We start from the raw sequence: 144,179 nt of genomic DNA, 5'->3' as shown, positions 1-144,179 counted from the left end.
GGGTCAGGTTTGCTTTTATCCGTTTATTTGCTTTTTGTATTTCTAAGAAACGTCAAATTATGAAACACAGAGAAAGAGTATATCAAGGTCCACGTTTTAAAAACTATATGTTTGAAAAGGGAATTAACCAAGATAATTCACACAAGCATCTGGCCTTGAGAAAATGAAAACCTATGTACGAGAAACAGTACAGGGGTGCCTGGGTGGCTCAGACATTAAGCGTCTGCCTTCTGCTTAGGTCATGACCCCAGGGTCTGGGATCGAGCCCCGCATCAGTGTTCTTGCTCAGCGGGAAGCCTGCTTCTCCCTCTCCCACTCCCCCTGCTTGTGTTCCCTCTCTCGCTGTCTCCCTCTGTCAAATAAATAAAATCTTAAAAAAAGAGAGAGAGAGAGAGAGAGAACAAATCTCTTGAAGTCAGCCATGGGCAGCTAACTACCAAGCCCCAGGGTTGGATACCTGAGTGCCATGAGCCGGGTCTCCCCCAGGAGTGGTGACCCCATGTCTTAAAGGGGGCAGATCGACAGGCTCCCTGACTGTGACAGCAGCCCGTCTCCACCCTCGAGCTCCACCTTTGAGACAGCCTGGAGGAAGGAACAATCCCTTCTGGGCCCAAGGAACTCCTGTCTAACTGGGCGGTGACAAGACAGACCAGTCACTCGCCTCATGGAGCTTGTGTTTTGGTGGGGAGACAGGCATTTAAACAAACAAATGAGCATATTTCAGGGAGTGAGCTGTGCAGGGCGAGGGGCAGTGACCTTCGGGTGAGCAACATGAGTCCAGAGCCCCGAGAAGAGCCTCTTTCAGGAGACGACAAAGGAACTGAGACCCCATTCCATGGGTCTGAGGTGAGGCCCAAGAACTGGTCTTTCTGCCACGTTCCCAGATGTCAGTGACGCTGCTGGTCCGGGAACACACTTGGAAAACTCTTTTTCTGGCGTCTGAGTCCTCCTTTCTCCTGGGTGCGCTATCGATGGCTGCATTTTTCCATTGTATAATTTTTTAACCTTCCCGGAGGTTCTGTGCCTCAGTTCACACACTTTGGTAAACCCCTTGCGGCTGAACGAGCTTGAGTGAGCTCTGTCGTCTGCAGCTAAGCAGCCTGATTCATACAAAGCTGCCAGGCTTCTGTACGGATGCTCTCAACAGTCTCGTAATTCTCAACCGAATCCTCCCATCACCTCCGTTGGGGTCTTCGGGTCCCGTCTCTACCCATAGCTCTACTGCTGTGTCTGCTGCTAAGTCCCGGGACTCACACTGACCTAAACCCCATTCGATCAGATGTTCTTCATTTCACCATCTGGGCTAAGTAACTCCCTCTTGTTCTGGAACTGTCCCAGACTCCCCCACTTTTCCCCAAAATAAACCAATCGGGAATATTCCCTGAAGGCCAGAGTTAGGGTCTATTTTGCTCAAAGGCAAACATGTCTTGAATTTAGCATCAAAACTGAAGTAGCCGCGCAGAAGAAAGAAATGAAATTGTAAGAACATCTTTTTATCTACCAAAGGGGAACAAAAGTCAGATGGCAGGTGCCTGCCTTGTGCTCTGTTTCTTAAGATCTGATCCTTTTCCTCCTTCACTTTTTCCTCCTCTTCCTCCTCTTCCTCCTCCTCCTCTTCAAGTATCTTAATGTAAAATTTAAGATCAAAGCAACCTCAAAGAGCCCGCTTTGAAGGCTATGAGAGTGCATAAGATTGATTAAAAGGCATCTTGCTAGACGCGTCTATTTAAAAATTGGTTAAAAGGTATTATTTACCCAATGAACCATAAGGGCTCAAAAAAAAATAAAATCCTAACACAATAACAGTCCCTCAGGTAAATGCCCCTTCAGACAGTTTTTTAAATGTGTATCATTTATTTGATAAAGCATAGCGGCCTATCCAGAGAGGAGTTATGGTCTGCTGCGTAAATAGGCATTTGGACAGCTTTAAAAATGCAGAGTCTTTACGCCCAAAGCCGAGGTAAAATCCCAACAGAAGGCTGTCATTATGCGCAAAGAACAACCACTTTTCAAAACCAAGAGGTGATCCAGCCAAACAGTGTCTTTCAAACTTTTCCTCTCCAAGAGCGGCATTAAAAATCTCCTTATTTATTTCTTAAATGACCACCAGTCGCTTCTGGGTCTGGGTCTAGAGCCCTCCGACCTGCCCTGAGCTCGGGCCTGTGGGTGTTCTCACTGTTGTGTGCCCACCAGAATCACCGGGGGCCTACCCAGACCCCATCCCGGAGAGGCCAAGGTATCGTTCTAAAAACCCGTCAGGTGATTCCGATGTGCAGGCAGGGTTGAGAAACCCCATGATAGATAAAGAATCCAAAGCCCAGAGAGGCCAAGTGACTTACCCAAGATCACACAGCAAGCCTGGGGGCGACCGAGGTATCTGGATCCTAGTCTTCACTCGTGCTGCTCCTGGACACTCCCTCCTTGCCTTGCAGAGTTGCCTTCTCCGCTTACTTTCGGCACAATTTCACGCTTCTTTCATTACATCCACATTTAGAGTATAAAAATAGTGTAGAGTCACATCGGCAAACATTCGGGAAATGCAACGAGAAAGAAGACACTTCCATTCCCCAAATACCAGTACAATAAGTACTTCTGTATTCATAGTACTAGATCACCTTAGATCCCGTTTCCATCTTGAGATATCTTCCCTGTTTGTAAATGTGAGTTCATATGTTAGTGTATTTTAAAATTTTATACCCCAGGTATTCTACCTGACTGCAAATCCTCTATCGGTTTTAAATTAGTTTTAAAAATAATAGATGTTTGGGACACCTGGATGGCTCAGTCAGTTAAGCTCCTGCCTCTTGATTTCGGCTCAGGTCCTGATCCATCGCGAGAAGGAGCCCTGCACCCAGCTCTGCCCTGACTGTGGGGCCTGCTTACGAGGCTCTCTCTCCAAAAAAAAAAAAAAAAAAAAGCAAAAAACAGAACAAAACAAAAAAATCCCTCTCTCCTTCTCCCTCTGCTCTTCCCCCACCCCACTCTCTCTCTAAATAATAATAATAATAATAACAATAATAATAATGGATAGTTGCTGAAAATGTCAAGGACTATGAACATACATAAGATGGAAAATAGAAGGTCCTAAACCCTTCACCTCCCAGTTTCTAGAAGAAATCTTTTTTTTTTTCCTACACATACTCTGAGATGAGAACAAAGGGTGGGTACAATTCTGTAATTTGTTCTTTTTTTCTCTTTTCCTACTTAACGACATGCTCTGGGCACCTTTCCCTGTCAGTACCTACTGATTACCTCATACACGCCATGCCTCTAAGTGGATAGTCCATAATTCATTTAACCGGTCTTCTGCTGAAACAACTGAGAAGCCTTTTCTATCAGAAACCTCCAGCATGCCAACAAACAGCTAACCATGCGAGCTCCAGGGCCTCCCAGCTGCGGCGCCCACCCACCCCGGCTGCCCCCCACCCCGGCCGTCGGTCCCCGCTGCCCGCGTCCCAGCGCACACTCTGTACCCTGCAGATAGAGGGCTGGGAGGACTCCCGTCACTGACTCCCCAGCCTGACCCGCGCCTGGAAAAGCAGCCCACAAGGAGTGACACTGATAATTCCCCTCATTTCCAAGCCAACTCAAAGAACAGGGAGGCCGGCCCAGGATGCGTCTGATCTGAGTGTGCTTTCAGAAGTCCCCAAAGCTGCCAGAATTCAAGGACTTGAGGTCTCCTGCCCAGACTAACCTTTGTTTTCCGGGGCCCTCCTCCCGCTGCCAGCGCGGGGATGGGAGGCAAGATGGAAAAAGAGCCATTCAGCAGCAACACAGGTGGTTTTGTCTTTCACTCTTGTTTTTTAAACATCAAGGAACGAGAGGAAATCGAAACTCGTTGCCAAAAGAGTGACTTTTGCGGAAAGCAATTTAGCAGTATTTCAAGAGCCTTGAAAATGCCCTTGAAGCTCTAACCTAGAGATCCTATGTCTGGGCAACCTAAAGAGAGAATCACACTTGGGCAGGAATATTAAGAGCCAGACCCTGGGGGCCAAACCCCGGGGGTTGAATCCTGGCTCTGCCCTTTACTGGTAAGTGGCTTTGGACAAGATTCCTCTCCGCACCCATTTCCTCATCTCTAAAAATCCGAGTAACACTTGTACCTCATCATTGGGCTCTTGTGACGATGAGATCAGGTTAACCCACGTGAGCCATTTAGAAAGAGACCGAGGAAGCTTTGTAAATGTTGGCTATTGTCATATGTAACCACAGCGATTGACAGGAGCTAGTTAAATAAACACTGGACTATTATGTAGCCATGAAAAATCACCCTGGGCAAATGCTCACAATGTAATGTCAGTTGAGAAAAACAATAAAAAATTGCTTTACACAAAGTATGATATTGATTACATAAGATTGCAGCCAAGTAGTAGACATGTCTAGACTACCCGATTATGAGAATTTTTAGATTTTTTCATATCTTATGAAGTTTTCTATAAATAGGCATCAGTGACATAATCAGGGATAAATAGGGTTGTGGTTGTTGTTGTTGTTTAATAAAAAAGGATCTCAGGATACATACATGTGTCAAGCAATGCTAATCCTTTTCTCCCAACATTAGAACCAATGCTGCTCCAAAGTTGGGGGCTAAGTGTTGTTTGTCTAGTCTCTTGGTCTACCCACTGTGTGTGGCCCTTCCCCCACCACTGCCGTCCCGTCGTTTTACTTCCCTCCTTTCTCCCTTACTTGGCTTCCTCTTGAGATAGGAGTCTATGAACGTCCACAGGCTCAACTGTAAAAGACGGTAATGCTTCAAGGGTTGTGCTTCCCACGAAAATGTTTTACCGGGGAACAGAGACAAAGGATGACATCCCTAACAGTAGAATTTTGGACACCATCAGGACAAAGGAGGATGCTGTCAAATAAGCAGGAGGGGAAAGGATTTCCTGCAAATCTCTGAAATCGAATCCTGGCGATGACATTCGGCTGACCCAGCTCAAAATAAACGGACAGTTCAAGGTGCAAAATCTCCATCTCCTGAGAAGAGCAGAACTTGATCAAATTACCGGGAATGACTCAGCCGAGTTGGAGGAGGGGTAGAAAAGGGCGGTGGAAAGGGCAGGTTCACCCCGGAGAGAGGTTTACTATTTTCGATATGATATAGGTTGTTAATGAGCCTTTGGGGTGTCCAGAAGGAGATGCTGGGAAATAATGCCAATTCCTTGGCAAGGAGAAGAGAGACACCAGTGGCTTCCAAGAACTGGACTCGCCTGACTTTCTGCCCACCGGAGGTAGAGAGAAGGAAAAACGAATGCCCTTCCCAAGTTCAGAGGGCGCTGCGCTGGGGAAAGGACAAGCCTGGAATTGACATTGTCAGCCCAGGTTTGTAACAAAGAAATCGCTTCGTAATTTTAAAATTATTCATCCTCCCCCCTACCCCTGCCGCCCATACCGTGGCCTCATCCCAGGAAGTAGCAAGTCAACTGTATCCAATGAGGGATTAAAGATAATAAATAAAAGAGTAGCAATTAGTTGTGCGTCCTGATTTAAGAGGCCGGGCTGCCTGGGTCACGCTCGAGTGGCTTATCAAATTTAGGTCTATTATGACTGTCTTGTATTTCAATTGATGTTTGTGCTCACGTCTGAGAGCCCTTGTAGCACGAGGCTTTTCTGTTATAAAAGAACTTAAACGCATAGATTGTTCTAGGATTCTATCATTCTTGCAGCGCAAGGCAAAAGTGTTCAAAATGGCAGTTTAATGAGTCGTGCAAAGCCGCTTGGAATTCCGAGCTCCTGCTTCAGTTGTCTTCCCTTCTGCAAAGGCCAGGCGACGCCGAGTCCTAGGGCTGTTCTCTAAATGCCGTGGTTCTGCCTCGCCTCTTTATAATTCTTGGTAATTTGCTTGCTTTCAAAAAAGCAAAAGCATTCTGGGGGCCCCAACCTGAGGGGGTCTGATGAAGGTCTGATTCCTTTTCAGAACCAAACAGGGGGAAAAAAAAAAAAAAAAACCCAAGAAACAAAACAAAACAAAGGTGAGGAAATCAGCCTTGGAGGAAGTTGGGGACAGGGGAGTGGGAAGGGGGGAGTGGGACAGGGGAGGGGGATTTTCGAGGCCGCCCTCACCCGGAATGCACCCCTTCCCGAGCTATTGCCAGGGCAGAACGTGGAGATGGATGCCGGAAGGACCCTCGCTGAAATGTGCTCCGAGTCCTCTCCTTGGTGGCCGTGGCGGCGTCCTTGGCCAGGGACCTCGGAGAACACCCTGATCAGCCCCAGCGGGCAAGGGTTTCCCTGCTCGATCGACAAATCTAATTTTAACAGTGCACTAATTCTTTCATTTGCTGCCCTCTGTATTTCCACCTCCCGGCCGTAATTTTACCTGCCAACTCCGGTAAACAGTCTTTAATAGGACAAAGGCTTCGAAAGGTTAGACCGTACTCGCTCGTGTGCAGAGACTTTGTACTTCCCCGTTGAGTCCTCATAAGAGAGGTTTTGTTCCCCTGGGGTCACGTCCTAGCTGTATTTCAGAGGAAAGATGGGGTCCATGCTGTCCTGTAGCCAGGCGTGAGAGGACCAAAAAGCCGATAAATGGCCCCCTTTCTGTCCACCTCTCATGGCCCTCTGTTACGTCACTGCACATGCTGGGGACATGCAAAAGGAAATGACAACTGAGGAGAGAAGGATTTTAAATCCAACAGGACTATGGCTCTTCCCATAATACAAGGGAATGGCTCTCAAGAAAGAAAGGGAACAAAATTTAAAGTCGTTATCACGCGCTGTAGTACAGAAATCAAGTTAGCACATGAGAAACCCTAAAGATAACAAAGAATTTGCTAGAATGCTTAAATTCCGTCCCTAACTTCCCCCAACAGTGTTATATGGGGAAGCACCGTTTGCTCAAACACCCCGTGATAGGGCGGGCGAGGCACTCGGAGGTTCCTGGAAGCCCCTTGGACTGATACTACGTTGGATTTTAGGAAGCTTTTGCAATCCGTAGTTTGGTGGCACTCAGGTCCGCAGCCACAAATCGCTTTCATATCCATATGAGTTATTTGTGGGTTCAGTGAGGTTCTTACGTGTTCCATGAAGGCACAATCACATTATTTTTGGACGCCCTAATCCATGAGATCATCCATGAGTGCGTGAGCTGCAAAGTACAGGAAACCAGGGCGTTTAAGCAGCAGAAACTTCCTGCCTCACGGTTTTGGCCCGGAGGCTGGAAGTCCAACATCAGGAGGAGACACCCCGAGGCAGGGCTCCTCCTGAGGCCGTGAGGGAGGGATCTGTCCTGGGCCTCTCGTTTAGCTTCCGGCTGTCCGCGGGCAATCTTTCCTTGGCCTTGGCTTGTGGACGTGACCTCTGCCTTCATCTTCATACAGCCTTGTCCCTGAGTGCATCGATGTGCCCAAATGTCCCCCTTGGATGAGGACATCCGTCGTTCTGGATAAGGGGCCCAGCCTACTCCAGCTCCCCTGACTCTCAGCTTGACTAATTAAGCCCACTGGGACCCCACTTCCAAAGCAGGCCGTGTTCAGAGGCACTGGGAGCTGGGAATTCAACGCACGAGTCCCTGGGACACAATTCAACTCCCAACAGATGTCTGTGCTTTTATTTCCAGGAAAAATGATGGAGCGGCTCAATGAAATCTGCCAGTAGGAACCTGGTCTTTGTTCAACACAAAGCTGATTTGTAAATAAAGAAAATAATGTTGGATTTCTTTAACACACACACACACACACACACACACACACACACACACACACAATCTCTGAGTATTAACTAGCTAAATGACCTTGGGTGAGTCCTATAATCTCTCTGGATTCTATTCCCTTATCTATAAAAATGAGTTTGAGATAAGCTTTAAAGTTTTTCCAGTATTAGAAATCCAAGCCCACAGCACAGAGGAGAATTTATGACTTGTATTGACAATGGAATGCAGACAGTTTTACAGTGGGATTATGGTCAGATAATAAAAGAAGATCCAAACACTTTGTTTTAAAAGATTTTATTTACTTATTTGTCAGAAGGAGCGAGCACACGCAAGGGGAGCAGCGGGCAGAGGGAGAAGCAGGCTCCCCGCTGAGCAAGGAGCCCAACGTGGGACTCGATTCCAGGACCCTGAGATCACGACCTAAGTAAGCCAAAGGCAGATACTCGACCAACTGAGCCACCTGTGGGCCCCAGATCCAACCATCTTAAAGTAGGTTTATGCAGCTACTAAGTAAGACAAGCAGACCCGTTCCCGCCAGCGTTATGCACACAGTAATTCGGTGAGTGACCCCAAGTTTCCAGAGGATCCTGGCTTCAGCATGTACACACGCCCTCCTCTAGCTTCACTGGCACAGCTATCAAGTCAGCTACACAGCCTAGGATATGAGCCCGGTCCGAAATAACAACTAAATCAAAGCTAATCATTAAATGCATAGATCACCCTGCTCTCTCACGGGGTGCCAAGACTTGGGTCGTCCATTGCTAAAAACCACATTCTTTTTTTTTTTTTTTAATTTATTTATTTGTTAGAGAGAGAGCGAGCGAGCACAGGCAGACAGAGTGGTAGGCAGAGGCAGAGGGAGAAGCAGGCTCCCCGCGGAGCAAGGAGCCCGATGTGGGACTCGATCCCAGGACGCTGGGATCATGACCTGAGCCGAAGGCAGCTGCTCAACCAACTGAGCCACCCAGGTGTCCCAAAACCACATTCTTCCTTAGAGGTCACAGAGTGAGCACCTTGAAAAAATCATTCTCTAAAACAATCATGTTCATAGAACCGTGAAAATATAAGCATCTGGGGCAGGCTTGTTCTAATCACCTCCCAGCACACGGGGAACTGGAGAAACCACTCTGTGCTCTTCCCTTCCATTCTTGGGCAAAGCTCTGTGAGATTTGCTTGGCTTTCAGAACCCTGCATAGAAGCGCGGACGACAGCTCACTAGCTCCAGAATGTTATCCTTCCTGGCTCTGTGCAATAGCGGTCCTCATCTTAGCCTTTCCTAAGGAGATACGATCTCAGACGGGGAAATGAAAAGACCCGACCGCTGTGAATTTCTTGCTTCTCGTTCTATGCATGGTCTTAAAGGGACAGAATTGTTTAATTCCGCTTCTCCTTTACTTCGTGGCAGTGTGAACAAGCCACATTCTCCAACTACAAATGAACTTGCTTAAGAGAAGCAAGAGAGCCTATCGCAACCGATTCAAATCAGTAACCGCTGGAAACAGTAATGATCACGCCAATGATCTCTTCATTTAAAAGGAGATGATTTTATGATGAAGCATATATCGCTGCACAGGGTTATTTGTTAAGAGAATATGCCTTACATAGGGAAAATGTGTAAGTTAATTGTTAAAGATCTACTCGGTGGAATTTTAGGTATTCTTTTTAAATGATGGTTTTGAAGTCTATGTAATGACATAAGGAGAGGTATATTAATAATGTTACAGGAATGGGACACCTGGGAGGTACAACCCATTAAGCATCCAACTCTTGATTTTGGCTTGGGTCATGGTCTCGGGGTGGTGGGATTGAGCTCCGTGTTGAGTTCTGTGCTAGGCATAGAGCCTACTTGGGATTCCCTCTTTCTCTCTCCCTCGGCTCCTCGCCCCCCACCAATACACACATGCTTTCTCTCTAAAACAAATGAATGAATGAATGAATGAATAAGTAAATATTTTAAATGTCACAGGGAAAAATCAGGGTGACCAATGTATTTTTATAAATGTATATACAATGATTAACAAAATAAAGTCCCATACTCTCACCCAGGCCTGCGTGATCTGGCCCCCTACCTGGCTCTCTGACCGTGTCTTCTCTCCCTGTCCTGGTTCTGCACTGTGCTAGAGCCCTCCAGCACCTCTTATGGTTATATGCACCCAGCGTGTTTGCACTGCGGGGCCTTTGCACGTGCTCTTTTAGCTGCCTGGAATGTCCTTTCCCCTCTCCTTACACACCAACTCTTTCTTCGGTGCAAGTCATGGTTCAACATCACCTCCTTGGGAAGCTTTCCCTGAGTACCTGATCCAAAGAAGAGACCTCATGCTTCCTTATCACCTTGTTTGATTTTCTCCTTAGTGCTGGTGAAGGACCGAAGTTATTCTTGTTTTGTGTATTCATTATTGTTTTTCTTGTTTACTCGATGACATCAGGAGCTCTGCTTATCATTTACTAGTAGATCCCCAGATCCCAGAATAAAAGTCGGTCAGGTAATATTTGTTTTATGAACTAATGAAAATATGCATTAAAAAAGGAAGACAATACATCAATTGCCAGTGTTTTCTACACAGTTACTGGAATTAAGGGCTATTTTCCCCTTCTTTTCTGTATTTTTTATGTTTTCTATAATACTATTCTATATTATAATGAAATAAGAAATTATTTGCCTTTCAAGATGCCCACATAAACATAAAAACCATAGTCCTATTGTATATTCCAAACTGTGATAAATTCATAATTCTTTCCCTTAGTAAACCAACTCCAAAGAATGCAAAGAAAGTAAGAACATTTGCATCTGCTTTTGGAAATGTTAGGACTAACTTAGAAACTGATCACATTCAATCCCTCAAAAGTATTCTATTTTGTATCTCGCTTCTGGAACACTGTATAATCAGAACTGGGTTTAGAAGTTCCACCTTGGGGTGTCTGGGTAGCTCATTCAGTTAAGCTTCTGACTCTTGATTTCGGCTCAGCTCAGGATCTCAGGGTTGTGGGATGGAGTCTGGAGTCCGGCTCTGCGCTCCTCGGGGAGTCTGCTTCAGGTTCTCTCTCTGCCCCTCCCCCACCCCACCCATGCCCTCTCAAATTAATTAATTAATTAAGTTCCACCTCAACATAAACCAGCCTTTCTGTAGATACCATGGGCTCATACTTCTATAGAGATTTCTGGAAAGTGCTGATTTTTTTTTTTTTAAGGATTTTATTTATTTGACAGAGAGAGTATGAGAGAGCACAAGCAGGGGGAGCTGCAGAGGGAGAGGGAGAAGCAGGCTTCCCGCTGAGCAGAGAGCCTGACGCAGGGCTCAGTCCCAGGACCCTGAGATCATGACCTGAGCCGAAGGCAGAGGTTTAACTGACGGAGACCCCCAGGCACCCCTGGAAGGTGCTGAATTATGATAGCAACTGTAAGTAACTTGCCTCGATTTTTAAAAAGTAATCTAACCTCATTAAATAAAGACCATACAAAACTTCTAATGGCTATATGAATGACGTGGGACATATGTGTTTGGTAAAATAGGTGATGGATGCATTTGGAAATGTCTGGAAACCGTGAATCTTGACCAAAAAACTCTAAGAAAGAGGAGATAAGAAAAAAAATGTATTAGGATTGTTCAGTGGGTCTTTTGAAAAGGAGTTTCCTGGCTCTGTAAATAAGGGGCGCGGGGCTGTGAAAAGGAAAGGGGAAAAAAATTTCCCAAATCGCAAAAAAACCCATGAGGAATGGCAGTCCCTCTAAATGAGTGGCCTGTTTATGCCCCCTTCTGGATCCCAGCGGCACTGCTGAGTCATGCCGGGATTTCAAGGCGGGTTGATCCTTGTGCTCTGACCCTCTACAAATCCTCTAATCTCTTTAAAGCCCCAATCGGACTTCCTTCCTTCTTTCCTTCTTTAAAGGCCCGGGGCTGCTAACTGATGTTCACCGGTCGCCAGTCCCGGTTCTATGAGCAAAAAGGACCTTCTGAAAACTGACTCTGTGCAAGGACTTGCTCCGGCGTGTCCTCTGCAAAGCCCGCCCTGACCCCCCCAGGCAGAGTGAGCCCCCCTCCTGCTGAGTCCTTCCCGGCCCACAGCCCACCTGGCCCTGGTGCATCCGCCCCCACCACCAGCTCTGCAGCACGTGAGGACCCTGGGGGCCCCTGCTTCCTGAGCCTGGAGTATAATAATGCCGGCAGGGATGCCAGCAGGCTTCATTCAAGTGCCACAACTCATTTCATCCTTGCCACAGCCCAGCAAGTACCTAGAACCCTCCCTATTTCCCAGATGAGGAAACTAAAACAGAGAGGTGGAGAAGCGTCCGGGGGCACCCAGGCAGGCAGTCTGGTTCCCGGCCTGTGCCCTTCACCGTTGTCTGCAGGCCCCGAGTATGAACTTGGCCCTGCGTTCACCTGTCACAGCGGGCTACCACGCTGGGTCTGGGCACTGCTTTCCAGGCACTCGGTCCTCTCTTCCCTGTTCTGCCCCGTGTCCTGGGACGCTGGCCACTGGGGACTGCATCCATAGGGCCCCTTACTCTGCCGCTTCGGTTTGGCTGTGGTCAGTGGGAGGTGCGCCCGCAGCCTGGGAAGGCAGGAGAAGGGCGAGAAGCAGTACCTCTTTCCTTGGGTTTCTCCCTGCTGGTGGCCAGAGGCTGGCTCTGTCCCTGCTGAGCCACAGCCCCTGCCAGGAAGCCCTCTCCAAGGCGTCAGCAACTCATGGGTTCCCTCGGCCATTCCTCCCCACCCCTTCAGGACGAGGGGGCAACGCCGGCCGCTGGGTGCTGTGTCATCCTGCATTGATTTCCCCTGACCGTCCTCGCACCCCTGTGAAGCGTGTTTGTATTCAGTTCTCCTGGGGGTGCCATCCCCCTCCTGTTGGTACACTGACCAGTCCCGCCTCCAGCCCCTCCAGTCCCCTCCAGCCCCTGCCTGCTCCAATCTGCCCCCCGTGCTGAGCCCACCATTCAGTTTGTGGGTTAAGGTTTTCTGTGTCCGGGTGTCCTTTGTGTGAAGGCCAACAGCTAGGAACCTTCCAGCGAATAATAATGACGGTTCATCATCATCCCTGTCCCAGGACGAGTAGCTTCTGCAGAGAGAAATAGACAAGGGAGTCGGGAAGAGCAAGCCAGGAGTGTAGAGAAGGGGGAAGGGGTGATGTGGTCCCAGGGACAGACTCTGCCAGGGTCCTAAGGACGCTTTCGAGAAGGCTGTCTAGTGCCGTGGTTACAGTGGGGCCCTGGAGGGATCGGAGCTGGGTAGGAGTCACAGCTCTGGTACCTAAGAGCTGGGGGCACTGCACCGCACTGCACAGAACCTCTTCATTTAGAAAAGGTGAACAGGGGGGCGCCTGGGTGGCTCGGTCGGTTGAGCTTCTGGCTCTTGGTTTGGGCTAGATCGTGATCTCAGGGTCAGGAGATCGAGCCCTTCACCGGGCTCTGCACTCAGCGTGGCGTCTGCTTGAGTTTCTCGCTCCCTCTGCTCCTCCCCCCAGCTCGCTCCCTCTGAAATAAATACATCCTAAAAGAAAAGAAAAAAAAAAAAGGTGAACAGCAGCAGGATATGTTTGCTAAGGTTGTTACGAAGAGTAGACACATAACACAAGCAGACACTTCCTGCCACGGCCGGGTGTCCCGGGCACAGCAGTAGCTGGGGACGCTGTTTGCTGCTCAGCATTTCTGTTCCCACAGCTTCGGGAGGTTGAGCGGAAAACTTCGGCTCCTCAATTGGGGACCTATGGGAGGGTCGTGGCGGGGAAGCAAGTACTGTCTGAAAAGCAGGGAGCTCGGAAGTCAGGACGTCCTGGGTTCAGATCTTGTTCTGTCAATTCGTGGTTACATGACCATGGGCAGGTTTTACGTCCACTTTGTGTGTCTCGGCATTCTCATCCATGAAAGGGAGGTGATTTTGCCGACCTCCCAGGCCTGTTTGGAGGGTCCGGTGAGAGCGGAATGGTGATCCCATAGGGGGCACTTGATTTTATTTTCTTCTTTTGAAACCAAGATTTTAGATAGGTAGATACATGGATAGATGATAGATAGATATCATTATGAAGGAGAAACAGATGGAGAGAGAGAAACATCCATCTTAAGGAAGTAGCGAATGCAGCTGTGGACGTCATGGGTGAGCGCTCTGGATGGCCGGCCAGCAGGCTGGATGCCTGCATGGGTGTTTATGTTGTAGCCATTGGGCAGAATTTCTTTTTTGGGGAAACTCTTACGGCCCTCCACTGATTGGATGAGACCCACCTACAACAGTGACTCAAATCAACTGACTATAAATACTAACTACATCTGCAAAAGACTTCCACGGCAACATCTACAACACTAGTGCTGTAAAACACCAGTGTTTAACCACACAGCTGTGCCCGGGACACCCGGCCGTGGCAGGAAGTGTCTGCTTGTGTTATGCGTCTACTCTTCGTAACAACCTTAGCTGTTGGGCACCACAGCCTAGCCACGTTGGCGGATTATAGTAACCAGCGCAATGACCGTTCACATTCCACATAGTGTCATCTTTTAAAGACCATAGGATAAGGTAGCTCTACCATTTGTGTATGGCGGGGTGGGGTGGGGTGAGTGTGGGCGAGTGTGTGTGTATGTGTGTGTGTGTGTTTTCTTTCTTTGTTTCTCCTTTAGGTCTTGAGTTCTCAAGAGAAAGGGAGTTAAAGATTGATTTCTTGGGAGACAGAGAAATTCCTGGACGTTACAGATTTGTGCTCCTCCAAAGTCACACTCAATCTGACGGAAACTTACTTCTCAGCATTTGTTTAATTTCTCTCATTAGGAAGAAGTTAAATGACATCTTAGGCATTTCACATTATACAATTTAACTTATTTAACCTTAGTTAATTGACTTGCATTTATTAAATTAAAATATTCTCCTTCAGGGGGTGATCGTGAATGGCAAAGGTGAGGGACACGACCTGGAACCCTTCTGTGGTCGTATTTTAACAGCTCTAGCCGGCAAAGGGTGGGCGTGACCCAGAGTTCCTCATTCACTGGGTTGGCTTTGACCCTTTTTGCTGTTCCCATCTTTAATTTCATGAATGACGAGAGGCGTTCGTGTTCTGTGATTTAGCCAATCTTTAGAAGAATGTGGCCGTTCAGTTGTAGTAACTCAATCCTAAAATTAATTTCTGTAGAAATGTGTGGTGGTGTCAGGAGCCCGGGGCTCTCGCCCATTACTCAAAGCTCCTCGGGCCGCGGCCGCATCCTCGCTCATTCTGCCCAGAAGAACCTTATTCCAGGCCTGATGAAACAAGTTCTGTTGATGATGATGACTTACAGCTAAATCCACAGCCGGGGCCTCTTCCTCCTAGGCCCCTGTCCTCTTCAAAATGCCATTTATTTCGAGAAACAGCTAGTTATTTCGGTTGCACGTCAAATGAGCGGCCAGACTGCTGCCTGAAATAAAACCACTTGTGTCTGGGGAACTTTCGGAGTTTCCTTTCAACATGAGCTACTTGAAAACAGCCAGGGTTGGGGAATGGGACAACGCAGAGCCTGGGCTCCTTCATCGTGAAAGTGGTGATGACCACATGCCAGCCTGCCCCACTCCGGGAAAACACCCAGGAAGACACCAAATGTCGGGTTTTATTATAATGGGGCAAAGCCCCAGTATTTTCCCCAAAGAGGTCATCACTAAGGAGAAACTGCACACGGACTCTTCCTCCGGCTGTTCCCTCCCTCCACCCAAGGTCGGTTGGGCTCATCCTTCAGGTTTCTGCATAGTTGCCTCCTCAGAGAAGCCCTCCTAGGTTTCCTATCTGTCTGAATCCCTGGTTACAATCTGTCCCTGCTCCCTTTAGTGGATTCATTCGTAACACTCCTCACAGTCTGTACACAGGCATTTATTTCTGTGATTCTTGGAATGAATGCTCCAGGAGGCCTGTTCCTCGTGTGTGTGTTCACAGCACGGGGCCTGGCACTTAGGAGGTGTTCAACAAATATTTATTAAAAGTGAATTGAGGGGCACCTGGGTGGCTCAGTTGGTTAAGTGACTGCCTTCAGCTCAGGTCATGATCTGGAGTCCCTGGATCGAGTCCCACATCGAGATCCCTGCTCAGCAGGGAGTCTGCTTCTCCCTCTGACCCTCTCCCCTCTCGTGCTCTCTCTCTCTCAAGTAAATAAATAAATTTTTTTTTTTTAAAGTGAATTAACATGCCTGTCCCTCCTAAGATTCTCTTCCCCAAAACTTGAGGGAAAAATCTGGGGTTGATTTTCCCTTCCTAATTTCCTCAGAAGGATCCTTGATTCTTAAAACAAAAACACAAAAGGAGGAAAGAACACTGAACATGTTCACACCATGCTTAATCTTCTTAATAAAACTTCAGAGACGTGCTCAGTGGAAAAATGACGCTCAAGAAACTGCCCTTGGAACAAAAATTCGCAAAAGTTGGGGCCGGGTTGACATAAGTCCTTTTCCTGAACAACAGTGACCTTGACCTGCAGTGACCTGTCTCCCGGGACATGCCCACCCCTTTCCCGGGGCCCCTGACGAGCCTGCCTGGGCGTGGCGTGGCCTTCCTGAGCGGCTCTCCGTGCTCTGGAATCCCACCTCCCTCCTGCCCGCCCCCCCCATCTTCCCTACTTTTCACTAAAACTCTCACCTTGTGTCGTCTCCCTTGGGAGAATAAATTTGGCACCAGTTCACAATGAAAAGAGGATACACGAACGCATTTTCCTGTGCTAATATGTTTTCTCTTGGCAAGAGCATGGGCATTCACATGGACATCCAGCCTCTGTGTGGTACTGGCTTCAGTATTAAGGAAAATGCAAAGACTGATAAACACAGTTCTTGCCTGATACCCATTTCCCAAAAAAACGAAGAAAGAAAAGCAAAGGCAGAATACATATTGAAACAACTTCCCACAATGAAAGATTTATAAATTCTGGACAAAATATTATAGATATCCTATAAATTCATAGCTGACCAGAAAATAAGGGATATCCCCAGAGGTCCAAAAGAACCTAAAAAATGATTTCTAATCAGACATAAACTCAGATTTTTACTTCAAAAGGCATTCAGGAAACCCTAGTTCTTTTTTTTTTTTTTTTAAGATTTATTTATTTATTTGACAGAGAGAGATCACAGTAGACAGAGGCAGGCAGAGAGAGAGAGAGAGGGAAGCAGGCTCCCTGCTGAGCAGCGAGCCAGATGCGGGACTCGATCTCAGGACCCTGAGATCATGACCTGAGCCAAAGGCAGCGGCTTAACCCACTGAGCCACCCAGGTGCCCCAGGAAACCCTACTTCTAAATTCATATCAATACCTAGAAATGAGGACGCCTGGGTGGCTCGGTCAGTTAAGCGTCTGCCTTCGGCTCAGACCATGATCCCAGGGTCCTAGGATTGAGCCCCACATTGGGCTCCTTGCTCAGCGGGGAGCCTGCTTCTCCCTCTGCCTGCTGCTCCCCCTGTTTGTGTTCACTCTCTCTCTCTCTCAAATGAATCTATAAAATCTTTTTAAAAAATTACCTAGAAATGTCACCTCCTATTTGCAAGCAACTCACCCTCCAACTGGATGAACCAGGTCTTCCTCTGAGCTAGACAAAAAGTTCTTAGCTGTGGCACTCAAAAGCACAAGACATTAAAGAAAAAAAATGATAGATTAGACTTGACCAAAATTCAAAAGTTTGACATTCTCAAAGACACCATTAAGAAAATGAAAAGACAGGGGCGCCTGGGTGGCTCAGTGGGTTAAGGCCTCTGCCTTCAGCTCAGGTCATGATCCCAGGGTCCTGGAATCGAGCCCCGCATTGGGCTCTCTGCTCCACAGGGAGCCTGCTTCCTCCTCTCTCTCTGCCTGCCTCTCTGCCTGCTTGTGATCTCTGCCTGTCAAATAAATAAATAAATAAATTCTTTAAAAAAAAAGAAAATGAAAAGACAAATTGCAGACTGGGAGAAAATATTTGCAAATCGTGTATTTTCTAAAGGACTTGCATCCAGAATAAGAATTATTATTATTGTTTGTTAATAGGCTGTATGCCTAACGTGGGACTCAAACCCATAACCCTGAGATCAAGAGTCACATGCTCTACCAAATGAGCCAGCCAAGCACCCTAGAATAAGAATTATTAAAACTCAATAATAAGACAAATAACCCCATTAAAAAATGAGCAAATTATTTGAATAGTTATTTCACCCAAGATGGTAGAAGAATAATCAATACGCACATACAAAGATGCGTAACATCGTCCGTCAGCAGGAAAATGGAAATTTAAAACCACAATGAGTTACATTTCATGCCCACTAGGATGGCTATAATAAAAAATGCAGAAATCATTAAGCATTGGAGAGGGTGTAGAAAAACCGGACCCCTCCTACATTGCTGATGGGAAGGGAAAATAGGGATAGCCACTCTGGGAAGCAATTCGAACCTTTCTTAAAAAGGTTAAATATAAAATCGTCGTGTAACCTAGCTATTCCGCTCCTAGGATCTGTTTGAGAGAAATGAAAACATAGGCATTTACAACGACTTGTATGGAAAGGTTTATAGCAGGATCGCTCACAATATTCCAAAAATCCAAATGTCCACTGACTGGTAATGTTGCCTACGTCTGAGTACAGTGGTGTCCCACACGGTTCCATTCGGCGGAATCCTATTCAGCGTGGCGGAACCACAAAACCATTGCATTAAGTAAAAGAAGACAGATTCAAAAGGCCACATATTATACAGTGCCATCTGTGAGGCGTCCCGGAAAGGCAAAGCTGTGGAGACAGTGGATTAGTGGCTCCTTGGGCTCGGTTACTGCAAATGGACACAAGGGAATGTTCTCAAGCCGGATTGTGGCGATAAGCCCACCGCTTGTACATTCACTAAAAATCACTCAGTTGTACCTGGAAGCAGGCGGATTGCATGGCTTATAAATTATACCTCATAATACCTCAATAAAGTTGTACTAGAAAACAATTAATGGGGGGTGGCTGGGTGGCTCAGTCGGTTAAGCATCTGCCTTGGACTCAGGTTATGATCCCGGGGTCCTGGGATCGAGCCCCTCGTCGGGCTCTCTGCTCAGCGAGAGTCTGCTTCTCCCTCTCCCTCTGCCCCTCCCCCTGCTCATGTTCTCTCTCCCTCTCTCTCCCTTTCACAAATAAATAAATAGTCTTAAAAAAAAACAATTAAAGGAAATTTTCAAGTTATGGGTGTATTTTTTGATGTTGGTTCACTTTGCTTTGTAAAGTAGCAACAAAAGAACCATGTGTGCGAAAAGATACACCAGGACAGCAAAATCAGCTGTAGAAAATATTGATCCAGAGAAAAAATTCAAGAAAAAAAAATCATTGCAAGTGACCAGGAGAAAGATTTCACTCTCCATTAAAGGTACACTGCACTGAGAAGATGTAATAATCATGAGTTCACGAGTCTTTATGTCCCCAGAGCCATGGCCTCAAATTATATACAGCAAAACCCAGCAAATACAAAAGGTGAAATGAACAGATACGTGTTTGTGGTTATAGGGACACCGGAGCACATTGAGACATCAACAGATCACAGAGCATAAAGTAAGGATGGGGAATATATGAAAACAAAATGAACTTGTGTGTACATTTAAGCTTGAGTGTATGTTCAAACTTTGCACCTCCGAGAAATAGCAGACTTTTTGTTTTTTAAATTTAATTTTATTTATTTAAATTAAATTAATTAACATACAGTGTATTATTAGTTTCCGAGGTAGAGTTCAATGATTCATCAGTTGCATACAATAGCCATTGCTCATTGTATCAGGTACCCACCTTCATGCCCATCACCCAGTTACCCCATCCCTGTACCCACCCCCCAGGAACCCTTAGTTTATTTCCTATAGTTGAGAGTCTCTTATGGTTTGCTTGCCTCCCTGATTTCGTCTTGTTTGATTTTTTCCCTCCCTTCCCTTATGCTCCTCTGCTTTGTTTCTTAAATTCCACGTGTGAGTGAAATCATACGATAATTGTCTTTCTCTTATTGACTTATTTTACTTAGCATAATATCCTCTAGTTCCATCCATGTCATTGCAAATGGCGAGATTTCAATTTTTGATGGCTGCATAGTATTCCATCGCGTGTGTGTGTGTGTGTGTGTGTGTGTGTGTGTGTGCGTGTGTATACACCACATCTTCTTTATCCATTCATCTGCCAATGGAAATCTGGACTCTTTCCACAGTTTTGCTTTTTTTTTTTAAATTAACATATAATGTATTATTTGTTTCGGGGTACAGGTCTGTGAGTCATCAGTCTTACACATTTCACAGCACTCACCATAGCACATACCCTCCCCAATACCCATCCCAAAGACACCTCATCCCTCCCACCCCCTCCACTCCAGCAACCCTGTTTGTTTCCCAAGACCAAGAGTTTCCTGAAGTTTGTCTCCCTCTCTAGTTTTGTCTTGTTTCATTTTTCCCTTCCTTCCCCTATGATCCTCTGTCTTGCTTCTCAAATTCTTCATATCAGTGAGATCATATGATAATTGTCTTTCTCTGATTGACTTATTTTGCTTAGCCTAATAGCCTCTAGTTCCATCCGCGTCATTGTAAATGGCAAGGTTCAGGGTTTTTGATGGCTGCATAGTATTCCGTAGTGTGTGTGTGTGTGTGTGTGTGTGTGTGTGTGTGTGTATCACATCTTCTTTATCCACACCTTATCCACACAGTTTAGCTGTTGTGGACATCACTGCTATAAACACTGGGGTGCTGTTGCCCCTTGGAGATGACTACATTTGTCTCTTTGGGGTAAATGCCTAGTAGAGCACAGTCTTTTTCAATAACTGTAGAACATGCTCCCAAATTGATCATGTATTAAGTCACACAGGAAAGCTTAATAAATTCTAAATATGAGAATTTATTTTTAGGAAAACCGAATCACATTCATTTTGCTGTCGCCAGAAAGCTTACAGCATTCACTTTAAAAACCTGTTTCCGCGGTTTTGATTTGCCAAGGAGATTCAGCACGTGTGGTTCCATTTACTTCCCACTTTCTGGGTTAAGCCACTGCCTTCGGCTCAGGTCATGATCCCAGGGTCCTGGGATTGAGTTCCACATCGGACTCCTTGCTCAAGGGGGAGCCTGCTTCTCTCTCTCTGCCTCTGCCTGCCACTCTGCCTGCTTGTGTGCTCTCTCTCTCTGAAAAATAAACAAACAACAACAACAAATTTTGAAACGGGTCTTAAGGGACTCAGTTGGTTAAGCGTCTGTCCTAAGCTCAGGTCATGATCCTAGGCTCCCTGCTGAGCAGAGAGCCTGATTATGTGGGGCTCTCCGCTCAGCAGGGAGCCTTCTTATCCCTCACCTTCTGCCTGCACTCTGCTTACTTGTACTCTCTGTGTGTCAAATGAATAAGTAAAATCTTAAAAAAAAAAAACAAAAAAACTCAATATAGGCCTTGCTTCCCCTTTCTTTATTTTTCTTAGATTTTTATTTTGCCTTATTCTCATTGATTTAAAGATTTTATTTATTTAGAGAGAGGTGAGAGGCCGAGGGAGAGAATCTCAAGCAGGCTTGGGGCAAAACCCAACTCGGGGCTCAAGCTCACAACCCCGAGATCACTACCCCAGTGGAAATCAAGAGTCAGACGCTCAACCCACTGAGCCACCCAGGCAGCCCTTCCAACTGATTTAAAGAAAGAGCTTCCCCCCCACCATCTTCCCTGGGTACATCTGCGTCGTTCATTGTAAGTGTTTACTTCCCTTGCTCTTACTTATTTTGATTGTGATTGACAGGTAACATTCTATTAGTTTCAGGTGTACAACAGAATGGTTTGATATTTGCATATACTGTGAACTGTGAGGTGATCACCACCTGAGTCTAGTTACCATCCATCCCCACACATAACTACATTTTCCCCCCCAGCTTAAAAAAAAAAAAAAAAACCCTAAGGCTTATCTCCTTCTTGTCCCATGTACCCTGTGCCTACCCCGGGGAGCTCAGTACCAGTCCAGTTCAGTCTAAGTAAGTGACAGTTATCCTGGTGACCCTTCCTCCTTGCCTCCCATGCTCCCTGCCTTAGCCATTTTCTCTAGTTAGAAAGGGGCCAGCCCAGCTGGTTTCTCCTCCTTTGCTCCCTGGTTCTGCACTGTTAATCACGTACCAGGCCCCCGTGTGAGGCTCGGTGGTGAGTAAAACCCACGTGGCGCTTCTGGACAAGGTAACAAAATTCAAAACCGGTTTGCAGGTAGGAAGGTTGGAGCTGCCCATCAGCGGGGCGGGGGGGAGGGGTGGTTCTTGCTGCCTTCTTCTGGGTTCCTTGACCAGAGCTCTGTGATCTCTTTCTCTCTCTGGGCTGGATAGGATCCTTCCCCAATCTGTCCTTCAAGCTTCCTTCATCATCTGTTTTCCCTAGTGTCCTATGGGCTGCTTTCTTAGTCTGACGAATTATGCCCTAACCCCTCTGCTTCCCTCAGCTGGCCTCGATGTCACTGAAAACAAAGATGGGTAAACGTGGTCAAAGGTACAAACTTCCGCTCATAACACAAGTAAGCCTGGGGATGTCCTGTGTAGCATGGTGACCACAGTTAATAATACCGTATTTTATATTTGAAAGTTGTTATGGGAGTAGATCTTAATAAAAGTTCCCATCACAATAAAAAATTGTCGCAGTGTGTGGTGATGGACGTTAACCAGACATATGGTGGTGACCATTTTGCAATGTGGACGAACTTGGAACCTTTCCGGCGCACAGCTAAAACAAATGCTTTTGTCAATTATATCATGATGAGAAAATTAAATTTTAAGGTCTGAAAAAAGAAATCCTAGGCTAATGCTAACCTTAGCTTTCAGCTTCTGCTACGGAGTGATGAAGTGGGTGAGGCGATGTCCCTTTTAAAGCAGTTTCAGAACAAGCAGACATTTTGATGGCCCTGATGGGTCACTGGTTGGGACACCTCCCCCGACAAGTGACCTGCAGCAAGAAGAAAACCTCTCTGCATTCTGGTTCCCAGAAAGGTTGTCGCCTTTGTTCCATCCCTGAACTGGCCCCTGGATGCACGGCCTGGGGACTCCAGCGGGCTGGAGGCGAGCAAACCTTCTTGGAGAGCAGCATGTTCATTGACCTAGCACAGTGCCTTCCTGCCCCAGTACACTGGGACTTGAACCTTCGGGAATGAAACATGGAGATACTGACTATGCAATTTGCAAAACCACCTAGGTTGTTTGCAGTAGACCTTTCCTTCCCCACAAAGAGTTAAACTTAGCAAAAAGAAACTATCGTTGACCGGAGGGGTCAAGAGGTAGCCTTCTGGAGTTCTATAAGCAGCATGTCGCTTGACCTGGATGGCCGTCATCTGAGTATATACAATGTAAACTGCATGGAGGGGAACACTTAGGGTTCCTGCAGTTTCTGCTTCTTCCCCTTCCATCTGAAAATTTTAAAGTAGAGATGGGTGGTGGGGATGTTGCACACTCAAAGATGGTTAAAATGGTGCATTTTATGTAAATGCTACCACAATAAAAATAATGCACTTACGTCATCTGGTACAGGTCCCTCTCATATTAAAAGATGTTAACTAAACTTAATGATGGCCAAGCTGTCCTTAGGAGTAGATGGAAAACCACCTCTCTGCCTGGGAAATTTGCCCTGGCTCTGCATTTGTTTTCCCAAGTTCCTTCCTTCCCAAGGTCGATCATCTCTCCCAGAAAGTGGACTCGTATCTGTGAGTGAGACTCCTGTCCGGGCCTCCTCGTGACCCTGACCTGACCCAGCCCTCACACTCTCCCCTGCTTGCATGGACTTCCAGGGTTGAGGGAAGCCGAACAAAGACCTAGGGTTCAAGGGGAGGGCAGGGTGCAGAGCGGGGCAGAGAGAGGAGGGGAGAGGCCCAGCCAGTATCTCTGCTCTTCTCCTATCTCTGGCTTCCCCTCTTCCCTCCCACCAGCCCGAGACAGGAGGCCCATTGCAGATTTTTAGGCAGCAAAGAGACCCTAGGTCATTAAATTCTACCTCTTTCTTTTTATTTCATTTCTATTATTTCATGAGGCAAACAAAGCACAGAGAGGTAAAGGGGCTTTTGTAAGGTCACCCAGCAGTTGGAGGCTGAGCAGTACTGAGGTTTAGCTTGGTGCCTATTGTTACTCGGGACCTGCACTGTCAACGTGGCTGTTTCTCTCGGCTGCTGACTCCCTCTGTCCGTTCTTCCTCCTCTGTCTTGCTTTCCCTCCAGAGCATTTTTTAAAGATTTTACTTTTTTATTTGTCAGAGAGAGAGAGCAAGTGCACACACAAGCGGGGGGAGCAGCATGCAGAGGGGGAAGCAGACTCCTCACTGAGCAGGGAGCCCGATGCAGGACTCGATCCCATGACGCTGAGATCATGACCTGAGCTGAAGGCAGACGCTTAAGGACTGAGCCACCCAGGTGCCCCTGATTTTTTTTTTTTTAAAGATTTATTTATTTGAGAGAGAGAGAGAGTGAGCAGGGGGAGGGGCAGAGGAGAGGGAGGGAGAGAATGTCAAGCAGACTCCCCCACTGAATTCAGAGTCCAAAGCGGGGCTCAATCTCACCACCCTGAGATCATGACCTGAGCCAAAATCAAGAATCAGACACTTAACTGAGCCACCCAGGCACCCCTCATTCTCCATGTCTTTTAATCTTTTAACTTTTGAACCACAAGGCCATATTACTCATTGAAAATAAGTACCTATTTTAAAATCCACAGATTTGGGGAACCTGGGTGGCTCACTTGTTAAGCCTCTGCCTTTAGCTCAGGTCATGAACCCAGGGTCCTGGGATCAAGCCCCACATTGGGCTCCCTGCTCAGAGAGGGAGCCTGCTTCCCCCTCTCCCTGCTCGTACTCTCTCTCTCTCTTTGAAAGAAATAAATCTTTTTTAAAAATCCACTCATTCATTCAACAAACATTAATGAGCTACTAGGGCATCTCAGGTTCTGGGCTAGCAGGTGGAGATACAGCTGTGAATAAGACCAAACAAAAACATGGAAAAGACTCTCATCATACACTTCACACCCCTGGTCTCTGAGGACCAGCTCAAAGCCAGCTCCCCTGACACCAGTCATAACTCCTTGATGAACAGGAATCTTCCCCTCTTTTCCTCCCTGATTTTCTACAGCATTTTTTTTTCACCTGCATCGCAAATTACTGTTAATGACCTACCCCTTTGTCTTGTTTGCTTTGGCAAACAAGAGTGCTCAGTGCAGATCTCCCTAATTAAGCTGCTATCACGTTTCACACTGTTCACCTTAAAAAATAAACTGTCAGTTATCTTACCAACAAAACCAACTTTATTTAGGAATAGCAGAGAATGGCATTCTGCACGCACAAGCTAAGGGAAAACAACAGGCAAGTCTGAAAATAAGGCAGAGCAATACCTTTTTATAAGGGGTAGGGGGCAGTTGGGCGGGGCTGCTATAAGCAAAACATCCATTGGAGTAAACTGGCAGTTCCAAGTATAGTGGCTTCTCATTGGCTGGATTGTGACTGTCTCTCATTGGCTGGGCTGTTCCTGGGCAAGGAGAAATCTTCCTTCCTCCTGGTAGAGTGGTCAAGGATAGGCTTTTTCCTGCTCAGAATGCAAGGTACTGACTGTCTCCTGCCACTGGGGTCTGGACGTGGTAGGGCACCAGAGCTCTCCTTTCTAGCTTCCCTACTCCATTTTATTTTATTTTATTTTTAATGTTTTTAAGATTTATTCACTTGAGAGAGAGAGAGAACACAGGCATGTGGGGGGAGGGGCAGAGGGAGAGGGAGAGAGAATCCCAAGCAGAGCCCGTTACAGGGCCCTATCTCCAAACCCTGAGATCGCAACGTGAGCTGAAGTCAAGAGCTGGTCTCATAACTGACTGCACCACCCTGGTGCTCCCCCGCCGCCATTTTGCGTGAGGTTTCCCTTTATTAATGTTCCCAGCACACTTGTCCGCCATAGGCCTGGGACCCAGAAACATCCCGCCCCTCCCCATTCCCATGACCCACTTGTTCCCTGTGCCCCTTATGAGGGACAACGGAGGAGCCGCTGGATCTTTCTTAACATGGTCGAGAATGTGAGCAGGGTCCACCTGCTGACATTCTCTCTCTCTCTCTCTTTTTTTTTTTTTTTGATTGGGCAAGCCAGTTCACCTCCGTGGTCCTCGGGTTTCTCACTTACAATGTGGAGATAATGACAGGACTTAGGTCAAAAGCCCTGGTGAGGGGCACCTGGGTGGCTTAGTGGTTTGAGGCCTCTGCCTTCGGCTCAGGTCATGATCCTGGGGTCCCGGGATCGAGCCCCGCATCGGGCTCTCTGCTCAGCGGGTAGCCTGCTTCCCTCTCTCTCTCTCTCTCTCTCTGCCTACTTGTGATCTCTGTCAAATAAATAAATAAATAAAAATCTAAAAAAAAAAAAAAAAGCCCTGGTGATAATTCAGTGAATTAATAGAAAAAGCATTGATCAGTGTTGGACATGAGGAAAGCTCTATGCAATTTTTGTTAATTGTTGCTAAATTCCCCTTCACTTCATTTCTGGATTAGACCCGAGGCTTGTGTGCATTTGTTCTTTTATCCTCCTGTTGGGCTGAAATAGTCCTCCCTGCCTGCCTGGTATGACTCCTCTCCTCCCCAAACTTGATGCACTTCCTCCATACACGGCCAGCCGGACACTGTATTTACGTGGCTGTCTCTCCTGGTAATCCTGAGCTCTGGCAAGAGAGGGTCTAGGTCGTGTTCCTCCTTTAACCCACCAGCCGGGCAGGGCCTGCTGAGAGGAGGGGAACCTGAGGGCAAGGACAGGTCCATCATTTTAGACCAAGCCTGCTGTCCACAAAAGACTCACAATGTACCTCCAAATGTGTTATCCCATTTTGAACTGTTGTCTTAAAAAAAAAAAAAATCATTCTGGGAGCCTCAAAAACAAATGGAAGCCCATAGCAGCGGTTCACAATCTTTTTAGGTAACAGGACCAGATAGAAATATTTTAAGGTTTGTGAGCCCTACAGGCTCTGTTGGAGCTCCTGGGCCCTGCCCTCCTATCTTAAAGCGGCTATAGACCGCACATAGAGGAGCAGGTACAATTGTGTTCCTATAAAACATTATTTAAAGGCACCAAAATTTGAATTTCCTATGTCACAAAAATTCAACTTTTCATTTTCTTTCAGCCATTTAAAAATGTAGAAGCCATGCTTCTCCCACAGGCTCTAGCAAACATACAGTCATCAGAATTTGGACTACAGAGACAGAGCTGATGATACAAAAGTGGTTTTCTGGGGGAGGGTGGGCGGGGCACCTGGGTGGCTCATTTGGTTAAGCGTCTGCCTTTAGCTCAGGTCATGATCTCGGGGTCCTGGGATTGAACCTCAGGGAGCACTGGTGCTCCCTTTCTCTCTCTCAAGTAAGTAAATAAAATCTTTAAAAAAAAAAAAGTGTTTTCTTTTTTTTTCCTATTCCTAAGAGGACTTGGGGAAATGGTGTTTCCCAGGACCTATAAAACTTGGGTTGCCATATTTGGCAAAGAAAAAATACGGAACACCCAGTTGAATTTGAGTTTCAGATCAACAAGGAAAAATAGTTTTTAGTGTATTATGTCCCGTGCAATATTTATGTATTTTATCCGGCACCCCTACTTCAGAGAGTATCAGTAGTATTCACTAAGTATAAGGCTACCAATCCCACGCTCTACTCCTACCACCTACCACCTCCAACGCCACGGGGCTGGTGTCTACCACAACGGCTGATTATGCATATTCCTGTATGGAGACCTTCGAGTTCACAGTGTGTGGGGAAGGGCAGGGGGAAACAGACATTGCCTGTCTTCTGGGCAGGAAATAGGGCCTGACAGGGAGCAGGGAGAAGTTTCCTTGCCCTGCCCAGGACCCCCTCCACACCAGTGCATGTCTACAAGATGGCAGTCACGTGGGGCAGACATACCGGCTTGCAGATGGCACCTGCCTTGTGGTTGCGAATCTGGCTATGGGCTGGCAGATCCCCAACCAATGATCCTCCCCTTGGCATCTCCCGGAAGAGAAATAGGGGATTTCACTTTGCAGGCTGGAGTATGGCCACGCATGGCGCTCTGGGATTATTTCCTTGTTGCTTTTCTCAGCTTTTATGAATATTTTTAAGTAGTAATAACTAAAAAAATATTCCACCCTTGTCTCAAAAAGTTTCCTTGAAGCAAAGAAAGGTTTTGTGTTCCTCCCGAGTCTATATCTATAACTATATCCCGAAGCGGAATACATCCGTTAGGAATGGCCACCCAAGGAAGGCAGTGAGCAATGATGAGGGCTGGGGAAGTGGGCACCCCACGGATGAACATTTCAAGGTCAAGTTGGAGTCTGCCGGAATGTCCCCATCTAGAGGCGGTCCCATTTCCCCCTTCGGAAGATGTAATTCGAGTTTGTATCAATTTACCATCCCTTCATAACTTGGTTCATGAGTCCAAAAACTGCTCCCCTGAAAGCTTGCTTCTTCCAAGAAGCCTCCCAGGCCCCCTCCAGGCTTCGGGGTTTTCTCTTCGAAACTCCTTCGTGCTTAATGTCACCGTTTGTTGGGGATGAATCCTGCACTAACTCAAGACATTTCTTGAACTGAACTGTTACTGACATTTTCTTTGCTGAGATATTTCACACGCTTGTCTTGTTTTCTGAGCACCAGGAACATGTTCTAGAGTGTTCCCGAAGTCACGTTTGGTTAGGGGTGCCAACTCAGACAATGACAAATTACAGGAATCAACTTGAAGCAATATTCATCGATAGTAGTATAGAAATGTATAAATAATTATTTCTTGTTATAGTTGCAGGTAGTTTTTCCTGTTTTTTTTTTTAAGATTTTATTTATTTGTTTGTTTGTTTATTGGCAGGGGAGGGGCAGAAGGAGAGAGAATCTGAAGCCGGCTCTACACTGAGTGCAGAGTCCCACATGGGACTTGATCCTATGACCCTAAGATCACGACCTGAGTGGAAGTCAAGAGTCAGGAACAGGGGCGCCTGGGTGGCTCAGTGGGTTAAAGCCTCTGCCTTCGGCTCGGGTCATGATCCCAGGGTCTTGGGATCGAGCCCCACGTTGGGCTCTCTGCTCAGCAGGGAGCCTGCTTCCCTTCCTCTCTCTCTCTGCCTGCCTCTCTGCCTACTTGTGATTTCTGTCTGTCAAGTAAACAAATAAAATCTTAAAAAAAAAAAAAGTCAGGAACAACCGAATAAGCCATGCAGACGCCCCTACAGGTATAAATTATTTTTAAATAATTTATGCCAATAATTGTAATGATTAGGGTTAGCCATCCTCATTCTCTGGCTTCTTGACCCATCATTTTTTCTTCTGGGATTAGATGAATTTTTGTTTTTATAATGTATCTCTAAAACTTGGTGTAGTTTTCTTGCATTTGTTGGAAAAGTGGAAACCTGACAAAGCCTTTGGGGGGAAAAAAAGCTCGCTGAGGTACATAATAACTGATATATGTGTCCACTAAAGGTTTCAATTTTTAAACTTGGAATCAGCCACAAAATATTCATTTTACTATTCTCAGTGCTTCTGCCTCATGTGAATGGCCCACGGTAAAAACCCAGGCATATTTACGTTGTTATTTATCTTGGTAGTATTAGCACTGTGAAACTCTCTGTTTACCTTCTTTTTATTTTGTGAGCAAACTGAGAAATCGGCAAGATAGTGGCTATTGAACCCGATGGGAGATGTATCGGAGCCCCTCTGTTGGTATACATTTTAACTTCCAATTCATTTGAAACTCTTAAATAAAATGTTATTTCAGGATTTGTGATCACTGTTTCCTCTGGTCTTTTAACACTATCGCAGCAGAAGACGCAGGAAAGCCTTGTGAGAGCTTCAGTTTACCAGAGCATTAGCTGTACAAGGAAGTACTTACATAAACAGTAATTTCAGAGGGATTGCTAAAATTAAAAAGTGGACACCTCTGTTTTTAAATGGTTAGTTAAAATAAGGCATTTGTGGGGCACCTCGGTGGCTCAGTGGGTTAAGGCCTCTGCCTTCGGCTCAGGTCGTGATCCCGGGGTTCTGGGATCGAGCCCCATGTCGGGCTCTCTGCTCAGCGGGGAGCCTGCTTCTCCCTCTCTCTCTCTGCCTGCCTCTCTTCCTACTTGTGATCTCTGCCTGTCAAAATAATTAAATAAAAATCTTCAAAAAAAAAAAAGGCATTTGTAAGTTAAACCCTAGAAGAGCAATTTGAATGTGTTAGCTCTTTACAAATCTCAAACATTAAACTCGTACGTTATTTATTCTTTCTCCACCTAATTAAACTTTGTAAAATAAATTTTTCAGAGACTAACATTTTACTTTTCTTATTAAGGTTTTTTTTTTAAGTTTTTATTTAAATCCCAGTTAGTAAGCACACAGTGTAATATTACTTTTGGGTGTAGAATTTAAAGATTCAACAATCCTGTATCTTACTCCATGCCCATTATAATAAGCATACTCTTTAATCCCCGTCTCAAATAAATATATTTTTTAAAGATTCATTTATTGGGACACCTGGGTGGCTCGGTCAGTTAAGTGTCTGCCTTTGGTTCAGGTCATGATCTCAAGATTCTGGGATCAAGTTCCACTTCCGGCTCCTTGCTCAGTGGGGAGCCTGCTTCTCCCTCTGCCTGTGGCTCCCCACTGAGCAATGAGCCCCAAGTAGGGACTAATCTGCTTAGGTTCTCACACACTCTCTCTCTCTGACAAATAAATAAATAAAATCTTTAAAAATATATAAACATTTATTTATTTATTCCAAAGAGAGCACTTGAGAGAGCATGTGGAGGAGTGGGGGGAGGGGCACAGGGAGAGCATCTCCAGCAGACTCCCCACTGAGCGGGAGTCCAGAGAGGAGAGCCTTGACCCCAGGACCCTGAGATCATGACCTTGAGCAGAAACCAGGAATCCGAGCCTAACCAACTGAGCCCGCCGGTGCCCCTACAATAAGTATTCTTTTTTTTTTTTTTTAAGATTTTATTTATTTATTTGACAGACAGAGATCGCAAGTAGGCAGAGAGGCAGGCAGAGAGAGAGGAGGAAGCAGGCTCCCTGCTAAGCAGAGAGCCCGATGTGGGGCTCGATCCGGGAACTCTGGGATCATGACCTGAGCCGAAGGCAGAGGCTTTAACCCACTGAGCCACCCAGGTGCCCCCCTACAATAAGTATTCTTAACTGAATTTCTTTTTGAAATTTTAAGCAGTTGATCCTACAAAAAAACTTATGATGGCAAACTATTTCTTTTTCTTTAGGTTAACATAAAGGAGTCAGTATGCTGCTGACAATCTCAGAACAGCAGTTAATACTGAAGCGTCAACTACTATTATCTTCAGAATACATTTTTTACTTTCTCTGGAGGCCAAGTGCGTTTTCTCCCGATCACTTCATTTAACTTTCAGGTCCAGTGATTTTTCTATTTTCTAGATATCTTAAGATTTCCCTTTAAATGTCATAATGTTTACATTTTAACAATTCTTCCTGGGAAAAATTACAAAATATTTATATCCTTTTCTTAAAGGGTAAGGAATAGAACCTGATTTAAACTTCTGTTGCTAACTCACGGTCGGGGGGCATTACTTGTGAAAGTCAATCATTGCACAGCCTTAGAAACAGGGGTGACCCCAGGGTCCCCTGTAGGCAATAAGCATCTGCCTTGAGTGACACAGAGCCCCGCCTCCCTGGGTGCTGACTCCTCCCACCCAGGGGCTCCCACACATGCCACTCAGCCTGCTTGATGCTTTTGATGGGCCACCTTACTGCGTCCTGAGACTGGCCCGAAGTGCTCAGATAATGTGGGGACATTATGCTTTGTGATTGATGTTTGCTACTCAGAGTTTCTGTCCCTCATCTCCAAGTTCCAGGCTAGGCTCCTAATTATTGACCTTGCCGGGAACAGTTTATTCAGGAAGAACGAGCCAACTGCTCAGATCCTAGAACCTGCCTCAGTTCCCCTCACCTTCCACTGGTGGCTCAAGATTCCTCCTACAGGATTCTGAAACACCTCCTCACACTAAGATCATGCTTAATCTCTTGCACTCATGGACCGAAGCCCTTTACATATGTTCGTAATTGCATTATGACAATTCTCAGGTCCTTTCCAATTTCCAGATAAAGAAAGGGAGGCCTGGAATGGGTGAGTGACTTGCCCAGGAGCAGTACATCGCTGGAAAGTGGCAAAGCCAGACCTCTAACACAGGCAGCCTGCGTCCCTATATCCCACGCTCTGCAGGACACTGACTGCCATCCTCCTCCTCCATCTGTGTGTGGCAGGCATGGAGCTGGGCATCTTGCAAATAACTCTGATCCCTCCGATATTGTCCTCTCCTCATAAGGACCAGAGAGGTTAAGTGGCTTGTTCAAATCACCCAGCAATTGGCAGACCAACCACTTTCATTCCTCAAACACCTCAAGGACGAAAACCTTTATCCTTCTCCATTTGCCTATAGGATAGAAGCCAAGTTCCTCACTGGCAGGCAAGGTGCCACCCTATCTTTCCAACCTTATCTTCTGCTGGGTTCCAGCTTGACTCCTCTGTTCCAGACTGGCAGGCCTGGGCCCTCTCCCCCAACCCACAGGATCACTCCCAGTGTCCAGCCTTCCATCAGTCGTTCCCATGACCTAGAAGGTCCTGTTTTCCCCTTTGTGCCTGCTCAGATCCTGCAAGACTGTGGCCACAGACTCTTCCTCCTGCGTGCAGGGCCTGAGGCTCTACCGCGCTCCCTCCTCCCTAAATTCCTACTGCTCATACAGCCTGCCGTTGCCCCCGCACAACTGTATACTGAGTCGCTAGTTCAGGCCAGTGAACTCAGGGCTTCACACTTGACCCTAGTATGTAGCTTCATGTAGAGGGTCAGAAGCACCAGAGAATTTTCCCCATGACCTGTGGCACCAAGACCCAGGGCTAGGACTGCTTTCCATGGACAAAATGCAAAGGAGATGGAATTTATCATTGATGTTTTCTAATAAAGCTCCCCACCCCCACACTAAATTATACTAACATGTGGAAGGTTATATGTATATGTACCCTGCTTTCTCCCACTCATTTTTTCTTTCCAGTATGGAAATAACAATAACGATGACAACAGACTTGTTACTGGGTGTCAGATACTTTTCTAATCACTCGATGAGTGTTAACTGATTTAGTCTTTCTAACCATCCTTTGAGGCAGATATTATTACTATCCTCCTACTACAGATGAACAGACTGTGTCACAGAGAGGTTAAGAAATCGTCTAAGCTCACAAAGCTGGGATTCAGAGCCAGGCATTTAAATATGGTGCTATACCGACTCACTAATAAATTAACGTATTTGGTTTTTTACCGATGGTGAAAGTAATGCCTGCCAAATGTTTTTAAAAATCAGAGAGCAAGTATAAGCACCACAGAACTATGACAACTGGAAAGCACAACATGTAATAATTTTTTGTACAATGAGCTTGGTTTCCGAATTCTGGTGCTGAGAATGCTGGAAAACTGAGGCTGACCACAGGGCTGAGGCTGGGCGGACTTGGCCCAACCCGGATGTCAGCTCTTCCCACACAGCCATGAGGGGAGAGACAGAATGGGGGGGGGGTGGCCAGAACTTGGATTGACTTTGCAAAAACATAAAATAAAAACAAAGTATAAGGAGATTATCCCTCATAATCCGGTAACCCAGAGAGAGCTAAATAGCCTCTCCAGCTATAAACCCACATTAGTTCTGATTTCAGAAATGGAATCGCATTGTATATCGTGGTGCTTTTTTGTTTTTTTGCTTGCTTGTTGAGGCAAAATTTTTAAAAAATTTTATTCATTTGAGGGAGAGAGAGAAAGAGATGTGTGAGCAGAGAGAGGGGCAGAGGCAGAAGGAGAAGCAGAGTCCCTGATGAGCAGGGAGCCCAAAGCAGGGCTCAATCCCAGGACCCTGGGATCATGACCTGAGCCGAAGGCAGATGCTTAACGGAGTCACCCAGACGTCCCAAGGCATGATTTATATACCATAAAATTCTTTTACTTTAGTTATACCAATAATTTTAATAAATTTGCTGAATTTTGCAACCATAATCACAATACAATTTTAGACCATGGCATCACCCCCAGAAAGACCCCATATACCCATCTGCATTTCCTCTCCATTCCTAGCCAGGCCCTGGCAATCTTCTCTGTAATGATTTGCCTCTCCTGGACATTTGATATAAATGGGAATGTACAATATTATGAATCTGGCTTCTTTTCCTTAGCGTACTGTTTTCAAGTTTCATTCTTGCTATGAATGCAGCCCTAGCTCATCTCTTTTGATGACTGGAGAGTCCATGGTATGTATATGCCATATTTTGTATATACATACATATATACGTTCATTCAAGCATTGATGAATTTGGATTATTTCACGTGGGTGATGCTGCCATGGATATTCATGTCCAAGTGCTTGTGTGGACAGATGTTTTCATTTCTCTGGGGTGGCTATCTAGGAGTGAATTATTTAGTTGTATGGTAAAATTTTCCCAAATGGCTGTGTTATTTTACATTCCCACCGGCAGTAGCTGAGAATTCTAGTGTCTCTACATGCTAGCCAATACTTTCCACTCGTCTCTGTCTTTGATCACAGCCATCCTCGTGGGTGTACTGTAATTCTTCACTGTTGTTTGGACTTAACATTTCCCTAATGGTTGATGATAGCAAGCATCTTCCCATGTGCTTATTGGCCATTCAAATATTTTCTTCGGTGAAATGTCCATTCAGAATGTTGCCCATTGTTTTGATTGTTGTCTGTTTTTTATTAAATCACAAGAGTTTTAATATATTCTAGGTACAAGTCCTTTATCAGATATACAATTTCCAAATATTTTCTCCCAGTCCGTGGCTTTTCAGTTTCTTAGTGCTATCCTTAGAAGCACGAAGGTTTTGCATTTTGATAATGCCAGTCTGTCATTTTTTGCTCTTAATGCTTGTGCTTTGGTGTCATATCTGAGAGGTCTTTGCCGAACCCTGCTAAGTTTTGGAACAGACTTCCCTCTGCCCCCACCCCACTCATCAGCATGTCTTGGCCATCTGTCCAACTCAGTGCATACAGAACTGCATCATCAGCCTTCAAAACTCTAGTTTCTGGAAGGGGGGCGGTAAAGAAAGGAGACAATAGGGCCAGACTGCTCAAAATATCCAGAACCACTCTGCTTGTCCCTGAGGGCTCCCGACTTCTCTTTTGGATCATCTTGTGCCTGATACTTCCTCTGTGGTTTGCGAATAAAACTTTATTAGGCTATTAACTTTGTCACATTTTATGTTTTTGTACCTTGGGCACACAGCTTCCTAGCCCCAAATTGTCTGTAGCCTTAAGTCTCTCCATCACAGATTCTAGTGATGGGAGGCCCCTAAGAAACACGTGCTTCCCTATAATTTGGGACTTGACTCCTCACCTGGATTGGGCCTTCGGAATAATTCAACGCTAGCTAATATATTGGAGTACAAATATATGGAAAGGATCATTGGTAGATAACTGCAATTGGCAGGTGTGTTTCAGTGGAAGATTTAGGAGTATTGCTCAACAAAATAGTAGTTATCATTTGACAGATTCCCAAATGAGATGAATGGTTGCATCCTGGCTTCCGTCCAGAGTAGAGCTTCACTGGGCTTGGTGGTAAGGATACGAGGTATTGTGTAAAGCTAGAAGTTTCTTTAGGAAATGATTTTCAGCCAGAGAATACTAATGGAGAAAATGCAGGCTCAGGGAAAGAGCCTGTGAGGGGGGCTTCAGAATAAGAATGCAAAGAGTAGGTTGTAGGATTTCAGAGCTCAGTGAAATGCCAGTAACCACCTTGATGAGAAGCCAAGCGGGGTGGCCTCCATCCTTTGCGGACCTAACCCCCCTGGATGGGGGCATGGAATTTGGAACCTGAGAGCTGATACTGGGGAAAAGCAGGGAGAGTTGGGGAGAGATGTTAGGGCAGCCCCCTGGCTGGACAAGGGCCATGGCGAGGTTAGGGAAGTGGCACTGAACAAAACAGATAAAGGGCCAACAGTGAGCACTTCCAAGCTTGTTGGAAACTCTGCGAGGCTAAGAAAGGGGGGGCGGCATCACTGAAGTCCTTTAAAACACAGCCTTGGGTCTTTAACTTTTGTTTTTCACAAGGAGAAATTGCCAGGCCATTGCAGGGGCCAGCTGCTGTTTTATGTGAAATATACTGAAAATTGAGAAACAGGGAGCCCCGTTGGAAGCTACTGCAGATCCAGACAGGGGAAGGGCTGGTGTTGTAGGGACATTGTGGATGTGTAGGAAAAATGATCTGATCAGCAGGCCTTAGGTTCGGATTTGCCCTGTAAGTGAACAGAGGCTCAGAGGGGTGTTGTCGGAGTGTGGTGGAAGGCTGTAAGACCACCGACCATGTTTAGAGGTATAATATACACAGCGAATGCACAGATCTTAAGTGCGGGATGAATTTTTGATAAATGTCTACATCTGTTAAGTACGACCCCTCTCCCACCCCAGTGAGGTTTTTTAAAGGCTGAGCGCACAGAAAGACCCAATTTGGGGTGCGCTTCGGCCCCACAGTGAGGGTCTTATTTGCTGATTAAGGGCAGAGACTTTTCTTCTCTCAGGGCTCCAATCTCATCCTTCTCTTAAGTAAGAAACCGCTTTTCGAATTGGCTTCTGCCAGCCTCTGCCCTACCGAGATAACGTGGAGAATGGGGGAAGGGAGCTAAGGGACCCCACAGGGTGGTCTGCACCTCCTCCAAGCGGCGTGCACGACGAAGGTGCACAGCTACGTTCCGGATCTAGGAGCTCAGCTCCCTCCCTGTGCAGCGTGCTTCCGCAGCCGGGCCGCGGTGCCTGGGGGAGCGCGGAGATCACGGTGTCCCCGATGGCTCTGCACCTCGAGGTGCGTTGCAGCCACCTGCAGCCACGCCCTCGGTGTTTGCAGCCAGTGCAAGCTGGCTCCCGGCGGGAACGCAGTGGCTGGAGTTGGGGGGCGGTGGGCGTGGCCGCATTCCCTCGCGCTCTCTCCCGCCCAGGCAGTCCCGGGAACGTTCTGAAAAGTATCTAAAAGTTCCGCGCGGCGCGCGCGCCAAAAGAAAGGGCACAACCCCCCACCAGTCTAGGCGTTGCGTGTCCAGACCGCGCCACTCCGGCTGCACCTCCGGCTGCAGCGCACAAGTCTTCTGGGCCTTCCCCGCGGGAGCCTCGCCGTTGCCCGTGCTCTCCGCTTGCAGCCGTCTCCAGACCCGAGAGGCGCCCGGCGGGTCCTCGCACTTCTCGCTAGGGCACCATGCCCAACGACGACGCGTTCAGCAAGCCCTCTGCCTCTTCGGAGGCCCCGCACGCCGCCGGGGCACCCCCGCAGGGCAAGGCCGGGGGCTTTGGCAAAGCGGCCGGGGCGCTGCTCGGGAGCAGTGGTGGCGCGAGCGCCGGGGGCAGTGGTGGAGGCGGCGGCGCCTCGGGCTCCGGGGCGTCGGGCATGGGCTCCGGGAGCAAGAAGTCCCCGCGGCTGCCCAAGTGCGCGCGATGCAGGAACCACGGCTACGCGTCGCCGCTCAAGGGCCACAAGCGCTTCTGCATGTGGCGGGACTGCCAGTGCAAGAAGTGCAACCTGATCGCCGAGAGGCAGCGCGTGATGGCCGCGCAGGTGAGTGCGGGCGTCCGGGAACCGAGCGTCGGCCCCCAGCTTAAAGTCCCGCGGGCCGGGCGGGCGCCACGCGGTGCGGGTTCCGGAGACCGGCGGGGGAGCTCGCCCACGGCCGCGGCTGCCAGCTTCGCGCCACGCCGGGCTCGCAGGGCCGGGAGTCCTCTGGGATCCGGCCCGCGGAGCAGGGAGGTTGCGGGGTTTGCTCGGCCTCCGAGGGATTCCTGATCCCGACCTTCCGCAGAGTGGCGGGGCCGGCCCTTTGAGTTTCCCCAGGACCTCTGATCCCTCTTTCAGAGCAGAGAGTGGCGGGGTTCGCTCTGTTGGGAGTCCCGGGATCCCTGACCCCGCCCTCCAGCAGAGAGTTGGGGGGGTTCACCCCGTCGGAGATCCCGAGAATCCATCCCCAGGATCTCCGCTCCTGCTTCCGGAGCAGTAAGTTGCGGGGTTCGCTCTGTTCGGGAGTCCCTGGTCCCGTCCTCTAGCAGAATCGCGGGGTTCGCACCCTCGGAGGTCCCCACTATTGCTAGGCTCTCCGGTCGCTTTCTCAGAGCACAGAGTTGCAGGGTTCGCGCCTTCCGAGGGCCCCAGGACCTCAGCTCCCGCTTTCAGAGCGGAGAGTTTACGGATTCGCTCCGTCGCGCGCTCGGGCGGTGGGGGGCGGGGGGAGGGCATCTCGTGGATCCCGGACCTCACTCTCCGAGCGGAGAGTTGGGGAGCCCCCCCTCCTCGGGAGGCCCTGGGACCCCGGCCCCCGAGCAGAGACTGGCGCTCACACTGCAGAGGGTGCGGGAGGGCGCCCGCTCGGGCGACTGGCGGGGACCGCGGCCGCCGCCGCTCTTCCGGGTACCGCGCGGGGCGCGTGGTGCTTTTGGAAAAGTCGCGGCAGCGCGCGCGGAGGCCGCGTGGTCCCCGCGGGGCTCCCGGCGCCGGCTCCGAGCTCGCCGCCCGCGGGTCCGCGCCGCGCGCTGCAGCCATTTTGAGCGCGGCGGGAACAGCGTTCGCTCTGCGGCTCCCGCTCCCTCGTCCCGGCTCCCTCAGGTACCGGTTACTCGGCGTGTGTTCAAGCACGCTTGACGAATTTTTAAAAGGAAGCGCGAGGGGGAAAATGGCACGGGTTTGAGGGCCTGTCTGTCGTGTCTAAAAAAAAAAAAAAAGAAAAGAAAGAAAAGAAAAGAAAAAAACGTCCTGAGGAAGACAGGCATGTAGCGTCTTAAGCCGAAATTCTCCACGTCGTCTGGCGTCCTGAAAGGGTCTTTTAGGAGAGAATAATATACATTCTTTCCAGCTAAAATTTGTTTCATCCTTTTCAGGCAGTTTATTTAAGATGAAAAGATACCAGAGAGGTGTTTACTACGAATGTGCTGCTTTGGACTGGGAACGTGTAAATATCTTCCGTGGAAAATAATTCATATGAGAGTGTTTAACAAAGACTGAGTAAATGCTTGAAGATTATGCTTTTTGTATGCATCTCATTTTTTATAAATGGGTCTTAAATTGGATATATGTTGGCTTCGCAGATTGCGAGAGCGGTCTGGGCATACAGCTGCTTTTTCTTGGATTTGCGGCGTCGTCTGTAGTGGGTGAAAAGATTTCCCCGATGTAGCGTTAAAATGCATTACAGTGAGTTTACTGAAAAAGCCTTAGGGACCCCGAAGTTGTATCTGTAGCTAGAAAAATCTTCTGAACATCGAGTTGTTTTAACTATTGAGTGCAGAATATGTATGCTTGGGAGGGGACTTTTCCTCGAAGTGTAATAAAAACGTGTATTTAAGTAGGGCCATTCATTTTGTATAAGCTTCATTAATTGGGGCACCAATTTCCAAAAAGCCCGTTTGCTATGTTAAAAAAAAAAAAAAGACTCAGGATTACTTCAATAGTAGGAAAATTGAACGTTTTGCACGCTGGAAGTCTTGTGTGGTGCTAGATGAAAGCCTGTAAAATTCTGTATACCGGCTATTTTTTTCTTTCCCAAATAGTGTGAAATTGATCTTCGATGGGACCCTAAAATAATCGCATTTTAATCAGTTGCCCCCACCTTCCCTTACTGAATAGCTTTCCTTTAAAATCCTTGAGAGGCCTTTATAAAAGTGTCCTTAGTTTATGGCGCATATAATAAATACCCTGTGCATTTTGTGCGTGCATGGAATTTGTGTGAATCAGGACATAAGCATGCATTAATGATATACTTCAGAGATCTGTGGATTTTTTTTGTTGCTATTTTTTGATCAAATCCTTAATATTCTGTTTCTAAACTTGGTTAATAATCAAAAAAATCCAAGAGCGGTGCTTAATCGTTTAATGTTAATTGATTACTTAAGGATGGTTTTTTAAGTTGAAAACTCTTGTTATGAAAAAATCCAGTTGTAAGTTAATCAGCTTGCTAAGTTTGGACTACAATTTTCTTAAAACAATAAATAGTAGTTGTGTTTCTGGTTTACCATTTTGATTTCAACTTTTGGCTTCTGTTTTGGCCTCTGAGGTACAGATGTTTTACTTTCTCATTTCACTATCACTAATAGTCAAGTTTCAATAGAAAGTCTCCTTTTTTGTTACATGTAGTAGACAAAAGTACAATTTCTTTTCTTTTTTTTTTTTTTACTTTTTTCTTTGCAACCTTTAACAATGTTATTTAAAAGCAGATAAGTTGAAGAGGGACCATGAGGAGTCTCTTAGGTAGTTTAAGTCCCTTATACCCTCACTTCCGGCTCCTTCCGTCCTGCAGGCATAAAGGAAGGACCTGTCCTCTGACTTTCTTTCTACCTGCAGGCTCTTCCTTCTCCAGGGACTTCAGCACTTTATTCCAACCTTTCTCCCGTTACCGCTCTACATGCTCCCCTCATTCCGGAGAGCCTGGCCCTGCGGGGTTTCCTAAGCAGCCCCTGCCTTTCCTGCCCACCCTGCTCCCTTGTTCTGGGTTGGGCTCCTTCATTCTTGCCTGTGTGCCTGTTACTCCATCTGTTCTTCAAGGCCCTCTTCCAGTACCTCTTCTGGCTGATTCTTACCCTTAAAACCATTTTTGCCTCCAGAGTCCTGCTGTGAGACTGCGGTGTCCCTTTCGTGGTTTTTGCCGCATTTTGTGTTGAGTTGCCTTTGCATGTGTGCCTGCCTCCTTTTCCTGCTTTTAAACAGTGACTACCTTAGGATCTAATATAATTTTACTGTATCTTGCTGGTCACTGGCCCCAATACAGTAGCCTTTGACAAATGTGTGGCCAGAAAGACTGAGTGATCCTATTCTCCTTCCTTCCTAATCTGTCAATGCTGACTTCCCTTCAGATGGAACTCCTCTGCTTGACTGACTCTACAGCTTTTCCGGATCCTCTGCAGCCAGCCTTATTTCCTGCTCTACATACTCATTCGTGTAACGGACATTTTTTGACCTACTGTGGGCTTGACACCATTTCTCAGCTTTGGCTGCACATCCTGGTGACTTGGGTAGGACTCAAAAGGAGTGAGAGCATCCCAGACCTTACTCCGGGAGCTCAGGGATCATGATATCTGGGGTGACTGGAACTCCAGGGGGTTTTGGCAAAGCCGTGCAGGAGATTCTCGTTACGGGGGGCTGACCTGCTGCCCTGTGCTTCCAGGTGGCCCTGAGAAGGCAGCAGGCCCAGGAGGAAGAACTGGGGATCAGCCACCCCATCCCGCTGCCCAGCGCTGCTGAGCTGCTTGTCAAGAGAGAGAGCAATGGCAGCAACCCGTGCCTGATGACCGAGGGCAGCAGCCCCTCGCAGCCTGCGCCGGCCAGCACCCCCACCACTGCAGCGTCAGGTAAGGTGCCTGGGGTTCACCCAGGTGGTCGCCAACCAGGATGGAAGAACGGCCTTGGCCACAAAAAAAAAAAAACGGTCTCAGACTGTCCAGAGCCATGCATCACATTCAGGACTTAAGAGAGTTTTCTTTTTCTTTTCTTCTTTTTTTTAAATAAAGATTTTATTTATTTATTTATTTGAGAGAGAGAGAGAGAATGAGAGAGAGAAAGCATGAGAGGAGAGAGGTCAGTGGGAGAAGCAGACTCCATGGGGAGCAGGGAGCCCGATGTGAGCCTCGATCCCAGGACTCCAGGATCATGACCTGAGCCGAAGGCAGTAGCTTAACCAGCTGAGCCAACCAGATGCCCGTTACAGAGTTTTCTTAAAGGGTTCTCCCTCTGCAGGTTTGTTTTGGGGGGCTTCCCAAAGGAGATGGCCAGGAATTCTAGATTTGGAAGTTTGGTAGCTTCGCTTTCTTGTTGGTTATTAGCTAAGTCTGAATCTGGATAGAGTCAGACTCATTGATTATCAGAGGGCTGAGATAACAGATTTCATCTCTGTCCACCCTCCATTTTGGGGTTCTTTTGGTGGGAGCTAACGATCCTTATTTCTTAGAACTGAAAGTCCATTTCTCTGGAAAGGACTGCAGTCTATTTGGGGAAAGGGTCTGAAAAGGCCAACTCCTAGGTGTCTAGTTTTGGTGGTAACTGGGAAATGAGGAGCGGCATGTCCCATTAGCTTCGATTCTCTCCTGTGTGCTTAGACTGTACCAGGGGCTACATGCATGCTGGTTCATTTCATTTCATTCTTAGATAGAGCAATCTGGATGTACAACCCCCGTTTTACACATGTAAAGACTGAGGCATGGGATGTGTAAGTGACTGGCTAGGTCCACAGAACTAGAAAGTATCTGACTGGTCCGTTGGCATCCAGAGCTCCTTGTGCTTACTGCTCTGGGTCTTGAAATCACCCTAAGAATCAGTGTGGTCTAGAGCTGCACTGTCCAGTATGGCAGCCCCTAGCCACATATGGCCATTTGAGCTTAATCTCATTACAGTGAAATGAAATGAAAACATCAAACCAAAGAAGGTACATGGTTAGTATTACTGATCACAAGAGAAATGCAGATCAGCACTACAGTGAAATACCACTTCACACTCATTAGGATGGCCACTATCAAAAAAACAAACAAACAAACAAACAAAAAACAACCCAAACAAAACCCCAGAAATTAATAGTATTGACAAGGATGGGGAGAAATCAGAACCTTTGCGCATTCTTGGTGGAAATATAAAATGGCGCAGTTGCTTTAGGAAACAATATGGCGCTTCCTCAAAACCTAAATACAGAATTACCAGACAACTCAGCAATTCCGCTTCTGGGTGTTTACCCGAGACAGTTGAAAACAGCGTCTCATGGAGGTACTTGTACAGCCGTGTCAATAGTAGCGTTCACAATAGCTAAAATGTGGGAGCCACCGGAGGGTCCACTGACCTCCGAATGGATAAGCAAAATGTGGTCTCTACATACAGTGGAATATTATTCAGCCTTCAAAAGGAAGGAAATCCTGCCACATGCTGCAGCTTGGATCACCTTGAGAGTATTCTGCTGAGTGAAGTAAGCTGCTCACAGAAAGGCAGTTATTGAGATGCCTGGGTGGCTCAGTGGGTTAAGCCGCTGCCTTCGGCTCAGGTCATGATCCCAGGTCCTGGGATCGAGTCCTGCATCAGGCTCCCTGCTTGGCAGGGAGCTTGCTTCTCTCTCTGCCTCTGCCTGCCACTCTGTCTGCTTGTGTGCTCTCTCTTTCTTTCTCTCTGACAAATAAATAAATAAATAAAACAAAACAAAAAAGGCAGATACTGTACGGTTGTACTTACTTACTTAAAGTCATCAGGATCATGGGGACAGAAAGTACAATGGTGGTTGCCAGGGGTTGGGGGGCAGGCAGAGGGAAAGGAGAGTTACCTTTTCCTGGGGATAAAGTCTCAGTTTACAAGATGAAAAGAGCTGTGGAGATGGATGGTGTGACGACGGTTGCACAACAGTGTGAATGTGCTCATTATCGCTGAAGGGTGCATTTAAAAATGGGTAAGTTGGTAAATTTTATGTTATGTGTATTTTGCCACTGTGAAAAATGTTGAAAAACTTAAAACCTTCGGCTCCTCAGTCGCATAGGCCATGTTTCAAGAGTCCTGTAGGCACAGCTAGCTCAGGTTCTAATTATTAAATTACTGGAAAGTGTGCGCTTCTGTTTTTCACGGAGTTCCATTTAATGGCACTGGTCTTAGAGCACAGGAGTTCTAAGAAATGCACCAAAGATCTGTGAAATCCTGTTGGCAAATAAATACTCATACTGTTCACCCTTGAACAACACCCCCACCCCGTGCAGTCAGAAATGCACCTGCTAACTTTTGACCCTCCAAAAACTTAACTGCCAATAGCCTACTGTTGACTAGAAGCCTTAGGAATAACAGGAAACAGTCGATTAATGGATATTTTGTATGTTACATGTATTATACCCTGTATTCTTACAACCAGGTAAACTAGAGGGTGATGTTATGATGAAAATCATAAGGGGGAGAAAATACATTAACACTACTGCCATATTTATCGAAAAAATCAGCCTGGAAGCAGACCCTTGCGGTTCAGGTCTGTGTTGTTCAGTAGTACACTGTGTTTCATCCTAAAAACACATGCGGAGAGTCGCAGAACATCTTCAGAGTCTGCTGAGGATGAAATACAGCCTTGCCGTGTGGTTCCTCTTAACCAAGCTTTTCATGAGTTACTCCCTTCGCTGTGCCCACCAGCTGGGTAGCAGTTAATCCGCTGTCTACCCCTTACACCCATTGAAATTTAAACAAGTCACTTTAGCTCTCTGGGCCTTTTGTTTTCTCCTACCAAAAAAGAGGGAGGAGGTCTTTGAGGGTTTTGAAGACTGAGTCTTGACCATGACAATGAATGTAAAGGTTAGCAGGCACCAAAGAAAGCCAGTGAGGGATGGAACCCTGGTCCCTGGGCAGCAGGTAGGTGTATGTGTGTGTGTACCTGTCACTCTGTGTGTTGCTGGCGCAATAGGTTCTGTAGTTATCAAGGACAATCACATTTTTTTTTTGTTCTTGTTTCGTTGCTTTTAACATAGGCTTACAAGGCTTTCCAAACTTCCTTTTTGATAGAAAGGGTGGGGTATATCTATCAGAAAAAAGATCTTTACACTTCCGAGATTATACACTGTGTTTAAGGTTGATTACCAAATAATACCAGGTCCCGGCTGGTCTGGTGGGTTTAGCTGGAGGGCTGAAATGGGAAAGGGGTGTGTCCGAGGAATAAAGAGGGGAGTGACTCACTGGATTTTTACAAACGAGGTGGGAACTATTCCCATTTGCAGATAAGAAAACCAGTGGTAAGGATGGTGCCCCAGAATAAAGCTGAGTTGAGCTGGGATTCAGTCCTGAGCTGTATGGTCCCAGAGCTCCTGGATTTTCCATTTTACCTGCCTGTGGAGAGAGGCTGTGGGAGCAGTTGCCCTGTTTCCTTAGGTAATGGACAGTTAAAATCAGAGGCTGTGGTTTAATCCTCAGAAGAGCTTTAGGGCCACCTGGCAAATAAGAACAATATTGGGGGCAAAAGTCCCTCCCATTCACTGTTGTCCTAGAAGGCTGTGGCCCCTGAGTTTCTTGGGGAGGAATACAGGGAGTGAACCACCAGTGATGGGTAAACGTCCAAGCTGGGCATTGTGTGGGGCCTCGTAGGTGAACCTGGTTTAGCCTGCAGTCCTGCATTCCGCCCCGGGGGAAGGAATGCCACAGTTCGATCATCTACCCCAAGCTAGGAGCTTTAGAGCAGGATGGGGATCTCAGGCTAGATGGAGTTCGGCCTGACAAAGGCCTCTGGGCAGAGTATTTCAGAGTGGCAACAGGGAAAGTAACAAAGAGAAGCAGCAGGGGAGCAAGATAGAAGGTTCAGGGTCGAGGAGGATGTGACCAGATTCCCTTCTTTGCCTCTGGAGCTGGTAGACTGTAGAGTCATTTTGGAATCTTGAATCAGCACTCAAAGGGAGGGGAACATGGAAGCCAGCTCTGTGCTGGGCTCCCGGGCTCTGGAGGCTTTGCCTGCCTCGGGCAGGGGGCTCTCCCCTCGCCAGCCCACCTCCATGGGGCAGGAGCTGCAGATACATGGTCTCACTCCCAGGACTTGCACCAAGGCGTTTGAGTTGATCAATAATTCCAGTTTGGGCCGGTAGAATAAACTACATAAATAAGAGAGGGGAAGAGGGAGGAAAAGAAAGGGAGGCAGTGAGGTGGAGAGGTAGAAAAGACAGACAGACTGAAGTGTGTCCTTCAAGTTTCATGCAGTCATGGGGCCCAACTTCTGGAAATAGTTTGCTGCTAACAGGTAGATCTTATATTTCCAGAGAGTGGGATTATTAAAAATAACACTTCATGTGAAATGGGATTGTCCTTCCAATCCCAGCCTGCAAGCCCCTTCTGTCTGGCATTTCAGGATTACTAGCTCCCTGGACAGGCTCGTGTGTCTTTCGCTTTTGCAGATATGTATATTATTTATGTATTGAACACAATGGCAGTATACTGTTCCCACTGGTGTGTAATTAGGGTTTTTTCCTTCACTTACCATCGCTTGAAATTTTATAATGGGCTAATATCCCGTTATATGGATGTGAAAGGCTAGGCGTTGAGATTATTTAGGAGGGGTGAAAGCTGTCGATGGGGTCAGACGATGGGGGCCTTACCCACCTGGCAAATACGGGGCAAGCTGCTCCCCTTCTCTTTCTAATCATTAATGTTAAGTGTCTACAAGGGCAATAGCTTAGTGAAATTCAGTAGATTTTTATGTCCTTGAAGTTTCTTTGTTATCTCCTTTTGGCTCCCAAAAGTGCCCAAGTAGAGTGGAAAGTGCCCAAGAATTATCACTGAGGTTATTGGCTGAATGCTGAGGACACTGTGAAGGAAATTGGATTTATTACCAGGCTGTCATTTCATTTTTTGGAGAACGAACTTCCTCCGAGTAGGGAAAAGTACCTAACATCTCTACCATCCTTAACCAGAGATTGACTAAAATCAAACAGAACACTGACCAAAGATTCCTGGAACGATGGGTGTGAATGATTCTTACTGTTACTGTCATCTATAACTGTGGGTATCACCGTGGAAGAAATGGCCTTCTGAAGCAGAGCCCCGCTCATTGCTATTTCTCACACTAATAGGATCCAAAAAAAAAAAGTGAGCTTCTTTTATTATAAAATTAAAGCAACGTCAGCATTATCTCCATGGCTTTACATTTTGAATTTTAGCAAAAGATTGATATATTTTAATTTTCCAAAGTGTCCGCTAACTTTAAAAAGACTCTCGCAGACATTCTTCCACTTTGAGACCTGGGTTCCTCTGTTTTGTTTGCTGTGCCCCTTCTTGAACCCCAGCAGCCGGCCGGAGGCGGTTTCGCCCGCTGTTCCCGCTGAGGTGCGCGTAGCTCCTGGCCTCTCCTGTTCCGCACGCCGCTGGCAGAGAGATGAAGGGTTGCATTGTAGAGCGCTTGCTTCTGCCTGTGCGCCCTTTGTAAGTAAGGACTTGAATGTTATCGCCCCTGAGGCCCTCCCTTCTGGAGCACCCTGGACTTCCACACACGCTCACATTCACACTCCCTCACATCCAACCGCCTCCTACGGTCTCTGGCCTTCCTCCTGCAGCCCGGCCTCCTGGGCCTCCAGTGGCCCGCTCTCCCTCGCCTTGCCCCTGTCAGAAGGGTCAGTCAGGTCTGTGTCTGATAGTGACGGGACCTCCTCCTTCGCGTCTCCCCTTTAGCAGTAATTTCTCATCTCAGCGTACAGACAGACAGCACACACGCTCGTAGGGGAACGCACTTGTATGTGCTTTATGGATATGAAAAGAGGCAGTTTGAAAATTTATGGAGTCCTGTGCCCATGCGGTTTTTAACTGGTAAGAAAGGTCGCTAATGAACAGTTAAAGATACTGAGTTTATAGATTTTTAAAAAGACTTTATTTATTTATTTGAGAGAAGGGGAAAGAGAGAGAGCACAAGCAGGGGGAGAGGCAGAGGGAGAAGGAGAAGCAGACTCCCCGCTGAGCAGAGAGCCCAATGTGGGGCTCGATCCCATGACCCTGAGATCATGCTCTGAGCTGAAGGCAGACACTTAACCCACTGAGCCAGCCAGGTGCTCCAAGTTTATAGATTTTTTTTTTTAAAGAAAATAAACTTTATTTGGGGTACCTGGGTGGCTCAGTCAGCTAAGTGTCTGACTCTTGAAATCGGCTCAGGTCATGATCTTGCATCAAGCCCCACATGGGGCTCTGCACTCAGCATGGACTCTGAGGATTCTCTCTCTCTAAACTGTTCTTTTTTTAAAATATTTTATTTATTTGTTTGACAGACAGAGATCACAAGCAGGCAGAGAGGCAGGCAGAGAGAGAGGAGGAAGCAGGCTCCCCGCTGAGCAGAGAGTCCGATGTGGGGCTCAATCCCAGGACCCTGGGATCATGACCTGAGCCAAAGGCAGAGGCCCCAACCCACTGAGCCACCCAGGTGCCCCCAAAAATAAACTATTCTTTAGAGTGGTTCTGGATTCATGTCAGAATGTAGAGGGAGGTACAGATATTTCCCATATGCCGCCTCCCCCACACAGGCACAGCTTCCCCTGCTATCCACGTACCCCACCTGAGTGGGATGGCTGGTGCAGTTGAACCTGTGTTGACACAGCGTCACCTCCTGACAGCTCTTGCTCACATAAGGATGACGCGTCCTGTGGGTTTGGACAGATCTGTGACAACTCACATTCACCATCATCGTATTAAACAGAATCATTTCACTGACCTAAAAATCCTGGGTGGAGTTAGATAAATTTAAAATAACATTTCAGTTTTTATCTTCGCAGTTTTCCAATATTGTACAAGAGAAGCACTTCATTTAAATGAATGCCCAAAGTATTTTATCTAAATCGCTTTGAGAATTCATTTTTGGAGGATTCTGGCCACTAATATGTTAGATGACCTCCACTGATTTTTAGATCCCCCTCTCAATTTCTAGTGGAATAGAAAATGTAGGTGTTTTTTTTTTTTTTTAAGATTTTATTTGACAGAGAGAGATCACAAGTAGGCAGAGAGGCAGGCAGAGAGAGAGAGAGGAGGAAGTAGGCTCTCCACCGAGCAGAAAGCCCGATGCGGGACTCGATCCCAGGACCCTGAGATCATGACCCGAGCCGAAGGCAGAGGCTTAATCCACTGAGCCACCCAGGTGCCCCTAGGTGTTTGTTTTTAAGAAGACTTACCGTTATTTTCCCAATTTTACTTTCAGAGTCAAGGAGATCTCCAGGTTGTCTAACAAAACAAAACTCCTTACACTGAAGCAACAATTGGAGGCTTGAATAAAAAAACAAACCCTGCAGAGTCATGCTTCTGATCATTTGATATCTGTTGTTTTAAATAGTATCTCACTCAGTTTTATTGATTTTAAGGGCAGTCTTCACTTCCATGTCAGATACTGGCAATTAATTGGCCTGATGGAAATTCTCTGTAGGTAGTATTTACATACAGCAGTTGTAGCAACAGAATACACAGGAAGTAACATTCTGATCTAACTTTGGCTGAAAAGAAAATTTGGAAAACATCTAGAGCCACAAAGATAAATATGGGGGACACCTGGGTGGCTCAGTCAGTTAGGCTTCCAACTCTTGATTTAGGCCCAGGTGGTGATCTCAGGGTCCTGGAATCGAGCCCCCTGTCGAGCTCTGTGCTCAGCATGGAGTCTGTCTGAGATTCTCTCTCCCTCTCCTGCCACTCCCCCTGCTTGCATTTTCTTTCTCAAAATCATTATTTATTAAATTTCTTTCTTGCATTTATTTATTTCTCAAATAATAAAATCTTGTTTAAAAAAGATAAATACCAAAAAGTAAATTAAATTAAGCCAAAAATTAGTTGGGTAACAGCATTTGCAAAAGACATGAAAATATTTGATAGGTTTACATCTGTATCTCTCTTGTGGACATGCAGTCTCAGGGAGAACATTTTGTTCATCACTGTGTTCACGTGCACAGGACAGTACTTGGCTTTACAGTAAATGGTCAGTATACTTCTGTTGAGTGAGTGGACAGTGATGGTCACATTGGAAGTTGTTTTAAAACATTAGACCAGTTGTTGTGAGCCCATCTGCAGATGGCCAGAGAGTAAGTTCATCGATGTTCAAGGTGCATTTTTTAGTTTTGTTTTGTGATTTTTTAAAAAAAATGTATTCTGGAATTTTCAAAATGCTATAAACTCAAATGTAATTGAACAGTGTAATTTACACATGTAACACAATTCATCTATTCAAAATATGCGACTTATTGTTTCTTTGTAAATTCACAAAGTTGTGCAACTATCACCAGACTCTAATTGTGGAACATTTTTGTCTCCTAAAAAGAAACTGTGCCCATTAGCAGTCACTGTGCACCTCCTCTCCATACCAACCCCAGGCAACCTCTGATATATTTTCTGTTGCCATAGATTTGCCCACTCTGGACATTTCATATATCTGGACCCCTCATATAAATGGAATTATATATGTGACCTTTTGTGTCTGGCTTCTTTTGCTTTTCCTGCTGTTAGTGAGGTTTATCCATGTTGTAGCACGCATTTATTACTCATTTTTAAAATTAAAACTCAGTAGGGGTGTCTGGGTGTCTCAGTCAGCTGTGTCTGACTCTAGATTTTGGCTCAGGTCATGATCTCAGGTTCATGGGATCGAGCCCCCAAATCAGGCTCCATGCTCAGTGCAGAGTTTACTTGAGATTCTCTCTCTCTCCCTCTGCCTCCCCCCACCGCTACTTGTGTGCTCTCTCTCTCTCTTTTTTTCTACCCCCCTCAAATAAATAAAATCTTTAATATTCCATCATATGCAGGGGCTCCTGGGTGGCTCAGTCAGTTGAGTGTCCCGCTCTTGATCTCAGCTCAGGTCTTGATCTTGAGTTCATGAGTTCAGGCCTTGCATTGGGCTCCACACTGGGAGTGGAGCCTACTTAAGTTAAGAAAAAAAATGCATCATATGCATTCATTATATGCATGCATCCTATTTTTTTTCTTCATCAACTGGTGGACGTTTGGGTTGCTTACACTTTTTGGCTATTAAGAGTAATTCTTCTAGGGCACCTGGGTGGCTCAGTCTTTAAGTGTTTGCCTTCAGCTCTGGTCATGATCCTAGGGTCCTGGGATCAAGCCCCATACCGGGCTCCCTGCTTAGTGGGAAGCCTGCTTCTCCCTCTCCCACTCCCCCTGCTTGTGTTTCCTCTCTTGCCATCTCTCTGTGTCAAATAAATAAATAAAATATTAAAAATGTTAAAATATTTTAAAATATTTAAAAAAATAATTCTTTTATCACATTTTATACCCCTTTTTAAAGATTTTACTTATTAAGTAATTAGTAGTAAGTAATAATTATTTATTACTTATTAAGTAGTAATATTTACTTATTAAGTAAATTACTACTTAATTTAAACTTTAAATTAAGTAAATTACTACTTATTAAGTAGTAATAAGTAAGTTGTAAGTAAATTAATTAAGTAGCAAGTAATACTTATTTAAGGGAGGGGCAGAGGGAGAGGGAGAGTCAGACTCCATGCTGAGTGCACAGCCTCACTCAGGACTCAATCTCATGACCCTGAGATCACGACCTGAACTGAAACCGAGAGTCAGATGCTCAACAGACTGTGCCACCCGGGCTCCACTGTATCAGTGTTTGTATGAACATTCTCTTGGCTATATATCAAGGAGTACCCAATTATCATAGGGTAACTCTATGTTTTTTTAACCTTTGAGGAACTTTTGAGAATGTTTTCCAAAGAGACTGCACTCTTCACATTCCCATAAGCAAGGTATAAGGATTCCAGAAAATTCAAACTTCAGTTTTTTAAAATTAAAAGGTAAGATGCTTTCATCCTAGTAAACATTGCAGATATAATACCCAGTGAGAGTCTCTCTGAAGATTAGAAGTTTACATCATGAAGGGTTCTTTAGGTTTGCATTTTGTTATTCCTGGATATATATCAACATTCAGTCTTTTAAAAAGTTTCCTCTTTTAGAGTACCTGGGGGGCTCAGTGAGTGAAGCGTCTGCCTTCAGTTCAAGTCATGATCCCAGGATCCCACAGATTCCCAGTTATCTGCTGATTCAAGGATCCTGTCCATGGACCACCCCCTCACCACTCAGCTGTTCTTTGGGTCTTGTGGATGCCTTTCAGTCCCATCAGCTATTTTATAAACTAACTTTTAAAAGATTTTATTGCATCAGGATGCCTGATTCTTCTGACTCTTAACCTCAGCTCAGATCTTGATTTCAGGGGTGTGAGTTCAAGTCCCATGCTGGGCTTCATGCTGGGCATGGAGTCTCCTTGGAAAAAAAAAAAAAAAGTGAAATTTTTATCATGTCATAACATCCATAGCATAAACCTGGCCATTTTAACCGCCGGTTGGCATGCCGTTCTGAAGCTGAAGCTGCCGTGCCGTTGTGCAGCCATCAGCACTGTCCTATACCAGGGATTTTCTTCCTGGTGTTCCCCTCCAAGCGTGTTCCCCTCCAAGCAGTAACTCGCCATTCTCTCCCTCTCAGGAACTGGCTTTGGACTCAGAACAGCCTGTTTTGCTAGCAGAGCTGTCTCCAAAGCTTCTCAGCCTCTGAAATCATCTGCAGACTCCCCTGAGATAAGATGATCCCTTTTATCTCCATCAGCATCCTTTCCTTCCTTTCTTCTTTCCCCAGCCGCTCTAGTTCTGCCTTATTGCTGACTTCTCTGTCTGTTTTATATGCGGGTCTAATCTGTAGCGCTAGGGTAATGAGGTCCGAAGTTTCTCAAAGGACTGAGGTTTGTAGAGAAGGGGCCGCACGGAAGTGCGCCTCCTGCAGGACACTGTAAATTCTGTACCTCTGCCAGGTAATCTCCCATCAGAGCCTCTTCCAAGTGCTGCTCCGTGTGGCACCGGGATGCAGGGCAAGCAGGGCGGGGATGCCTGTGGGACCCGTAGCTCCAGACACTGTCTTGTGGGGTCTTGACTTGTCACGGTCCCTTCTGTCATTGTCACACTCAATTATGTAAGTACAGATCTGTGTTTCTGTCTCAGCCTCTCTTATTTTTCAACTTATAAAAAAATTCAGTGTGACAACCTTTTTGACTCTTCTAAGAAAAATCACATAAATATTGATCCCTGTTGCTGAACCAAGTAACATTTCAAACCCCAGTTTACTCTAGTCTCTTATGTCTGCTTGTGGACTTCACAGTCATCACTCTGGTCTTACTGTACGATCCTAATGAACATGCTTTTCAGAAGAAAATGCACAAGAAACTGAAAGTACAGTGTAAGTAGCTGGTTAGTTGTCAAAAGAAAATATTGATTCAGTATTATGGCAGATTCTTCTTTCATTTTTTTAAAAGATTTATTTATTTGAGAGAGCGAGTGAATGAGAGAGCGCAAACAGAGGGAGCGGCAGAGGGAGAGGAAGAAGCAGACTCCCACTGAACAGGGAGCCTGATGCAGGGCTCAGATCCAGGGGATCCCAGAACCCTGGATCACAACCCAAGCCGAAGGCAGATGCTTAACTGACTGAGCCACCCAGATGCCACTCAGTATTATAAGCAGACCTTTCTGATGTTTCTTGGCAGTAAGAATTCTTTTTTTTTTTTTAAAGATTTTATTTATTTATTTGACAGACAGAGATCACAAGTAGGCAGAGAGGCAGGCAGAGAGAGAGGAAGGGAAACAGACTCCCCGCTGAGCAGAGAGCCCGATGCGGGGCTCGATCCCAGAACCCTGGGATCATGACCTGAGCTGAAGGCAGAGGCCTTAACCCACTGAGCCACCCAGGTGCCCAAGCAGTAAGAATTTTTTTTTTTTTTTTTTGACACAGAGAGAGAGATCTCAAGTAGGCAGAAAGGCAGGCAGAGAGAGGTGGGGGAAGCAGGCTCCCTGCTGAGCAGAAAGCCCGATGTGGGACTCGATCCCAGGACCCTGAGATCATGACCTGAGCCAAAGGCAGAGGCTTAACCCTCTGAGCCACCCAGGCGCCCCAAGCAGTAAGAATTTTTAAATATTGTTTCAACCATCCAGTGTCAGTTCATTGTATATTAACAAATGACTCTCTGTTGATTTCAGCAGTTACAAAACTACTGTTTTTGCACCACCCATTAACTCTAGTCCTGAGTTTTTGGAGTTTATCTAAAACATGGCATATGAATAAATTCAGGGAAGCAGATTGAATTTATCAAACACCATTAAGTGTTTGCTGAACTGAATTGAATTCATCTTGGTTAGGGAGTCTGCCTTCAGGATAAGATCCCCTCCCTCCCTTCTTGCCTTTCTTCCTTCTGCTTTTCTATCTTATTTTTCATTCATTCAACACATGTTCACCATGTGACTGTTGTTTCAGACCCCTTTCCAGGCCTGGGAGATACAGCAGCACGTGAAACGTGTCTCCTGTGGGTCTTACATCACCAGCAGGGGTGACTGATAAGCAAGTACACCAGCAAATACAAGATATTTTCAGAAAGTGGTCAGAGCTATGAAGAAAGACAAAATGATATGATAGATGTGTCCAAAGGGTCAGCGGCTGTTTGATAGGGTAGTTAAGGAAAGGGAGCCTCTTGAAGGAGAGTCCTGAGTGATCGTGAGCCCTTGGTGGTCAAGTTCTGGGGCTTCCAGGCTGAATGCACAGTGGAGGGACACCTCACCTGAAATAGGGAAGAGGCCAGTGTGTTGGGAGCAGGGGCTGACATCACTGGGACTGCGTCTCGGGGGTCGTTGTAGGATGGGGGAGAGTTTGGGTTTTATTGTAAGTACAGTGGGAAGTCAGTGGAGTGTTGAAGCATTGAATGGCATGATCTGATTTACTTTCTCGAAAGGTCTCTCTGCTGAGGCCTGGGGTATAGATTGAAGGGGAGGAGTGGATGAGAGATGAAAGGGAAGACTGTGCAGGTGCCCAGGCAGAGGGAGAGCTGCTTGCCCTGGGGTGGTGGGAGTAGAGGTGGAAAGAAATGGTGGGACAGGAGGTTTCTCTTGGAGGTAAATTTACGTGTAATTTCGGGGGATCTCGTCAACAGCACTGCCTGCAGACAGTGGCTGCCCCAGCATTGCCAGGATGAGGCTGTCTTTGGCGCTTCCTGGCCTGAAAGTTGAAGTATTGTATGTTGGGGTGGTCATTAGAAGAATGACCCCCCAGAGATATCTCCACCCCAGTCCCTGGGACCTGCAAAGATGTCCCCGTCCATGGCAAATGTGATGAAGTGTCAAGGACCTGGAGATGGGGAGTTGGCCCTGGGTTTTCCAGGTGGGTCTGTTCTCACAGCGTGAATCCGTAGAACTGGAAAACCCTTCCTGGCTCCCCCCAGAGATGCCAAGTGGAAGGAGCTGCAGGAGGGTTTTGAAGCAGGAAACTTGACCCATTGCTGCTGGCTTTGAAGGTAGAGGAAGGGACCCTGAGCCAAAAAGTGCAAGAGGCCTCTAGGAGCTTGGGACAGCCCTCAGATGACAGTCAGCAGGGACGGGGACCTCGGTCCTGTAAGTGCAAGAAACTGAATTCTTCCTGCCTGAGCAAGGACCTGGACCCTCCCCCAGAGCCTCCAGAAGGGAATGCAACCCTGTTGACGCCGTGTTTTTTAGAGACTTGTATTAGACTTTAGGCACACAGAATTATAAGATAAATTTGTGTTGTTTTAAGGTGCTAACGTTGTGGTAATTGTTATATAACGATAGAAATAAAATACGGTTTGTAATCACTCTTTTTTGTTGTTAGTGAAATTGAACATCTCTTCATATGTTTGAGAGCCGTTTCTAATTTTTTTCTGTGTGTGTCCTTCGCCCATTACTCTTTCCAATCCCCCACACCTAGGAGTTTCTCATGTATTATGGAGATGGGTCCGCTGTGCTATGGGGGGCAACTCCCACCTCCTGGCCTGCCTGGGGTTTCACCCACAGGATTAACTGGGCACAGATGGCAGAGCGGAGGGACCCGAGGACTGAGCCCTGGTCACTGCACTCTCTGGAGCTCAGGCCGTGGAGTGGAAGCCTGGGGCTCTTCTGGTTCCCCATTAGCAGACCGTTAGCCAAGTGGAAATGGCCATGAGAGCTAAATCCGCTGTGTTTTTCCTTTTCTCTTAGCTTCGACTCCTTGTTTCAGTTTAACTTTGGGCAGATCTTGAGCTAAGCTAATGGCCCCAGTGGAGTAAACCATTCATGGTTCTGTTCAGTGTTGTGGTCCAGCAGGTTCAGTGTGACTGTTTGGTGGGTGGCAAACTGGAATGGCTGTGACTGGGGAGTGGGATTACACCATCGAGTCAGATATTCTGCTTACTGGAGACTAATCTCGTGATTACCAGGGTTACTTAGTAAAATTACAAAGCACGTTACCTGTTCCGTACTTACTGCTTTCTTGGATTGGTGTGGAACGTGCCCAGCATCCTGCTTCCCCACGGGGTGAGATGTTAACCACCACACGGCAATGCTGGGTTCCTCCGTGGGAGAAGGGTACGCGGCAGCAGAAGCTCAGTCAGAGGTCTTGGAGATCAAAGACATCTGGAAAGAGTTTTGTTGGTGTCTCCTAACTTCACACCTGGGGAGGAAGCTCCATGTCATTGAAAGAACCTAAAACCCAGAGTTCAAAGCCTGGCTCGGGTACCTGCCCCCTGTCTGAGGTTGAGCTGTCCACTTCCTTTTGTTTGCTCATTTGTAAAGTGGAGAAAATGGTAATGCTTGCCCAATTTACAGTGCTTGCCTAGAAACGTGCATGAAAGGTCTTTGTCAGCCCTGAGGAAGGCAGAAACATGCCTAGCACTCAAGGCTCAGGTACTGATGTCGGGGTGGAGCAGTGAGCCTCGGTACTGTCCTGGTACTTGGTACCCTGGTACTCGGTACCAGGTACCTCGGTACTGTACTGGTTTCTTCTGCACATGAAGCCACGTGAATGGACAAGACAAGGACTACGTCTCTGGGTGAAGATTACGTAGCCCCTCACCTTTCCCTCCACCCCACCTGCACCCCAGGTGCCAGGAATCTCAGGAATGCATCTTTTAAGAAGTTTTTTTAAAAATTTTTATTCAAGTATAATTAACATGGACTGTGTATTAGCCTCAGGTATACAGTATAATGATTTAATAATTCTGTATATTACTCAGTGTTCCTCACCGTAAGTATACTCTTCATCCCCTTCTACTTCTCCTCCTCCTCTCTGGCAACCACCAGTATGTTCTCTGTAGTTAAGATCTCTTGGTTTGCCTCTCTCTCTCTCTCTTTTTTCCCCTTTGCTCATTCGTTTTGTTTCTTAAATTCCACGAGTGAGATTATATGGTATTTGTCTTTCTCCTTCTGATCTATTGCACTTAGCATTATACACTCTAGATGCATCCACGTTGTTGCAGATGGCAAGGTTTCATTCTTCTTTATGGCTGAGTAATACTCTATTGTGTATATATACCACTTCTTCTTTATGCATTTATCTGTCAGTAGACACTTGGGTTGTTTCTGTAGCTTTGCTATTGTAAATAATGCTGCTATAAGCAAAGGGGTTCATATATCTTTTTGAATTAGTATATTTGTTTTTGGGGGTAAATATCCAGGAGCGGAATTACTGGATCATATGGTAATTCTGTTTTTAATATTTTGAGGAACCTCCATGCTGTTCTCCAGAGTGGCTGCACCAGTTTGCATTCCCACCGACAGTGCGCAGTGGTTCCTAGTTCTGCACAACCTCACCAATACTTGTTGATTGTGTTGTGATTGTGATTGTGTTTAGCCATTCTGACAGATGTGAGGTGATACCCCGTGTGGGTTTGGTGAGTGAGGTTGAGCATCTTTTCATGTGTGTGTTGTCATCTGGATGTCTTCTTTGGAAAAGTGTCTATTGAAGTCCTCCATCCATTTTAAAATAAGATTATTTGGGGTTTTTTAGTGTTAAGCTGTATATATTCTTTATACAATTTGAATATCAACCCTTATCGGATATATCATTTGCAAATATCTTCTCAGGTTGGGTTTTTGTTTTGTTGATGGCTTCCTTTGCTCTGCAGATTTTTTTTTTTTTTTTTTTTTTTGGTGTGGTGCCAGTAGTTGATTTTTGCTTTTGTTTTCCTTGACATCTCCATAAATATATTACTATAAGGCTGAGATCAGAAAGATTACTGTTTTCTTCTAGGATTTTTATGGTTTCAAGTCTCACATTTAGATCTTTAATCCATTTCGAGTTTTTGTTTTTGGTGTAAGGAAGTGATCCGGTTTTCCCAGCCCCATATCTTGAAGAGGCTGTCTTTTCCCATTGCGTATTCTTTCCTGCTTTGTGGAAGATTGACAGTATAATCATGGGGATATTTCTGGGTTCTCTATTCTGCTCCATTGATCTCCAACCATTTTTTGCACCAGTACCAGACTGTGTAGTATATCTTGAAGTTTGGGATTGTGATGGATTGTTTTGGCTATTTGGGGTCTTCTTTGGTTCTACAAATTTAAGGGTTTTGCTAGTTGTGTGAAAAGTGCTGTTGGTATTCTGAGAGGGATTACACTGAATCTGTAGATTTCTTTGGATAGTATGGACATCTTAACGATATTGGTTCTTCCAGCTGAGGGGTGCACCTTCATGCTTACACATAGTGAATACATGGTGTCTTCACATTAGAATATGAGTAAGCTTCCCCCTTCTTTTCTTGGCCTTGCTTTTCTTTGTTTTATGACTTTTACTGATCTAGGTCTTTAGTGTTAGCCTCTCTTATCCTTCCTAAGGGTGTAGGAATGCTGTGTCGCTTTGTAAATACTCAGGAGTCAGAGACCGCCAGCAAAATAGGGAGAGCACTGCAGTATCTTGTTGCCCTTCACAGTTTGGACGAAGGCACAACGTTTTAGAAACCTTGGGTCATGTCTGGTACGTGTTAGCATAAGAAGCAGAGGGTGTCAGCACAGACCTGCTGGGGGCAGGGGGGAGGAGACACCGACATCACCACCTTCCAGGTGAAGCGTGAGAAGGCTGAGCTGCGTTGAGTCTCACTGTTCCCCACTGAAGTAGAGTCTACCTGGTGATGAGGATAGTATTTCTGTTTAGTTTTAGGAGTTTTTTATTTCTTTATTTGAGAGAGAGAGAGAGAGAGAGAGCACATGCATGAGTGAGCAGGTGGGGCGGGGGCAGAGGGTGAGGCAGAGAATCCCAAGCAGACTGGGCTCAGCATATAGCCCCACGCAGGGCTGGATCACAGGAACTGAGATCTTGACCTGAACAGAAACCCGAGTCGGATGCTCAACCGACTGAGCCACCCAGGCCGAGAAATTTTTATTTTTAAAAACACTCCCAAACTTGTGTTGAACATAAACAGTTTTCGAAAACAAAATAAACTGTTAGAAAATACAGTGTCAGATGTTTTTGTTAGGGGTAGAACAAAGAAAGCATCAAGGACACTGTTCTGATGTACGAGTGTGGAAAGCATTGGACGGGGGAGCAAGAGTGAATCAAAGCGGGAGCACACAGCTCCTCATTAGCGAGTCAGAGCCTGTCTGAGAGGGTTGCTCAGCATCCCAGCCAGGAGCTGCCATCTCTTAGAGCCCCAGCCATCCTCTTGGAGAGGGTGGTGTTCATTTCCCTTATCACGTGGTGCCTCAGTGTTTATCTGAGAGATGGAGTTATGAGTTACAGGAGAAAAGGAGTAAGAAGCACATCAAAGAATTTTCTTGTGGCCCTGGAAGAAGGGGCCTTACCGGTGTAGGGCTGTTCACTCTGGCTGTGCTGTTTTCATCATGGAGCACCTGGGGTTTGTTTTTCTCTAAAAGATGTAGATAAACTCGAGAGAATCCAGGGGAAGGACAACAAAAATGATGTATGGCTTGGAGAGGAGGAGAATAACAGTCTATAAATATTTGAAAGGTAATATAAAACAGGGAGAGAGATTATTTACAGCAGCGGAGAGGAGTTTGACAGGGAACACAAGCTTGCATCTAGGAGCAGGGGAAAATTGGGTAGACCCGGAAAGACCACGCGTTATAAGGGTGATTAAGCAGAGAAATGTAATTCTCCCATTAGCCCGTGTTGCCAGGAACCCGAATGGCAGGAATAAGTGAGATTTCTGAAATGGAGGATCCATGCACGATTGTGAATAGCGTTTTCCTGATTCTTCCATGAGAAGGGAGGACATTGCTTTTGTTCTTCGCCTTCTGAGTGCGGGCTTTAACTCCCAGCTCTCTGGCTTTGTGTGTTCAGAGGTGGTGACGGTGATAATCCTTAAGCTACCACTAGCTCTCAATTACTGAGCTTGGACTCATGCTGGGTGTGGTCTTGGCTGCTTTGTTATTTATATTCTCATTTAATCTCTACAGCAACTCTGTAAAATAGGAACTGTTTCTTCCACTTAGAAGGAAACTGAGGCACAGTAACGTGCTCTGGATCACACGTGTATTCAGTGTTGGGGTCGGGATTCTGACCCAGGTCTAGGACTCAGAGTCCAGGCTCATGTGCTTGGTTGTGACAGGAGTCGTTTGGGACCCACTGGGTAGACAGGGTGCTCAGCTAGGTAAACAGTTTGTATCCAGGTGTGGGGTGAATAAAGTAATTGCTGTCCAGAACTCCTTTTTCTTTTCTCTCCGCTTTCTTCAGATACATTTTCTCAGTGTCAGTAAGTGCTATGTTATAATTTTACATTTTCTCATTTTATAAATTCAGCTATACACAAGCTTTTAATCATCTTTACGGTTCTACGTGACCTGTAGAATTTCACGTAAGATTTTTTTAAAAAGATTTTATTTATTTATTTGACAGACAGAGATCACAAGTAGGCAGAAAGGCAGGCAGAGAGAGAGGAGGAAGCAGGCTCCCTGCTGAGCAGAGAGCCCATGCAGGACCCTGGGATCATAACCTGAGCCAAAGGCAGAGGCTTTAACCCACTGAGCCACCCAGGCACCCCAAGAAAGGGAAATTTTTTAAGGCAGGTGTTACCCTCAATCTTGTGTGCTTGTCGTCCTGGGGATCCCTAAGCCGTGTTCTGTGCCTCCTTTGGCTTTCTGGCTCTGATATTTTGTAGTATCCAATGTATTGATGATTGCTAAACAAAACAAAACACACAGAATTAACTACTCAGAACAAGGGTGAAGAACTGGGTGTCAGAATTTTTCCTGTGCTTTTGGGGCAGTGGAGGGGTCCACATCTGGAATCAGAAGGCTTGGGCTGAATCCCGACTCCAGTGGCTGCTCTGTTCCCTGGTGTGCAGGGCCCCTGCTAAGCCGCAGGTGACTCCTCTTGCCAGGGGGCACCCTGGTTCCTGCTCTCTCAGCCCTTCAGGGTCAGTGCAGAGCTCTTGCAGGTAGCAACTGCAAGATTGTATGTAAATTGGTAAATTGAAGGATATTCTAGAAATGAAAGCTGATATTAAAGTTAAAAGTTAGCATCATTTGTATTAGCAGCTCTTTTCTTAGTTCTGCTAGTTAAGGGAGAGTTAGTAAGGATTGAGACTTTTCGAGGCTATTGACATTAGAGAGGGCAGTGTCAGGTTTTCACTGGGGGGCGACACAGCAAGTGTCAGATGACTTTCAGGGACGCTGCCTGGCAGATACTACAACATTGCCTCTTCCCTCTGTTCACGCAGGCATTGGGTGAAGTTCACGCCCAATTTCCTTGCCAGATGTTGATGCCATAGAAACCCAAAATGTGGCTCATGGCCCTGACATTTTTTACTCCTACTTTCCATATTGCCAGTCCTATTTGTTCTACAGAGGAGGTACCTTCCCTCTGGAGTTGTGTGCCTTTTTTAAAAAAAGGGCTTTTTGATTTCTGTCCCCATGCTGTTCACCCAGTAGTGGTCTCCAGTGAATTTCTTTCTCTGAAGTCATTCCTAGATTACTTTTACTGTAAACTGTAATGATTTTACTCTGGTCATATTTCTCCCAAGGTCTCCTATCTCGGTTACTTGTAAGGCTACTCCTCCCCTCTCATGTTCTCTTTGATCTTTTATAATTGGCTTAAAACTCACCATATTTAATCTACAGTGACTTTGTTTCTCCTCCCTACTTTCGGTTTTCCAGTCCCTGAGAATTTAATAATCTGTTGCTTATTACTGCTTTAGTTTTACTTTTACCTAAGGTGTCATATTTTCTGTCGCACTGTTTAATAGTCTTTTCTCCTTGCCTACAGTGTTTGTTTCAGTTGTACAGGCGGGTCTGCATGGTCTGTGTTTTGGCTTGCAGTAAAGGAAGCTGCAGTAAAGGAAACTAGGAGCTAGTGGGCTTCCTAGTTTCAGGCTGAACCCGAAGGCACCTGCAGGTGCACATGGTAATGTCATGGTAAAGTGACCCTTCCTACCTTGGAGATAAGCAGGTGAGCAGCCAGCTGGTACTGAATGAATGAGTGAATGAATGAATGAATTTGAGTTTGGGTGGGGTTTTTGTTTTTCTTTTTAAGAGAGAATATAGGGGTGGGCAGAGGGCAGGGGCAGAAGGGGAGAAAATCCCGAGCAAGCTCCACACCCAGGGCAGAGCCCAACACAGAGCTTGATCTCATGACCTTAAGATCATGACCTGAGCCATAATCAAGAGTCGAACACTTAACTGACTCAGCCTTTCAGGCGCCCCGAATGAATTTGAGTTTTGAGAGCTTTTTCTTACAAGTGGACTTACCACTACACTTAAGTGGGGCAAATGGCCGGGACTGCTCAGCTCATACGAAAGAAGAGCTCTCTCTTCTCCTCTCTGGCTGACTTCTTGGCGAATCCTTCCTGTGACAGCATCTGGTCCCAGCACTGCAGTCTTTTCTCAGGAGAGCAGCCTTCCTGCTGCCTTTCTGGTCGGTGTCTAGTCCAGGATGAAGGAGCACCCCTGTGGGGCTCGGGGCTCTGTTTGTTCTGTCGTTTTTTCCTGGGGCTGGGGGACAACTTACTTTTACAACCTGTGTGTTTCTAGGAGTGTGTGCAGTTTTTGTTGCTGTTCAGTTACTTAACCTTGTCTCATTGTTGAATTCAACAACAACAACAACGTCTTCTCTTACTTGTCAGTCCAGTGGTCTCAGAATAAACCTTGAGAGGCCTCGCTGAGTTGGGTGGGTGACACAGCCACAGGTGACGGCAGGGGCTGCCCACAGAGTTGGCCGACTCCTTCGCCGCACACAGCCCCCTCTGTGCAGGCCCCCGGGGTTAGAGTGCGTGCGCCCCTCCTGCCGGACCCCAGGCTATACCCCACTGCAGACATGTTCCTAGGGGCTAAGTGTGCTTTCTGTGGTGGCAGGTAGCTCTTGATAGTGGAGACCTTTCTGTAAAGCAGAGTTTCTGAAAGCATGTTAGATCTCCAGTGCTCTAGACACGCAGGAGTTGTAGGACTCCTGTCCTACGGCCAGGACGGTAAAGGTGGATGGGAGCGGCTGTGCCTGTAGGCGCGCAGACCTGGCCAGTTCCGTAGCTCCCGTCCTGCTGTGTCTTAGCTGCTGGATAGCATTCTGGCTAACTCTGCGGAAGGGTTTCCTGGAATCAAGATTTGCCTTTCTTTGTTTGCTGTTAGGATGTTGATTGATACATAGGTACAGATACAGGTGTGCATATGGATGTGTGTGTGTGTGTACGCATATGCGTTTATATGTGTGTGTGTGTGTGCATGTGTGTCTGAATACACAAGTCCATATCCTACATGGTCTGATTCTTCAGGGCTTTGCACATGCTGTCTCTGCCGTTATTACTAAAAGCCAAAAGCCTCTCGCTCCAGCCAGAAAGAAAGAAGGAAGGAAAGGGCACTGTCACAGTGGAAGTCTCATTTGGGCAAGATGACTGGCAGAGCTTGCTTTCTGTGTGTGATGAGGCCTCACTGCACCGAGGCTGGGGGGGTGGGGTCCTGGCCCCCATATGGGGGAGGCAGGTGTTGTCCCAAGTATACCGTATCTTTTGCCATGACCTTCTGTCCCTATGGTTAGGGACACGTTTGGTGGAGCACCTAGCTGCGAGAAGGTCACTGAAAGTCTGGGTGACTTGCGTGCACACTTGGAGAACAGCGTGGCAGCTGGATTGGCAGCAGCTGGGAAGTGAGGCTGGCGAGCTGTCTCAGGGAGGAGTCAGAAGAGCCACAGGCTAGGGGCTTCAAACCGGTGTGGTGCCCTCAGACCAGATCACAGCTCTCAGCCACTGTCCTGCCCGACCTTCCCAGTGGGGTAAGATGAGGTTCTGACCAGGTCTCTGTCTTTGGAATCTGAGAACTCTCTAGACTCTGTGTTTGATGCACCGCCATGCCAGCACTTAAACCATGAGCAGTCACTTATGTGTTCCCCCAGGAAATTGTCAGGCTTGACTCTTTGTCAGCAGAACAGTTGTTTTTTAAACCTGGCACATTCACTGGTCATGTCTGCACGGCCCCCTAACTATGAGGCCTGTGGCCAAGTGTGGGAGCCGCAGCCTTATCTGCCACTATTGTGCACACGTGCTCAGACTCACCCCTTACTTCTCCAGACGTCAGAACAAGGGGCAGAATTACATCGTAGGCTTCCCTGGTGCCCGACTCCATGAAAATCTTGTTAGGCTTCCTTCTCTCAGTTACCCGGCCTGGCTTTGGTAACGAGGAGCATTGAGCGGATGGACCAGGGTTTATACTTAGAACTGACTTCTGTTAATTTTAGAGGAGCTTCATGGAAAAGGAAGGGAAGACCGAGGGAGGATAAAGATGGCAAACGCTGACAGGCCGCACATCCAGGAGGTGCGGTGGACAGCGTGGGGGCAGCGGCCGCGTGAGTGGCCACGCAGCCGTTGAGTGGTCTCATTTCTAACAGCGCTGCTCTTTCGGATCTTGGTGTGAACTGGGTCCGTGCTTAGAGGCATGTCTCCCGCTGTCAGGCCGGCACTGTGCAGCAGGGTTCCAGAAGGAGGCCGTTGTGGGGAAGCCAAGGAAGTGCCAGGGATAGCCACACCCCCAGGCCCCGCGCTCGTGCAGCGGGCATCCCGTCCCTTCCGCCCATTCCCATCTAACACTGGGAAGTGGGATGGCTGTAGAGTGACTCGCTGCGGGGGGACCGAATGTCTATTCTAGAAGTAATGTCTTAAGTGCACATTGGAATCCCCGAGGTCCGTTGTCATCACTGATTAGAACACAGCACCTCTTCCTACTCAAAAAACAAAAACCCCCACTGAATGTGGGAGCATATATATTGAATTTAAGATTTAAAGTTTTGCCCAACCTCACCTCCACCTTCTCCCAGTAGTAGTCTTTAAAAAGTGTGATACAACTGAATAGCCAACTTCAAAGAAAGGGGAGTACGAAGGGCTGCAGATGATTCCTGGTTTGGGTTACCAGCTCCCACACAGTGGAGAGTGGGTTATGCTTTGTTTTCCTGTTGTTCGTGGGGAGGTAAGACTCCATGGAGGTGGGAAAGGTGCATCGGGAAGAAATCTGAAACGTCGCCGATTCGAGGTAAGCGCGCCTGCGGACGCTTCTGGTGTTGGCTCGGCACAGCCCCTTGCAGGTACTACGGGTCAGGAGAGCTGCCTTCACAAATTTGGTGAGATGGAGCGGTTAGCTGTAACAGCCCGCAGCCCTGGAGGTCACGGACCAGGCTGGGAGAAATAATTATGCATGGTAATGGGCAATTACAGATAATGGGCTTCTGGGGGTGGCAGAAAATACACAGCCCCACAGTCTTGCCTGGAATGAACACTGAATAGCACATTAACTTTATAGCAAGCTAAAAGTTCAGCCTTGGAACAGCAGCAGTCCCCCCAAATAAATAAAATCCATGACTGACTTAAGGGAAGCGGCACCGTCGTCGCTATGCTTCTCAGAAGCAGAACTGAGTACTTGAGGTGTTGGGGATGGGGGGAGAGAGTTTGGGGACAGGAAGCAGGGGTCAGCTCTGCCCCCCTCCCCCACGGCTATATTCACTTCACTGGATTGAGATGGGTTCAGGCCCGTGGCAGGTACACAGGGAAGAGTTCGTTTGCTTTCCTGGCTCTAGGTTCGTGTTTGACGTTTAAAATAGCCCTGTCATGATTGCCTTGTGGGAGAAACAGATTGTTCCTGCATTTCCTGATTATGACTTTAGGGAGTGATACCACACCGCCTGTACTCAAGGCTACCGTCTGACCTCAGAGAAGGCCAGGCGCGGAGGATTCTGTTCCTTTCCAAGTTCATTTGCGTTCAGGAAGCCTTTGCCAGGTGCAGTGCAGCCCTTCTGTGGTACCCCAAAGATGAGCATGTGTGGCAGGGATTTTTTTTTTTTTTTCAGAATTATTTGGTGTCTCTCTTGCTTGATGGCAGAGAAGGCCACCACTATGTTATGACAGTGATGAGAGTAATAGCTAACATCTCTGGAGCACTTACTGTGCGTCAGAGCCTTCTGGGCCCTCTTTGGTGTCGGTGGCAGCCTTATCCCCACGTTACACGGAGACATGGGGTGCAGAGCACAGAGTGCCTGGATCCCGGGTCCTGGGGCAGTAGAGCTTAGATCTGATGGAGCAGTTGGACGTGGAAGCCAGTGCTCTCACCCAGAATGCTGCCTGGCCATACGGGGCAGTGGTTAGTGTCCCCTCCACTGAAAGTGTTTCTGGCTTAAGGTCAGAGCCAGAGGTGCCCCCCGGGACTCCTTGCTAACTGCTAACTCGGCAGCAAGCTCAGGATGGGACCCCGGACACCAGTCGCTCTGAAGTCAGTCCTCCTGGAAGGAGAAGACTCACAAGACACAGGCCTGCGAACACTTCAGTGGCAAGGATCCCTTCACGTGCTTAAAAATCATCAAGGACCTCAAGGAGCTTGTAAGAATGTGGATTCTATCTATCAACATTTATGGAATTAAAGCCCAAAACCGAGAAATTAAAAACATATGTGTTAATTCCTTTAATAAATCTATCACTTGTTAGCAGAAGCAACATATTTTAATGAAAAAAAAGTGTATTTTTCCAAAACAAAACTTAGGACAGTGCCATTGTTTTGACGTTTTTGCAAACTGTTTTAAGTCTGACTTAGACGTGGCTGAGTTCCAATCATCTGCTTCTTCAGCTTGTTGTTTTGACTGAGATACATGAAAATTCAGTTTCACATAAGTACTTGGAAAACGAAGAGTAGTGTTTGAATAGCCTCTTGAGACCCTTGTGCCTGTTTTCTGATAGCGGACCAAAACTTGAAACATGATTTATTTGTTTATTTTTAAATATCTTATTTATTTGAGAGAGAAAGAGGGAGAGAGGGTGACATGGCATGAGCAAGAGGGAGAGCGAGAACCTGAAACGGACTCTGTGCTGAGCGCAGAGCCCGAGGCCAGGCTGGATCTCACAACTGCAAGATCGTGACCTGAGCGGAAACCAAGAGTCTGAGCCAGCTGAGCCAGCCAGGTACCCTGATGTTAATTTCTTAAAGTTATTAGTTGCAGGGTAAAGTCTGAAACCATGCTAACGAGCCTTTTGTTCTTTCCAAAGTAAAACCCATCGGTCCATCTTGTACTTTAGTTATTTACTTACTTCAAGATTTACTCATTTTGAGAGTGGGTGTGCACGTGTGTAGGTGAAGGTAGAGGTAGAGGGACAGGAGAGAGACAAAATCCCAAGCAGACTCCCCGCTGAGTGCAGAGCCCAACACAGGACTCCTTGTCATGACCCTGAGATCATGACCTGAGCCGAAATCAAGTGTCTGATGCTGAACGGACTGAGCAGCCCAGGCACCTGCCATCCTGCACTTTAAATGGACCTTTCACCCATGCATTATTTTATAACATCATTCATTGGTCATTTGGAAAATACTAGTTCACTGAGTTGTACAGATCTTCCAGAGGCCTTATTTCATTGCAGGATATCAGAAAAATCCCATTCGTTAATATCGCTACTGAGCTTGTCAAACAGTCTTCAAATTTGGGAAGCTGTCAAATGCATGGTGGCAGACATAAGTTTCCAAAAATTCTGATTTTTACTTGAAAGCTCGATTTTTGGGCAATAAATACTGTCGGTTGTTTTCCTTGAAGTGACAGGCTCGCTTTGTTCCTTTTGAAGACCGTGCCAAGTGCCCAAGCCCCAGTAGCCAGTTTGTCATCATTCTTTCAAGTATATATGGTGTTCCATAAAAAAAGCCGAGTGTCTAGCTCTTCATTCAGACGTTTGGACAAAGTACCTCGTTCAAGGAAACCATCGCCCTCAGGTTGCCGCAGAGAAGTGCTTTATGCATCCCTCCCACTTTGTCACGGGATATTAAAAAGGGACGGGCAAAGGTAGAGATGTAATCAAGGGTTTGTTTGGTTTTTTTTTCCTGCTTCATCAAGGGCATCTTAATCAAGATGACACAAAAAATTTTAAATTCTTTAATATTTTACAAAATTACAAATGAGGACTGCTGTGAGGGACCCGGTGAGCACTGGAGCGGTTTGGTAGGACTGCCTTGATGTCCCCACCACTGCTTCCACGTCACCAGCACAACGGTCAACACAGTGGAGAAGGCAAGTAACATCTGTATATTACTGTGGAAACTGGTTTGACCTCATGGACCCCTGACAGGGAGCTGTGGCCGGGGGCCTCTGCATTTGTGGAACTGCTGCGGTCAGACATGAGATGTGACTTTTGGACGCAAACACACCAGCCTGTGCTGGGTTTAGAGCTGGGCTCCGACTGCTGGTCCTGGCATCACCGTGGGTACCCGCGGTCGGTCTTCGCAGGATGCTGCTGTGTACAGGGGCTGTGGTGTGGCCTGGACCCAAGGCATTCTCCGCCAGACCACCCCTGCCGCCAAGGGTGACAGCTGGCTGAGAGGCAGGCCGTGGGGGTGGGGGGCAGGCCTATTCAGGGATCATTCCTGAAGACCAGAAGCACAGCGCACGGCAGATGCCTCACTGAAGCAACACGGGCACCAGGCAGAACCTCAAGCAGAGCAAAAGCCGTGTGAAACAATGTGATGAGAGGTAGTTGGTGTTTTATTTCTTCACATTTACTGACGTGTCCACGTCTAAATTCCCCATCACCATCTGAGACCTGCAGGAGCAAAGGCAAAAACACCTGTGATCTCTTTCTTATGTTTATTCTTCAGTAATTTTTTCAAGTTTAAATTCTGGTTAGTTAACAGCGCGGTATGGGTTTTTGGAGTAGATTTCAGCTATTTGTCCCTTCCAGACAATACCCAGTGCTCATCGCAAGTGCGGTCTTTGGGACCCATCATCCATCCTGCCCATCCCTCACCCACCACCCTCTGTGATCTTATTTTTAAAGAGAAAGTTATGAAGGAATCTAGGTCCCAAACCAAAGGATGCTGGCTGGGAGCAGACTTGCAGACGGACACCCCGGTGCCCGGCATCCTTGGTGGCCAAGCGGGAGAGCCTGACAAAGCCTCTGCATTTGAAGTTGTCTGAACACAGTCCAGAGCAGAGATAGATCTGTGTTCACAGTCTGTCACAAATGCTCCTAACTTCAAGTTTTCCCAGTGCAAGGGATACAAAAAAGAGTGGGGAAGGGATTCCCTGTAAGGTCTCTTTCAGAACAGAGCACCAGACGTCCCTCTTCTCTTCTCCATCCCCTCCTACACCTTGGCTGGCTGGGGGCCTATTGGTGGCACTGCTACTCATCCGGCCCACTGGCGGTGTCAACAGAGACGCATGCTGTCTCTGGCCTCTTGCCAATGATAGGGGATTCTGTGCTAGCCTAAAAGGGAGAAAAGTTACGTGCCATGAGACATTTTCTAGCAAAGTCAGAGAAATGGCATCTTCTCCATATCTCTTTCCCTCTGCCAGCCAGCAGTTTTCCTGGTGGCCCTGGGGAGTTTTAAGGGACACAGGGAGGGGATGTGGAAGGGGGAACATGCAGGGAGAGCAGGGAAGGGAGAGCAGAAACCCGAGAATGGGAACACAGGTGGATGTGCATGTGTGGGAGGGAACATTGTGCAATGCCATCAGCTGTTCTCTGGGACCACATGGGGAAGCCTGCGCTGTGGTGTGCCAGTCTTCAGCTCCACTTAGGATTTTCTCCTTGGAGGAGAGCCTGAACTCCATCCTATGCTGGCAGCACCCTCATTCTCCTCCTGCTGGAGGGATATGTATGTATGAGTGTGTATTTATATATATGTATATGCATGTGTATACATATATGTGTGTGTATATGTATGTATTTTTTAAAGACTCCTTTACGAAAACCTTTTGTGATCCTTTAGTTTCTCCTTGGTGCTCTTTCTCACCATAGAGAGAAGCACCTTGAAGCCAGGGATGGACTGACCCGCACTTGAGCTTGTAGCTGGGGTGTGGGGATGCAGGAGCAGCCAGCTCTGGGGGTCCCAAACAGACCAGGTTCGACCACTTGGTGCTGTCACAAATCGTCACGCAGAGAGCCAACTGGAAGAGAAGCAAGAAAGGCGTTTCTTTCAGTGAGGCCAGCACCTGGAAGACAGCAGATGGATGCCTCAAAGACTCTCTGAAGTGCTCAAAATACTTCCAGGGGTTACCAAAGGAAAATGAGGGGCAATAGTGGATGGGTCCCCATAGGTGAGCCGTGAAGGTCAAGTCAAGCATTGTCTTGTGGTCAGTCTCTTGGGGGTCTTGCTGGCTCAGGGCAGCCTGGTTGCTTGAGGGGGTCAGTGTCAGATCCTATCCTAGGGAAGCTTTGCCCACAGGGTCTTTGCCCTGCGTTAAGATGTCCGCTAGGAAGAAGAACATACTCAAGAGAAAGTTTGAGGTCAGGAGGTCCTTGAAGCCCAAGTTCAAGGATTGCTACACACAATGGACGTGTTACTCCCGGGGCTTTTCAATGGCCCCAGCGCAGCCTGTTGCAAATTGTGACCAGCTCCCTTGGAAGGCCTTTCTCTCTTCATATTTTCTCCATTTCCCTTGTAGCTGCTGCTTGGTTTCTTTGATGTGGTCATGTTCCTCAGTCAGTGTCTTCCTCCCTTTCTCTGTCTCTCCCTCCCTCTGTCTCTCCCTCTCTATGTCTCTTCAGGTCCATTTGTATCCCACATTGATAACTCTACACACCTTTGAACCAGACCTGCTCCTGACTTGAAAGACCAACTTCAGATTCGTTTTGTTTTGAAAAGCCTTCACCCTAAGAACACTGAACTTGGCAATTCCTCCAGGACCAGATTACATTTTTTTAAAAACCCCTTGGGAAAAAGGAGAAATTGGCTCAAGCACATTCCCTGCTTTGTGCACAAGAGTGACGTGAGTGAGCCAGCAGCAGCAGAACATGTACTTGGAAGGCTGGACTTCATCTCTCCCTCCCTTCGCACGCTTTGTGTTTTCCCACAGCCTTGGCCAGTCTGTCCTTCTGTGTGTTTGTCTCACACTGTCCCTGTGAGTCCCACAGTGCCAGGGACTGTAGCCTTTGTGCCCCAAGGTCCCACACAGGTTGCCTTGTGCACAGTAAGTTTCTTATGTTGAACATGAGTTGTGTCTCCATCCGGGGAAGGTGCCAGCAGAGGTGATGGTCCCTTGTTCATCATCACAGACACCTATTATGGGACAGTAGGCACACAGCCCCCTCCATGGTTAGGTCTCCCGCTGCCAGCTCTGCTCTCCCTCTGCAAACCCACCCACTCCCTTGTCAGGATGGCAAGCTTGTGTTGAAATTGTGTGCGTGCTTAGAGGTTCCAGCGGTCAGCTCACAGGATGTCTGTTCTCACTGTGTCTTTCTCCATGTTCTCCCCTTGATGGGGAGAGACTGGAAACATCTCTCAGGGTCTCTCCATTATTCCTAGGTCTAGGAAATGCCGGGAGCTGATAATCTGGACATAGGGGTAGCCCTGCCGACAAGAAAGGTTAAAAAAAAAAAAAAAAAGCCAGTTGCTGAGCAAGTCTTCTTATCCCAGGGAGGTAGCCCCATTGTCTTCCCAGTTCCCTGACAGGTCATCATTGAACACAGTCTTAATACCTTAATTTTCCTTAAAAAAATAAAAGGAAATAGAGAAAATAACTGACACTTTTTCTGTATCCTCCTAATATTCAGCACAACACGTTAGATGGGTAATTTTGAGATCTCAAACTTAGCAGTGAACAATTTTGCCTGGTGGGTAACTCTTAGAACCAGAAGCTAAGTAAGACAGGGACCATGCAAGGCATGGGATCACAAAGAAAAATAAAACCTGCTATATGTAAATGAATCATTCTCAGTAAATTAACTGAGATCACTGTGAGTCATAAATAGTCTTATTGCTTGTAAGCTGTTAATTCTGGTTTTCTGTGCCGTCTTTCATATTGGAAACTGGGGTTTGGTTTTGTCATTGAAAAGGGAATCTGACTCTTGGTTTGAATGTAAAGGACTCAAAGTGCAACAACTCTGAGAATCTTGACACTAGAGAAGAGTAGGGGAAAAAAGCCTTCACATACCTTAAAATGAATTACTGGTTAACTACTATTAATATGCCATGGGCCTGGAGACCAGCATATAACACTGCAAGATCAATACGGGTATTTATCAAGTGTGGGTATCGATCTCTCATGAAGGAGTGAATCATATTTCACGCTGCATATGTTAGTGCAAAAAAAAAGTAGCAGAGGCATTGGGAAGCCTTATCAAAGAACTGGCTGGGTGGAAGGTAAATGTACTAAGCTACGAGCATGAGCATTGCAATAAAAAGGGATCCAGTCTGTAGGCAATATTTCCGCACACGTCTCTGTCAGACGGATGCCGTTGGTCATTTTTCCAGGTACAAGCTCCTCTAGCTCCTTCCTGCTTTCTTAGTTGTTGAATCCAGTCCTGCTGACCTGTTTTCCTTCCAGCACAAATTAGTACTGTACCAGTAATAAATACCAGCACTGAAAACGTCCGACTTCATTCTTCCGTTGACATCTTGGCAGAGGACCTAGAGGTTGATAATTTTTACAAGAGACTGCTGGTTAAGAAAGCTATCCCATTGTCTTGGGAAAGCCCAAGCTGCTGTGCCTTCTGTTATTACTAATACCATTTTAAGTCATCTTGGCCCTGTTTACTCTAGAAGAATAAACTGAGATCCAGCTTAAGAATTTTCAGCAAACTCATTAAGATGTTTCCCCTGTCTCTGTGCTTCGTCATCCTGGCCATGCAGTTAAAATGCCCCCGTCACAGTGTGTGTCAGGTATGGGGGTGGGCGGGAGGAATTCACGGCGTTTAGATCAGGTCTGTAGAGCCAGCTGCCAATGTTTACTTTTTTCCCCGCTATGACTCAGAAAAGTATTAGGAATAGCCTATTAAGAGTTTGTACATGGGGAACTACTTTTTGAATATATACATACATATACATTTCAAATTGTGCTTGGTTAGTTTATATGAGTTTTGTGATTTATGAAAGTTGTAAATCTGCCTTTGGGTTTATTGCCAATCAGTAGTGACACTTGGCCCAACCGACCAGCTTTGACGGTGACGTCCCAGCTTTCAAGACAAGGTCTCTAGTCACTCTTTTGGGAATTAGGCTGGAGTGGAGGTTGGAGAGGTGGCATGTTCTGCTTCTGTTCTTACTCTTCCCCAGTCTGGGTGAGAGCTCTGCTCTTCACAGGCTGGAGTGTCACATGATCACTCGGCAGCGGAACAAGGGTCTGACTGGGGGAGCTGAGTGGCTTCCCTGGGTGCCAGGTGTCAGCAGTGTAACTTGGTTGTTTGATGGGAGTACCCACAGCACAGATGAGCCAGGGATTTCCATGCATTACTGCAGCCTTCCTATACAATCTCATAATTACCTCTCCAGGCCCTGACTATTTAAAAAGTCTAGCATAGCCTAGCTTCTAGGCCATCTATTCAGAATAAGCAATTCTAGTGTAGTCCATTCTCCTGCCTCCTTATTCTCATAGATCTGTTGTTCGTGCTTGGATCACCTTTCCTAAAACTTTTTTTTTTTTTTAAGATTTTATTTATTTGACAGAGAGAAACATGGCGAGAGAGTGAACACAAGCAGGGGGAGTGGGAGAGGGAGAAGCAGGCCTTCCGCTGAGCAGGGAGCCCGACATGGGGTTCCATCCCAGGACCCTGGGATCATGACCTGAGCCGAAGGCAGATGCTTAACGACTGAACCACCTAGGCGCCACCCTAAAATGTTTTTATGTTACTCCCTCACTCTGAGAACCTTCATTGACTTGCTATAGCTTGATAAGAAACTTGGCTGGCCTCCGCATCTAGGGCCTTCCATGGTTTGAGCCAACGTAACTTCCCATTCTCATCACCTGTGGGCCCTTGATATGAACTCTGGACTCCTGCCAGGCTCATTTGGGCACTGTCCCTGCAACACTACTGTGCTTCCCCTCCTTCATGACCCTGTTGCTGTCATTCTCTTTCGAGTGTGTCCCCATGCCATCTTGTCTAAATCCCCATCCTGGCTCCCATCTCCACTACTTTTGCTGATGGTGACATCTGCCTATACTGTCATTGTGGCAATGAGTTGAATGCTTTGTAGATTTCTCAGTCTGTGCTTATTTTCCCAAGTAGATGGCACATTTTTTTTTTAAGATTTTATTTATTTGAGAGAGAGAAGGTAAGAGAAAGAGAGCACGAGTCGGGGATGGGAAGGGCGGAAGGAGAGGGAGACTCCCTGCTGAGCAGGGAGTCCAACATGGGGCTCCATCCCAGGACCCTGAGATCATGACCTGAGCCGAAGGCAGATGCTTAACTGACTAAACCACCTAGGCACCCCTAGATGGCACACTCTTAAGAAGAAATGTAACATTTTGAATATTTCTTTGTGCCTTTTACGACTAAAGCAAATCTTTGAACATAGTTCTAGGATAACCCATGAATGAATCAAATATAAATACAAAAATATAACTTAAGGTCAAGAATAAATGCTTTTTATTTTACCTGCTCCTCTTGATTTTTCCAGAAGCCCTATGTAGAATATTGAAGTTTTCCAAAGGGGATAGATGCTCAAATAGTCGAGTTAAGCTTTTGTGGTTAGAATACATGAAGAAAGGCTGGGTGTAGGCCGAGAGGATCAGAACCATTTGGCAGCAGTACACACACCGCCTGCGATCGGAGCTCTGCAGAGATTTTGGTGGGAGTCGTATTGATTTGCTTGCTCTTATTTGATAGCCAGTGAGGAGTGTCACAATAATGCAGTCAGGGGTCACATTTTTAGGGATAACCTATGGAGCAGTTGCTTTGAATCTTTAAAATAGACCAGTGATTCTCGATCTTTGAGTGCAGCGGAGCCTCCTGAGGGCTTTGTTAAAACTCAAGATTGCTGGGCCCAACCTTCAGAGTTTCTGATTCAGTGGGTCTGTGGTGGGGTCCGAGAGTGTGCATTTCTGCAAGTGCCCAGGTGGTGCGGATGCTGCCAGTGCAAGGACCACACTCTGAGCGCCGCTGGATTAGACACCTGCTGTATGATGGATGTTTATTTCAACCTTGGGAAATTTCCATGTACTAGTAGCATGTGCATAAAGGCTGGGAGTCATAAAGCTGTTTTTAACATTGACCAAGAGTTTTGATGTGAACTTGAAAATGAAATGTGTGATTTATAAGATACAGTGTTTGGTAGTTCCACATGTCCCTAGACCTTTTTAAAGTGTCACTTTTTCTTTTTTTTTCTCTAAGAGAGGGGGAGAGAAAGTGGTGTGTGAGGGGCAGAGGGAGAGGGAAAGAGAGAAACCTAAGCAGGCTCCATGACCAGCCTCTCACAACCCTGAGATCATGACCAGAGCTACATCAAGAGTTGGATGCTTAACCAACTGAGCCACCCAGGCATCCCTAAGATGTCATTTAAGAGTAATTAAACATTTTAGGATTGGAAAATATTTAGGCATCTCTTCTTAAAGAGCTCAAATGATTTTTATTATTTAAATACTGGTATGAAATGAAGCTTTTCTAACATGTATCTTATTTTATTCTATACTTTGAAAGAAGAAATAAAATATGGGTGGGTGGGAACGTGATGGCATCATTAGCTAATGACAGAGCAAATCCTTGCTCTGACCTGACATAGCATGTCATTTGAGGTTCCCTGTGCAGTTTGTTCAGTCCATCCTCTTGCTGCTTTGAGAATTATTACCAGCATCATTTTGTTGCTGGATAGAGCTGAGACCTGCTAAAAGGTCCTGACTGAGTTGTGATGCAGAAATTCATGAACCTGTGTCCTTAGAATGCTAGTGTTCTTGGGCTTCTGTTTAACTCTTTACCCATTAATGTACTTTGTTTTCTGTATTGAGACCCTTGCTTTTGAAGAGCAGGTCGTAAGGGGTATCCAGTTTTTCTCACTGCAGGGACACAGATAAACATCTAAAATGCCTCCCTAAATGTCTGAGACTATGTATGGATGTCCCATCACTGCTTGTGACTGAGTGGTTAAGACTATGTCATTCATGATATATCAGGTAAAGGGCTTAGAATCCAAAACGTATAAAGAACTTATCAAACTCAACACCCAAAAAACAAAAAATCCTGTCAGGAAATGGGCAGAAGACTTGAACAGACATTTTTCCGAAGAAGACATACAAATGGCCAACAGACACATGGAAAAACGCTCAACATCACTTGGCATTGGGGAAACACAAATCAAAACTGCAATGAGGTAATACCTCACACCAGTCAGAATGGCTAAAATGAACAACTCAGGACACTAACAGATGCAGAGAAAAGGAACTCTCCTACACTGTTGGTGGGAATGCAAACAGATGCAGCCACTCTGGAAAAGAGTATGGAAGTTCCTCAGAAAGTTAAAAATAAAACTTATCTATGTCCCAGTCACTGCACTACTAGGTATTTATTCTTGTATCCCAGAGGATACAAACATAGTGACTCGAAGGGTCACGTGCACCCCATTGTTTATAGAGCAATGTCCACAATAGCCAAACTGTGGAAAGAGCCCAGATGCCCATTAACAGATAAATAGAGAAGATGTGGTATATATACACATACACACACACACACACAGGTATGTACATACAAACATACGTACATACATACAATGGACTAGTATGCAGCCATCAAAAAGAATGAAATCTTGCCTTTTGCAATGACATGGTTGGAACTAAGCTAAGCAAAATAAGTCAGTCAGAGAAAGACACATACCATATGATTTCACTCTTGTGGAATTTAAGAAACAAAACTGATGAACATGGGGGAAAGGAAGGAAAAATAAGATAAAAACAGAGAGGGAGACTCACCATATGAGACTCTTAACTCTAGGAGACAAACTGAGGATTGCTGGAAGGGAGGTGGGTGAGGAGGCTGGGTGACTGGGTGATGGGCATTAAGGAGGGCACGTGATGTAATGGGCACTGGGTGTTATACCCAACGGATAAATCACTAAATTCTACCCCTGAAACTAATGATATGCCATATGTTAACTAAATTGAATTTAAGTAAAAAATTTTAAAAAGTATATGTCATTCATTCCTTCTCTCATTTAAATATCCATACAATTTGTCATCTTTGCAAAACTTAAATTGCTAATTTAATCAGAAAAACAATGAAGATACAACATTAAACACTTGAATTAGCTACTGAAAACCACCTGTTAATGGCATGAGTTTGGTGTTTAAAATAAAAAGTAGGGGAGTTCAGGAGGAGAGAATGGGCCGGGGCCTTCTCTCGATGCAGTGTAGAATAACAAAATTGGAATTTCTCCTCTCACCAGCTGGGAAGAGGAGCGAAGAAAGGAAAGAAATATAATAAAAAGTGGCTTGATAGAACATTGGCAGGAGCTTAAGGGGATGGGTTTGGTGTTTTTTGAGAGAAAAGAGATATTAGCACTGACTTTAAAATGAGGTTGTAAAACAGAGCTTGCAGCTTTTTTATATTTTCTTTTTCCCCTTCCACCAGTGGACATCTGAGCATCTGCTCTGGGCCATGTGTTGACTCTTTGGGGGAATTTCTGTCCACTGGCTTCTCCCCGCTTACCTATGCTCAACCCTTCTCTGTGGTTTAAAAATGAGATAACATCTTATTAGGAGCTTCTCTGTCTTCCTCACATTTATTTTGATGCCTGGCTACTTGGAAAACCATTACGCCTGATCCCTTCTGCGAATACTGACCACCGCATGGCCTGCACTGCTAGGTACAGGGTTGCACAGGTGAGCCCGGAGGTGTGCTGCCTGCTTGCTGGACCAGCATTCTGGTGAAGAGAAGGCTCTGTCCGTGCTCATGTGGTCTGTCTCCTCATTGCTTACTTGCTCCTCGAACTCTTGCAAGCTCCTCCTCCTTCCAGCGTGCAAAAACCACAAGGCCCTGAAGACTTAACTAGTCCTCGGTTGGTCTTTTCCAGAACTGATTTGCTTGATGTCTTAGCTGCAGTTGACAAGGCATCCTGGCCCCTCCAGGATCCCCATCAAATCTGGTCTGTGTGACATTGTGTTTTTCCTCCATTCTCCCGGTTCTACCCCCGAATCCTTTCTCTTCTCCCAGAACACAGTGTTTTTTAACAACTCCCTCCTCCTCTCCCCAGAGGCAGCTGGCATCTCCTGGGTGCCTGGATCCGTGCTGTCAGCCTCCTCTCTGCCAGGAGTGCACTTTCTCGCCCTCCCCGGTAGCCTGCATGTGCCTCCAGCATCTCCTCTATTCAGCAGAGCCCACCACCTCCCTCTCCCTTGCCACACCAGCCTTCTCCCTCTCCCCAGACCGCCCCTCCAGTTCTGCTGAGTTGTCTCCCCACGCATGGCACAGGTCCCTCACTTCTGTTTGCAGACTTCAGGGTTCTCTTTCCTTTGCTTGTCCTAAGACTGTCATCAGGTAAATCACTCTGCAACACAGATCGGATCATGTGCTCCTGGCTCGGAAATCATCTGAGGTCCTGCCGTACCCTGCAGGGTCTGAAGAGGCTTCCCCACCCCTCGGTCCAGCTCCACTTTTTCCCATTCCCTGCACCCAGTTCTTCAACCCCACTGCCCTGTCCAGCACTCCCAAGCCCTCCCATTTTCCTGCTCCCATTCTTTTGTCCTTGTTTCCTCCTCTTTCTGCTCCTCCATTAGAGGGCAGCTGGGGTACAGTTTTTTCCCCAAGATCTCTGTAATCTTTTCTAGGCTGCAGGTCATCTTTCCAGTCTTTGGGTTTCCATAAAAGTTTATGGGTCTTCCTGTGTGATCATCCTTGCTGTTATTTGTAATCCCGTCACGTGTTTCACCCTCGACTGTAGACTCCCTGGGGAGGGGTATCCGGACACCTTGCGGCCATTTCAGGCACGTGGATCCACTCTTTGAATATTGTTTAATGGATGTCCTTTGGAGAGATGACTTAGAAGTCGGCTTGTTTATTGCCTTTGACACAATTTAAAATCTAGACCCAGGGTTGAGAACCTGTAGCCTTTAGGTTGCTTCGGCCCACTGTCTGCACTTGTGAATAAAGTTTTATTGCAACACAGCCACTCAGCAACCTGGACATTCTGCAGCTGAATGGCTCACAAAGCCTGAAATAGTTACTAATTGACCTTTTACAGAAGAAGTTTGTCTACCCCTGTATATACCATTGTCCAGACTCCTGAAGGATACAGTATCAGCTGTGGAAGGAAGTGAAGGAAACAATGTTTGCTTCCACTCTTAGCCTTTCACTTTGGCTCTTTGATATATCAGTGTGACTACCATAGTTAGGGCAGTGGGATTTTTCTATTATTTAAAGTGAAGTACAGTTAATTTTGTTGTAGAAATGATACAGACAGCCAAGTTAACTAGAGTTGATCTCTAATTTCTTGATGTTAGAATAGGATTCTCTGGGGAGAAGTTAAATCTGGTCCAGCTTTATGTTAGTAAAATGTTTTTGGTATTCTCAGTAAAAAGAACTGACCAGGGAGGGTCGCCCAGCTGTGTTACTCGTTCGGCCAGCCTTAGACACTTATCCTATATTTCAGCCCTAGGAGGAAGCAGCGTGTTCCAGACCCTTCGTGTACCCCTTTGGAGATGAGGAAGGCCATAGGTCGCCAGGGTTTCGAGTTAAAGTTTTGTGGACCCCCTCCCCCGCCCCCCGCCCCGCTCCTGCATTTAATACCGTATGGTCTTTTTGTCTTTCTTTCTAGAGGGACGCATGGTCATCCAGGATATTCCTGCTGTCACCAGCAGAGGGCACGTGGAGAACACACCTGACCTGGTGTCTGACTCCACCTACTACAGCAGCTTCTACCAGCCGTCTCTGTTCCCTTACTACAACAATCTGTACAACTACCCGCAGTACTCCATGGCCTTGGCTGCGGATTCCTCTTCTGGGGACGTGGGAAGCCCCCTTGCCGGGTCCCCCGTGAAGAACAGCCTTCGGAGTCTCCCAGCACCTTATATGCCTGGGCAGACAGGAAACCAGTGGCAGGTAAGATGTTACCCAGAGCGACTGGATGTGTCAAGAGCACACACAGATGTACCCATGACCAGCTCACACACGTGTGTACACGTTATGCCAGTGCTGTGGAAAGGGGTTCACTTTCCCATGATGTCATGTGACCCCAGAGGTTGGCTGCAGGGATTGTAAAGGAGTATGCTTGTATATGTTTGCGTTTGAAATTTTACTTTTCTCATTCTTCACTATCATTTTACATAAAGATCCCGTTGGGTGGAGTCAGGTTCGCAAGGGGTTCACTGTGTGAGGTCTCTCCTCCAGGCTCATCCCCACTTTCTTTGAGCAGCTTAGAACATGGTGGGTGCAGCCTTCTGGCTGGCAGTAATGTTAGTGATGAATTAGCACCTCGGGAGGGAGAAGTGTTATCATCTGTATGTTTCCGTGGAAGCAAGGTAAGAAAAGGAATTAGGTCATTGTCATCCTGGGCCAAATTGTTGGGTTTTTTTTGTTGTTTTTGTTTTTGTTTTAAGCTGGAAATGAAGATCATTGTCATACTCTCAGTGTACAACCAAGAACTTTGTTTTTTTTTTTTAAAGATTTTATTTATTTAATTGACACAGAGAGACAGCTAGAGAGAGAACACAAGCACGGGTAGTGGGAGAGGGAGAAGCAGGCTTTCCGCCAAACAGGGAGCCCAATGGGGGGCTTGATCCCAGGACCCTGGGATCATGACCAGAGCCAAAGGCAGACACTTAACAACTGAGCCACCCAGGCGCCCCTAACCAAGAACTTTTAAATTAACATCTCAGGTAAAAGAAAACGTTTTGCATTGTCAGGAAAGGAGTGTTGTACCAGAAGCTGTCATGTTCCTTCAGCTTTGACCATTTCGATCCTGGAGTATGTGTGAGGCAGGTGGAGGCAGGGAAAGCATTCCCAGGCTGTGTCCCCATGCTGCAGGAGTGTGGACACACAAGTGCTGATACTCATCCCCACCAAGCCCCCTCTGACCTCAGTGTTATGGTTGTGGGAGAAGGTATTTTGGGTATGTTTACCATGTTCACGCTTTGTCAGTGGGGCTTCCAGCACAATGGACGGACATATTTGGGAGTTTAGGGCAAATCTTTGACCTTCTTATGCACACCTTAGAAAAATGTGAGTTGAACTTTTCCTCTGAGCAATTCTATTCTATTCTGCATTTTTTAGGTGTGGGGAAGTTCCTAATATTCACACTTCCCCACTTTGTGGATTCTCTCATTACACTTCGGGATCAGACTTCTTCAGCCCATCAGTATGTCTGCTGTAATCCGCTGGGCTACACATTTTCATGTTTTCCACACATTTTATTTTTTAGAATCATACTTTTTAAGAAGAGATCTTACAGCCCATGGGTGTGCAAACTCAGAGTAACACGAGGTAGAGGAAGTGCAGTGATTTATGGATCAGTCAGCCTGGACCCCTGCAAGCCTCTCCACATGCCAGTTGGACTTTATTATTGGGGGCAGGTTTTAGGTTGATTTCTATCAGAGACTCTCTTCTTTGGAAGGAGAAAGAAGTATCTTGTAATTCTGAAAAAACAAACAAACAAAAAAACCAGTGCAGACTCTAGATACCTGGGGAGCAGGGACTACTACTGAAGTGTCCTGGTTTTCTGGCTACTTCCAGGCTTTAAGGATAAAGTAGGAAGGTGAACCTGTTGCTTATGAGAAAACGGATGAGCAAAAACATCTTAAGTGTGTTCTGAGAGAAAGCCGGCGAGCTCGTGATCAGCTTTATAGCGAAGTCCAACATCTAGTTCATCAGATTCTTTCAGCTGGTGTGAGATGGCAGCTGACATATGATGCTCAATACCCTAACATTTCTTCTTACTCCACCTGGAAAACCTGGGAAGGGGGTGGCAGAGGTCTTGGATTTCCTTGGAAGACTCTTGCCAAGTTCCTCCCTCCCAGGGACAGCCAGGAGGAGACGGGCTCTCTCAGCCATCTTCCTTGCCTGATGTCTTGGAGAGACATCTCAGGTGCTATGTGCAAGGAGAGAGTACCCCAAGGGCAAGTTCCTGCACCCTGGCTAGCAAAGTGGGAAGGAAGAACCGTACCCAAACTTTCTTCGTCCTGTGGAGCCAGGCAGCTTTGAGGCTGTTCATGCTTTCTCTTGCACCACCACCTATGGAGAGAGATGTCCCTGGTTAGCTGCCCAGGGGAGATGCCAAGACATCATGTAACATACAAGTTTATTTTCCCAGGAGGCTGGGCTTAAGACTTTTTCTTTCCTAGCTGGTCGCCATTGGTAATCTGTTCTCATATAACAAATTATTTTGCAGAACCAGGTCCTTTTCCGCTGCTGTAGTTGATTCCCATTCCTCTTAGTAAGTAATAGCACCAGTAACAACAGCCAGCCTTTGCTGGCCAGTGAGTCCTCCTTATGGCCTCAGGAAGCAGATCATGTTGTCTCCTCTTTACAGAGAAGGACATTGAGGGGCGCCTGGGTGGCTCAGTGGGTTAAAGCCTCTGCCTTCGGCTCGGGTCATGATTCCAGGGTCCTGGGATCGAGCCCCGCATCGGGCTGTCTGCTCAGCAGGGAGCCTGGTTCCTCCTCTCTCTCTGCCTGCCTTTCTGCCCACTTGTGATCTCTGTCTGCCAAATAAATAAATAAATCTTTAAAAAAAAAAAAAAAGAAGAAGAAGGACATTGAGACTCAGGGCTGACTTAGCCAAGGTCACACAGCCACCAGACAGGAGAGCCGGAGTTCTATCACTAGTTTCTATCGTGTTTCTATCACTAGTTACCATTGGGTCTGCCAAAAACTCAGGGCCACGGGAACCACCATCAATTAATATAAACATTAAGGCCGCCCTGTTTAGTTCTTTTGGGCTTAGAATTTCTACCTAAGTGCTTTGCTTTTCATTGGGGATCTTCTTGGAATGCTCTTCTGATTTTCTTTCTTCACTCATGGAGGTTGGAATTAGGCAGAAACTTCTAGAGCGGTGTGGATGTGTGGTTACTTCAGATGGCTGAGAATGGGGCCTCTGAAGCTTTCCTGAAATATGCCATCTTGGCAGTTAGCGTTTAAAATATGCTGAGTTCCCTGCTGTCTGAAAGTTGTTTTTGGAATCTGCATACAACTTTCCTTTGACTATGATTATCAGTAAAGCATATTTAGGCACACCTGCAATGTGTCTGTAACCTAGAAAATGATCCCAATGATTGTGACAAGGGGACTTGACCATATGACTTCTCCATTCCCTCTAAGTCTGATGCTGTAGGAGTCTGCATTAACCTTATAACCAGATACAAGCACAAGCTTGACTTATAACTTTGTTGTTAGGCTCACAAAAAGTAGTTCTCTTGGAAATAGACTCCTAACATCTAAAATGCAAGAGCCTATAGAGATGCAAGCTATCAGTTTGCAAAGCGGCAGGTGACCATCAGGCCAGTGACAGTCTGAGCTGCAGTGGGTCCTATTCGGTTCCAGTTCAGCCCATCCTGCTGCAGAGAAAACGGAGGACTGGAGCAGAAAGGATTCAGTCTGTACCCACAGTCAGTGATGGCAGAGGCTGGACTGACAGCTAGGTCTGTTGGATTAGAGGAACCTGGAGTCTCGTGCTGGAACATCTATATTCGTTTCTAATTTGTGATTTAACTGTTCTTGAAGCTTTGAGCAAAATACAAAACAGCCTTTGAATCTCTGTGTTTTTGTCTGTGAAGTGGGCATAGTCCTGCCTTCATTGTTGCCTGGATACGCAGTGGTAGTACACCTGCAGTGAGGAGATTACTGTGTGGGGAAGCTTCTGGGCACACCAAGGGCCATGCCAGCATGAACCACAGTGACTTGTTTTCATTAAGTCTTATTTTTAAAAAATCTACCCATTTTTAGCCTTCTGTTCATACGTATCTTACTTAGTTATCTCAGATCCCCTCAGTAACAAGATACAGGATACATAAGGCACATTTTAGTTGCTATTAAAAGACTGGCATGTGAGTAGGGGCAATTATGAAAATATTGGGAATAATTTTTATCAGGGTTGGGGAAGAAAGAATGTGTTCCACTTAGCAAAGAGAAAACCAAAAGCGTAGACAACGGTTATAATGACGCAGCATATGTTTTAAGATGTGTATGTTATAGAGAAGTATTAATTAAATAGTGAACACCTTCAAGCAGTACTTATAAGTAGTAAGCATTTTTGCTATTTGTAAGAACTGGACCACTCACTCCTCTTTTTTTTTAAACATTTTATTTATTTATTTATTTGACAGAGAGAGAGAGAGAGAGAGAGACAGCGAGAGAGGGAACACAAGCAGGGAGAGTGGGGGAGGGAGAAGCAGGCTTCCCGCTGAGCAGGGAGCCTGATGCGGGGCTTGATCCCAGGACCCTGGGATCATGACCTGAGCTGAAGATAGACTGTTAGTGACTGAGCCACCCAGGCACCCTGGAGGACTCATTTCTTAAGCCAAGTTGTTAGGGCAGGCGTGTATGGAACAGCCATCTGAGCTCTGGCCCCACAGTTTCAGAAAGGTGCCCTGGCTCTGTTCTTTGGGCCATGCCCTGTGCCCTCCTGGTGGAAGCTTCCCAGGGGAGGGCAGCATGGGGGTACTCCCATGCCTGTCGTCATGTTCTTCATCTCCTTTGTGGAAGGTGTCCCACATGTGCATCCGGAGAGCCCCGCGCTACCCTCTCCTGTCTGCGTCTTCTCTTGGCCAGACCCCGGCTCCGCCTCAAGGGCCCAAACCTTTGGCAGCATCTCCTCTATCTACCTTCTTGACTCTGCTGCTAGGAGCTGACTTCCTTCCTCACTCCTCGCCAGAGCGAGCCACCGTTCTGTTTGTTATCCTCCTCCCCTTGCTGCTCAGTGGATCAGTGTGTGTTGAGGGAGCAGGACACGTTTCTCAACAAAGAGCTGACTTTCTGACTACTAGAAAAAACTGACAGAAGTGCAAATCAGCATCATTTTTTGAAGCTAGTCTTCTAAGAGATCAGTAGGGAGGGCATTGAGTTATTTGCAGAAAGAAATCATTGACTTTTTATTGTAAAGCCGAGGCTCCCGGTAGGTGTCCCTATAAAATCAAGCAAGCCACAGATGTTTCTTGAGCACCTACTAAGTGTGAAACCTACTAAAAGAAATAGAGCAGCATAGTAGGTCAGCATCCCAGCATCTCAGGCCTCTTCCGTGTTCATGCCCTGCATGCTGAGAGCTACTGTAATCGCCGTGGGGTCTGCCTCCAGCCTCTGGAGATTTGTGGCCCAGTCACAGATTCCTGTCGTGCTGTGAAACAGGAATAACATTTGTGACACTGGAACAGACTCACGATGAATGGCTGGTTCCGCTGACCAGCAGCTCAATTTCACTTCTGCATTTAATTGCCTGCAAAAGCTGTTTATTGCCTTGTGCACTCCTCCACAGCAACATTATCTCTTAAATAAACATGTTGTACCAGGTTGACAAGGGAGAGGTACATATCAAGTGAGCAGAAATGAATACGGGAGGACTCAGAGCTGTACCTGGGGTCTCCTTTCTGTCCCTCTGGCAGGAGGCCTCTGGATTGCTTTGCAGAAGCTGGGGCCCCAATGTGTGGACTCCCAGGCAGACTCCCATTCGGACCATAGTTCTGGCGCAGTCACAGTGGCAACACACGTGATTTCATTCCTTCCGGTGGTTATTTTGGGCCCAGTCTGAAGTGTCTTAGGTACGGTGCCCATGTATGCTTGATGCCTCTCACTGGATGTGTTCGCTTATTAGATAAGCAGGCACGGAGAGCCTGCTGTGTGGTAGGCATCCGCCACTGAATCAGACAAACATGCGAAATGCAGGTCTTGGGGGGGAATCCTGCCGTTGTCACCTGGACAAAGAGACAGGAACTTGAGGGTCATCTGAGTAACCCTGCATTTGAAACTGAGCTGCAGGCAGGAAGAAAAGCTGATTCCAGCATCTGGAGCTTGGAGTCCGGAGAAGGTGCCCCCTTGTGAGCATTCCTGGGATGGCCCTCTAGCACCTTCCATGGGCTGGTGGTGGGGGCGGGTAGCAGGGCCACGCAGGGCCTTACAGACTTACAGAAGCCCCTGCACTTTGATGGTCTAGGTCCTACAGCAGGCAGCCTGATGGGACCCTTTTCACACTGCCTCCTCTTTTCATTCAAGTTGCTCAGCATCAGAACAACCTTTAGCTAAAAGATTAAGAGGAAGTGACTTCTGGAGCTTGTGCTATGTGGGGGCAGCCGGCGGCCCCTCCCCATCTCCTGGAAGTCCCACAGGAGGGCCCAGTGGGGGTCGGGTGGCTTAAATCTGGCTCTTGTTCCCAGGGAGACAGTTCTCATTAACAGTCAGTATTTTAAAATATTCTTAAACCTGAAAAACAGTATGTCAGAGAAAAGGAAGTAGAGTGCAAAATCCACGTCAGCTTTTAAGGTTTAACAGACTTGAGATCCATTCTTTGTTTGCCTCAGGCCACCAAGCTGTACCATCAGGGACCCCAGGGTGATGCACATGTAGCCACCTCAGATTCCAGGTTAGGTCTGAGCTGAGGAGGCCGAAGGGATCAGTGGAACGCAGCTGCGTACAGGGGAGCCAGGACCCAGCACTGGGCCCTCTACCCTTGGTCAGGGGCTCTCTCCCCAAACAGTCTTGTGATTGTCAGGGCTGCCTGCTCCAAACTGTCCCACACCAGCCGGTAAAACTAGCCGAGGCTTCTCCTCTTAGAGCAAGCTGGGTATTGGCCACTGTCTGTTGGCAGATGGACGCTGACTGCTTGTTTTCTCAAGGAAAAAAAAACTGGCAAAGATTGCCAGCACACACAAGGAGAGTTTATGAGAGCAGATACCATTTAAAGTATTTCAAGCAGTTTCTTTCCTTAGGAAAAGGTAATTACAATAGATTGAGTATTTGCCTGAGGCTGTTAGTGCTAACAACCTTTATTTGGTTTCTTAAAGGGGAATTAGAGAGATGTAAGTTTATGTTGATTGAAAGTATGACTGGTTCTGCTGAGATGGGATATATTTATTTCGTATCTGACCACTTCTGTGAAATCTGTAGTTTTGATCATTTTGTAGTTGCTTATTTTGGGGTATCCAGGATAGACGCAGAAAAATGTTGGTACTGCTGTGTGCCCCCAGATACCCCCAGTTCTCATATATGTTCCTGGTGTATTATTCAGTTCTAATACCTGCAGCGGATATTAGAGTCATCTTATTTTACTGGGAATGTGTCTAGTGCTTCACTGTCCTCCGTGAGGGTTGTTGTTAGCTGTGCTGGTTTTTACAGAGAAATGAGAAAAGAAGGACAAGGGGATTTTTCATAAAGCTCAATTATTCAATTCAAAAAATTGCTTTTAGGGGCGCCTGGCTAGCTCAGCCGGCAGAGCATGCAACTCTTGATCTCAGGGTCATGAGTTCAAATCCCACACTGGGTGAAGAGCTTACTTTAACAAAACATTTTTTTTAATTGTTTTTATTGAGACTATGCTCTCCAACGTTTTGTGAAAATAAAATGATTCTATGAGGTGGCAGGATTTCTTTTTGTGTAAATGCCCTCACTCAGCACCATCCCTGCCCCTCCCCGTCTCTGTCTCTTCTCCATCTTACTAGCCTGCAGTCCAGAGAGAGTCTGGAAAGCTCTGCGTCAGTCACTGTGTGTCACCATGACAACAGCAGGGTTCCCTGGGTCTTCTGCTGCTGCTTTTAGGGATTGTGTCCACTTTACACGCTGCTTAACTCTTTGCAGGCAGAGTGGTTTAGTCTCTTTCTTCCTTTCTGCAGCAGCTCTGTGAACACCCAGCATTTTGTGGGACTCCTTCCCATGAACCCCAAGTAGGCTCTGCTGTCTGGTTCGGTGAGGACTCAGGACTCGGCCAGGTCAGAGGGTCGGTCTCGGAGAATCTTCTCTTTAAGGAAACACAGAAGTCCCCACAGACCTCAGGAAGTTTAAAGCCAGAGAAGGGAAGGCATGTGGCTTCTCCAAGTTTGGGGCTACCTTGCCTTTGCTGTGAACTTCCCCTTCAGAGGCCTGTCAAATCTTCGCTGCATTTATACCTTTCTGAAGCATGCCTCCTCCCAAGATTCTTCTCTTGGAAGGAGAGGATAATGGCTCCGGCCCTCGGGGGCCTTCACAGCACAGTCCTGCTCCTGCAGGCAGCGGGCTTCTGTTGGCTGCTGGGACCTGGGGACCACGGAGCCCTGAGGCCTGCATGAGTGCAGCCCCCACTCCCTGCCTCTCAGCAATCACCAGCGATGGGCATGGCGGCCAGCATCTGGCGTTTATTGCTTCCTTCTTGAAGGACTTGCTGGTTTGTCTCACAGATGATGAAGACTTCGTGGCCCCCGCACTTCTGAGCCTGCAGTGAGGGCCGTGTGGGAAGGAATCAGTGCCGCTGGGGGGGCTCTGAGCCTGGAACAGAGCTGAGGGAGACAGTGGGCATTTCGGAAGCTGACCCCACACAGATGGTGAGAGGTGGGCTGAGGGTTCTCTCCTAAGGGCGGCAGGGCACAGGGCGGGCATTTATGCCAAGTGTTTTGGTGCAGATGTGCACCATGACAGATGTGCAGATGACAGAAGAAAGTAGAAGTGGCCTCTGGAAACCTGGCCCCGGGGGCGGGCGGTGCTGACCAGGGGCTGGGCCCTGAACTTCCTGAGGTGCTGTTTGTCAGCCTGCAGGGAGCAGTCCGGTAGCATCCAGGCAGCCCCGGTGGAGTGTAATCTCAGGTGTTTAGGAACCTGGGAAGACGCTGATACGTGCAGGTTCATGTCCGTTCTAATACAAGTTCAGTGTCATCTGGATGGAGCTGGAAACCCCTGCAAAGGGCTGGTGTACCCTGGGGACTGCTCTGTATTCAGTCGGGGGCAGAAAGAAATACATTATCGGTCTGTTGCAAGATTTTTACACAACCTGATCTCTGATACAATAACACCAGGTTAGTAAAGAATCCAGTCATTTGGGGATTCTGTAATCTGCTTGAACACCAGATAATTAGATCACAGTTCTTAAAAGCTTAGGTTTGATTTGGTTGGGCTGGTGGCCCAAATCTTATCTGTTTATGTTTGCCCTTTTAGCTTACATTTTTTCCAAAGCATATGTGAATGTGATACAAAATTAGCTGCTTTTCAGAGTGTTTAAGTACATGGCTGGGTGAGGCTCAAATTTCTTGAGAGCCCATTTTATATGGTTTGCTAAGTGTCCCTCATTAATTGAAATAAAGACTGAAATCAAGGGAATGCATGGGAGAGGCTGGTTTGCCCTGTTTTTAGAAAACTGTATTAGGAATATGACAGTAGAAAGGTTGAAATAACAGTCACAAAACATCTCTGGGGCACCTGGTTGGCTGGCTTGGTTGGTAGAATGTGTTACTCTTGATCTCCAGGTTGTAAGTTTGAGCCGCACGTTGTTGGGTATACAGGTTACTTAATAAAATCTTCCAAAAAAAAAATCTCCATCGTATTACAGAGAGTGTATGAGAAATGCATTCACCCGTTCATCATTACCATTCGTGTACTGAGTCTCAGCTCCGCCCCCGGCGCTGTGCTAACCTCACTTACCCCACCACCCACCCCATCCCCCCCGCCCCAGGAATAGGTTGCAGGGAAGTGGATTACAGGAGAATCAGAGGACACACGGAATTCTCAGATGCTGCTGTGACTGAGCCTGGAGCTCTCCTGGGAAGGGCTGTGGAGATGTTGTCCCTGTGCAGTGGGGGGGGGGGGGCGGGGGGCGGGGCGAGGCCGGGGTCTTATCACCGCTGTTGTTGAGAACAGCCACTGGATGGTGATAATTCAAAGCAGATTGACTTAAATGAGTTTTACTACCTTTTTTTTTTTTTAGTCATTTTAGAGTGAGAGAGCGTGGGGGTGGGGGAACAGGGGCAGGGAGAGAGGATCTCAAGCAGACTCCCTGCTGAGCACAAATTCCAGTATGGGATCTCACAAGTCTTGAGATCATGACCTGAGCCAAAATCGATTTGGGTGCTTAACCTACTGATCTACCCAGGCGCCCCATGACTTTTATTAATTCTTAACCGTTCTCTGCAGAGAGTAGACCCCTGTACTGAGCACCCCCAGGACAGGTTGCTCCCAGGGCCCTGTGGGCATCACCCTGGTCATGCACAGCCTCTGGCAAGCGGGTTCATAAGACAGGGAAACCGGGAAAAAGGGATTACGTCCTCATTTTGTTTTTCACATCTTTTCATCTCATTCCTTCTCATGAGCATTCTTTTTGGCACTTAGTCATTCTTATCAGCCAGGCCTGGGAGAATGCAGAAGGACAAAATAATCCCGTCTTGAGTAATGGTATGGGCTCCAAAAAAACGTGAAGGCACATTCTTCTCTCTTGCTCTTTTTCTCTCACTCTGTATGTAACAGTGGCAGGGTAGCATCTGGAGTGGGGTTTCCAAATTTTTAAGATTTGAAAAGTAGAAAAAATTCAGAGAAGGGAGTTTTCTTTCAAATACCAAGCAGAAGGTCCATATACTTAAAAAACTTATGTATGTGATAAAAAGGTTTGTCTGTCTCCCTCTTTTTTAGCAGACCCCTGGCATACCTGGGAAAGGGCACCCCATAAGAGGGGTCCTGGAGTCTGACCATTGCCGTCCCGCTAGTGCACCCACAGAGGGAGGCCCCGTTGGGGGAAGGGATGGAGAAGGTGCAGCAGGACAGGTGTTGAACAGCCTTACAGTCTGAGCACTTCATATCTGCTGTCTGTTCACCCCCTACAGGCAGCGCTCAGGGATTGCTACCACCTCTGTGGGTAAGAAAATGGACACTCAGGGAGAGGAAGTAACTTGCCAGGATCACATAGCTGCTGAGCGTGGGGTTGGCTTTGAGCCAAGGTTTACCTGACTGCAGAGGGCACGTCTGTTCCCTTATATTTCTGCCTTCCTAATAGGGCAGCTCAATTCTTGGTTTTCCTTGCAAGAAGCCTTGACAGGTATTATATGATGTTTTCTTATATCTTAGGATATGTCTTATCAGATCTTAGAGGATGTAACATATCTTAGGTGATGTTTTCCGAGACTGAAGACTCTTATGTCTTCACAGGATTAACCAAATTTAAATCTCGGAGTTTATTGTTCTTAAGCATGGTTCTGTGGCTCCCCATCCTGTCCCCTCTCCCGACACTCCCTCTTCTGTACACTTTAGGGAAACAGATTTCTGGTCATTCTTGTGTCATTTTGGTTACTTAGAGGTGGGATGTCCATCATAGTCTTGGAGTGGCCTTTCCATACCGCTAACCCGGGAGAGTTGGGCGTACCCCTCACCCCTCAGCAGCCTGCATTTGAATTTTTCATACCAGCTCAGGTGAAGTGTGTGTCTGTGCGTGTGCTCACGTGTAGAAGCAGGCCCCAGACAGTCTCACCTTGCCCTCCGAGCAGTCTGTCATGTTCAGTACTCATAAGATACCCTTCACACTGCTGATTTATGCTAAAAGTATCCTAATGTTTCTGACAGCTCATGTGTGACATGAATATAATCCATATTTCTTAGAGCAGCTAATCCAAGTGGCTTATTTCCCGATAATGCTGATAGGGCTATATCTCTTGATGTCACAGCCGTTGAGATTCTGATGGTAACATATTGTTTGTGGGTCACTAGTTTTGTCTAAAACAGTAGGTTGGAACAGAGTAGCAAAGGTTAATTAAGTTTGTCCATCAAGATGGGAACAGATATGGATGCCTCTAATGCTTTCAGTCCTAAAATCAAAGTTCCCAAATGTGTGATTATAGGCTCGTTTTCCTCTCATTTTCAGACGTTCCCCTCCGCACAACCGCTACCAAAAAGTTTCTTATTTGATCTTGAAGCAGGGAAAATATGGAAGAACTGGTAAAAGCCAAAGGTAGTGAGGAGGTCTTTATAATCAGCAGACATCTTAACTTACAGCAGGCAGGGCGGCTAGGGTTAGTGGAGAAGCTTCCAAGGCAGACTTGCTTTGTTTGGATCCTGCTTCTCTGTTTAATCTCTTTATGAGTGGAAGGGGTCACTTCATCCCCCTGAGCTGTTGGTTCTTCTTATGTTAATGATTATTTCACTGTGAGGACTCCAGGAGAGCACAGGACAGGTCTCTCTAGCATCTCTCAATGAATTTACTCAATTTCACTTTCCTTTCCTCCTCTGAAAGTCCATTCGTCCTGTGGTCAAGAACCAACATTTTCTCAAGAAAGTTACTTTAAGAAAGTCGCCGCTACAAGCCCCCACCGCCTTGCTGAAGAGGGGTTATAATGATTTCAGAGACTCACCATGTTCGCCAAAACGGGGAGTCCTCTGTCTGGAGAGTTATGAGCCCGATTCTAAAAATGCAGACTTTCCACACCCTTTTCCACCAGCTTCTTTGCTGAAGCTGTGTTTTCTATTGGCTTTCAGGTAAATGATGCTTGCTTTTCTGTCTAGCTCTGGAAAACTTCAGGTGGTTTAGATTTGTGAATCGAAACAGATGGAAATACTGACCCAGGAGCTGGGTAGTCCAGCAGAGATGCGTGGCTTGGGAAGACGAGGGAGGTGCTGGGCTAGCTGGAGCAGAGACTGTGGGCAGGCAGACCCCCTCCTCCCCCGCCCGAGCCCCCTGAAGTGCGTCTGAATCTTTCCAGGGTCCGGGAAAGGAACCATTTTATAAAATAGGTTTTTTCTTGTGTGTACCTGTTTTTTGAAAGTCCTTGCTTCCTTTTACCAGATTTATATACCAATGTCTTTCAAACATTTTAGACAGAGATCCAGAGAAATAACTTAATGTTTTTTTTTAAAAGATTTTATTTATTTATTTGACAGAGAGAGATCACAAGTAGGCAGAGAGGCAGGCAGAGAGAAAGGGGGAAGCAGGCTCTCTGCTGAGCAGAGAGCCCGATGCGGGGCTCGATCCCAAGACCCCGGGATCATGACCTGAGCGGAAGGCAGAGGCTTAACCCACTGAGCCACCCAGGTGCCCCAGAACTTAATGTTTTATATTGTGATTGAGTTCATGTTTACACATACACACAAACACAAAATGAAACATTTCATACAACAGTTCTTCCTCATACCACAGACAATGAGTGTTCAGATTTTTCTTCTATTTTGTTCTATTCAGTTTCATTTGACAGAGACAACGAGAGAGGGAACATAAGCGGGGGGAGTGGGAGAGGGGAAAGCAGACTCCCCACTGAGCAAGGAGCCTGATGCAGGGCTGGATCCCAGGACCCTGGGATCATGACCCGAGCTGAAGGCAGCTGCTTAAGGACTGAGCCACCCAGGCGCCCCTATTTTTTTTTTTTAAATGCTGATTGCAACCTGGTGAATTAGGTCACTTGCAGTGACAGTGCTGCATTTTGGAAAATACTGTCCAAGGAGTAAATCCTGTTCTCTCAACACCACAGATGCACATGGTGAAAACAACCAACCAAGCAGCACAAGTTAAAAATTAATTTGGGTTTTTTAAAATGTGGAAATAATCCTATTTAATTGTGTTATATAAGGACAAGCATAACAGACCAGTGACAAATGTATTTGTCCTGATCCCTGTGGAGTGTCCACTCCTTAAAGTGTGTGTGGGAGTGGTGTGGCTCTTCGTGCCCTCTCTGGGATTTCTGGGAGTCGAGGGAGGCTTGCTGTATGTTCTCACAGTCTGTGTTGGTTCTGTATCTCCAGACAACTTGCTTATTGTTCCGTGACGCATCTTGTAGTGCATCTTATGGCTGTTTTTCGTGTGTTTTGTATCTGCGCTGGTGTGAATCCAGACCTGACATCGAGCTCCTTTCCTTCATTCTTTCTGAGAAGGCCCCTCACGCAGGTTTCATGTTGCATTTGCCTGTCTTGTCACAGACTTCCTGGAGCTTGGGGAATTGCGGGGCGCACAGTTTCAGGTGTCATAGAGGTGCCGTTGCTTAACTGATTGTTCTTCCTGCTCTACTGCGTGGCCGTCCTCTTCCTCCTGTTTTTTCTCCCACCTCCTCTCTGAGGAGCCGCCCTTCCGTTTTTGGGCACATAGCTCTTAGCTTCTTCAGCTGACCCTCCAAGCCAGCCCCTTCCCCCATGGCTCACTGGACAGATCTACCCAGGCTTTGGGGAAATCTGCAGGGGCCCGAGGTGGCACAAGGCCAGTCTCGACGTGCTGTCCCCTTGTCTTCCTAGCATTGAGAAGGGGCGTGGAGGGCATCCCGGTAACATGAGCCCTGAAGAGAAAGCAAGGTGAGCACAGCAGAGGACGTTAAGGAAGCTGGGTTAGAGAAAGCTGACCGCCAGAGGACCCGAGAGACAAGGAGGGAAAGGGGGAAGGACGGGCTGTGTCCCAGGAGTCAGCATTTGCCGTGTTAACCTCTCAGTCATCTCTGAAATGTGCACGTAACAGCCGTCATTTTTAGCTTGTGTATTAAGAATCCTTTCCAGCTGTGACGTGTGGCATCCCAGAGGATGAATGAGGCGTGTGTTTCAGGAGGTGAATGGGCACTTGCCCTTTGGGTAAAGCACGTGCACAGGTGAGGTCTGTGGGCGAGGAGGGCTCACAGTGTGTGGTGAGGTGAGTGTGGGAGCAGGCATCCCATTCGAGGGTTTGAAAAGAAGCTTCTATTAAAGCCGAAGAAATCCTTTATTGAGGATGAAAGTCAGCCTCCAGCCTTCACTCCTCACATCACCAGGAGACCTGGAATTCCACAGCGTGTGAAGAGCCCTGCCTTTTATTCAGAAAAACATTTCTGTTCATAAAATCAAAGGTTCATCCCAAATGTGGCTTTTGCACCTTAAAGGGCTGTAAAGCACATGGTATTGCCAAGGTTATCTTCTTACTGTTTGTTTTAATATCAGGGTTTGCACTTGGGAATTTTATCCCATACGGTTCTCCAGAAGTCTGTTTCCTTTCCTGGCCAGCCCTGCTTTGCAGCTGAGCGGGGCTCCGTGAACAGCTAGTCCGAGGTCTGGTCTTCACGACCCCTCTCAGCCTGGATGGAGCGGGCTCTTCTCTGCAAGATCACGCTCTTCCCGGCCCCGGTGCCCCCAGACAACCAGGGAATGGTATTTAGGATTTTTTTTTTTTTTAAAGGAAGTAGGGTCTTACATTTTTGTTTTATTGGGATTTTATTGTAACTATAAAAAAGAGTGACTAAGGTGTATAAAAAGAAACCTGTGGTTCAGATTTATTGTGCTGCATGTCCTCAACAGTTTAATAAAAGAAAACCCAAAGCTCTTAGGTGTTCCTCTGGGGTTAATACTAACACCATGCACGTTCCCCACCAGCCCAGTTTCTATCTGTGGGTCACACTCTGGTTCAGAGACTTGGAGTGGGTAATAAGATTATAAAACATGTCTCTTGCTTGCCAGCTACCACATGCTAATAGTAATGGGAATCATAATTCATTGGATACTGGGTTTTTAGGTTTTACTTGGTTCATTTGTTTAACTTAAAGGAACAAAAAATAAAATCTTGAGAAGAAACAAGGCTGCCCTGCATAAAGGGAAAAAAAATTAGATCCTTTTAGCAGAACTGAACACTGCCTCTAATTTGTGTACAAGTTCTGTCCTCAGTAGAACTTGGCCGTTTGAGCCGGAGGTGAGGGGCTGAGCATAAGCAGGGACTAGGGGTGTTTAAAGCAAGTTTTCTCAACCTTGGCACTCTTGAAATGCTGGGCTGGCTAGTTCCTGTTGTGCGGGGGCCATCCTGTGCATTGCATCCCCCCGGCCCCTGCTCACTAGAGGCCCACAGCACACCTTTCTCCTCACCTCCCCCAGCTGTCACGGGCAGAAGTGTCTCCCCAAGTCGCCAGATGTTCCCAGGGGACACACTGCCCCCAGTTAAGTACTACTGCTTTCAAGTAAAGCAAGTTTCAGACATTTCCTTGTTTACCCAATTGTCTAATCCAAAAGCAGCCAGGACTGTGGCTTTTGTTTCTTGTTCTTTTTGGGGAGGGGGGGCTTAGAAGGTTAACTAGAAGGGACCTAGCGTTTGAAATTGCATTCTGCCATGCCTTTTCCTAAACAAGTCACAGTGTGATATTAGCTTCACATTTCAGAGACTTACACAGTGCTTAGAAATGCCACGGTTGACCCTTGAAAGGAACAGGTATGAACTGCACGAGTCCACTTTTATGTGAATTTTTTTTTCGTCAGTACAATATAGTTCTGTAAATGTGCTTTCTTTTCCTTATGTTTTCTTAATAGCGTTTTATCCTCCTAGCTTACTTCTTTCTAAGGATACTGTTTGTGTGTGTTAATTTACCATGTTATCGGTAAGGCTTCAGTCAACAGCAGGTTATTTAATAGTTGAATTTTGGGAACGTCAGCAGTTACATGTGGATTTTCGACTGCATGGGGAAGTCGATGCCCTCCTCTGTCGTTGAAGAGTCAGTTGTGCGTAGAACCATCCTTCGGTCCAGGTGATCACATGGATGGTTATTTGTGGATTACTCTTCAAGTTCAATGTGGCTGATGTGATAAATGGCTTCAGCAAATTCATATTTTAATAACATCAATTGGAGTCTGACCCTTCGTATCTTTTTCTTTTCCTCAAAGTCTTTTGTAGCTCAGTGATCTTGGGATTCATTAGGGAAATTCAATGTTTGAGTTCAAATCCTTCAACTCTTACTTCTACATAATCCTTGTTATGTGATACTTTCTAGAAATAGAAGGAATTAAAGGAAAAAATTAACATGCATGGGTTTGAAATTGTTTATTTTTTGTAAGCTTTAGTTTAAGGGAAAAAACTGCAGTTTATTTGAATCTCTGCAAATACAATACAACTTGAGATTGGCAGCAGTTGACCTGTTTGTCAGCCTTAACCTTTTGCATTTTTTAGTTAATACTGGGGATCTTGGGGTTTCATACTTCTTGGGAGTGTGGGAAATATGTCGGTACATCTGGGTCACTGGCTCTCAATCTTGACGTCGCATTAGTATTACCTGGGGAATGGATAAAGAAGATGTGGTCCATATATACAATGGAATGTTACTCAGCCATCAGGATGAATACCCAGCATTGCATCCTTGTGGATGGAACTGGAGGGGATTATGCTGAGTGAAATAAGTCAGGCGGAGAAAGACAATTATCGTATGGTTTCACTAGTATGTGGAACATAAGAAATGGTGCAGAGGATCATAGGGAAAAGGGCGGAAAACTGATTGGGAAGAAATCGGAGGGGGACAAACCATGAGAGACTCCGGAAAACAAACTGAGGGTTACAGAAGGGAGGGGTGGGAGGATGGGGTGTCCGGGTGATGGGTATTAAGGATGAGGTATTGGGATGAGCATGGGGTGTTATATGCAACTAATGAATTGTTGAACACTACAACAAAAACTAATGATGTACTATATGCAGTTACCTGGGGAGGTTTGAAATAGCCCAGGGCCAGGCCGCCTCCCAGACCACTGAAATCAGACACTGTAGTGGTAGAACCCAGGCTTGAGTGCTGGGTGATCTCCTCCCTTTTCTCCAGTGAGAATGTAGGTTGTGAATCAGTGTACCTTTTTTATACATAAAGTTTTATTGGAACATAGCCATGCTCATTCATTTGCTGATTGTCAAGAGACCCTGTGGGTGGCAAAGCCTAAAATATTTCCTGTTTGGCCGTTTACCAAAAACGTAGGCTGATCTCTGCTCTGGACTCATAGTGAACATTTTTCAACATTTCAAAAAGAGGCTTTATACAAATACAGAGTAAAAGAAAAAAAAATCCAGCATTTTGCAGAGCCTGCGGGTCTCAAAACCTGTCAGTTTACTTGTACACAGAGAAAATTGAAAAGGATTTTTCTTGAAGAACTGACTTGTAGATGTCAAACCAGAAGATGTGACCAGCTTAGCACCTGCTGTGAGTGGCAGGGAAGCCTCACCATTTGTTGTGTTGTGTGTGTTGTGTGTTGTGTGTTGTGTTGTTGTTGCCATGTTGTGTGTGTTAAAGCTGACAGCTGGCTTCTTGCTCAAAGTTCATTACGTAGACTGCAGGGGACTTCAGGGAAGTCTGTAGAGGCAGCAATGGCTCTTTCGTTTGAAGAGAGTTGGAGTTTGGTCTTAGATGGTGGCAGACCTCTGAGAAAATTCCTTTAGCTCTGAGGAATCTCATGTATAAAAGGAAAAATCATGAAAAATTACAGTGCTATTTACATGATTTCCATCCTCCCTCCATTCAGGTGGAAAGTTGGCAGTGATAAACAATGGATCAAAAGAGTTTTTTAGGAGGTCCTTTTTGGTTGTGGGGCCCTGAAGGTGTGAAGTATGAGAGAAAGGATCATTTACTCTAGTCCCTTGTCATCAGCATGAGGTTTTTGAGCCAGAAGGATCAGCATCTCCTGGGACTGTGCCAGACTGAGGCCCTACCACACACTTACTGAATCAGAATCTGCTTAGCCCCAGGCCATTTGCATACATATTAAGAAAGCCCTGGGATGCACTGGTCTAACCAATATTGGCTTCTGTGCAGTTAAGTGGTCCCTACCCTCCTCAGTGACTTCATGGCCCCTTAATGGCTCTCCTGACCTGGGGTTCTTCATTATGGGCAGACAGGTTTTCCCCTTTGGCTACTTCCAAGTATAGCATGCTCAGCCTCTTATTTAGTAAGGATTTATGTGATGATAGGAGATGAAAATAGTGTGATTGAGCTGGAAGAGATACCAATTAATATACTTCAGAGAAACAGAGTAGGAAGGATAAAGGGAGCTTGCCAGATAAACTTCAATTGAGAGAAAATAATCAATTGGAATACAGTTGTCTTTGTTTTGCCAAGAAGAAGTAATCCACCCATCAGGGCATTCATTCGTGCTGGGGAGCACTTGGGACAGTTGAAAAAGTACACACAGGCCTGTAGTCATTGGAAAATTGTCCAAAATTTAATATTCGTAGATAATCTTGGCGAAGCCCAGTACGTAAATTTGCCCTGCCAGCCTCTATCATGTTAGTACGAGTTTCTTAATCAAGTAGCATTATTTGATTGAAAAACATGATTTTGAACTTACTCTTTAATTCACAGACAGAATTGATTTTTCCTGAACATTCCCTTAAATTGACTTTTTAAACAAAGTTAATACCATTTAAATTTAATTTTTTAAATGTAGTATAAATAGGCGCACCTGGGTGGCTCAGTGGGTTAAAGCCTCTGCCTTCAGCTCAGGTCATGATCCCAGGGTCATGGGATCGAGCCCCGCATCGAGCTCTGCTCAGCGGGGAGCCTGCTTCCCTTCCTCTCTCTGCCTGCCTCTCTGCCTACTTGTGATCTCTGTCTGTCAAATAAATAAATAAAATCTTTAAAAAAAAATGTAGTATAAATAATTGAAGTCTAGCTGTTCTTGCTGGGAAGACAGGATCCCATGCTCAGTGTCTGTACCAGGGGTCATGCAGGAAATAGGACAGCTCTGCAACTTTCCTGAAGTGGGTGGGGGGCTTCTAAGTCTTCAGGTCACATCACCTTACCTTTAAATGAGAGGTCAGGAAGCAATGGAGAGCTGATCCATACATAAAAGCTGCCCCAGTGTCCCAAAGGCAGAATCTCATTTGCCAGTCATGTGTCTACATGACTGCAAAGTCAGCCTTCCGCGTCTCCCTGCATGTCCCGTTTGCAGAATCCACATCACCTCAGGACGCTGGTGACAAGAGGGTCTGGGAAGTGGAAATCCCAGACTTGGGTTTTTTGCTATAGTGAGAGCGTGGAAGGGGGCTGGGAAGAGACGTTGAGGACAGTATCAGGCACGTCATTGCACGAATGGGAAAAGCTTACCCTTACACAAGCTTTGCGTGTTGTCTTTTTTTTAAATGTTCTTTTTTATATGAACACAGTGAGGTAACCAAAGTGAGATGCCTGTTTTACATGCGAGGGAAAGTGAGGAAGCAAATAACTTGCTTATGTCTAAGTAACTAGACAGAGCTGTGGCAACATGTTGGCTCCTGGGCCGTGTTGTTCCTCTATTGCTGTGTCCCTTAGTGCTTGTTAACTGAGTATCACGTGACCAAATGGGGCTTCAGGAGTGCTTCAATAAGGACCCCAAGATAGAAAAGTCACCTAAAGGATGCACAGAGTTTCTAGGGTCATTGTACTGGGGGGCACGTGCATTTTCATGGTTAAAGGTAGCTTCCAACAGCGATAGCCTGTTCTCTTGGAGAATCAGGCAGTTCTTGTAATCATTGTAAAATGCAACTTTGGGCTCAGTGTATTCCTTTTTTTTCTCAAGCAGATGAAAAACTCGGAGAACCGCCACGCAGTGAGTTCCCAGTACAGGATGCATTCTTACTACCCGCCTCCCTCCTACCTGGGCCAGAGCGTGTCCCAGATCTTCACTTTCGAGGATGGCCCCTCTTACTCAGAAGCCAAAGCCAGTGGTAGGTGTCTGGATGCACAGCTTGGATTGGGGTGGAGGGAGGATGAGTGGCCAATGCTGGGTCTCTAGACCTCTCCAAGGTCTTGCAAGTCAGGAGTTTGTGGGAGATTGCCACGTGACTCCTCTGTTTGAGTATCCTTTACGGTATCTCGTTAGGGAATGCTTTTGCTTTAATATCACGTCTTTTCTGACTACCTGGAGTGACAAGAATAAAATGAGAGACTCCCATCAGAACCTTAAAAAAAAATGTATTTTCAGGAGGAGCACTATGAAATACAGGTTCAGAGGAAAATGTGGCTCAAACCCTGATATTTTTGGTGAGGTGAATTTCTCTGTATTGAATACTTGTACTGTATTGAAAACTTTTCCATTTCAAAATTGAAGGCATATTCATCTTTTGGGGGAGGAAATGAAATAACTTAATAAAACATTTTTGAATACAATAGATCTCAGAGTTTATGCAGTAGCAATGCAAATAACTCTGATGTAATAGCTTTAAAATAAAAAATGACTGTTTAATGAACCAAAGCGGTTTGAAATACACAATTCCTCAACTTCAGTTTTAACCTTCTCCCCAGCATTTACACTGTGGTGATGGGCAGGTCTTTTATGACTGCTGTGTTTGTAGGCCCTCTTTTTAAGTTCTTTATATTTAAGCTTTATCTTTTGATCAAGGAAAGTGATCAAGGCTGTAAGTAGGAATCAGGGCAATAGTGTGTGACCTGCTAGTAAACCGACGGTTGGCCCTTGGCCTGTGCTAAATAAGAAGAGGTTTGTTCTCTGAGTAAGTTGACACTCTACGGAGAACTTGTTTCTTTGTAAAGCAGGCGTTTAGACAACGAGAATCAAAACCATGCTTTGATTTCCAAATTCAGAATAAGAAAGTCTAAAAAAGCTGGGCAAGTTATAATTTATTTGCCCTACTGAAATGAAATAGAGGATTTCATTAATGCAGAGCGTAGAGGACAAGGGAACGGATCCATTTGAACTGTAGCAGGGCTGACGTACCCATTATTGATTGCACTTTGACTTTCATTAATGACCGTTTATTGTCGGGAATGGACAAGCACAGCTCCGTATGATAAATATTCATACCACAGAACGTATGTCGATGTGGTCCTTCTTTCACACTCTCCTTGATTCTATGTATTTATCTGGCTTTTAAGCTCTTTAGGGACAGAGCACACATCTTAGTTACCTTTTTACCTGTTATGATGCCTTTTATTTGTTATTTATTGGTTGAGTGAATGAATGAATGAATTATTTTTTAAGTGAGCTTGCTACTCTGTAGAGAAACACCAGCCTAGAGGGTCAGGACCCTAACCCATTGTCTGTGGAGTTAGTGCCGATTGTAGCAATGAAGCAGTTAAGGAAATGTTTGTTCATACAGGAAATTAGGAGTGAAACCTTCTTTCAGGAAGAAATTGCCTGAGCTTCTTGCTCTAGGAATAATGGAATATTTCCAGAAGCACTCACATTCTTGAGAGAAAGGTGTAAATTCAGAGCAGGGCAGTAAGATAAAAAGATAAGAGGAAATTTATTAGAGCAGAGAAGGACAGGTATAAGAGGAGCAGGAGGCATTTGAATTTATGGCAGGAAAGGCTCAGAAGGAAAAGAGGTTACAGTCCAGGACAGAAAGGACCGGCGGCACCAGTGCTCACCAGGAAAGACAGGGCGAATACCAGTGAGGATTGCTTACATTTTCGCTGGTGATACTTGTGTTTGAAAGCGTGAGGAGGCCTCAGGCTTACCCTCCTGGTGCCCTTCTCCCTCACTACTAGCCTCGCACCTGAGGGAGTTAGCTAGGAAGAGCTGTTAGTGGAACTCCATAATGTCTACTTTCGAATTGCCATGGAGAAGGAGAATATAAATAAATAGAAAATCCAAATAGCAGCTCATTGTTTAAAGAAATGTGGCTTTATGACTTCCAAATGCATGGTGGGGCTTCTGTGTTGCATGGAATGTTTACAGAGCAAGTGGGAAGAGAAGAGGAAGTTGTGTTTGGGGGTCAAAAGGACACCTCCAGGGTCATCTCTTGGAGCATTGGATCCTCAGTTTTATCAGCATTGACACAAGTAGGCAGTTGGGGACAGCGGAGGCCCTTGTGTTGAGTGGGGCTGAGACTGGTGGCAGGGTGCGGTGGGTAGGGAGAGGGACAGCAGTATATTCACCTGTGACAAGGTGACAGAGGCTGGCCAATAACCAGTTGCATTTATCACTTCCATCAGGTTTGGGTTGAGATCCTTGGGTTGGTTGTGTTTTAATAAATAAGTTATGATTGGAAGATCTAAGTGGGGACTTGCAAGTAATTTGAAAAACAATGTTTTTCCATAGACTTAATGTTTTCTTTAAAGTATAAAGTTGTCCATTAAATCAGTTTTTCTTCACTTTCTTTTAAGAGAAGTTTAACCTGTCTTTACCAGGTAAAAAAAAGGAGTCCCAGTTCAAAGTCTTCTCTGCTTTTGCTGAAGATGGCAACTTGCAAATAGAATGTCATAGGGATTCCAGGGAAAGTTCCTTTTACTGTGTCAATACTGCTTAATGTTCTCCTTGGTAAAGAGGCGAGGAGGCATTTCCTCCCCCTTCCATATCCTGAAAAGTGTTTGGAGGTAGAGCAGAGAGACAAGGAGGCCCAGTCAAGTAGCACTCTGTAGAAGATTGCAAGCACTTTGGTCTTTATTTCAAGTGACGTGAGAAGCCATTGCAGGCTTTCCAGCAAAGGGGCAGCTGGGGAGACATGTCTGTCCTGTGCATTTGGAAGCTCGCTCTGGCTGCTGTGGAAGACCAGACTGTAGGGATGCAGGGTGGAGGCAAGGAGTCCGGTAGAAAGCACTGAGTAATCGTTGCAAAAGGTGGCAGTGACCTAGGGAGGGTAGGAGTGTGGTGGTGCTGACAGGTGGTTGAATTCTAGATCTGCTTTGAAGGTAGAACCAACACGATTTGCTCTTGGATTTGGGATGTGCCTGTAAGGGAGAAGTGAGGGGATTGACTATAGTTTTTGACTCACCAAGTAGAAAATTGGAGTTTCTGTTTATTGAGGTAAAGAAGACCATGGCGGGATGGGCCTGGTTTGTGGGAATTAGGAGTTTGCACATGAAGTTTGAGATGTTCCTGAGTCCTCCAAGGGGATCATCAAATAGGAATGGATGTGTAAAGTCTGTTTCAAGTTGAGAGGAGACATCCTTGCCGGAAATAAAAGCTCAAGGGTCCTGTGCATAGATGTTAGTTGAAGCCAGTCTGGTGAGAGCCCCTGGAATATTGAGTGTAGATGGTGGAGAATGAAGGACCGAAGATCGAGCCCCAGGGCCCTCCAGGGTCTGGACATGTGTCGCAGTTGAGGAGGACCAGCAAAGGTTAAAGTGACAAGGAGCGGCCGGCGGGGTAGGAGGAGAGCTAATGGGACATATTGTCTTGCAAGCTGAGCAAAGAAAACATTTCAGTGCACATAGACAAAGAAGCCGATAGGTCAGATGAGAAGAGGGCTAGAATCAACCACCGACTATTGTACGGTAGGAATGATGGAGGAATCTGGACAGGTGGCCATTTGGGTGCGGACGGGGGAGCGAAAGCCTGACTACGTTTGGGAGTGCGCAGGAGAGAAGATAGGGGCCACGGCACAGACACTTCTTCAAGGAGTTTTGCTGTAAGGGGGAGTCATGAAATGGGGCAGCAGCTGGAGGGGAGCCGAGTTCAAGGAAGATCTTTTCCTCTTTTTCAAAGAAAGGAGATAGCGCAGTAGGTTTGTATGCTGACGGGAGTGGTCCAGTAGAGGGAAGGTTTGCCCCACAGGCTGTGTGGGGTAGGGGCCACCATTGTCAGGGACACTAGCGGGGTGCTGAGTAGGCAAGACTAGTCAGGGTCCAGGCAGCGGGCCCCTCTTAGTGGTCTAAGAGGAAGTGAGTAAAGGAACTAAACATAAAGGAAAACTTACTAACAGTTTGACACCATGATTTAAGGTCTATTGAATCTAATTCGAAAATTGGGGTTTGAATATTTTTTTGTCTTTCATTTTTCTAGGAATTCATTTTTTTATCATGGTAAAATCCACCTGTCATAAGATGAACCATTAACCATTTTAAGTGTACAGTTAAGCAGCACTCGGACCTTTGCAGTATTGGGCAAACATGACCTTTATCTGGTTCAAAGGCATTTTCATCACCCCAAAAGGAAACTGCGTACCTAAGCGGTCATTCCCTACTCTCCTTTCCCCCAGCCCCTGACAGCCTCTGATTTGCTTTCTGTCTTAATGGACTTGCCTATTCTGGATGTTTTATGTGAATGGAGTCCTATAATATGTGGCCTTTTGTGACTGGCTTCTTTCACTGAGCATAACGTTTTTGAGCTTCCTCCGGGTTGTAGCAAGTATTAGTACTGAACTCCTTTTTATGGCCCACTAAGATTCCATTGTTGTAGATAAACCAAACATCTTGCTTTTCTGTTCTTCAGTCAATAAATATTTACGTTATTTGAACCTTTTATTGGCTATTGTGAATAGCTATGCTGTGAACTTTCATGTTCTCTGTTTGGAGAGCTGTGCTCATTTCTTCTGTGAGCATACCAGCAGCAGAATTGCAGGATTGTATGGTAATTCTGTGTTTAACTTTTTGAGGAACTACCAGACTATTCTCTGTAGTGCCCGCACCATTATACGTTCCCGCCAGTGTGTGACGGTTCCTATTTCCTTAGCCATCTCATGTTACTTACCACTTTTTAAATTATGATTCTAGTAATTCACTTTTGTTGTATCTTATGAAAGTATGAGACCTTGGTGGATTGGAAACAAAAAAAATTCTAGGAGTGCCTGGCTGACTCATTGGGTAGAGCATTGCAACTCTCGATCTTGGGGTTGTGGGTTCGAGCTCCGTGTTGGATGTAGAGATTACTTAAACATAAGTCTTAAAATTTTAAACAAAACAAAACCGGTCCCTCCCCACAGATAGCTTGAGAAGCACTGATCCTCGTGCACGCACAGAAGGTTGGCTTACGCATGAATCTGGCCTCTTCATAGTAACAGATGCCAGTGGTTCATAAAGTGGTGGTCCGAGCACCCTGGAAATGAGGCTTCTTCACTCGGGATAAAGAGGGGCATCTCCACAGCCATGCCTCTGTGTTAATAGATAGATTCATGTTAACGGGTGGGTGGCATTTCATGTCACAAACAAGCATCTTTCTCTACATGTTGAATTCTTGCATAGAAGTTCTTGGAGCGTATTTGGCTGGCCAGCACCTGGGAAAAGGTTTCAATTTAAAATGAGAAAGACGAGCATCTTTTGATCTTTGTTTCTTTATCCTGCAGTCTCAGTTTGAACGTTAAAGCTGGTGCAGCCAGTTTCTTTGCCATTTTTGGCCCTTTCCAGCATGGATAGAGCAGCAGGCTCCTGTGCAAACTCACCCTCCCTTTACATTCAACCTCTGCTCTTGCTAGAAGCCAGAAGCACCCGTGTGAGGTGCTCGTTATGTATTATGAGCTGTTCCTGTATTATTCATTTAGCACACATAGGATGTCTGCAGCTCCAAGAAGCAGGATACAGAGCATTTATGTTTTCTCCAAAGGTCAGACGGCCCAAGTCGGCGGAAGGGCCTCTCTGAGTTGAAGGGCTTGTGCTCTTTCTGTGATGTCTGGGCAGCTTGCAGAAGCGTCTGTGTTCCCAAACATGGCTTTTCAAATCCATGCAACATTAGCAATTTTGTAGCCCAGTGAATCTGGAAGTGCGTGCCTGATTTCACTGACGGCCTGTGCTACCCCCCTGCCACCCTCCCCGTAATTGCCAGGACTAAATAGCTAAGCTTTCCCTCTGTGGAATGGATTTGCTTCATGCCGCATACGGGATTCTAGCGAAAGACCATCCATCTGGTTTTGCAGGTGAGAACAGTGAGGCACGCGCTCCCTGTTGGAAGCACCCGCAGGTCTCCTTCGCTCACAATCCGGGAGGCCAGAACTGCCCTTTGGTGAGGCGAGGTGACCTTCTGCCAGCGCCCCTGGCTGGGGTGGTAGAATTGCTTAGCATCTGAATGGAGCCACCGCCCGGGCAGTATGAGACTCTTCTCTGAGACCCTTACTTTCGTCACCCCTTAACACGGGGTGAGGAGGTAGGTGTTGTGAGGGTGAAATCAGGTCCCATATGGAAACAAGCTCTATAAATCACCAAATATGGCAAGAGATGGCAAAATACTGTACATACTTCCACCATTCCTTTCTGTAAAGGGTGTGTTGTCATTTCAGGCAGTTCTTCTTGTCAGGGAGAAAGATGTTCTGGAAATGTTTTAGAGTCCTGCTCAGACAGGAAGGAGAGCAGACCAAAGAATCTGAGGGCTCGCTTTTTTGTGTATATTCTCTGAAGCATATGGCAAGCCTACAGGGGAGAAAAACACTGACCTTTTTCTTCTTCTGCTTTAAGGAAAGCTGAATATGTTTTATGCAACATTTATAGAATGTTGAGTTTAAACTTCTCTTTAGGAAATGATTTGAAGGAAGTCAGACTCTTGAGGAAATGGGTTAGATTTCAAAGAAAAGCACTTGACTGCTAAACCTGTCTTTCTTAGCGACCTTGTTATTTTCAGGTGTAGCTTTTATTCTTTATTTTTTTTTTAATTTTTAGAGAGAAAGAGTGGGCGCACTCGCATATGCACAAGTTGGGGGAGGGGCAGAGGGAGAAGCAGGCTCCCCGCTGAGCAGGGAGCCTGATATGGGACTCGATTCCAGGACCCTGGGATAATGACCTGAGCCGAAGGCAGCCGCTTAACCGACTGAGCCACCCAGGCGCCCTCAGCTCCAGCTTTGAACAGAGAGGTAAGTGGGGGATTCATTGGCAATGACCATGGAGGCCAGTGCTTGCAAGGCGATGGGTCCCACCCCAGGAGAGGAGCTCTGGCTCAGATCCCCGGCACTGGGCCTGCCTGTAACATGCTCGCTTCATCTCTTCCAGCCTCACTTCCCTTATTTGGAAAGTTGAAAGAAAATAGCAGCCTTACCTATTACATATTGGTCAAAAAATTTTTTACATAAAAGCTACGTTAAAAAAGCCATGGCAGAAGTTGTCAACTGCCTTATTTCCATATGAAGACCTGCCACCATGTCTTACACATCTTTCTCTTCCTGCCAGTGCCCGGCAGGGGGCTGTGCAAATGACACCACAGTCATTAAGGATGGCCTGTTTTTAGCTCTACAGGGGCCCTGTTTGAAACTAATCATATGTGTATTGGGATTTTGAAATTAGCTAGACATTGTGGTCTTCTGAGTGAGGAAGATGAAATGTAATCATTTTAAGCGTATAATAAACAACACGGGGCTGTGGAGGCATATTTTTAATATATTAATTACATGCGGTATGTTTGCTAAGTAAAGCAGAGGGAATGAGGGAAGAGGAGTGTGGAAGGACACCAGCAGGTCCCCTCGTGGCTGAAGAATAGCACTGAAGGCGAGCTGAAATGCCGTTTGATGAGAACACACAGATTTCCCTTGTTTCTTCAAACCTCTTTCTCTCCCTCCATGAGAACAGCACCGTACAAGGCAAACTGTGGGAAGATTGAGACTGGTTGGGCCCCTAGCATGCCTTGTGTGTAAAACACTGCCCTTCGACAAGGCCACCACCAGTCAGGAAAGAGCGAGCACTGCCTAGAGACCCACGTGAGGGGGGTCAGGCTCACATAAGGAAGAGGTTCACGTCTGCAGCCCTTCTGCGAGAGTCATCGAGCTGTGGTCGGACACGCAGGGCGGGAATCATGTTCATTCAGCTTTGCACCTTGCCAGGTGCCAGGGGCACTCATCCTGCCGTGTTCCCAGAGGGCTCCCGGGATGGTCTGTGGTTCTTGAATGAATAAGAAACCTTGGATCCTTCCTGCTGGGCCTCACTGGCCCAGAGTCTGGAGTTCCAGTAAAACAGGCATGGAAATAAAGCAGACATGGGCAGACATAGGCTACGACCTCCAGGCTACTGCATATCCTGGATCCATATCAGAATCGGAATATTCCGTATATTCCCTTTGGAAAACTCAAATTTTAAAGACTTCCTTCTTTGCACATACTGGTTTTCGACAAATAACACAGCCCTCTGAGCAAGGTCAAGAGGGGCTTCCTTACTAAGTGCACTCACCAGAGAGGCTGGGGTGGGGGGGGAGGTTGCAGGCAGAGCGCCGTGACGTCTCTGAGCCTTATTGCTGGTGCTGGGGAACAGGAGCCACATAGGAACTCGGGTCTCCGAACCACTCCCCTGGGCATTCTTCTTGCTGGTGTATCCTGTGATTTCTCTTCCCTCCCTTCCTTTTCCTCTCCTCACAAACAGGTGGCTCTTACAGTGCCTGTAAGACAAGGTTCTGTGCACTCAGTGGGGATAACTCATTTAGTTCTTAATAGTAGTACAATTATCCCATTTTATAGATGAGAGCACTGTGGCACAGAGACAGTGAGAGGAGAAAGGTCCTCATTTCCGAGAGGCAGAGAGAGAAACCGAGGCCCAGTGATGCCTTACTTCGCTTGTCTAGGGCCTCATGGGCAACAGACTGGCGTTCTTGTGTGTGAAGTATTTGCAAGGAAATGATGGCTGTGATTGGGGTTTGGATTCTGTCTGCTGAGTCTGAAGATATACATGTGATATTAACTCTTCTGTAATGATAAAATTCTAGAAACTACTCCTTTAGCATATGTGTCATGCAGAAATACTCCTTCTAGGATTGCCTTTCTATAGTGTGTTGGTGTCACAGAAAAAGCAAAAACAGGCACCTGGGTGGCTCAGTGGGTTAAAGCCTCTGCCTTCAGCTCAGGTCATGATCTCGGGGTCCTGGGATCGAGCCCCGCATGGGGCTCTCTGCTCAGCGGGGAGTCTGTTTCCCTTCCTCTCTCTCTGCCTGCCTCTCTGCCTACTTGTGATCTCTGTCTGTCAAATAAATAAATAAATAAAATCTTAAAAAAAAAAAAGCAAAAACAAAAAACCTCTGAAAAGCAGCCTTGAAAAAACTCACCAGCTTATCAGGCGTAGTATTTACAGTGCTCTTCCCAAAGCTCAATATAAACTTCAGAACATCTTTATGACTTAATACAGCAAAGTCAAGTTTTAATTTTGTGGCTATATGTGCATTTTCTTTGTATTTAACAGGAGAGAGTGTTAATATTTGATGAAGGCAGACATTAGAAAATGAAATAACTTAATTTTAATTAATAAATAATTAAATAAATTTAAATAGTTACCAGCTTGGAAATTGTAAGTGTAAATAGAAACACAATCAACTATTTTCCTATAGTCGTTTTTATTTTCTGTGGCTATTCTGTGTTATTTTAAAATTAGGGTGAGGGGTCCTGGATGGCTCAGTCAGTTAAGTGTATGACTTGTGATTTCAGCTCAGGTCAGGATCCCAGGGTCGTGAGATCGAGCCCCATGTCAGGCTCTGTGTTCAGTGGAGAGTCTGCTTGAAGGTTCTCTCTCCCTCTGCCCCTCACTGCTCCCTGTCTCTCTCTCAAATAAATAAATCCTTAAAAAATGGAAAAAAAATTAGGATGAATAAAAGGCCTGTTTGTTTTCCCCAGATAATTTTTGAGGCAGTATTTTATGCTCTGCCTAGTCTGTCATTGGCTTATTATGAGGCTGCTTTTACATCTTTAACTTATTCTTAAAAAACTCAAGGCCTTTGCAAGGGTTTTCCTTTGGGCTGAAGAAGACCGTCTAGAGCAGCACACAGAGTGTGAGCTCTGGAAACCACACTCCTGGGAGTTCCTCCATGTCCTGACGTAACGAAGTTGCACACAGTTACTGGGGGTCAGTGCTTGCCCGGGGGTGCCTGTGCTGATCTTATCTCACTGGAGTTCAGGGGTGACGTCTGGTCCCCAGCCTGCCCAGTCAGTGCAGGGAACCTGAACTTTTGTGGGCGAGTAACATCACACGGCGAGTTTGCCGATTCTGTTACTCATTGAGGGACCATTTCCATTTCTAATTCCTAAAGAGGCAGCGTCCACACAGGCATTAACTTGGATGCGACAGTGGCCACTCTGGTTGGAGCAACGCAAGTCCTCATGCAGGAGGTCTCCTCATCTCGGTCGGGACCCGCTGGGCCTCGGCCATGCTCTTTGGGCGCAGTGAGACTCAACTCCGGAGTTTATTTTCCCTCAGCTCCTCAGAGGCCCGGCCCTGGCCAAGTACAACTTGAATAACCTTCAGGAGAGCTGTGCTGTCCTTCTGTCGGCCGCTGTCTTTGAAAATTGCCTCCAGAGTTAGTGAGCAGGAACAGTTAAGATTTACAAACAATGATGAAGCTTGTCATGCATCTTTCACCATCCATCATCCAGGTGCCGTGCCTGGGCGGTGAAGTGTTCTTCATAAAAACCAGCTCAGTGTGAAATACACCTCGCCGCAATGTTTACTGCTCTGAAGCTCGTCCGCGGCCCTTTATAGTAAATCCAGATTGCGCCGTGACATTACAGTATATCACTGCCCGGCGCGGTGGGGTTTACACTGGGAATGAGTGCAGTGCACACCAGATGAGGTGTCCAAATTGAGTTATGTCAGAATTTGGCTGTTATATGGGGATAGCTTTTGTTTTCCGAACACTGAAAGTTAGCTTTATATGTATTTATATACGGGCATATACTTCCCACCTTGCACATATACACGGGTACACCGTATATGCTGAGGTCAGCTTCCAGCCGGGCTTCGGCTGTGAAGAATGGCGACCGGCATTTATGTACCGCCCAACGGTGGTTCATTGAAATCGGCGTAACCGGCCTCTTCGGGGGGAACTAGAGTGGATGGTTATTTCATCGTAGGAGTGGGTTTGCTTCTGCTCCGTGTGCAGTGGTCATTTTTACCGTCCTTTCTTGCAAAGCCAGGGAACCCTCTCTCCCGGGATTGTTGTGGTGCGTGGGAATGATCCCTGTGATATAGGGCAAGCAAAGAAACCCCGCAGGACCATCCCACCCGCTGTCGAGCGCCTCGCCTGTCAGCCTAGTGGATGCACTTGGGGAGGTCTCTGAAGTCAGTTGCTTATTTATTGTTTTTTCAGTGGGTATCAAAATCCGGGTGCTGCCTCTGTTATCTTGAAAGATGCTGCTTCCAAGAAAAGATTTATGGTGTTTTAACTTAAATCTGCAAAATAAAAGAGCACACTGAATTTATTGCATGATCAGGTTTATTTACATTCACCCTAAAAGTGCTGATATTAAAAATGAGCTCCATAAAAAAAAATATTCAGGCCCTGCAGCCCCACAGTCATCTTCCTAACACGTATTTTTAAATCCTCTCTTCAGTGTAGCAGGGAAGTTAGGAGAACCATTTTGTGGCCTTTTTGTATCTGGGGCTACAATGAATCCGGGGTTTCTCTCCCATTTACACCAAGTCTAGGGCAGGGCATCCCCCACTTGAAACACGGGGGCACATAGCCCTCCCGTCATTGCCCTCTGCTCTTTTTCTGGCTGTTCCCTCTTAGTTGCAATGTCTTCTTACTGGAGATTGATTAACGGTGCCACTTCCCAGCTTCCTGGAGCGGCACAGGACACAATTGCAGGCTTATGGTGCTGGCCTCTAGAGGTGGGACAGGATCCAGAAGCCTCCCATTGGCTCCGCTGCCAGGGCAGGGAGAGAAGGGCCCCGAGTCAGCCCGATGTGCCCGTTCTGGGAGGGCTGCGCCATCAGACACGAGATGGCCAGCAAGAGTTCGATTTCAGATAAATCCCCAAACAACTATTTTCATATAATTATGTCCACAGTATCTTACTATGCTAAAAATTATTTATTTGGTCTGAAATTTAAATCGTAGCGTCCTGTGTTTTTATTTGGAAATAATGGCGATTTTATACTCCATTCGAGTCTTCTCTGAACGACCATTTTAAGGCCATGGGGTAAAAGACAAAAACAAAATGTGGACAGAGGACAGCAATACTTTCTGGAAGCATACTCAACAGTTTTAAAGAGTTGCTTTGCTTCATTTGTGTTTCTGTCAAAATCATACAACAGGCAGGCTGATGATGCTTGGAGGGGTTTCTTATTTTGGTTAAAGCCACTCATGGCTTTCTCAGTGTTTCTTCCTCCGTTTGGGTAATTCATGGGTCCACACATTTCTTTTTTCATGTTTTATAGGTTAGATCCATTAATATAGCTGCAAATAAAGTTTAACCCACTGCCGCTCAGAATCAAAATGGAAATTTATACTCTCTGTGCATTTGGTTCAGTTCTGTCCTCATACAACTTCTCCAGGCAGAACAGTGACTCTGGAAACTCTCAGCAGGACCGGGTCCTCTCAGTCCCCATCCTGAACCCCCACCAGGATGGAAGCTGACGGCTCGGTCAGTACACGGGTACTAAACTGGAGAGCCAGCTCTCCGTGGACCAGTATCATGCCTAGGATATGAACACGGCAGGGAGCGTGGGACAGTGACCCTTAAATGTCAGCAGATCCTGGAGACTCATGCCTTTCCCTTCGTGTCCACAGAGAACAGCCTTCCCTCTCTGCGCTCTGTAAGGGTGTAGCCATGTGCCCAGCTGTCTTGCTCTTACGTGGGACTTGGTCGAGGTCTTTTTGTAACCCAAGGGAGAGATAGTCTTCTTCAGTTGGAGAAACCAGGGTTACAGCCAAACTGTGTGGGCAGATACACAGTCCTGTCCGGGCATGTTTTGCCTTTGTTACTTACATGCTTAGAGAGGTGGCCTGGGGCATGATTTATTTGTTTGCTTATAACAGCTTTATTGATACATAGTTCACACACCATAAAATTCATCTCCTTAAAGCATACAGTTCAGTGGTTTTTAGTATATTGACAAAATTGTGCAACCATCACCACAGCCTAATCCCAGAAACGTTTCCATCGTCCCCAAAGGGTTCCCCATATGCAGTCACTCCTCCTTTGCACCTCCCTCCCAGCCCCTGGAAGCTACCGTTCTATTTTCTGTCTCTGTGGATTGGCCCCTTCTAGACATTTCATAGAAATGGAATCCTATGTGACCGTTCACGTCTGGCTTTTTTCCTTCAGTAGTACATTTTTGAGGTTCATCCATATTGTCCCATGCAACCGTGCTTCATTCCTTTCTGTGGCAAAATAATATTCCATCATGTGGAAGGGTTGGGTTTATTTTGACTGGAAAAGTACTGCAAGGCCCAACAAAAACTATGAAACCACAAGATTCTCCAGGTGAAGTACGTGTGTAGTCTTATTTTAGTAAATCTCCAGTCTTCCATCTCGACACATGAATTCCTGTAATGAGTAGAGCCTACTACTGTGTGAAAGGAGAGGAACTCCTGTGCACAGACGTTGAACAAGCAGGGCTGTGCTGTTTTCCTGTTCCATGCTAACATTACTTACATTCTGCTAGGGCTGCCGTAACAGAGCACACACTGGGCGGCTTAAATAGCACATTGATTTTCTCACAGTTCCGGAGGTTAGAAGCCCCAGGTCAAGGTGCGGTTGTGGGTAGAGCCACTGCCTCATTGTGACCTCACACAGCCTTTCTCTGCGGCAGAGTCAGAAAGAGAAAGAGTTTTCATCTCCCTTGCCTTTTTTCTTCTTTTTTAAGGTTTATTCATTTGAGGGAGAGCACGTGTGCATGTGTGAGTGTGTGAGTGTGTGCGTGAGTAGAGGGGAGGGGCAGAGGGACAGAAGATCAAGCAGACTCCCCACTGAGCACAGAGGCCTTACTGGGGCTCAACTTTGAGATGGTGACCTGAGCCAAAATCCGGAGTCGGATGCTTAACTGACTGAGCACCCCCCTCAACCCCTGTGTCCCCCCGTCTTGCTCTTAGAACACTGGTCCTATCCAACCAGGCTCTACCCAGATGACCTCATTTGAATTCACTTAATCTCCCTAAGGACCCAGTTTCCAGTGCAGTCTCCTTGGGGGACTAGGGGGTCAATATAAGACTTTGGGGGGGGGACTGTGACACTGTTGAAGAGTTCAGTGTCTCTCAGTGTCTCCTCCTCTGGCCAAGGTTCTTGGGACACAGAAGGATGCTGAGACCTGATGAGCCAGTGTGTTCCTGGTCGCGCGTGGAATGTCTGGAATTTACTGACTGCTCACTCAGCTTTCAGACCGACATGCCGAGCCCAGCCCATGGCAGGCCCTCGTCTAACAGTCAGATCCCCAGAGCCAGGGGTGTTGTGCAGAGGTGGAGAGCTCCGTGGTCATGCACACCCCACTCACCCAGAGCACTTTGCACTTCTTTTCCAGATTGTTGCTCTTTCCCACATTTTCCCCCTAGAATTTGGTTACTTACTTTTTTTTTTTTTTTCCTATTTCTGACTTTTGGGAAAATGATTTCTGATTCGTTGTCCTCTTTGCCCTTGTAGTGTTCTGCATGACCTTAAACAACTCACGCCAGGGTGATGCTACAAAATTAGTCCTTGCTTATTTTCCCGGCAAATGAGATTTTGGGGCCTTCACACACAGGATCATTACTGGTGTAGTATAAAGGATGGGACTCTGTAATGACCAAGTGGAAGACATGCATAGGACAAAGAATGGGGAGTGGGAGGAGAGATGCCATGTTCTTTTCAAGGGCAAACCCCCCCCCCCCAGCACTTTGATGTGTTCACTAACCTAGAAGCTCTCTGAATGCTGTCATTATGGAGGCTTCACCGTGAGGCATGATTGATTATCTCACTGGCCATTGGTACCTCTCCCCTCCCTGGATGTTGATAGGGTATGGCTGGAATTTCCTAACTTCTGACTAAGGCTGGTTCTCTCTGGTGCTCAGCCCCCATCCCAGAGCTGTCTAGGGGCCCACCAACCTCCACCTTATCAGAATCAAAGAAGCTTCTGTCACCCTTTATCACTCAGGTTCCAGGGCTTTTAGGAGCCCTGTGTAAGGAACCAGGGACAAAGACCGAGTATCTTTCTGTGAATCCACAGGCAGGTAGAGCAAAAATCACTGCACTTACTTTACAACACAGTAATCTTCTCAATAGACACTAAGTGACACAGCCTTGCCTGTCTCTTGACTCCATGTCTCTCTGACTGTCCAACCTCAGACTGTCAGCTTTGCAACTCTTGTCTTCAGCCTGCTCTCTGAGGTCTATACTATCTAGTAGGAGCTTCTAGGTACATAGGGCCATTTTAACTTCAACGAACTAGAATTTAAAATCAAGTTCTTCTGGCACAATAACCACATTCCCAGTGCTCGGCAACCATGTGTGGCTAGTGGCTGCCACGTTGGATAATGCAGAAATAAGACCCGTCTGTCATCACAGGTGTTCTCTTGAACATAGTTCCATCTGGGACAAGTGGGGGCTATTTTGTTATGGAAGGGGCAGCGTGGTGTTTAAACCCGAGACAAAGGAATAACACAAGTTCAACAAACACCATTTCAAAGGTAACTTTTGGGGTGCCTGGATGGCTAAGTCAGAAGAGAGTGTGACTCTTGATCTCAGGGTTCTGAGTTTGAGCCCCACATTGAGTGTAGAGATAATTTTTAAATAAATAAATAAATAAAATATTCAGCAAAGGTAGTAGAAGCCTAACTTTTGTGGCAACATCAGTCTTTCTTCAAATAACCTGTGGGGTTGAGGAGGACTAATTAGGGGAAGAATAATCAAATACTGATTCACCTGTGTTGCACACTTTTAACTTTAAATAGATGAAAGCGAGTGAATAGACTAGAACCTGGTTGATCTCAGTCCAAGAATGGGTGGAAAAGTTGTTTTCTGGCCACGGGGTAGGATATGAGCATGTGAGTCTTTGGGGACTTGCCAAGGATTCTTGCATTAAAAGCAGGAGGGGACAAGTGGCTTGGATCCCCGGCCAGAGGTACCATTTACAAATATGATTTCCCCTTCTGTGAGTTTCACGCTGTGGATTGTGTTGTATCCTTTGATACAAAAAAGACGTATATAATCATGATGAAATCCAATTTGTCTTTTTTTTCTGTTGCATTTGCTTTTGGGGTCGTGACCAAGAAGCCATTGCCAAATCTAACATCCTGAAGCTCCCCACCCCCCATGTTTTCTTCTAACAGTACTGGGCTTTGAGCTGTAACATTCAGGTCTTTGATCGATCTTGAGTTAATTTTTGTATAAGGTAAGGAGGAGTCCGACTTCACTCGTTTGCATGTGGATATCCAGTTTTCCCTTATTGAAGACTCCTTTCGCCCTTTGAATGGTCTTGGCACCAAGAGGGAAAAGTATCAGAAGGGTTAATGCTCCACACTTGCCTGTGGCCTTTTTCTGTGATCATCAGAGAACATTAGGCTTTGTGTGTTGACGGCACAGAACACGCCTGTCAAGTTGGCAGTTGCCGATTCACCAGGATATCAGTGGCGAGTAGATCTTCTTACTTATTTTTTTTACTTTTGTTTACTTTGCCTGCTATTTCAACTATACCTTTCTTCCACCCCTTAGAGTTGTGAAACGAGAATAAGATAAGAAGGGAATCCTTCCAAAACCAGGATCACTGTAGAGCAGTGAGAATAGTAGTGTGGGGAAAAGACTGGCTATTTTTCCATTTTCCTAAAGGGAAGTACGTAGAACTCTCATAAAGGACAGTGACAAATACTAAATTTTAAAATGCCCAGTTTTTTAAGGTCATCTGAAGCCTTTCCTATGTAAGAGATGGTAGACCCTCCTTAGCTGAGCCCCTGGGGGGAAAGCCCTGAAACCCTCTGGCATTCCGTGGGAATCTTCCTAAGGAAACAGTGCAGAGCAGAGAAGCCAGAAGGGCGGGTGCGAACGCCTGGCTGGCGGCAGCCTGAAGTTGTCAATCAGCCCTTAATGTTTACAGAAGCAAAAAGTCAATGTGTAGTTGTTTTAATTTGACACACTCTTGGGTTGAGAGAGTGTAATCGCTGGAGGGGACAGTTAAGTGGCTGTCTGGGTCTGACTCCTGTGCTAAGCGCTTTTCTGATGAGCAGTAGATTGTGTTAAATACCGGCGTAATTGCTTGCGTCCTCAGCCCGGCCTCCAGCGCCTTGTACTACATTTCTGTCGCCTGAGGCTGTCGGGGTTTATGCTGCAAAGAGACTCCGTATGTTCATTTTCATGAATCAATGTCGGGTTTTTGAAAAGCAGTTGTTACAGCACTAAGTGGACTGAAATAAATGACACCCCCTCCAGACCCGTTGGAGTAAATCAGAACTGTTCATATCCACGCGAGTGGTCTTCTCAGTATAAATGACTTTTTGTTTACTTATCAAACCGAATGTTTGTCTCCAGGAAATGGAGGCAAATGATTTGCTCATTTTTTAATCCTGTGAGTAGCACTTTGCTGCTGTTAAACCAAGGCGGTTTATTGTGCATTGTTCTGGGTATTGATAGGTAGGAAAGGGACCCTGCGCAGCAAGTGAAATTATCCCCAGATCATTCTCAGGGCTGGGAACACTTGATGGTAACTGTAGCCGCTGTGGGCGTCAGCCTTGCTCAGACCAGTGCTTCCGTGAGCCAGTGGTGCACGGGCCCTGGGAAGAGAGCGTGCTGTCTCGCCCCAGATCTTCCTGGACAAAAGAACCATGCTTTGGAAAATGCATTTCTCACCTTGGGTTGCTGGGCACGACTTCCTGTATTAAGGGCACGGGCTACCTGGTTCTTACTCACCTAGGTCACTGAGAAGACTGTTTAGAAGGCTGCGTTCGGTCCTCTTGCAGATTCAGGTGATCAGAGGTCCGGCCCTTCGTGGTCGAGCTGCAGACTCGGCGGGTGTGCCAGTGCCGGCTCTGGCTCCGTGAGACCTTCTCTCAGTTGGTCCGGCTGAAAGAACCGTCTTATTGTCTCCTTTGCTTGTCTTCCTTCTCTTCTGTTTTCTTTTTGGTTGGGCCACTGTTTCTTCCATTTACCTGTTCCATAGAACTTGCTGGGCCGTAGTTATCATTTATTTGTGATTATACTTTTTCTTTTGATGCTGAACACATATATAACATAAAATTGGCCATTTTAAAATATATAATTCAGTGGCATCCAATACATTCACAGGATCGGGCTCCTGTGGGGCTCAGTCAGTTGGGCAGCTGACTCTTGGTTTCGGCTCAGGTCATGATCTTAGGCTGCATATGCCTCGGGGTATCTGCTTCAGGATTCTCTCTCTCCCTCTGCCCTTCCCCCAGTCACACACACGCTTTCTCTCTCTCTCTCTCTAAAAAAGAGATAAATAAATCTTTTAAAAAAATATGTATTTTTAGGGTCATGTAACAGTCTAAGTTTAGGCCAAGGTCAGAGGCAGTCCTTGATCTGGGAGAGGAGGGGCAGTGGGGTTGTCAGCTCCGGGGTGGCTTTCTAACTACCCCCCTACCCTAGACCCCTCCCTGATTGGGCTGCCCCAGCAGTCTAGGGATGCCCCCAGGACATCAGTGATCCCACAGTCATCCCTCATGGACCCTTTCCCCTAAAAATCCTTTTTGTTTCCCTAACTGCTGGATCCTGACCTTTCTCCTCATATGTGTGTCCTGGATGGTTCAAGATCTTTCTTTTTGAGGTGACCCTGGTGCTCACCTTCTGCTCCAGGAGCCACTCACCAGGCTACTAAGGACTTCCTTTTAATTGCTCATTGCTGTGGAACTACCTCCCATGTTGTCCCATGTCCGGGAGCACCTTCATTGGCTGAATTCTCTTCTTGAAGTAGCTGTTCTAGAACTCCTAGGTCACGACGTATTCCAAAATGAATTGCAATAGGGTTAGTTTTCCCTGGTCCCTGGAGAGGGAAACTTCTACACACATGGTGAAAATACTTATTCCTATTCCTGTTAATAATTTTTTTTCAAAGATTATTTATTTATTTTTGTCAGAGAGAGAGAGAGAGAGAGCATGAGCAGGGGAGGGGCCGAGAGAGAAGCACACTCCCCACTGAGCAGGGAGTCTGATGCAGGGCTCCGTCCCACAACCTTGGGTCGTGACCTGAAGGAAAGGCAGACACTTAACCGACTGAACCACCCAAGCACCCCTTTCTTTTTTTTTTTTTTTTTAAGATTTTATTTATTTATTTGACAGAGATCACAGTAGACAGAGAGGCAGGCAGAGAGAGAGAGAGAGAGAGAGAGAGAGGGAAGCAGGCTCCCCGCTGAGCAGAGAGCCGGACGCGGGACTCGATCCCAGGACCCTGAGATCATGACCCGAGCCGAAGGCAGTGGCTTAACCCACTGAGCCACCCAGGTGTCCCCAAGCACCCCTTTCTGTTAATATTCTTTCTCCTCATTCGTTCTTTGAACTTTATTATTTCTTTATTGGCACTTAACTATAGATCACAACTGCCTGAAGATGGCTTTGGGTTTTTCTCTGCATAACTCCTGGTTCAAGGGGCCATTAGTATTGTTATTTTTACAAAAAGCAGTACAAGATCATTGGGGGGAAAATCAAATAATACAAAAATCAGGAAATACAGGAAAGCAGAAGTTTCAGAGTGAAGTTTTTTCATTTCTTTCATATAGATTTACATATTTTCTCTTCCTTCCCTCTCCAGTGTGTGCTGTGGTAATGCCCATGAATACCTACAAGAGTGGGCTCTACCTTTATATCACATGTCTTTTTGGCATCCATCAAAATAACCATGTGATTTTTGTCTTTGGTGTAGTAAGTCACACTAATGGGTTTCCTAATGTAAAATCATCCTTATATTCCTAGAATAAATCTTACTTGGTCATCTTTTTAATGCATTTTGTTGGGTTCACTTTTAGAACTTCTGTATTTAAGTGAGTTCAACCTACTTTCCTTTTTTGTGGTATTTTTTTTTTAAGATTTTATTTATTTGAGAGAAAGAGAGCATGAGCACAAGCAAGGAGAGTGGCAAGCGGGAGGGGGCACAGCAGGCAGAGGGAGAGGGAGAAGCAGACTCCCTGCTGAGCAGGGAGCCCAATGTGGGGCTCGATCCCAGGACCCCGGGATCATGACCTGAGCTAAAGGCAGATGCCTAACTGACTGAGCCACCCAGGTGCTTCTTTTTGTGGTATTCTTATCATGTTCTCATGTTCCTTGCATCATGGTTGTCATAAGTTCATAGGATGAAACAAAAGGATATGAAATTAAAATGATTTTTTTAAATTTTTAAAAACACTATTGTCTGTTTAATGCTTTTCTCTTTATATGTTTCTTGTGTTCATGGTCAGATCTCTCAAAGGTCCACAGGTTTTATTGGTCGTTTCTAGCACCATCATACAAGTTTATTTCTTTATGCATACGTTTAGGTTGACATAACTCAAGTTGTTCTTAAAGAGATTTTTGAAATTATTTCCAGATTTTTCTTTTAATCCCAACCAAAAAATATGTATGGGTATTTGTGGTAATAAAGCCAACAGCCTTCAAGAAGTCATTTTCCCAAAGAATGAGGCCAGTGGGGGCCACCTGGGTGGCTCAGTCAGTTAAATGTCTGCCTTTTAGCGCAGGTCATGACCGCAGGATCCTAGGATGGAGTCCCGTGTCAGACTCCCTGCTGTCAGGGAGTCTGTTTCTCTCTCTCCCTGTACCCACTCCCTTGGCCCCCACTTTTGCTCTCCCTCTCTCTCTTGCTCTCAAATAAATAAAAATCTTAAAAAAAAATTGGGGCCAATGAACGGCAGAATCGGGATTTGAACTCAGAACTGTCTTTCAGGTTCACACCTGGTGGAATATAAAGAAAGTCTGTCTCAACTTGGGTTCTACTGAAGACCAGAACTCAAAACAACACGGACCGGTGTGCTGTGGTACATTGTGTGGTAGTTCCAAGGAGGAAGAGTGAGGGAAGGATTAAAAGCCAACATGAAGTTGTGTGGGTGTAAGTCAGGCACCAGAGGCATTTAGTTCTGTTTGTTTATAGGAATCTCATTTCAGCTCACATAGGACAACGAATTAATCTAGCTCTGTTTTCCATGAAAGTAACACATAGCTGCCTGACCCTTATTTCCTGGATTTGAGTAGGGTGAATTATTTTTATTTCCTTAAAGTCCAGAAGTCACTGGGATGGTGGGATCCATGGCCTATGGCCAAATGGCCTTCCTTCCCACTTGGGAACTTCAACCAGGGAAAGGGACTGGAAAGACGGGTTGAAATTAACATGTTGAAGATTTACCAGCAGCTTCCAACTTACTGATGAATTACCCTATTCTAGAGATGATTTATTGTGGTAAGAAAGGCAGGAAAGTCACCATGGGAAAGAAGCTCTTTTAATCTTTCTTAACCAAAATATATTTATTCAAAGAAAGATTAAAAGTGTGAGTGACCATTCAGAGAAGGTGGTTGGCTTGGGAGCTTCAACAGGGATTCATGGTCAAATTACTTTCTTTTCCTTTGTAATTTTTTGGGGGGGCTGTGAGAAACGATTGAATAATGGAGCATTGAGTTTTGTGTCAGCCAGACCTGGGTTGTCACTTAGTGCCATATGACCCTGGACAGGTGTCTTCCTTCCTCTGAACTTTAGTTTTTTCACCTGTAAGTTGGAGGTGAGAGTATGCATCTCATTAAGTTTTTTTTAGTGTGAATCGAGCACAGTAATGTATGACAAAGGATTACGATCACATATGGCATATGGCCAGTGCTCAGTAAATTGTAGTTACTATTACTGGTTTCCTAGAAACTCCATGCTCTTAATTCTATGTTCCTGATGGAGTTTGTGCCTGCCAAAATTCTTAGAAAGATTACAGTTGACAGTGTTGTAGGCAGGACCAATTCCAGGACAGAAATGGAGGGATTAGTAGGGTTGGCTTTCAACATCCTATCCAACTTCTTCACAGAGTCCGGGCACACACATCTAGGCCTTGTTTTTATGTTGGGGGGCCTGTTCGCCTGTGGCCTTCCTCTTTTGAGAGAAAACAGTCTGATAAATAACATGGTACAGTTATATCAGTTTTATGTCTTAGTTCTCCTGATTATTTGCATTTTCAGGGGACATCAATGTTTATTCTGAAGAAGTGAATCTCTAATGGTGGCATTTCAGGTATTTCAGTCTGTGGGTAGTGGGTATATTTTGAGGACAGAATATTTGCCCTCTGAATCTCAAATCACTTGTTCGTAAGTCACTGCATCTTTTGTGTCCATGGAGCCAAGCCTGATTCAGGCATCTGGGTTTTTAGCTGCTTTAAATTTGACTTTATTCCAAACATTTCATTTGTGCCTGTATTATAGTATCACTCTTAACAATAATAGGGAATGTGTCATAAAGTGTTAGTATTCTATAATGTCTTAAACATAGACATCATGGTACATTTTTTATTCTAGTCCCTTATTTGCTTTTGGAAGTGTATAAATTTGTGTTTTAGAAGGTTATTAAGTTAACAAGATACTTTAGTAGCTCTAGTTGCCTAAAGCACACCTTCCCAAATGACCAGCTTAACCAAAGGAATTACCTAGAATTGTTGGCTGAAGACCTGCTGTTTTACAACAAATTGGTGGTAATGACACACTGCAGATACTGTCAGCGTATTAGACCTTCTGTGAAGTAGCATTTCCAAAAATCAAAATAGGTTCAAGTGGCTCATAAGAACATCATCACTAGACTCTCTAGTTAGATGTTTTTTCTTTCAAAATAGTTTGCAATCAGGCATTTCATTCTTCCATCAAGATGAAACTTGCCACACAGCTATGTTTCATGCTTTATTCATCTAAAAACTACCTTTTTAAGTCAGATTTAAAAGAAAGCAGTTAAAAATAACTTGGAAAACTGTGGTTTCTCAGAACATGTTTCTGAGAGAACAGTTAAAATAAGTTTATTTTTATCCTAAATGAACAAAACACTCATGTTTTTATTTTGTCTGTGATTTGTAAGTTGTCTTTTTTTTAAAATACACATATGTATTTTTCAGCCAGCTGTAGTCTCAGCATGTGTGCTATCTTGTGATCTTTTTCCTCATTTATTTTAACAGGTGCCTGAAAAGCTAAATTCTTAACTATATGTCCTTCCAGACTTTAGTTGTGAATTCAGTCAACGCAGATACAGTCTCTGTAGAAATATGCAGTTTGCTTGGCTTCTTAAGATAAGTGGGGTTGTAGCAAACACATTGTTGCTAACATCTATTTTTTTCAATCAACAGTTGGCCTTAGAGATCTTTCATGTTGGTTCATGTCAATCTGCTGTATTCTTTTTGTTCTAAGATTTTATTTATTTAGAGAGAGCATGTGCATGAGCAAGGGCAGAGGGAGAGGGAGAGGGAGAGGGAGAAATTGTAAGCGGGCTCCATGCCTAGTACAGAGCGCAGCATGGGGCTTCATCTCACAAGCCCTGAGTTCATGACCTGAGCCAAAACCAAGAGTTGGGTGCTGAACCGACTGGGCCACCCCAGCACCCCTGCTTTATTTTCTTTAATGGCACATGCAGTTCTACGGTTTGGATGGACCACAATTGACTGGTTAATTTCTCTGCTGATTGACAGCCGTGCTTTTTGGTACCAATGTTGCAGAACCTTAGAAACACATGCTGCAGTTTTTCTGGGGAGATACTAAGAAGGGGCGTTTCAAAGAAATCCTACATCTCAGGTTGTATTAACTGCCACACTGAGCTGTGCTGGTTCACTAGCGGTACTGTATGAAGAGGCTGCTTCCCCCAAACTTTTGCTAGCATGATACTATTAACATTCATATTTTGGTCACTCTGGTGGCTGGAGAATGGAGCCGAGTGGTGGCTTTTCATTTCCATCAGAGAACTGGAGCCCCTCTTGAGTGACCTGGCAGGAAGGGGGTGCTCTTGTCTAGCATCTGGGCCACACCTGAGGTGCCGGTTTGACCAGATGGTTTTGTTCCTCCTCTCCCTGCAGGGAAGGGACAAGAGCAAGTGACAAATCCCAGGCCAAACCCCTCTACGTGGTCTGTCTATGGCCAGCTTGCTCCTAATCCCAGTCAGTGTGACATAAGAACACCAGCTCCGGGACAAGCAAAAGTGCTTGTAAAGACCCCAGCAATTCTTGTCTCTGTGGCTGCTTTCTTGTCACTAGAGGTCCCAGTTGAATAGGCAGCCCAAAATACAGGAAGGAGGAAGTGATCCCACCTGCCTTCTTGCTGACGTGGTGTAGAGACAACTGTGTTTTCAGTGCAGCTGAAAATGCACGGTCTCCTTTGTAGGAGAGGCTGAGGATACATCCTGGCTGAGCTAAGGGGTGTGTGTCCAGGCCCAAGAGGTCATGTGGACGACAGCTGAGAGTCCCACAAGAGCAGCAATTGACACTCCTCGAGAACTGGATTCACAGACTGAGTCCATCCATCAGGGTACCGAAGAACCAGTAGTGTTAGGAGACTGGTTGTGAAGAAATTAGCTGATGCGGTTTCCAACGAGTCATCATAACATGATCAGTGTTTGATTCTGAGGCAGACACTGTCACCTGTCACCTGAAGCCACTTTCTTTAGCAGCACAAGGTTGGAGAGATTGAACATCTCTTTTAATGGCCAAATCCCAGTGATTGGAAAGAACTTACTTCATCCATTATTGACAGAAAATGTTCATGTCTTTATTAGGGGAGAAAAGGTCTTAATTCCTTGCTCCGGAAGTAACCACTTGATGTTAAACTCCCCAGCTCTGTTTTGTACTCAGTTAACTGACTTTGAGTGGGCACTTAACCCTTTAGAGCTTAAAGGAAACAGAGATTTGAGAAATGGTATCACAATGGGAATCATAACAGAATTTTCATTCTGGGAGAAAAGGCCCAAGTCACTGAGCCCAACCTCCGAACTTTAAAGATATGGAAACTGAGGCCCCAAAGATGACCTGCTCTTAAGGACAGATGTTGTGTGAATCTAGGAGTGAACCATGAACCATTTCCTGACGCTCTGGTCTCCGATCTGAGCAGGACTCTGGGTGAGTTTCATTGATGGATAGGTTTTGCCCACTCGCCCCGGTCAGGCGCTGTGGCACTTCTGTTAGATGTATCAGGAGCCTTGATACTGCTGACCGTGAGGTCCGGAACCTGCCCGGGTGAGGTGCTTCATTTTTCCCTGTCTCCATCCTGACTTCACAAAAGCTCATGAGGGGTGGAACTGGAGAATTACTTATCTACCCTGAACACTCACCTCTGTGGATCTGCCCAGAATTGGGCTGTTTTGTGCCTGTCCATGCTTGGGGAGCGTGCTAGGACCGTGAGTTCTGTGGGGGTGTGTCCCGCCTTGGCGCCTGCCTGCCCCTGCTTGCTCACATGTGTACTTTGCTGAACGGTCGACATGCTCTTAGATTGGAGGAGGGGAAAGCAAGCGTTTACATTAGCAAGGGTCTGTTGTCCCCCTTTCTTCTCCTCTCCTGAGGCACATGTAACTTGGGAAAAATAAGATCCTTTGAACACTTTTTGGACACATCAGGGTCTGGTAGCTCCCAGATTCCCAGATCCTAATGTTCTGTGTCAGACTGTCCTCCCAGGTGCCGGGGATCTTGGTAGAAGTCAGTGCTCACTCCACGGCCCCTGGTGGCCTCCCTGCTGGCCCGGGGCATGCTGTCCCCTCTGGCTCCGCTGCTTGGAGCCCACAAGGCTCTCAGCAGGAGGAGGCCTTGGAAGAGAATGGAGGGTTCTGCCAAGTGATTCCTACTTCATTTTCTGAAACACCCAGCATCTGACAATCAGCGGCAAACAGGTATATTGTCCCCAACCCTTCACTCCACCAAATCGCCTGATGGATTCCTGAAATCTCTTTTGCTTGGAAAACAGATTTTTTAAATGTGGGAATCCCCGGGGTAGCTACCTCTTCCTGGATTCATTTTCCGAAGGCAGACCTCCAGCTCAGGTGATGCTTGGACATCAGAGTTGTCTCTTTGAGCAAAACTGTGGCTTTCTGGGGAGGAACCTAGGCAGCAACTTTGTGACCATGTAGAAGGGGATAGCTGGCAGGCAGAGGGCTCCCCCGGTGCAGTCTGCAGTAGGCGGGCAGAGACAGCAAGGCCGCAAACCGCTCGCTGGGTGCTGTGGCCTTGTGGTAGTCAGTCCCGCTTCAAGGCCTGAGGACATTCTAGCTCTGACACTTGTGCTTGTGTGACCTTGGATGTTAATCACCATCTCTGGGCCTCAGTTTGTAAAATGTGCCCAGTGAGGTTATTACTACCCACCTCCCCAAAGAGTGGTTTGTTCAGATGATAAGCAAAGTACAGCCTGGAACACGATAGGGCCTCAGTGAATGATAGCGATTATTATTAATAATTATACTAATAAATAATGTGGGCTGAGGCTCATTTCACAGGCCTGCTTACCTAGGTCAGCACTCAGCCCGTGCCTGAGGCTGGGGGTCCAGCCTTCCTCAGAATCCCTGCTTCATCTCCCAGTGTCCACGGCCTGTGCTCATTAAAGAGCTCCCTCCTACGGTTCATGTGGGGGTGGGGCTGGGTTTCCAGCATGGCCTCTGCCTTCTTTCATTTCCTCTTATCCTTCCTTTCTGCCTTTTTATATCCCTTTTTATTACTACAAAAATAATATGTTTGTTAAACACATTTAACAAACTTAAGCCCTTTGGCATTTGATAGCTTATTTTGACACAGAAGCTTCTAAGTGCTTTTATATAAATGGATGACCTTGATTTAGCTTGATAAATTCCCCTCTTACCTCCCAAGCGCGTGGTTAGCTAATGTTAGTATTTGTGTCTTTTCCTTTTCTCTCAGTTCTACCTGCTTTAGTGTGAAAACTAACACCACTTCCTAACAAAAATAATTAGAAGTTCATTTTATTCAGTGCTCCGACAAGTACTTCATTAGGATTCTGGAGTATCTGTGAAGTGCTAGAAAACAGTTACTTTTAGTGGAAAGCAATTGTCTTGTAACTTCGATTCTTAAAATACCAATGGTTTTCTGGTTCACCGTAGGACTTCATTCTCGTTAAGCTCCCGGAAGGGAAGCTGATTATCAGCAGGAGAGTGTCTCACCGTAGACGCTCTAAAGGCTGTGACTCCGTGCCCGGAAGGGGCCACCGGCTGTGCACGGGCCAGAACCTTGCTCAGCAAGAGCGTCTTCGCTGCACAGTACGAAACCCTGACCTAGTCAAAGCGACACTCAAGATGTACCCAGTTGATAACAGTACGTTCTGGGTATTGAGCCATATAGGCAGCAGTCTAGAAATTTTCCCTGCCCCCAGATGACATCCCTGCGGTGTCAAGAAAATGAAAACACCGACAAGAGGGTCAAAGCATGAAGCTTGCATTTACCTCATGAATTAGTTTAATTGGGAGCTTTTTTGTCAAGAGCTCCAAGTGGTTCCTGAATGGCTAGAACTGTTTCTGGAGCAGGTTGAGGTGAAGGGGAAGGGGTGATGTGGCAGAGGGGAGACCGGGGAAGGGGGGCAGGGCCCACAGATTCCTAACAACAGAGAAAAGACGTGCAAGCTGGTGAGAAAGACACACAGGATCAGACAAACAGAATGGAGAAGAAAACACCACCTTCCTCCTGATTCTGCTTCACATGCCTCAGTGTACACTTGAAGCCCGTACTGATCATCTGCTCTCGTACTACGTACGGAGAGGAACGAGGGGAGGGAGGACACTCATGTCCACCGAGCACTTGGTATGTTTTCTTTTGAATTGCAACAGCCTTTAACATTATTGTTTTTCATTAATGCATGATAAGGAGTCGAGGTTCAGAGCTGTCACACTATTCCCACGGTCACATCCCCAGTAAGTGACCCAGCTGGAATCCGGTCCCAGGTGTCTCTGGTTACAGGTGTGCCTGGTGTTTTCCTTATGAGAACAGAGACTGGTTTTATTCACGGCCCTATTCCCTGTGGCTACTGCCATGCAGGGCACAGAGCAGATGCTTATGAATACTCCAAGAATTAGGTAACCGGTTTGCACCGCACTGCCTTGCCTTCTGCTTAAGAAGAGTTTCAGCAGGTTCTGGAGGTGGTTGCGGAAGTAAAAAGGACCAGGAGTCGTTGCATTCCTGAGAACACCCAACTCCCTAACAGAACTCTTCCTACCCCTTGGATGTGAAATAAAACGTGTTCTGAAACTTATGCTTTAACCATGATGGTGTCATCAAAAGGCCAGGCAGCACATAAACTTGACAGTTGATGCAATTTAAACAACATTCCTGATTCCCAGGAGGCTGGCCAGGTGACTGTGGAAAGCACTTCCACGTGTAAATTGGTCACTATTGAGATGAGCTGGTACCTTCTGAAATTAGCAGATTACTTGAGCTTGAAGGAGCTGAGGTCACCATTCGTTATCTGATTGTTCTTTGCTCCAAGCTCCCAGGGCAGCTTATAATGCAGAGTGCTGGACTTTCACTCTTGTTTTCAAATTAAAGATTTAATTACAGTCTTCACTGAAGATGAACCAAGTGTGAAAATACCTGATCTACTTGGAATGGGGGCTCGAGGAGGAGTGTGTGGGCTGGAGTCAGTGCTGGGGCATTTAAAGACTTTCAACAGTAGCATTAAGGGCGAAATCAATTATATTGTGACCAAACGCTGCCCTGTGGGTTACTCGGAGTCATTGAAATTTATATGCTTCTTGTTGATCATTGTTTTTTTAAGCTGAAAGGTTTTTTTTTTTCTTAGTTGTTATTCTGATAGACTACAGACTTGAATCTCCAAGACTTCCAGGTTTGGAAGATAGACATCTCTGAGATGAGCCGAGACTGGCTTTGCACACAGGCCCCCGCTGCGGATGTGTCAGGGCTGCTTGTGAGGAATGTTGAGGCCCAGCTTCTCTGTAGGTCTGTTGAATGAAGCTGATTTATTGTGGTGTTCACATCTTCAGTCAGTCGATAATAAAAGCAGTCTTTCCGAAACCTACCTGATGGCACCACATTACCTACTTGTTGAAGGCAGTAGTTTTATAAGGTTCTTTCACTGCAGAGAAAACAAGTGCCCATATGCCTTCCTGTCCTCCAGTTTCATTGTTCTGATATCTTGGTTAGTGTCCAGAGTGAAGTCACAGTGTCCAGGACTGAGTTTAAGAGTAGATACACGGCGCCTGGGTCACACAGTTGGTGAGGATCTGACTCTGGATTTCGGCTCAGGGTCATGCGATTGAGCCCTTCATTGGGCTGGACCTGCTTAAGATTCTCTCTCTTTCTCCCTCTGTTCCCTCCCAAACTCCCAACCCCCCCCCCCAAAAAAAAGGAAAAAAAGGAAAAGTTGATTTATGATGCCTCATTAAATCTCTGTCCTTGAGAAACCAGCTGTTTTGCAGAAATGAATTTCCCAAATGATCATTTCTCCTGCTGTTGCCAAAGTTCCTGCCTCCCACCATCTGACAACAGGGAGGTTTATAAATGGATTCTCTTCTTTCTTGCCTTCAGGATGCTGAACTTTTCTTGAGGGTTCGGGTTCATTGTCACATCTATAATTGGACTTCCAGCTCTCCTGGCTCCCTTACCCTTCCTGGATGTGGGGCCGGCAGCCATGCCTTTGCCCTTGTCCTGACAGCTGCCTCTGGGCCATTGTTCTTGTGCCAGTTACGACTGCTTGGGGACCAGGAAACAGCTCAGCTGGTTTCAACCAGTGAATTATTCATTCTCTCATTTCTTCATCAACCACTGCTTGTTGAGTACTTACCAGATGTAAGGCTTTTAACTGGTGGCCACCAAAGGGCCCCAAAGACAAATACGAAGTGGATCCTACCCTGTTCCTATTCTTTTTTTTTTTTTTAAGTAGGCTCCATGCCCAGCACAGAGCCCAACATGGGACTCAGACTCACAACCCCGAGGTCAAGACTTGAGCCAATATCAAGAGTCAGATGCTCAACTGAGCCAGCCAGGCGCCCCCTACCCTATTCTATGGGGAGAATTGTTGGGTCAGTTTTGGGGAAGGGGAAAGGAAGGTGGAAGTGACAGAACCACATGAAAGGCCACAACAAAATAGCCTGGGCATCGTTTCTGTGGAGAGCGACCAGGGAAGTGGCTTTGAGCTGGGTTTGACCTGTGGAGATTGGGGGACAGTGGGATCAGCGTGAACTCATATCAAATGCTCCTGGGTCTGCACCGGGGTGGAGAGCGGGAGGAGTCTGGAACACGGTTCCAGTGCAGGGGACATGTGGGGAATCCGCTTGCTCCTCAGATGCCAGGCCAGCAGGTTTGGACGTTTCCAGATACCACGAGAGGTGTTGATTGAGGAAAGGAGATGGGCCTCTGGAAGCACAGGGGCCATCCTGAGTGAAGTGCAAGAGAGAGGCCTGAGTAGGACGACCAGACGCTAGCGGATCAGCTACAAGGTGATGAGCGTGGGATCCAGTCTGGGGAATGGAGGGATGGGGTCACCGAAAGGAGAGGGCTGTGGGAGAGCTCCAAGGGGCTCACATGAGCCGGACTTTGCCAGTGCTTAGAGGTGGGAGGAAGGTGATGGGAGAAGTTTCCTCAAGTAATCCTGAGGTTTGGAGCCTGAGCAGGTGAAGTGGGTGGGCTCAGGACCCAAGAGAACAGGGTTGGGTTTACTCTGTGGAGAAAGACGGTGGGTTTACTTTTAAACATAGTGAATTTACACTGCAGGGAGTTCATCAGGTAGAGATGTCCGGCAGATATTGGAAATACGGAAGTAGTTCTCAGAAATCAGGGCAAGAGATATAAATTGAAGTAGTCATTTGCAAGAAGGTGATATTTAAGGTTTGTGTGGCAAGGGGGAGACAAATCATGCAGTTTGGAGAAAGCCTGCAGGGTAGAGGCTAGAGAGGAGATGGAAGGCAGAGAAGGCTGGGAGGGCATGGCGGTGGTGGGGGGGGGCGGGGGGGGCAAGTGTAAGTGTCTAGTGCCCCTGAGGGGAGGAAGGATGACCGGAGCATCGCTGGGCTGCGGTGATCAGCACGTCATGGGTGACCTGAAGTAAACTTGCCTGGGAATAAGACGGCCACCAGTTTGCCAAGAGTGACCCAGCAGGTGGACAGTGAGGGCAATTCTTCAGTCACCTTGGGTGGTAATACAGTGGATGCAGGACAGTAAGTCAGCATTAAGAAGTGTGGGGAGAAACTGAGGGAAGGGATTAATACAAAAAAGACCAGGGGTCCCTGAGTGGCACAGTCAGTTAAGCGGCTGGCTCTTAGTTTCAGCTCAGGTTGTGATGTCAGGGTCATGAGATCGAGGCCCGTTATTGGGCTCCATGTTCAGCCAGGATTCTGCTTGAGATTCTCTCTCCCTCTCCCTCTGCCCTCTCACTTGTGTTCTCTCTCTCTCTCTCTCTCAAATAAATACATCTTAAAAAAAAAAAAAAAAAGACCAAATCCCCCTGAGGATGGCTATTATTCAAATAGAAAATAGTGTTAGCAAGGATGCAGAGAAATTGGAACCCCTGTGCATTGCTGGTGGGAATGTCAGACAGTGTAGCTGCTGTGGAAAACGGTCTAGCAATTCCTCAAAAAATTAAATGTAAAATTACTGTATAATCCAGCAATCCCACTTCTGGGGTTGTACCCCAAAGAACTATGAACAGGGAATTGAACAGATAATTTGAACACCACCAATCACACAGCATTATTCACAGTAGCCAGAGGCACACACAACCCACACATCCACTGATAAACAAACGGGCAAACAAAGTGGTGTCTACACACCGTGGAATATTATTCAGCCTTCAAAAGGAAGGGAATCGTGCCCCACGCTGCAACATGGATGAACCTTGAGGACACGATGCGTACTGAAATAAGCCAGTCGCTTGGAAAAGGACAAATACTGCATGTCCCCACTGATGGGAGCTCCCTGGAGTTGTCCCATTCACAGAGACAGACAGAAGGATGGTTCCCCGGGGCTGAGGGAGGAGGGAAAGGACCATTCCTGGCGAGCAGGTATGGAGTTACCATTTGGGAAGATGAAAAAGCTCTGGAGATGGCAGATGCATAACAACATGTCTAAACATAATAACCCTCAGCTGTACACTTAAAATCGGTTAAAATGATATGTTTTGTGTTGTATGTGTTTCACCACAATAAAAAGAATTCAAAACCAAAAACTAAATCCTGAAAGGGAAACCAGCCTGTTGACCGGAGGAAGGAAGAGTGAAGTAACAATTTATCTCATGCTTTGGTAACTACTTGCCAGGGTTGGTTTCCTTCAGTTCCAAGCTGTCCTCAGCAGACCAGCAGCAGCTGTCCCTGGGCAAGAGCATCTCACCCCAAGGGGCTGGAGGGGGTCATTCTGTGGAGTCCCCAAGCACAGGCTGCTGTCAACTTTGGCTTCAGATGGGATGCAGTTGAGGAGAAAAAGGAAAATGTTTTCTTTCTTCTTTTTAAAAGATTTTATATATTTATTTGACAGACAGAGAGATCACAAGTAGGCAGAGAGGCAGGCAGGGGAGGGGGAGGCAGGCTCCCTGCTGAGCAGAGAGCCCGATGTGGGGCTTGATCCCAGGACCCTGGGATCATGACCTGAGCCGAAGGCAGAGGCTTTAACCCACTGAGCCACCCAGGCGCCCCAGGAAACTGTTTTCTTGAAGGGAAACTAAAATCCTTGGCCAAACATGAACTCTTCTCTCTTGAAACAGTTAAAACATACCACAGACACCTGGAGGGGAGAAGGCGCCATCGTGCTCCCTGAATGCCTTCTGTCACTCACAGATTAACTGGACCCATGGAAAAGGTGGAAATCCTTTCCTGGGGGTTAAATGAAAAGATGGTACTTTACATAAAAATTTAATTTCAGAGATACATATATTGAGGGGCGCCTGGGTGGCTCAGTGGTTAAGCATCTATCCTCAGCTCAGGTCGTGATCCCTGCATCCTGGGACCGAGCCCCGAATCCAGCCCCCCATCGGGCTCCCTGCTCGGCAGGAAACCTTCTTCTCCCTCTCCCACTCTGGCTGCTTGTGTTCCCTCTCTTGCTCTATCTCTCTGTGTCAAATAAGCAAATAAAATCTTAAAAAAAAAAAAAAGTAAGGAAATATGTATGTTGAATTTCCTTTTTTTTTTTTTTCTTTAGCTTTTGGGGTCTTAGGATACGTGTAGAAATTGTCTTTTGGAAAACTGTGTAGTTTGTGCTATTATTTTGTTATCTCTCTTCACCCTTAGCATGAACCTTTCCAAAATAGTGTGTTCTTGCTCCTGTAACCTGAACTTACCTTGTCCATCCACGATGGCCGTGTTGTATTCAGGTGGTAAAGTAGCTTGTGTGGCTCTGAGTAGGCATGTATCCTCCTGTCCGGAAATGCCTGGAATTTTCTATCCTGATTGATTTCATCTGGTGTATTTTTTTTAGATGCATCCTGGCATCTGCTTCCTTATTCTGTATCAGAGGAAAATATTAATAATTACTGGTCTTAGATTTCCTGTAATGCTAGCTAGGAAGGAGAATGAAAAGCTGGCATGGGATGATAGCCAATACTGAGGCTATCAGGCCTCAGTAAATACATAGCCTCAGGCTATATATTTGCCTTTGAAGAACTGAGTCCCTGGGTAGTAAGGATGAAATAATTTACCCGACACCACCCTCTGCCCTTCTTCTAACACACCATTTGGGGCACAATATTTACTTTTGAATTACAAACTGCAAATTTTATACGACTTTTATTTGAGAAATGGTTCACAGACTTTCTCTTATATCCATTTCAATAGCAAAGTGTTGGGATATCTCTAAATGAAGAACTTCTTTAAAACCATGTGGCTAGGGGTTCCTGGGTGGTTCAGTCGGCTAAGTGTCTTGCCTTCGGCTCCGGTCATGATCTTCAGGTCATGGATGGAGCCCGGTCCGTGTCAGGCTCCCTGCTCTGGGTGGAGTCTTCTCTCCCTCTGCCCCCTTTCCTCTGCTTGTGCTCTCTCTCATGAATAAGTACAATAAAATTTTTAAAAAATAAGAAAAATTTAAAAATAACAAAAGCGTGTGGCTAAAACTACATTATCTAGACTGTTTTGTAAAAGAGCGTGTTTTATGGAAGATGGTAGGATGCCAAAGTGAAAGGCAGGCCACAGGCTGGTGGATTAGCCAGAAACCGAGCTCCTTCCGGTGCTAGGTTCTGCCTCCTTGTGACCGGCCCTCCTGCCAGAAGTGTTGCCTCCTTACCCTTTAAGGCTGAAACATCTGTGACCCTTCCTCCTTCTCAGTGCACAGAAAACCGCAGGGCTCCGTGAAATGCGTCTGTTGCTACAGAGCATCTGGACAGAGCCAGGCCAGTTTTTTTTAGCATGATCGATGCCACACACAGCCTGTGTCCTGGGTTTGATTCCTGCCATTTTCTCAGGTCCCAGGATCGAATGGGAAATCAACTCCAGAGATGACTTTCAAGCATCCTGCTTGCCAGGTCGGCTTTAGTTTCTGAGATGCCATCATGGGCGTGTTTGAACTGTGCAGCTGCAGCCGCGTGTTTCACTCACACACACACACACACACACATCCCACCGGTCAGGCACTGCTCGTGGACCCGAGCCCTTGTTGGCGTTGCAGAGTCCCTGGGGAGCAGGGTCCCATGTGCTCCCCAGGAGCCAGGCTCTTTGGGCCTGGCCCACGCTGAGATCCCAGGTCCGCTGCCTGGCCCAGGGTGTGTTTGCTGCGGCTTCTCTCTGCAGAAGCGTGTGTGCCCCAGCTTTGCTTAGAGTCTGTGCAGGACAGACAGACGGAAGCACCTAAAACCCGTGCACGCTCTAGTCCCCCAGACTGGCAGTAGGCCTGCGACTCTCCTGCTGGTGTGTGGGTGATCCCAGTCCTCCTGCGAAGACTGACTGCCATGGTCTTTCCCACATGTTCATCCATTATTAAACACCCGCTGTGTGCCCTGCACGGTGCTAGAGCATGGATGGTGGCTGTCCTCAGTCTGTTTCAGTTTCCCAGATGTTTGTCTTCCAGATTGTAGGCTGACTTCCTGTTTCTGCCACGAGGAGGCCTGAGGGCTCCGCTGGCTGAGTCAGTTTCTGGCCCGTGGGCACAACCTTGGGAAATGTTACTTGTGACTGTGGTGCTGAGCTTGGCGCTATAGAAGGCACAGACTAACAGACTCGGTTTTCAACTTGGAATTTGTTTTAACTGTCAGTCTTCAGATGTGTAAAGAAGGATGAATAAAGAGGGCACCTGGGTGGCTCAGTCATGAAGCATCTGCCTTCGCCTCAGGTCATGATCCCCATGTCCTGGGATCAAGCCCCGTGTTGGGGATCTGGTTTCTCCCTCTGCCACTAGCTCTCTCTCTCTTGCTCTATCTCAAATAAATAAAATCTTTAAAAAAAAAAAATGAACAAAACACAAGTCTCCTTTCCTTGAACATCAGAATTGAACCCCATCTGAGAACACTGAGGGATGTTTGACCTGTGATGTCATTTTTTTTTCCTTTCTCAACCAGTGTTACTACAAATCTTACTAATTTCTTGGTTCTGTGTAGACAGTGGCGTACATAGACTCACTTTTTCTGAAGTTTTCAGACTCAGTGTGGGGGGATGTGTAATGACTGACAAGTGTGTAGAGTCATCAAGTCTACAAGCTGTTTTGTCATATATCATCTCAATCCTCAGAGCAGCTTTGTGAGACACATAATTATTCTTTATAAATCATCTGACAATTAAAGAAACCCAGACTCTGTTTATTGAGATGCTAGTGTCTGATGTCGGATCCCACAGTCTTTCAGAACATTCTCTTAGAGGCCTCTGAGGGCAGCGGGGAGGAGGCTGGAGGCTGGGAGGTGGTGCTAGGGGCAGAGCCCAGACAGTGGCAAGGTGCTGCTGTGGCCAGGCCCCACGTGCGGATCACCAAATGGTGGTGCATTATGTGTTTTGAACGTGGGCTTTTCAGCTGCATCGGGCTTTACGGGGCCCCACCAGTGTATGTAGAACCATCTATCCTAAGTGCTCTACTCTGTTCCCATTTTACAGACAGGGACACTGAGGCATGGAGAGGGTATGGAAATGACCACGCCTGCACACCTTCCCCTGGCTGTGCCCTGTTGCCTTTGTCTGCAGATCAGCTCAGGCTGCCCCAGCAAGCCTCCATTCTCAGGGCTCCGGGCACCCAGTCACTGTGGACTGGAAACTGGGGAGACCCTACTTCTGGAGCATGAATGCCTCTGCCCACTACTTCCCAGAGTTCCCACCTCTTAGACAAACTTAGGCTCAAACATAAAAGAGTCTTCCTGCTTCCGGATACTACTGTCTGAAGGGATGGTTTCCTTGATCGTTGGATGATAACACTATTTTTTGTACAGTTTATAAAGCGTGCCCACAGACATTCTGCTATTTGATTTTGATTTGACACCAGCCATCCTGTTACACACACACCCCCCCCAAGAGCTTATGTCACAAGGGACCTATTGTCCAAGTGAGGATTAGGTTGGTTGAGACATCCCGGCTAGGCTCTGGGCCCCGTGAAGTACAGGTGTGTTCCTCATTCCCCTCTCTCAGGAAGGCAGGTGTATGTGTGAGCAGACCTTGTACCAAATCCCCCGTGACTTCCTACACCTTCAAAAGCAAAAACTTTCTAACTTAACACACCGAGACGTAGACTGCTGACCAATGGAATAAGGAAACTAATTACTGTTACTACTAATTAGCACAGTGGCCTGTGGTTAGCCTCATGTCACAATGGGGAAACCAAGGCACAGGATGCTTCTGTCCATCCCCCAGGTAATACAGGGGATTTCTTCAGAGTCAGCCTAGTGTCTGGTTCACTGAAGGGCAAAGTAGAGCAGAGTTGGCCAGTGTGAGGATTCGTCTCGGGTGTTGTTACCTAAGAGGAGTGAAAGCCACAGTATATGTAGGTTTTAAGACCGACTATATTTTGGTGAAAACCCAGTGAGGCAGTGTGAACGTTTGGATGGTGTATCTCCCCAGATGCTACCTCCCAGGGTGAGAGAAATCCATGGGCTCGTCATGATGAGTGAACCCCTCATGCGCACACTTGCTCCTTTCAGAGAGAGATCAAAGAGACGTCTCTACAGTTCGGGGTCAGGGAGCCACCGGCAGTATCACCACTGCTGATGGGTAGGGGGCTTGGGGGAGGTGAGCAGGAAGGTCCTTGGGGACACTGAGCACCCATCAGGATGGGCTGTGGTCGGGGCGTTTTGCTTATTCATGGGCTTGCTTTGACACTCCAGTTTTCTGACCCCCCTCTAAGAAATAAGCAAGGAACGGGGGGCCCCAGAGGCTGCCATGCCTTAGTTCAGGAGTGTCTGTCCTGCAGAGGGTGGTGGTGGGGGCCGAGGAGGGCGTCTGGCCCCAGACGGTTCTACCTGGGTCCCAGGTTGGGGGTGGAGGGTGAGAGGCTGAATAGTGTCCTTTCTCGCTTTTCCTTTTTTTTTTTTTTTTTCCTGAAGATTTTATTTATTCGAGAGAGAGAGTGAGAGAGAGCATGAGATGGGAGAGGGTCAGAGGGAGAAGCAGACTTCCCGCTGAGCAGGAAGCCCAGTGTGCCACTCGATTCCGGGACTCTGGGATCAAGACCCGGGCGGAAGGCAGACGCCTGACCGACTGAGCCACCCAGGCGCCCCTGGCTTTCTCTTTTTTTGTGCGCTACATTAAAACAATCCAGAAAGAATTCTTCCCTTTCTGTTGGACTTTGTAGGTCGGTAAGGGAGTGGTTTTGGTGTGTTGTCCCTGACTTCCTGGAGCAGTAGGAGAGCGAGCTGCAGCCACAGGCAGGCCAGGCTGTGAGCCCTGCCCGAGGCTTCTGCACCGCCCTTCTGTAGGCTGCCTGATCAGCTCCTGCTGATTTTGAGAACCCAAGAGTTGTCCTGGTGTTAACTTTGTGATTTGTGGATCCGTGTCATACACGACATTTAGAGGGAGAGGGGTACTGTTACTAGTGCATAAATATGCTCTTTCTCTTGCGAGGTCACTTAGTTTTTAGCAGTGGCCGTTCCGTGCTGGCACTGGTGTTGCGGTTGTCGGGGGAGAAGAACTGCTATGGGCCTGCTTCCTGCCTCAGCGACCCCCCTGTACAGGGGCTGGGCCACTTCTCTCCACAGCACGCAGAGCTCAGAGCTGGCCCCTCTCAAAATGGGGGCTGGATTTTACCGTTGCCCGGAAGATGTGTTTGCAAGAACGTAATCCTAACAGCCCCCTCTGTCACTTTGCCACTGCCCTTTCAGTACATGTAGGTGGAGAAAAACAACACATTTAATTGTTTCAAAGATTATATATATATATATATATATATATATATATATATATTTTAGCAAATATATAGTAAAGGGGGGGATTAATAAAGGGCTATTTTTCTCAGCTTGTGGTTTCTAATTACATCAGTTACAGCTTAGCCCTGCCCTTAACTAGAGTGCAGGCATGAACTGGAAAAGAATGAGCTAATCCGTGATAGATCGGGTTGAATAAAGATCTCCATTCATATCTTTACCTTTTATCCCTTGTTCCGAGCGCCAAGAATTAATGCTGTTTGAAAGTACAGACTGAACCTGCCAAGCTTTGGACGGCTCTGATAATCCTAATTATTTTAGACGTGAGTGAGAAGGGCAGCAGTGCCACTGTGGAAAAGAGTCCCATTGTGAAACATTACATATCTGCTAAGTGGTGTTGATGGGACGTGATTTTATTTCCAAACACGACAGTTATCACGGAGCGGAAGAATTTGTTGTTTGAGAAATTTTCATTAGCTTTTCATCAGACTCTGAGGCCTGCAGACTCAGGAGCCCAGAGGCCAGCCAGCACTTTTGTTTTCTTCCTGTCCACATGGAGGCGGGGAGCTGCTAACAACTGAGGAGCGCCACTCATATTCTTATTTTTAAATGGTTTCTTAGTGGGCGTTTTAACAGCATTTAACAGAGAGAGGAAGAAAATTTTTCTCAAGCATGAATATCCTGTTTTCTCACATCACTGGAGGAGAATTATTCGTTCCAGCCCACTGACTTCCAACAGATCATTCAAGTTAAAAGTCAGGGGTCTTTGCAATGTTGAAAGATTTAGCAGTTAGAGTGGTTTTTGTTTTGTTTTTTTCGTGAGGTGGATTATTTTAGGAGGGGGGAGTGCAGTAAGTTAGATAGTATCACTGGAATCATCTTTAAAATTTTTTTTCCCCAGCACTGGTTAGAGTGATTACGTATAAGATGTTTTTGTTTGTTTTTAAATAATTGTAAAAGAAAACCCCTTTAGCTTTTTAGACAAACAGGCTACTTGAGAGAAAACAGATACTGGGCTTGCTGGTTCAATCGAGGGTCAGCCTGGAAAAGGTTTGCCCATTTTTCATTGGGACCCACACAAGAAATCAAATGGGCAAGTTTTTCTGTTTCTCACTTTTTAGTCTCTGGACACTTTGGTGTCCAGAAGTCATTTCTTCCATTTCTGGAAATGCTGGGAAATGCTGGGAGCCTGTCCGTGATCTGTGGAAGGGTAGCAGAATCCTGAATTGTTTATTGCCTGTGAATGCTCTCTGCTTCCCCCCTCAGCCCCCACCCCAAGCCCAGCTGCCCCCCATCCCCACCCCCCAGCACCCGAGCAAAGCACTAACATCTTCAGTGATGCAAATAGTTGTGTGTTGAGCATCTCTGGGCCAATTATTCTTTCTTTCTTTGGGCTTATTCCCCAGAGTGGAATTACCAGGTCAGAGGGTATGAACAGTTGTACGGTTTTTATTACACGTCCCTAGATTGCTGTCCAGGACTGAGCCGATTTCTAGTGCTACCAACAGTGTACCTTTTCTTACAGTCCCACTGACACAAGGCATTAGCATTTCCACAAATAATTAAGGGGAACATTTTGAGTTGAAATTAGCCTTGTGTCAGGTTCATTAGAATCAAATTGAAAGGCAGAAAAGAGAATTCTGACTTTTGAATTTTTAATTGGTATAAAATAATTTATAATGGTCAATGATTACTCTTCCCCCAACAACATTTAATGAAGCTGCATTAAAATGGAGAGGGTCCTTTTGAGGGTGGTAGTAAAATAGGGTTTGGACATTTTTCTCCCAAGAGAATGCTGAGGAAATCTTTACTGTAACTACTATTGGGAGGGGCCACACTAACTTAAGTTCAGCAAATACTGTCCCGAACTTCAGCAGCCCCCTTTTCAAAGACGCTGCTAAGCCTCGACAAAAGTGAGAACAACATAGACAACATAGAGAGACAGTGAAAAATACTGGCATTTTTCAAAACAGGTTGCGTTCATTTATTTGCATCTTCTCTGGAGTGCAGTCACGCGTGAAGGCGGCTGCAGCCCTGCCCCCGTCTGTGCAGGTGACACCCTGTTGTGTCTCTGGAGCCAGAGTCTCAGGAGTACTTTCCCAGAAAACACCCACAAGCCAACTGAGGGCAAAGGGGGCTCTCCCCTGATTTCTTCCTTTTGCAGAATTCCTGCCCTTCCCCTTTTCCGTCACCGATCAGTTAACTGTGAGTGGATGGTATAGGCCTAGGGTGTAATGGGGAGGGGGCGTCTCCTAGGTCGGCTGCTGACCGAAGGCAGGAGGCAGACTGGCCCAGGACATGTCAGGGGAGCATTCACTGACCCCTTCCTAGCTGCTGCCTGAGTCTGACAAGGGTCAGGTATTTTGCCTCCTTAAACTCAGAGACTAGGACATTTCCGTGGCCAGTCACTAAACTGGTGCCCAAGGGTGGGGGACGGTGCAGGGAGAGTGAGACCGAGGGTCAGGCTGGCTGGTGCCACACTGCCCTTCAGCTTCCAGAGGGTCCCCTGTGTCACCCCTTGAGAAGAATTCTTCCAGTGAATGGTTGGAGCATTACATACTTCGTTAAGGTTTGTGGCACGCAGGAAGTAGGCAGTAAAGGCTCCCTCCTGTCCCCGTTGCTCCTGACAGAGGACCTTCTGTCACTGGTTTGAGGTGGGATGGGGCAGTGGGCTGATCAGCTCATGGACTCTGCAGTTGGCTCTTAGCTGTCCAGATCTGTGTAGGGGACCAAGATGTCAGAGCAAAGTCTGCTGCCTTTGGAAAACCTTTCTTTGTATATATATAGCATTCTGGGTACACAGCGCCATTCATAAATCATCTTGGATTTGCAGGGAACTTTGCATCCATAGAACAATTTGAATTTAGCCTTTATGAATTGCAGTAAGATGAAGCCTTCAGATTTCATAGGTTCACAGGGTTTTTTTTGTTGCCATATGTATTTATATAAGCATGTGTATGGTTTTCGGTGTCTGTAAAGTACATTTAACAGCGTTCTATTTTAAAATTTAAAAAAAAAGGAGCTTATACACTTTTACCCTTTTTATTTAAGTGACTGAACAAATACTATTAATATTAAAGATAGTTGCTGGTCAGGAAATTGCCTTAATTGTTTCTCAGATTTACTCACTAAGTTCTCAGATCTGTGCCTTTCCTTATTGGAGGTATTTGAGGTAGTCATATAAAACTCTCCGTCCTTCTGTCTGTCCATCTGTATGTCACATGAGAAGAAAGGGACTTTCTGAAATAAGTTGGTCTAGTGGTGTGGTTCAAGGTCTGCCTCTGAAATCCCAGCTCTGTTCTTTAGTTCTGTGTGGTTCCACTAGCTGCAGCAAACCTTTTCCAAACCCATAACAAGCGTAAATAGTGTTCTCTTGTAAAAAGGTCTCTTTTCAGCATGGTAATATACCTTATTAAATCCCAAACATAATAAGTATTGATGGCAAACACATCAGGACCCGGTACAGCTTCTACTATGATTTAGTTCTCTACAAATGACTCCAGCACTCAGCTCCCAGTGCATTTTGCTAATTACATCATAGATTTCCCTATTGATGAACACAGGCTGAATTAACACAGGAGCACTAATGTACCCTTTCACCATTATTGTTGTACAAGAAGCCGTGGCAGATGCTGGCAGTTAGTTACACAAACATTAGTATTAACGATTGGCCATTTGGAATTGGTGACAAACTACTGCCCGGCAGAATCCTGAGGCTGAAACCAATCAGGAAGTTAATGAGGAGAGAAATTACCACTGCAGCTTCCCCTTAATTACATTCACTCTAGGCAGGAAGGGAGTTCTGGGGGTGGGTCTGAACTCGGCTAAGGTTAAGAAGGTCAGAGACCCTTTTGCTTAAATTTTGTATCTACTGTGGCTTGTAAGGTTGCAGAAATTGCTCAGCACATTATCATCCTTCATATTTAATGTCAGGTCCTCATAGAGTTTTATGTTCACGGATTTGCTTTTAAAATCTCTACCTGACTCCTATTTTAGTGAAGGTATTCCTTTAACTTTTTATATTTAAAAAAAAAAAAAAACTCTTTAGTTTTCAAAAGTTATGTAAATAGCAAGTGTTTGGCCCTGTAAGTCCAAGAGAAATACCAGGAATATTAATCTCTCACCTTCGCTGGCTACATGTTAGAAAACTTAGGGTTACCTGTCAAACGGTAGAAACACATGCATGGAGCCTTGCTTGGGGTAATTTGTCAGGCGGATCATTTGACAAGACAAGTTCTATTAGCATCCTTTACATAAAGGGGAGGGGTTCAGTGAAGGGAGGAAATAGTTTCCGCAGGGGAAAAGACTGTTTTTTTTTTTTTCCTCTTTATGCACGTAAATTCAGAACTCTGCTACCTAACTTTCCCCTTCAACTCAGATAACTGAATAGATATTGTGCAGAAATACTGTGTGTGTGTGTGTGTGTGTGTGTGTGTGTGTGTGTGTGTGTTTTCCTAAAGAAACACTGGGGTTTTTAATGAGTGCCTAGAACAACACTTTCAACTCAGAATAGAAATGCACAGTGCCTCTATCTTTGTTGGAACCTAATTGAATACTGAATGCGGAAAGACTAGCCACTTTTAACATACTCTTCTCCCTCCCTGTCTCTCCCTACGTCCCAGTATTCTCGCCGCCCAGCAGTCAAGATTCTGGCTTGGTTTCCCTCTCCAGCAGCTCTCCTATTAGTAACGAGAGCACAAAGGGAGTGCTCGAATGTGAGTCTGCCTCCGAGCCCAGCAGCTTCGCCGTCACTCCCGTCATCGAAGAGGACGAGTAAATGATGCCTGGTGCCTTTGGCTGTTTCCTTCACTTGGAATAGCAGGCTTATTCCATTTAGACACGGGGTTTGTTGTTAATATTGTGCCTTGACTCATGTCGATTTAACTGTTGAGAGCGTGTTTGGTTTATACTCCTTAGAGCTTAGCCCACAGGCTAAAATACATTTGGAATAGTTTTAGGATCCTTGAGTACCATCTGCAAGAACTAAGTGCTTTGCTCACGCAGTTAAATAGTAGTATCCCCCCCCCTTTTTTTATGATTCTGGTTTACATGTAGTTTTCAAGAAATATAATAATTCACTAAAGTCAGGGAGTACGTTTGCATCTAAATGTGTCATAATTAGATATTACTTCTGGTTTTAAAATGAAATCTAGGTGCCTTAGATGTTTCTGTTTTAGTATTTTAATAAAACCGCAAAAATATAAATTTAGCCAAATACCTGACCAGTGAGAAGAGCGTAAACTTAGTGATTGTTCTAGAAATCTGTAGAAGGTCAGAGTAATTGGAAATACTGTGTGTTTGTGTTGCTGTTGGAAAAGCCAAGCCCTCCTCCATCCTCCCAACTCAAAAACATGATTGAAATACAGTCGGAAAAAGACATTAAAGCCCTAAAGAACCACTGCATTTTCTGTAAAGGGTGTAATTTCAAAACAAAGCAATTTAAAGTAACCTCAGCAATGCAGAATTCCTGGGTTTGTTTCTAGAATAATAGGAGAGTTTATCCTACACATTCTTTCTACTACAGGGGGAGAAAAATGGATGCAATCTAGACTATTTTGTAACCTTAGGTTGTAATCTGATTTGAAAATAAGTACATCTTTAAAAGTTACTACGGATTTCTGAGTTCATTATTTTGTTAAAAATTGCTTGTGGAGTACTTCCTTATGTAACAGAAGCCATCCTGAAATGAAACTAGTCGGAAAAAAATTCATTGTTCTGTGTAGTTGCAGCTGTACCTGAAATAAAAATGTTATTGATGACTGAATTTCCTTGTGTGTATATTTGGTGAGCGGTATTAAACAGGAAAAAAGAAATTACTTGTATTTTCTTCGCTCTGTGCTTTGAAAACATCTATTTGATTTCACCCCCGTCTGTTGTAATCAATAACCTGACCATCTTGTTTTTTATTAAATGCACTTACTCTTAATTTCATCCACCAGTGGTTTTAGAGAGAATAATGTGGAGTTACCTATATAGGTTTGACATTATAAATCACTTCTTGGGGCTGAATCGTATAGTGGTATCGATTGATCCTGATATATCACAGAAATTTACTGTCACTTCTGTTTTCAATTAAAGATACAATCAGTCAGATAATGACTTAATTGGATTTTACAGAAGATTGAGTTTTATTGCCCAGTGCTTTACGAGTTTAGTTAAGGAAGATCATTTTATCACACTTGTCAGGCCGCTGCTACTGCGGGCCGTGTGCCCTTCGGGGCGGCTGTAGCTATTGTGAAGGCGTCGCCAGGAGGCTGCGGGGCGCGCCAGGAAGGGACCTGGCGGGCGCAGTCGCCGCCTCCCAAGGCCTTCATGGTGGCTTTTCCCAAGTTGAAGATACCTCGTGCCCTTGCTGCCCACGGCCCGGGCCCCTTACGTTTTTTAAAAATAATCCTGGCTTCTGCGGATCCAGGACTCTTCCAGTTCAGCCATTCTAGAGAGGACCCCAACACACGAATTTTGCGGGGTGGTTTTGTTGGAGAAGCTGGACACGCCCCCTCGGTGGGGTTGGGTGGGGGGGCTGCCCCTTAAGTGCCCCTGCGTTTCTGAAAAGCCAGGGGAGCCCCGGGGAAACATGGCCAGCGCGCTGTCAAAGACTTGGCCAAGCCTATTCTAGGCCCCGGGTGCCCACCCCACTCTACCCTGGACCGGGCTCCGGTTTCTAAGCCTCGTTCTGCGGCCCGGCAAGAGCCCCGGGATCAGGTCGGGTGGGCCGCTCCTGTCTTTAGAGAGGCCCCGCAGGCCTGCAGCGCCCAGTGCTGAATCTGGTTCTGAACTGCCTGCACTACCCTGCCCCCGGGAGGGCCAGTCCTGGCGGGAAGGCCAGGCCCCAGGTCCACTACTCCCCTGGTGGTGTTTATTTCTGACTGCTAGGAAGGGAGTCAGGCTGGCCCAGCAGGTGCTCCGCGTTAGGAACTTGGCAAATTCTGAACACGAGGTAGAGCAAAGAAGGAAGGCTTCGTGGCTGGGTTTTAACCCTATCTGAATACACGTATTAGAATCACTTTTCTAAAGCTTTGCCCCTTTTGAACGGAGACCTGTAACAGCAAGGCCGCTTCCTCGTGCAGGCGTTATCCATGGAGTGTGCGGTGTACGAGTGTGCCCAACACGCGTGTGCAAGTGTGGGCGTGCTGGGCATCTCCTGTGAGTCTGGCGGTGGCTCAGGACAGAACTGAACCTTTCCAGGCGTTTCTGCTGCTCCCATCTCGGGGAAACCGAGGCAGGATCGCTGAGCCTTCCCCT

General features: G+C 46.3%; 1 protein-coding gene across 1 annotated transcript; it reads left to right on the top strand.

The window, feature by feature from the left end:
* Window positions 1-36,738: 36,738 nt before the first annotated feature.
* On the top strand, window positions 36,739-141,714 carry DMRT1 (doublesex and mab-3 related transcription factor 1; the record flags this gene model as incomplete). Its single annotated transcript, XM_080819939.1, has 5 exons — window positions 36,739-37,095; window positions 40,682-40,865; window positions 78,678-78,961; window positions 99,014-99,158; window positions 141,560-141,714. 5 exons carry the CDS (start codon window positions 36,739-36,741, stop codon window positions 141,712-141,714), a joined length of 1,125 nt encoding a protein of 374 aa, XP_080676065.1.
* Window positions 141,715-144,179: the final 2,465 nt, after the last annotated feature.

Source organism: Martes martes (genome assembly GCF_963455335.1).
Source record: "Martes martes genome assembly, chromosome: 12".
NCBI lineage: Eukaryota > Metazoa > Chordata > Mammalia > Carnivora > Mustelidae > Martes > Martes martes.
This window is presented reverse-complemented; position numbering and strand designations above follow the sequence as displayed.